General features: G+C 38.6%; 1 protein-coding gene and 1 long non-coding RNA gene across 2 annotated transcripts; one reads left to right on the top strand and one right to left on the bottom strand.

Moving 5' to 3' along the window:
- Window positions 1-40,297: 40,297 nt before the first annotated feature.
- LOC132492041 (uncharacterized) lies at window positions 40,298-55,839 on the top strand. The gene is made up of 3 exons (XR_009532781.1): window positions 40,298-40,659; window positions 54,117-54,200; window positions 55,376-55,839. It is a non-coding gene; the product is annotated as an uncharacterized LOC132492041 (long non-coding RNA).
- A 4,789-nt stretch (window positions 55,840-60,628) lies between these two features.
- LOC132491682 (putative spermatogenesis-associated protein 31C1) lies at window positions 60,629-122,787 on the bottom strand. The gene is made up of 5 exons (XM_060100516.1): window positions 122,729-122,787; window positions 64,610-64,667; window positions 64,194-64,254; window positions 62,094-63,965; window positions 60,629-60,683 (listed from the first exon to the last, which is right to left on the bottom strand). The coding sequence occupies exons 4-5, from the start codon at window positions 63,236-63,238 to the stop codon at window positions 60,629-60,631; spliced, it is 1,200 nt and encodes a 399-aa protein (XP_059956499.1). The 5' UTR covers window positions 63,239-63,965; window positions 64,194-64,254; window positions 64,610-64,667; window positions 122,729-122,787.
- Between the last annotated feature and the right edge of the window lie 21,392 nt (window positions 122,788-144,179).

Genomic DNA, 144,179 nt, shown 5'->3' with positions numbered 1-144,179 from the left:
AGTAAAATGAAGATGGTAAGGGAATATGATCAGAAGCCATATATTCCTAGAAGGTATGAAATTTTCTAGTAAATCCTAGAAAACTAGAAGTTGGCCATACCCAGTGGAGATAGGAAAGAGGGCTCACATTTAATGTACACTATATGGTAGACACTATGTTAGCATATCAAATTTAATCGTTTACCTGTGAAGAAAGCACTGCAAACCCTATTTTATAAGTAAGAAAACTGATACCTGGAGTGGCCATATACCACCTACAGAACAGTGAACCAAGATTGAAACACTCACCTTTATGGCCCCAAGTCATAAAGCTATTAAACTTGGCTGCCTTAAACATAAATTATAATAGTTTAAGTTTAGGAGAGAAAAATGATCAATACTTTTAACTTTGCATATGAGATGATATCCCTAAGAAGGGATCACCCTCAAACTATAAATAGAATCAATAAGTATCAGATGTATCTTTAAATACTAGAGACAAGCAAGGGTGTAAAGAAAACTGGTGATGTTTGGGGGTACCTTCCAAAACTTTTGAAGGTGGTGTCCCCACAAGGAGACTCTGTCTCTTGGTAGCACCATCAGCTCTGCTTCTGGATTGGATGGATATTGAGATGACATTAGAAGTGCTCTTCTCTTAGAGTTAGGACATTCTCGGATTCTTTAGTAATGAAATACCTTTGATTCTTTGCTTTATCACCAAAAAAGATTGTTTAAAGGAACAACCGTTTTGTTTTTCCAGATACACACTGGGAATGCTATTTACCAACTCTCACTACATGCTAGAGATATGATGGTAGTCCCCTTATATATCCCAGTATACCGTACAGAAAATATTAAGGCTACTGGCATCAGTCCCATATGATTAAATAAGCTATTTAAAGGAGGATATTCCTGAACTGGAGAGGGATGTCTGGGACAAGAGCAAGCAGGATGGAGAGGATTTAATCAACAATTTAGTTTTATCTGGAAGCCTGATAAAATTCAAATACCCATGTCTTGCTTACATGGGACTTGGTTTTCAACATAATATGGCTTGACAATTTTTCTTAAGAATTTGGGATGAGAAGGAAAAACAATAATTTAATCTAGTCAATAAAAGGAATATTGATGTTCCTCTTATTTCTTTGAAATCCTTTGGTAAATTTCTTGACTTGTCATCTGACTGACTTTTACCCTTTTCTAGAAAAAAAGCATACCAGGAGGAAGTAAGACCTAGTGCTCTTTAGTGTACTCTTGGCATTCTTCCAACTCTTCTGGAAAACATCATTCTATCACTTATATTCCTGTAGAACTGTAAGTTGAAAGGAAGAACCCTCTTACCCAGCCTCTTACACAAAAGTGTCACGATATTCTTTAAAAGACCCTATCCAAAAAGACACATTTTAAATAATTATTAGTTCACCATCATGACCCAACAAGACTGCAAGGTTTCTTAGCAACAGAATCAGGCACTCTTAACAGGAACATGCATGGGAACAATGGTGAAAAGTGATGGAGATCTTACAAAGGTAAATTCTTTGAATTAAATCTTTGCGAAAAGACATCACAGGGAAAATAAGTTTTTTAACCTAAGAATTGTTTCCTGAGATTGATATATTATTTCATAGCTAAACATCAACCACTTTCCATAGAATAGATAGAACAATGGAACTTTTAGTCTTTACATAATTTAGGGCACTTACAAAACATTATTTATCAGTGTTAGCTTGAAAATGAATAATATTTCTGTGTCATCCCATTATCTTTAAAACTGTATAGATATATAAAGAAAGGAAGTTACTTACAAAAATAAATACTGCAAATGTATTTGATTAACAATGTTCTATTTTTATGTCATACGTAATTAGACTATAAAAATTGTATTCTTTTAAATTTGAACAAGATATAAGTATATATATATATGTATATATATGTATACATACATACACACAAACATGCATTATCTATCTAATTCCCATTTCCAGTGGAAAAAAAAAGAAAAGAAAAGAAAAAGCCTGCAAAGCATTGTCTCTTTGGGACTCCTAGATTGACTAATTTTTGGCTGAATGGGCTGATTTTATACTACAATACCTGTAAAGGCACTAACTTCCTTCTATTAGTAAATGGAAGAAAATCCAGTACATTTGGGCTCTGTTGATGCAATATGTAAACACCCAGCAAGTTCAAAGAGTAAGCTCAACATCCTGGCAGAAGACCTCAACTTTGACCCTAGTCCCATCTCTGGCTTGGACAATTCACTTCACCACCATAGACCTCATATTCCTCATCTCTAAAAGGAGGTCTCCAAGATTATTTTCAGCTCTAAAATTCCTAAAGTTCATGTCCATCAACTCTAAGTAGCATCATTCTTTTTTCTCACAGAAGAATTTTTTGTTTTAGTGCATTGGTTATTTGACTACTGTCTTTATGTAAATACTAGAAGTAGCAGGCTTGTTCGCCAATACATTCAAGTATCAGGCAGAAAATCTTCAATACTGGGTTTTTGTTTGTTTCTTTCTTTCTTCACGGCTGATTGCATGTTGCAGAGCTGATTTTTAGTTTCTGGAGGTTAAAAGCATGCAGGTGTAGATATCATGTGCTGCAGCCATTTATATCACCAGCCATAATGTTTTAAAACAACGGGCTTTTTTGCATAGTCTTTAGAAGAGGGTTAGATGAGCCCTTCTGTTTTCCTTTCCTTGAGAAGTTTTATAACAACACCGAAAGGTCATCTTTAAAATGTCAGACAAGATTAACAACAAAATCTTGGAAGACAGCCAGTCCACCAAGGAAACAAACCCAAAGGACTCTTTACAGATGCAAATCTTAAATAAGCAACAGAACCTGAGAGTGGGGCGAGGGCAGGGGAGAGAAATACTTTGTAGCAAAGAAATACATTCAAGAGATGCCTCATGGCCTTGAACTGTTGGAAAGGAGTAGCAGTAAACAAACCTGGCCCCCAGCAATTGCTAAAGGGCACATTCATTAGGAAGTTGGAAGCAAGAAGCCTAAGATCATGAGTCAGAGAAGCAGAATCATGAGCCACACCCACACTGGGTTCTCTATGCTATTGTTACAACCAAGAGAAGTTGATGTAAATATTTTAATTGCAAGGAATTGAAAAAGTGGGTTTTAATCTCACTAGTTGATGCCAGGCAAGGTTTTTGATTATACAACTGAGGATGTAGCTCTATAGTCCTGACAGCTGAGTAGTAGAGAAGATGAAGTTTTCTTCCCACAAAAATACCACTTCTCCTACTAACAATTCTAAAGGGAGAGAAAGCCTTTAACAGAGAACACATTAAAGGAGAGTCACAGTTATTTAAAACCAGAAACTTAAATACTGATGGAAGAAGCAAGTAGGTTTAGGAAGAGAGCAAGCTACAGAAATTGATAAAAGCTTTGCACTTTTAGTTGAAATTTTAAAAATTATAAACAGAAATGGAGAATTCTCTGCAATTTGTATTTTATCCAGTACTCAACTAAGTGGCCTATTAGTTTAGTAGGATGAAAAGTATCTTGCTGGCAAATGTGGAAACTAATACAGAAACAAAAAGATAAGGCAGAGACATATTTTTGTAGCAAAGGATTTCACCAGCTTTGTCAAGGTTGACACAAGAATCATATTAGAGTTATACTTAATATAAATGTTAGATTATGTAATACATAAATGTATATTCAGTAGAACTAGTCAATAAATTGTACATAATGTACTACAGTAGTAAATGTTAGGTTCTTTTCAATGAATACTTTATAGTGTTTTTGCGATCTTTATAAAGAGCCTAGTTTTTAAATAAATACTATTTCAAATTTGGGGGATGAGAAGTTTAAAATAAGATGAACCAGATTTCTACAATCCATTTTCTGATGCTCAAAGTGGGCAGACGACAAAATGGAGCATGGCTGAGGCCATGTGGTAATCTGTGTGTTCCTTGCACTGTTTGAATTATATTATACAGCCGTAATATGCAGGGGCACAAATCACTCATAGGTTATGCTTTGTAGGCAAACTTTTACACACGAATAACAACTAATTAGAATAGACCTTAGCAAAACCGTGATGTTTGCTTGTTTCATCAAGCTCCACTTTCTGAGTTTCCCCTGTGAGTCTATTTATTGCTCTGTCTTCTCTATTCCCTAATACCCTCTGCAGAACACTTATGCCCTCAAGTTCTCTTCCCTCTTGCACATCATCAAAACTTGCTTTTGGATCATTCAGGCTGAGGTAAAAATGACTACGACCTTAAAGCACAACCAGTATTTGAATTTTAATGGGAAAAAAAGATTTAAGCTAAAGGGATGAGATTCCGAAATAAAGGGATGAGAGTTGAGTGCCAACCATCAGTTAGCAGATGAGAAGACATTTTTAGGCAGCAAAACTTTTCTGCATCTCTAGTCATAATACTAATTCTGCAAGCTATATAGTTGTAGAGATGCAATCATATGAAAGGCTCAAGATATCAGAAAATAGAAACCAAAACTACTTCTTCTTAGTTCATAAATAGGGTGTAGGTTTACTAAAGAGGACATTAAAATTGCTCCCTGTTTCCTGAACCCAATCCAACCAGCAAGGGAAAGGAGTTGAATAATGTGGCATTTGAGTTGGTTAATGGCAGGGAGAATTCAGAGTGGAATTACAGATGTAAAATGGATATCAGGATGTTATTTGTGTGTATGTGTCCATCGTGTATGTGTATAGAAGCCACCTCTGTCATCTAGGAAAAGACATTTAAATCTTCCAGAGTTATTAATTCACTGAGAAGAAACGATAAACTTCAGAGTCATTTTGTTGCTCAACTGGGTCCTATTTGAGGGATGAATCAATAACAATGATTTCCTTGAATGGTCTCTCTCAAGGCTATTGTTTTTTTATGGCCCTGGTATGCAAGGGGGTTGTTCTGAAAGCACACAAACAGGTAATTCTCTCTTTCAAGGATTTTGGTCTTAGTAGTTGAGCAAAAACTACCGTATGATAGAAAGCAGTTCGTTTTCTTTGTCTCATATACAGAGTTAAAATTAAAAAGTGAAAAGACCCTACGTTTTATCATTTTATATTCAACACTGATCTACATAAGTGTTAAAACAAATTGATCTTACTACCCATTATGATTATTAAGGTACCAAAAAAAATTCACTTTGAAAACGATTCCTGAATATGGATACATTTTGTATTCAGAATCACATGGAAAAAGAAGCCTCTTAATTTACATGGGCCAGTGTCCCATAGTTATTGATCATTATTCATGGGAAATAAATTAATTTTCTAACATCCATCATTTGCTATTTTTTTTAACAAAAGAGGGATTTTATTGTTCAGCACAGGGAAACATAGCCATCATTTTATAATAATTAAATGTAGTATAATCTATAAAAATATTGAATCACTATGTTGTACGCCTGAAACTAATATAATATCGTAAGTCATCTATACATCAATAAAAAGAGGTATTTTAGTTTTCTTATCAGCTGTTCTGTTCTTTGTTAAGAAGTGAGGAAAAAAACACTTACTGATTCTAAGGAAGTCAGATCCTTGATTTGCCTGATGATTATGAATATGAAAAAAGTGTTCTCTACAGAACAGTAGCTCTTAATCAAAAAAAGGCCGGCTCTAACATATTCTACAAAGAAGACTGTGCCAAGATATAGCAATCTTTTTTGATTCTTTTGAAGTTTAAACAAATAGTGTACTCTGCATGAATTTTATCTTTCAACTAAATCATTCTACTGTGGAATTTATGATGTTATAGTACTAGTTTATGAAGAAAGTGTAGTAGGCTTCACATATCTCCATATCTTATATTGATGGCATTTAAATTCTAATACCAAACTGTTATTGTTTCATAAACTAGGAGAAAATTACGCTTATAACAAGCAGGAGAAGCTGGAAGAAACAATCGATTTTCCATTCTTTGCTTTCTATTGTTTGTAAACCTAATTACCCTAGTTGACCAATTAATGACAACACATGATGAAATTTTCCTGACTGCTGATTAATTAGCTCTAATTTCACTAGCTTTGTTACTGCTAAGGCTTCCACTAATTCTATGTGTGAATGTCTTCTTACCCTACTCCTCCTACTTTCCTCTTTGAACTTCCTCATATGTAGAGAACCCATTTGATTGACTTAAGCATCAGAAGATACTTATAATCAGAGAAAAAGCAAAAAAGAATGACTATAATGCCAATTAGTATAACTATTAATTAGAAATTATGTTTTGAGGATTTTCAGACAGAAGAAGAGTAGAAATGATAATAGTTTAGTTTTAGGAAAGCTGTAGTACACAAAGAGAACCCCAAATCACACCACAGAGAGTTTTGCAGGAATTTACTATATCTGATATACACTCAGTTTGTGCCCATGAATGGTGAGCAACTAGAAGTAAAGGAGAATCACATAGTTACATTTCTGGACAAATCAGGTTATCAGAATGATGTAATAATGGCAGTTTACCTCAATCACTTCTTAGGCTTTCTTATTTACTATGCTAAATGTTAAATGAGATTTCTGAGTAAAAGCATTACAATGACTTCAGCATTGTGGGACATGAAACACAGTGAGAACTCAGAGCAAGGAAGGAAACAAGTCAGGTAAGAAGGAAAAAGAATTGAAAGAGCTGAAAGATGTATTACTTGGCTGTCAGGTGGTAGGAGAGTTTATTTGTGCTTTTTCTTAATCTTCATAATGCTCTTGTCAGAATGGTAGTGACATACCCATTTTTTTTTTAGATGAGTGACCTTTAACTGTAGGTTGCACGTGATTGTCTGCCAGGTTTTCAAGTCTGTGATGGGGACAGTTATGTCAGAAATTTCAATCCCAGTCAAATCAAGACCTGGTAGAAACACCATTATGGCAGTGCATAGTTTTGACCCAAATTTGACCACATTAAAATGTTGTTCTTTCTTCTCCAGGATGATAGTCTGTATTTCAAGAAGAATTCTAATTCTTGCCCCATAACAATTTCTCTGAGTTCTTTGTGCCAACTAAAGCCTTTGATTGATTTTCATATTAGGAAAGCCCTGGAATTCTATGCAAAATGCTATGAATAGTTAGCAAATAGCAAAAGGATGCAGAGCCGTTATCAGATTCTCAAAACTCAATCAGATTATCTAAGAGTTTACATGAAATGAGGTAATGAATGCCCTTTCTGGATCCAAACATTATAATATTTTTAATCCTTACCGTGGTCCCTGAAATGTCTATTATCTCTAATTATCAGTAAGGGAACTGAGGCGTCGTAAAGTCTAAGTAAGTGAGAGGTCTGGAATTCAAATCCAGGTCAGTTTCAGTGTTGAACACCACTAATTCTATAGCCTACACTTCATTCTATACTCTCACTGTAGATAATCAATAAATGTTCATTTATTTCCTTTACCCCAGTTGGGGACAAAGAACATGGGTGGGTGAAAGAAAGTACAGATTAGTTTTAATGTAAATGATATAATAATAATGCTAGTCAGCAGTTACAGAATATTCATATTGTGCTAGGAGTTGAGCATTAAGTACTTTACAGGCATTCTTTTATTTAAAATCTCATATATATAATACCTACCTTAGGAAGTAGGTAATATAAATGTGCCAAGGTGATTGAAATAACGTGGTCACGTACAGTCAATGAAACTGGGAAGGAGTTTTCTGGGCTGATGGTTGAATTTTGGCCAAGACATTAAGGGGAGAAGGGATGAGCACTGGTGGGGAGACTGAAAACTTATTCATCATAGGGAGAAAGCACTGGTGGAAGCATTGTACTGCTTGCTTAAGAACTGTTACCCTCATAACCCAAAAACTGAGGTTTTGCTGAAAGCTGAAGGCAGATTTCTTGCAGTGTGAAAAAGAATTTACTGATATCTCTTCATGTTTGAACCTGACTGTTTTGCAGATTTGTTGAAATGACTCAAGTTCTCTTTCAGATCTGGACTAAATGTCTGTATCACAGCATTAGGGCCCATGAAGCAGCATTTGCAAGCCCATACTCACCTCCCCCCTTTTTAGTGTTTTGCACTCTGGAAAAGCAAACAACAGCAACAACAATATCTTATTTCCTTTTATCTATAGTTATTATTAATCTTGTCAAGAAACCCATTTGATATATTTATGCTAGAATATAAATGAGATTTTTCCAGTTTTATTGAATTGATATATAATATTGTATCTGTCCAAGGTGTACAATGTGATGATTGATATATATATATATAGTGTGAAATGACTACCACAATAAGTTTAGTTAACTTTAATTCACATAATTACCAATTTTATTTCTGTGATGAGAACTTTCAAGATCTACTCTCTTAACAACTTTCAAACATAAAATACTGTATTGTTAACTGTAGCGACCAAGCTGTACATGACATCACGATTACTCACTTATCTTATAACTAGAAGTTTTTATCTTTTGATCATCTTCACTCATTTTCCTCACCTCCAACCCCCAGCTCTGGCAACCATCATTCCATTCTTTCTATCATGAGTTCAGCAGTTTAGATTTCACATATGAGATCCTAAAGTATTTATCTTTCTCTGTCTGACATTTCATTTAGCATAATGCCCCCCAAATCCACCCATGTGGTCACAAATAGCCAGATTTCCTTCTTTATCATGGCTGAATAATAGTAGGTTGTATGCACCCCATTTTCTTCATCCATTCATCCACAAAAATCACTGAGGTTGTTTCCATGTCTTGGCTACTGTATTGGGTTGGCCACAAAGTTCATACAGTTAATGAATACACTGTTCAATAAAACTTGGTGGAAATGAAAAATGTGTCTTTCATTTTTACTTAAAATAAATCTTTGACAAAGCCAGCTAGGCATCCCTTTGAGTAACGACTTATATCGCATTGAAATATTTTAAACATATGAACAGTAATAGCTTAAATGACAAATGTTACTAATATTGACACAATTGATCAAGGAGAATATGTTAGAATATGTTAAAATGCAGATGGACAGTGAAAGAATAAATATAACTTTTAACTAAATATTGTCTTGATATTTAGACCATTGGTTAAGAACATGATAACAGGTTTCATCCATTTCAAGAAAGCAGAATATTTGCAGATCACTTAACATTTACTAGGTATGTTCTCAGTCTGGAAGGATATATTTCATTTACATGTGTCATTTAATTTAACTACATCCCTCTGTAATAGATAGTGTTATCCCTATTTGCAGATAGGAAACAGGTTCAGAAAGATTAAGAATGTTACCTAATTCTAGTAAGTAGCCAAACCTAAACTGATCTAATTCCAGGGCAAAGCTCTTTCTGACACATCAGTGTGGGTCTTTATCTCTTTGAGAATTGTTGAACATTAAAAGCCTTCTTCCAGGGAAATGCGTAAAGAAACAACATGAGCAATGATATAACAATACAAGTCTCACTAAATAATTGGTGTGTTTGGCCTTGCTTTTGCTGATAGATCTTTTGCAAAATTGCTTTTCTCTGAGATAGTGGACTTTAAATATTTTCTTTGAAGACTTTCCTAAACTATACCTATCAGAAAGCTACTTTGCTTTCAGCCTAAAGAAAAATGAAAGCTTACTTAACTACACTTAGGTGCCAGGGTCATACTATGAACTCTACACCTGCCAGGATTCACGCTAAGATAGGGTGGCTCTGCAAACTGTCCATAGTACTGTGATTTCTTTCTGATATTTTGAAGTAGAAATAATTTAATAACTATTCACAAAAGAGAGAAACACTGTTTCTTGGTCCTCAATATCATACTGCTGTAGGCTACTTCTTTTTCTCTTCTGTTGCCCCTTAGTATAGAGAGTGTGTTTTGGGGACCCTCCTTCACGATCTTCTCCATTCCAAGAGCATCTTACATAAATCCAGGACTTCTCAAGCAGCCAGTTTTGCCAGATGGTCTTAGGGTTGGTTGTACCCATATATGTATAATCCTGATCTTCTCAAGTAAGTTCCTTATAGAGCATAATGGCTAAGAGAATTGGTGCTGATACCAGACCTGAGTTCAAATCCTGCCTATGCCCCTAACTAGCTGTGTAACCTTGGAGAAGTAACTTAAGCCCCTTAAAGGGATTAGATTTCTCACCCAGAAAATGGTATAATAAATGCATCTACCCCATATGGTTAGTGTGTAAATTAATGTAACTTGAGATGGTGCATGTTAAGCATTAGCACAGTGCCTGTCTCTTGTTAGTAATACCTGCTTTTATTATTAATTATTCTCTTTATATTCCCAGTTTCAGCTAGGTGCCTAACATATAATAGTTGTTCAGCAAATATTTACTGGATTGAACTAGCTCTGAAATTTAAGCATTGGGTCAACAGCAAAGTAGTCACCCCATCAATATTTCTCCCATAGAAAGGGAGAATAGATGGAAGCCAGCCATCATACTTTCTTTTCTTATTCTAAACTTCCCATCCAGGCCCAGCAATAAAATAATCTTCCTGAACCCCAACAATTTCGAGAATTTTTAAATCACACTATTTGAAAATAGTTGGGTTTCCCTAATCTAATATGTCCCAGGGCCCCAAGGTCACCAAGCTTATATTAATGAAGTCTAGTTAAGATAAGTGATTGCACTTAGTAAACCAACTGCTTATGAGCTCATTGGGCTTTTTAAAATTTACTATCTGCACTTCATAGAGACACAAGTATTTTGCTTTTGTAGGACACTCAACAGTCAAAGTAGTCTTTCAAAAAGCACAAATCAGATGCTATTATTGCACTGCTTCTAACCTCTAAAGGCTATCTATTGTAGAGAGATTAAATTTTCAACTACTTAGCCAGGCTCACAGGGACCATGTGCTCTGGTCACTTACTACATCTTTCCCTGACCTTCATGGGGTTCGAGGCACAGTTGTCTTTTTCAGTCCCTCAGATGCAACAAGCTCTACTTCTTGCTCTCCCAGCTTTAGATTGGCTAATCCTTCTACCCAGACCGATTTCCCTCTGATCATTAAGGTCTCGGTTCAAACGCCACCACTACTATCTTGACCAAAGAGACCTGCCTCCTCAGTGCTTCTCCGTCCCATTGTCCAGTCGTATTTCTGTCGCTGTACAAAATTTATTTACATGTTTACTCTGTCTTCCTCCACCACTGGACATTTGCTTAAGAGCAAGGACTTTGTAATTTTTTGCTCACCACTGAATCTTCCAAGGCTTGCAGCAGACACTGGCACATAGAAGGAAATGTGTGGCTAATAAATGAATAAATATGTGAATGAAAAAAAACTGAAACGCTAACACAAGAATATTCTCCTTTCAAAAGAATAATGAAAAATAATTTCATTCAATAAGAGTCATTCTTAGTTACTGATACATGACTTAGTAGTTCCCAATCAATTTAAAATGTTCCATTTTTTTCTAATACTTCACAAGTCATTAATTAAATGTTGCTCACATTTAGGGCCAATCTGTGAGACATTATTATCTTGTCTACTCTAAAGTTCCAGCATTAACTCAGGCGTAGCTTCACCAAGTACTGATCATGTGACTTTGGCCTCTCATTGCCTCAGTTTTCTCATTTGTAACACAGGTATAATAATAGGCTTATTTCCTAGGCCTATGAGGAAAACCTCATATATGTATGTGTGTGTGTGTGTCTATATATATGTATTTAAACAGTGTCTTAGAATAGTGTCTGGCACATGATAAGCATTACAGAGTATTGCCTGCTGCTACTAGTACTGCTATTATGAGAACTAACTGTTGAGAATAATCCTTCATATACTGGTTTATTCCACTGAAGATAAAGGAAACTAATAGAATGTTAGAAATCAGATTAAACACAGAAAGCCAATAAAATATACCAAGACAGAAGATGATGAGAGTGTAAAAACATAGGAGAAAAAAATGGTTTTTGTTTTTCTTATTCTTTTTCTTTTTTAAAGAAGGAAAGAGCCTAGAAATAGGACAAAAACTATTCATTGGATATACTGACATGGGATCGCTGGTGACCTTCATAAGTAAAATTTCAGGACAGTGGGCAGTGAGATTACGGTGAGAGAAGTCAGATGGATGTAAATTATAGAGTAAATGGGACCTGAGGAAATGGAAACAATATATGAAGATAACAATTTTGAAAAGTTCAGACCTGAATTGGCTAAAGAAGATATGCAGGGATTAGGGGAGGAGGGAGGCTTTCATGTTACACGTATGGTTTTTAACATTTTAAGTTGGAGTTACTAGTCTAGAATGAGGTTGAATTTTGGCAAGAATCATTCATGTGTTGTAGAAAATGCAGTGCTGTGAAGTACTTGAGAAGATGAGAGAAAATGAAATGCTATCTGTAGTGCACATGGCCTTTTAACTTTAACTCCTGTAGTAAAAGGGAATACAAAGATCAATGCAAATGCTAATGAATTAATGGATTTGGCAGTGGACTATTTACTGACTTCTGTGTTCTTAATGAGTTATGAAGCACCTCACCAGCTCAGAGTGAAGGAAGTAGAGAGGATGGAGGTTAAGTAAAGCTTCTAAGAAAATAGTCCTTAAGGAGAATTAGAAAGAGCTTACTGTAAGTCAGAGCACTATTTCCAGTCTTGAAAATCCATTTGAAGCTGGTGATTATTAATTTATTGGAATACCAATTTGCCCTGCCACATGATTTTTCTCCAGCTACCTGGATATAAGTTACACAGAGGCAGAAGAGAGTGAGAGATAACAATGGAGGGAAAATACAATTAGTATTTTTTTTTTTACCTTTTTCCACTTCCCCGCTCCAACTCTGGGGAGCCTTCACAGACATGGCTGCCCTCCCAGCCTCCAGCAGCACTCTGTTATCAAAGAATTCAAAGAAATGGAACATAGGTTTCCAACTTATTAATTTAGCAAAATCAAAAATTATATATAATGTCTTCTGTTGGCAAAGATTTTTGCAATATAATTTGGTTCCATCTTTTGACAAGTAATTTGGCAATGTCTAGCAAGATAAAAATGTTAATAGCTTTTTACACATTAATTCTAATTCTGGACGCTTATGCCAATAAATACTTTATAATCCAGAAAATTATTATATAAAGATGCTCATTGTCATGTCATTTGTAATAACCAAAAATTAGAAACACCTTTAATTGTTAACAATAGGAAAACAGTTTAGGAAATATCCACTTAGTAGAAAGTTACACAGTTACTATAGTATAATTACAAGATGATGGAGCAAAATAGAATAATGCTTAATAAAGAAAGAATGAAGAAAGTTGACCTACAATTGTCTCTTCCTTATGACAGTAATTATGTAAACATATAAATATTTATTAAAACTTAAAACCAAAATAAGGTTTTAAAAGCTCTGTACCAGTAATGGGGATTTTATGTTTGTTTCAAAATATTTTTTAACATAACTCTTATAATTTTGTTTTTTCTACTCCTTTTCTTAAGAATTTCTGATTATTACCTCATTTTTCATTCCATAGTTTCAAATAAAGTCAGCAATTTTATCATCAGAGAAGATTAGACTTACTTGACAGTTCATAATTCCAAGTTATTTGGTATAAAAAGACCATATACACTTGTAGGTGCTTTCAAAATAATATTTTGAGAATTTTTTTTTTTTTGCTTAGTCGTTCCTAGTATGGAGATTCAGCAAACTACCTAAAATTGCTAGCCATTCTTTTTTCATTGTTCTCATTTTATTCATTTATCTTGCCCTTCACAGAAATGATAACAAATGAGTCTGCAGTTGCATCTGCCAATTTCTTAAATCCTCTATTATCCACATTATGAAATCATACTTATATGAATGCTTCCAGTATTTTCGGAGCTCTTTAGTTATTATACTTTAGCATCCTGTATGAAGTATCTTATGTAAGTGTAAAATTTAGATTCAACTTCTGGAAGCTTTTGATTTCTTAGTTCAAAAGTGAGAGATCCTTAGTTCAGCCATATGATTAACAATTACTTGTATAGTAAGAAGCTCCTAAATTATTGTTTTATGGATACCTGGCAGTTGTCTTGCCATTTCTCAGAGGTTCTCTATTAAACACATTCTCTCTCTTTCTCTCTCTCTCTCTCTCTCTCGCTCTCTCTCTCTCTCACACACACACGTTGTGATTAAAAGCACAGACTTTGGCATTATGAAGTCTAAGGTTCAATTTCCAGTTCTGTAGTTTCTGGGCCACTTCACTTTAGGCAAGTAACCTAATGTCTCTGAACCTTGTTATTTTCATCTGTAAAATGGAGGTTACAATTATATCAGACAATCATCAGAACATCCGTAATGATTTTAGAGTTTCAGAGTCAGGTACAAGCAGGCACTCAGTAAATGGCTAGTGCTTTTATTACTTTATTATTATTTAGGTCTTGGTTTTCCTTGAGTCTGTGAGTCCCCATAATGAAATGTAATTTCCAGTAGATTGAGTAATACCTATTTTCACCAAATATTTTAACTGAGTTCATTACTTTCTGTGCAACCCAGATTAGTTTTCTGCCTTTTTTTCTGTGCCGTCTGTAGGTGTTCAATAGATTTAATAAATGTATGAATGCATGAACACGTAGATGAATTTTTAAATGCTTCTTTTTGAGAAGGTAGAACAAATGTGACACCGTAAAACAGATAAGAAAATAGTCCATGGAAAAAATGGCAAAGTCACATATGTGCCCAGGGCCAGCCTAAGGAGAACTGTTTTTTTTTTTTTTTAAGGAAAAATGTGTTGAATAGCTTATTTTAATTATTTTTAAAAGTTAAGTACAGTGGGCTTCCCTGGTGGCGCAGTGATTGAGAGTCCGCCTGCCGATGCAGGGGAAACGGGTTCGTGACCCGGTCCGGGAAGATCCCACATGCCGCGGAGCGGCTGGGCCCGTGAGCCATGGCCGCTGTGCCTGCGCGTCCGGAGCCTGTGCTCCGCAACGGGAGAAGCCACAACAGTGAGAGGCCCGCGTACCGCAAAAAAAAAAAAAAAAAAAAAAAAAAAAGTACAGGGACTTCCCTGGCGGTCCAGTGGTTAAGACTTCACCTTCCAATGCAGGGGGTGTGTGTTCAATCCCTAGTCGGGGAGCTATGGTCCCACATGCCTCACAGCCAAGAAACCAAAACATAAAACAGAAGCAGTATTGTAACAAATTCAATAAAGACTTTAAAAAGTGGTCCACATCAAAAAAAAAAAAAAAGTACAAAAATTTGCTGATGATTTACATATTTAGCACCAATAAAATAATGTGAGATTAGCTGTACTAAAACAGAAGGTTGAGCTACATTCACATTAAGTGACATTATATGGTCTAAATTTATGGAAAACTTCTGAAATGGCTGATAAAAAGTAAGATGGTGAGTGACCTTTGAGCAGAAAAAAGACAGAAAGAGAAATGGCCTTTTCTACATTCTATTGTGCCTCTAAGTAAAATGCTTGGTAATCTAGCTACAAAGCAATATGTCATTTGGCTTTAGGCACCTACTGTGATTTACCTTGTGAGGATCAGATTTTGCCATGGAGAGGATTTGTAAAAGTATCACACATTCCAGTACCATTGGCAACCACAGCTACCAAAAACTCCAATTTAAATTGATGAACCTAATGTCAGATGATAGTATCATTTCCTTGTGGGTGTCTTGGGAAAAGAGGGGTAGGCAATGTATAAAAGTGAATACTTTATTGACTGAAATAACAATTCATCATTTTGAAAACATAAAATACATTAAAGTTGTTATAGCATCAGGCATTAATATTTCACTGTACTTTAGACATTGCCTACAATCAATGTTTTCTGCCCTTTGAAACAGAATCTTTTTTGTGGTATGCATTAATAATATAAAAGATTAAACACTGAAAAGAAATTCAGCCTTTAAAGACAATTTGCTTTGATTTATTCAGTGAGCTCTTCCAAAAAGTTAATACAAGAATTATTGCTTGTTGAATTGGAGTTACAAATTCTTTCAGAGTTACTTAGTATTTTCTGTAATATCAGTATCAAGGAAGGTAAAGCAAATTGACATATTCATTAGGAAATACAGGCACATAATCATAAAACAAGAAAACACAGCGTTTTTATAGACTTTAGTTTTTAGAAGTGTTTTAATTTTACAGAAAAATTGAGAAGATAGTATAAAGTGTTTCCATATACACTATACCCATTTCCCTCTATGATGATCCACTTATATTAGTATGTTACATTGTTACAATCAATAAACAAATATTGATACATGATCATTTACTATAGTCCATCCATTAGTCCAGTTCCTTAGTTTTTACCTAATGTCCTTTTTCTATTCCAGGATTTCATCCAAAACATCACATTACCTTTAGTTGCCATGTTTCCTTAGGCTCCTCTTGGGTTTGATAGCTTCTCAGATTTTCCTTGGATGACCTTGACAATTTTGAGTAGTTAGGGTTTTGTAGGATGCCCACTACTAGAATTTATTTGATGCATTTTTCATGATAATATTGGGATTATGTGTTTTGGGGAGGAAGACCACAGAGTAGAAGGGTTATTTTGTCAGATCACATCAAGTGTACAAAGTATGAATATGCATTATGAATGCTGAGGTCGACTTTGATCACCAGGCTGAGGTAGTGTTTTTCAGGTTTCTCCATCGTAAGATTACTGTTTTCCCTTTTTCATACTGTACTTTTTTGGAAGGAAGTCAATATGCTCAGCCCACAACTAAGGAATAGGGAGTTATGCTTAAGATGGAGTACTACATAAATTATTTGGAATTCTATTGCACTGGAGATTTATCTATTCTCCTGCAATTATGTATCCAATTATTTATTTATATCAGAAGAACTCATGGACTTTTATTTTATACTTTGGGTTATAATCTAATTCTGCTTTAGTTACTTTGTTCCTCAAATTGCTCTAGTCCTGACCCTTGTGAACTCTTTTCAGTTGGCTCTGGTGCCACTCTGAGGTATCCCCAACCTGTATTTTTTTTTTTTGGAACTTCCTTACTTTCTGACACTATAAGATGGTCTTGTCTATAAATCTTGTATATTTACTGCCCTAGTCCTAGAATCAGCTATTTCTTCAAGGATAACTAGGTCTTTTTAGTGGAGAATGGTATTAGACAGCAGGATCTGGGTGTGGGATGTGCTAATTGCTGCTCGGATGTCATTGCTTCTAGAGCTTCTGAGCTGACAGAGCAAAGAGATAATATGTGTGTACATGACCCATGTATACGCACATATCTATAAGTATCTCTCTACATAACTATGTGTATTAAGGTAATATGAAGCAATATTAAGCTAAACATGAATGTATATTGATGTTTCCAACTTTAATCTGTTACCACATAGATCATCTTAGCCTCATCTCTTGCTTATCTTTAAATTTCAACTCCCGCAAAACACTTGGCTTTTAGAAGTATGAAAATCAAATTGTAGCAACTTTGGGAAGCCACATCATCTAGTAGAATAATTCTTAAAGGGCAAGGTGTATATCATCAAATTTTAATTTACAGTCAGCAGTACTTTTTAACATCAGTAGACCTCCAGACCTCTGCTTCCAAGAAGATGAAGTAGCCCATTTCTCCCAGGTTCTCCCACTTAAAACTAAAACCCTGAACATAACAACAAACAAACATAGGAAGATGCTGAAAGGTGGAAATGAGAAGGCAGACTTAACTAGGGACTTTGGGACTTGAGGAATAACATGGTGATGAGTCCCCTGTGTTTCCTGTTGCTTCCCATACATCCTGGAGAGGGTATTACAGGAACCCCCAATCAATAACCACCAACAGAACAACAGACAAAAAAGCTTCAGAAAAAAACACAAAACCCTGTTCCCCCTAGCCAAAGTATGAGGAAAGGGGTTGCTAAAGACAGAAACCATTTGGGCAATAATATACACACTACTCGAGCCAAGTGCCAGTGGAATATACACACTACTCGAGCCAAGTGCCAGTGGAATATTGCACCCATCCCCTATGTCCTGTCGTTTCAGTTGGGCCAAGCTAGGATTTGATCTTCCACACCACCCCACTCCTGCCCTGCAGAAGAGGCAGCGCTCTGATTCCCCACCAGGGTTGTTTCAGTGTGGTCCAGTGGTGAGCTGAGCCGCCACCCCTTTCCATTAGCAAACAGACTTTAAAAGGTGGTGCCTGGGCTTCCCTGGTGGCGCAGTGGTTGAGAATCTACCTGCCAATGCAGAGGACACAGGTTCGAGCCCTGGTCTGGGAAGATCCCACATGCTGTGGAGCAGCTGGGCCCGTGAGCCACAGCTACTGAGGCTGCGCTCCGCAACAAGAGGGGCCACAACAGTGAGAGGCCCGAGCACCACGATAAAGAGTGGCACCCGCTCACCGCAACTAGAGAAAGCCCTTGCACAGAAATGAAGACCCAACACAGCCAAATAAATAAATAAATTTACTTATTAAAAAAAAAAAAAAAGGTGGTGCCTGACAGGCTTGTTAACACTGGGCTGCCCTCACACAGTCGTGGGGTCCAATGGTGGGACATAGTGTCCATCTCTCCCTGACATCAATAAGAATAGGATGTTACAGGTTGGAGGGAGTAGGCACCCCACTAACCCCCAACACATGGTGTCAGTGAGACCCAGTGGGGTGCTGAATCCCCATAACCATCCTGAGGCAGTAAGACAGAATGAGATGGCACAAGCAGGGCTAGTTGTCAGTTCTCTGCCTCTTACCCTGGTGTCAGTGGGGCCAGCAGGTAGCTGACCCTCTACTCACACCCGGCATCAACAAGAAGGAATGAAGTGGGAGGAAGGACAGCAAACACTTCACTTCTCCCCTCCCCTGTGTCAAGAAATCTACTGGGGAGATGAACTTCCACTCCTACTAAAAGGCAACACAATGATATTAATGTTCCCACTTTTGAGGGGAAGGTGTCAGAAAGGCCAATAGGATAGCTGAACTTCTACTTGATCTGTCTGGAGTGAGACAATGTAAGTGCCCACTTTTGCTGGGGTATCGTCAGTAGGGCCCAATGGAAATCTGTACGTAACCTCCCAGTCCTCATACTACGCCTCAAATAGGATGACTTCCTTCTAAAAAGTAATAATAAAATTAAATGGGATACAGAGTTATATAATAACTCACAATGTTTAGAATACAATGGAAAAATACTTATGACACCAAGAACCAGGAAATCACAGAATAAATGAGAAAAGACAATAAACATACACCAACACTGAGATAAAACATCTGTTGAAATGATCAGACAAGGATTTTAAATAAGCTGTCACATAAGTGCTTCAATTAGCAATTATGTGTTCCTTGACAGAAATGGGAAAAATAGAAAACGTAAACAAAGAACTAGAAGCTATAACAATAAAAACAAATGAGAACAGTAGAACTGAAAAATACAACAATCAAAAAACTTTGCTCAAGAGTACAGTGGAGATTACAAAGCATAGAATCATGAACTTAGAAGAGATGAATACAATGTACCACATGTACAGAGAAAAATAGACTGAGGGGTAAAGATGGGAGAAAGAACAGGATCTCAAGAACGTGTAAACAGTAACAAAAGCACTAACATTCATACCATCAAAGTTCCAGAATGAAAACAGAGGGCAAGTAGGACTGACAAAGTATTCAAAGAAATCATGGCTAAAAAGTTCCCAATTTTTTAGAAGACATAAACACAAATTCAAGAATCTGAACAAACCCAAAGAGGAAAAACGCAAAGATATCCTTGCCAAGACGCGTCATAACTAAACTTCTGAAAAGTAGAGACAAAAAAAATCTTGAAAGTGGACAGGAAGAAACAATGCATTACTTATTGAGAAACACCAATTCCAATGACAGCATATTTCTTGTCTAAAACTCTGGAGTCAGAAGCATTGACATAACATTTTTCAAGTGCTAAAAGAAAAGAATGCTCAGCCACAAATTCACACTTTCTATATCCACTTTCTTGTTTGACTTATATTAATGGACTACTAACTCATCTTTCTATATCCGGGACGGCCATCACCCTTCTCCAAAAATCTAGTCACACTATTTCCAGAGTGATCTTTCTGAAAATGAAACAAATTTTTCTTATAAAAATACTTGATTGTGTTATGAAACTTTTCTCTGTTCTAAGTTACCAGTTAAAATCCTTCAATAGATTCCCATCTTTCTTGGAGTAAAATCTCACATCCAAACTCTCTTTGTCCTTTTGGGCTGCTGTAAGATTATGGTGCAGGTTGGGTGGCTCATAAACAACAGGCATTTTTTTCTCACAGTTCTGGAGGCTGCAAGTGCAAGAATAGGGTGGCAGTATGGTCAGATGAGGGCCCTCTTTTGAGTCACAGACTTCTCATTGTAACCTCACATGGCAGAAGAGCTTAGGGAGCTCTGTGAGGTCTCTTTTATAAGAGCACTAATACCTTTATCATTTCCCAAAGGCCCCACCTACTACTACTATCACCTCTGGAAATAAGATTTCAACGTATAAATTTGGAGGGGAACACAAAGACTAGACCATAGCACTTAGTATAATACATGGACCATTCATGGTCTTGCTTCTACCACCCTCTCCATTGTCTTCTTTTCTTACACTCCAGTAGCATTTCTTTTTTTTTTTTTTTTTTTTTTTTTTGCGGTACGCGGGCCTCTCCCTGTTGTGGCCTCTCCCGTTGCAGAGCACAGGCTCCGGATGCGCAGGCTCAGCGGCCATGGCTCACGGGCCCAGCCGCTCCGCGGCATGTGGGATGTTCCCAGACCAGGACACGAACCCGTGTCCCCAGCATCGGCAGGCAGACTCTCAACCACTGCGCCACCAGGGAAGCCCCAGTGACATTTCTTATACTGATTATGAATGGAACTCCTTTCTGGACTGATCGTTAACCATTCATTTTCTGGCAAACATGAATTTATCTTCTCTTTTCCTCAAAAATTCACCCTTCATTCATGTTACGTATCCATTTCAATTGCCTTCTACAGGAAGCCCTACTGATATCCCCCATATACTACTCTCCACAGCATGAATTAAGGTCTTACCGTGTCTTCCTATATCACTCTGTAATAATTTTTACGGTAACTATGGATTTTCTTATTTGAGTGTCACAATACATTGACTTCTAGGTGGCACGATAATGATTTTAGTAACAGTAACACTGGTGCCTAGTTGAACCCATGGCATACTCTAGGTGTTCAATAAATGTTTGTTGAATGAGTTAATGAATGAATGAATGGATGGTCAGTTTGGAATCTTAATCATGTTACTTTTCAAAAATCTGTTAAAAAGATACCCACAGTTTTCCAGAAGATTAGGGACTTAGGATCTTCAACTTGATTTAATAGAGGAAATTTTTACTCATACATCATGCTTAAATACCTCAAAGTAAAACCATTAACCCAGGAATTTAAGGTTACCCATTTGGACTTGCAAGCCAATAATTAATATCTCCTGCCCCCACTGTATTAGATGGTTTCAATGCTCCACTCATATCTCCCCAGCACTCATCATTCCAGTATATGCTGATAGACTCATGCTACCACCTGCAATTATCCACCTTAGGGCAGGCCAGAAATGTACAGGAGTTAATGTATCTGGGTGTAGCTTTCAACCAAGGACAGAGGGGACTGGACGATAAGTACTTCAAGTTTCTCACCAATTCTTGGGATAACTCTGAGACATGTTCTATAGAGTTTCACAGAACTCCCCTGAAGTACTGGCAGCAGTTCCCTGCAGGAGGAATTGATTCAGTAATGCACCTCTGTTGGCTTCCTTCCATGCCTCCATTCTCAATTCCCACTCCACTTCTGAGTTTTCTGGAAGCACCTCCCAGATGAACAGTTTGCATTCAAATTATTGCCTCAGGTTCTGCTTCTAGGGGAATTCAATTTATAGCCTCCTAACAATCCAGTGCTCCTTACAGAGCCATCACTGGTACAAGTACCAAGGCATGGCACGTTATGTATCACCCCTCCTAAATCCTAATATTTTTAAACAGATAAGAAAGAGCATGACCTTGAAGAGAAAAAGCGTTTATATGAGAATGGCCAATGGATAAAGGGAAGGAGAGACAGTGCCATTTGTTTTCCATTAATGATAGTATGAAATTTTGGGGCAGATGGTCTAATAGGTGTGACTATAATTTGAGGAGCCTGATCCCTTGGTTACAGAAGACTGCTATTGTTATTATTATGGAAGCACAACCTCATGACTTTATTGCTTCACTTGATGTAGCCTTTTCCTTTACCCTTAAATCTTTCTACATCACTGAATTGCAGCCAATAGATTTATTTTCTCCCTATGGCTCCATAACAAAAAAAAAGACACACATGTGCACACACACACACACACACACACAGAGTTTTGTGTATGCCAGTGCTAGAAAAGACAAGCTCATGGTGCATGTATGCGATGGATATTGTACATTACAGGTCTCTGTGAGATAGTCTTCTGCAGGTTCCTATGTTTATTTTATGAATAATTAACTTTAGTAAAGTTAACTTCCTGAAGATCTTGATGAAGACTGAAGAAAGGAAGTAAATTTTAAAGAAAAAGACTTAGAAACTTGCCCTTTTTGCCCTTTCTTTGTGTCTTAATGAACAAAGGATAACTGGGCCTTTTTTGAAGTCTTTGCTTGAGTTGAAGACACAAAATGCAACCTGTACTCTTATCATAATATGTTCAGTTTATGAGTACACAAACTTATAAACTGTGAATTTCCCTAAAGTTATTATACCATTTAGAAGATATTTGCTTGGACGTTTACTTAAAACCAAACAATTGAGGTCTATATGTCCAAATAATTTCCTTCTCTCTTGCTGTCTCCATTTCAGTTTCCTGAGTTTCTGGGAAGGCCTGGTTTCCCCAAAGGAACAATTTCTGGTAGAAGTCTGAAGGTCTGACCCAAGAAAAAAAATCCAGTATAGCCAATGAATTGAGGACAAGAAGGTTTCCAGTCAGGTAGGAACATTTAATCTCATACATTACAATCACCTTAAGTAAGGTGTGCTGATAGCTGGATATGATTTAACTTCTTGGAAAAAGATGCATATCTAACCTACCCCACAAGGAAGCTGTTCTCAATTCCCTTAGTGGTTGTGGTGTTTATCAGAGAGTGCCTTGGGGGAAGATGAATACAGTAACAGTATGATGCTCTTTTTTTTCATTTTTAGCTCATTGTTGCCAAGTACCCTTGGTGACCTTGGTGCCTGTGGTTTAATCCCAGGAGGTTAGACATGTGGAACAGCATATTAACCCTTTTTAGTATTTTCTCCCAATACAAATCATTTTTATAGGTTGTCTCCATGGTCTTCTAGTTGCTTATCAAAATTAAGCATCAAGTCTTCTAAGTAAGCAATATCCCCTGTCAGTGTGAGGAAATCAGCTTGGTTCTTATTGGGGCACATCTTCTTGGTCTTGGCACAAAGTGAGTTCACATAGGGAGTTAGAAGGAGGAGAATGGGGCACGCGAAAGGGGAGTTCTGTGTTCTCATTTACCTATGCATGTTGAAACTCCACTAACAGTTTTATTTTCATTAGCAATTTGTGATAAAAACTTAGGGTAGGGCTTCCCTGGTGGCGCAGTGGTTGAGAGTCTGCCTGCCGATGCAGAGGACATGGGTTCGTGCCCCCGTCTGGGAAGATCCCACATACCTTGGAGTGGCTGGGCCCATGAGCCATGGCCGCTGATCCTGCGCGTCCAGAGCCTGTGCTCCGCAACGGGAGAGGCCACAACAGTGAGAGGCCCGCGTACCGCAAAAAAACCAAAACTTACGGTAAAGGGAATAATGAAGCTGTCCCACTATATGGCACGACAAAAGATAGTAGTGACATCAAAATCAGGGCCTATCCATCTCATTTGCAGTTATATACTCAGTGTTTAGCCTAGCATTTGATCCCTCATCAGTATTCAATAAGAAGATGTGTGTTGAATGACTTAAGGATGAATTAATGAATGAAAAAAGTTAATATGGCAGAAAATGTGTTTTATCCTTGTACTTTCATGTGTTGCCTTCTGTATTTCAAGACCCAGCACTGTAACTGACACATAGAATATAAACAGTAAAATTTGCTGAAAGAATGAATGAGTCCCCACAATTCTAAGAATAATTTTAAGACCAACACAGACCCCCTATCTGCCAAGGTCTATGACAGAAGTATCCAGAGAAGAAAGCCTGATCTCAGCTAGTGGTAGAGCTGACAGAATTTATCTAGTTTTAATAATTTACAGCTCATCCCATTACATTTAGGCATAGTGCCTACATGAGCCATACAATTAAATGTGGACTGAAAAAAAATGCACAACCTAAAAGTTGAGAATTATGTTTTATTTGGAGGACATACTGAGGACTTAAGTCAGGAGACAGCCTCTCAGATAGCTCTGAGGGACTGTTCTGAAGAGGTAAGGGAGGGCACAGGATATTTAGGGGTTCTTGCAAAAAAGAAAAAAAACCCGGTAGTTGGAACATCAACATCTAGCTCCCCCAAGGTAGACTGCAGTGTGTTACCCTTCCCTCGGCCTACCCTGGGGCACCCTGAAGGGCCTACGGGTCTGAGTGTGGCCCAGCAAGCCCAGGGGAGCCGGCGGGTCCTCAGAGTTCTTGTCCTGAAACTGGCGCTGACGCGACGGGGCCACGAGTCTCTAGACACTTACTGCCGTTAAACGAATGCAGAACTGCGACTAAGGCCTCAGGGAACCTGCTTCACGCCTACCCTTCTGGATGCCAAATCAAGACCTTACGTTGAGGCTAGGGCCCCCGTTGAGATTCCCCTTAGCTCTAGAGCAGGGCAGGAAGAGCTCCCACCCAGGACCTGGAAGCACCCTCTTTCTTTCGAGAAAACTCTTTTTTTTCCCTCAGAGCCATGCCTGCAGGGACTAGAAACACGGCAACAACAGTGTTTTTCAGGTTTTTTCCGGCTGCAAGAATGGAGCTTTCAAAGTGGGAAAACCAGGCTTTTCGCTATAGACGCCATGTCTAGATTGACACGCAGCCTAAATACGTGTGTTTTCTAACAAGTAAAAGAGACACAAGCTACCCACTGTGCCCTAAACTGAATCAACTTTTTTAAGCAGGGTATTCTGCGGCTAGCGAACTGCCTCAATGAGGGAATGCCTTCGGTCGGCCGAGGGGCCTCTGTATCTTCCAATATCCGGCAGTGTTACACGAAGAACTGTTCTTTAGTTGAAGTTGCAGTGCAAACTGAGTTTCCCCTTGAGGTATGGTGACTTCACGTATGAGGTCCGAGGAAGAATTGCCTTCCTCCCCTTTGAAGTCCCAAACCACTCCACCCAACATCTTTGTCTTTAGTTGAAAGTGGTATTTAAGGTGAGGATTTCAGCCATTTGGGAGATTTACTGAGTTCTCCTGGGTCTCTTCCATGTATACATATTATTAAATTTTGTTTGATTTTCTCCTGTTAATCTTAATCTGTCTCATGTCAATTTAATTCCTAGACTAACCAGAAAAATCTAGAAGGGTACAGGAAACTTTCTTCCTGCCCAAGAGGCATTATGGTGCAGGGCACATTGCCTGCCTTTGAAAGCATCTGAACTTCTACACATTGAGAACCCTCTCCTTTCCATGCCCCTTTACCATAGGCATAAAGATTTCTGTGCACATCGAGGCTGAGAAGAACTCCTGAGTCCATCATTGTTTCTCCAGGCAGTCATGAAGACTGTCAGAGAGGAAGAACTTTTCCTCTGCCCTTCTGTAGGCAAATGGAGTAGGGGGTCCCCAAAGAAAAAGAATCAAACATAACTTTTTGACATAAGAGAAGCCATTTTAAGCCTAAATCATTTGTGATCTCAGCCTGGTCGTGATGCTTGCTCTTGAACAGGTCTCAGTAATTAATGATCTTGTGAAATAAAATTGTCCCTTACCATCTGGTTCTATAAGAATGAAGTCACTAGCCACTGTAGTCTCTGACCTTGACAAAAAAGGAATCACTTGATCTAAAAGAGAACTGGAAATTTTTCTTTGAGCCAAATTTGAGGATTATAACCTGGGAAGAGCATCTCAGAAAACGCTGAAAACGGTTCTGCCCATTAGAAACCCAGGGAGGTGTATAAGTTTTTTTTGAGACAGAGGGCTGTACATCAAATGACATTTTATTGAACGTTTACATAATTCAGATCTAAGTGCCATCCTGCTGGTCATGTAACCCCTTACAAGGTCAAGAAGAAATGTTAGCTCTTAAGGAGGGAGTTGTCTTGTTGATGTTAGGAGAATGTTCCTCTTTATGGTTGAGCAAGTGTCCCTGCCTATGGGGGAGGTTTGGTCAATGTATAATGCAGATGCACAATGCACAGTGTGGGGAGAGAGGAGACCAAAGGGCAGAGAAGAATTTATGTTTACATTTCTCTTGTCTTGCCATAAAATATAAATTTTGTTTCACAACCTTCAACACACCCTGAATGGAATTCAGGACAGAGATCAGGAATGAGGCAGTCTATGCTCTGAGAAAACCCGGCAGAACAGGCCTTCAGATAGTTCGATATTTTCAGATTTTATGAGCCCAGTTTCTTTTATCTTCTCATATCTAGAAAAGCACTAAAATCATTAATGGAGACATCTGCTCCTTGTGACTAGCAGCCACCATTTCGTGACTAGCAGCAAATTTCTGCCAAAATGTGTCCCTGATTACATGTGTCCCCCTTCACCAAAATCACATACATGCTGACCTTCCCCCTAACTCTTTCGAGCAGTTCCTCAGAGCTATCTGAGAGGCTGTTTCCTTGGCTATAGTCCTCATTTTGCCCCCAATAAAACTTAACTCACAACTCTCAGTTTGTGCTTTTTTTTTCAGTTGACAGTTTAAAACTTTCCCAATTTGCCTGTTCAAGGAGCCACCGTTTTGGGAAAATCCCTGCTGTTCTCCTTACTTGCTGCAAGTAATAAACCCTTCCTTCACCTGCCCTTTGGCTTGGTTGTGTCTTTTGGCTCAACAAAAGAAGTGTTTCAGGTAACACTTTGAGCTGGTCTAAGAATTAAATTGACGTGAGACTGATTAACAGGAGAAAATAAAACAAAAGTTTAATAATATGTATATCTAGGAGTCATTTTTGGCCTAAGCCGTTTTGCAATCTAAGCCTGGCCAGGATGCTTGCCGTTGAAAGGGTCTCAGTAATTAATGATCTTAAGGGAACAAAATAATGCAGAATCAAAGGACTGTTTTCAGGTCAAAGAAGTAACAATAGCAAAGATAATTGTAAAGACTCCCAGTTCTCTTTCAATGGTAAAGATTAGCCTGATCAACTGGGAACATAAGGAATGATGATATTGACCTTTTCTGACCCTCATGACTTCAGTCCACTAAAGCTTGGACTCTGTGGACCACCCAAACCCCTTCATGAATATGCATATACCCTTAGCTTAAAAATTCCCCAATTTTGCTGTTCAGGAAATCACTGCTTTGGGAAAGACCCCCGGTGTTCTCTTTACTTGCTGCAAGTAACAAATCCTTTCTTCTCCCAATCTTTGTTTTTGTTGTGCCTTTCAGCTTGACACCCACCAAGAGGCAAACCCAGGTTTTTGGGTAACATTAGCTCTTTGGCGGGCAATGAAAATGACATAAGGCAGATTAACAAGAGAAAATTAAATTATTATGTGCACGTGGGGAATTCACATAAGTATGAAGAATTCCAAAGACAGTAAGACAAGGTGACATATATATATCTTGACTAAAGAGAAGTGAAACTGAGCAGGACCCTGTGGGGTTCCTGGGCACTAAAGTCTTTCTGTGTCCCCCATTTCTTGTTTGCAGGGACTAGGCTTCAGCCTCCACAACCTTCCCTGAATTCCAAAGGGTAGGGTCAAATAGTTGCTAATCAGGGAAGGGAGGGGCTGCAGAGACAAGGGAGGAACTGTCAAGAAACAATAGTGCAGCTTTGGGACAAGATCCTGCTTCTGCCTCAAGGGAAACATATAACAATAACTTTGAGCTCTTCTACAGAACTCAAACCCCCAACAAATGGAAAATGTTAACTACTTGATGAAGCATCCTTCATTCTAGAGAGAAGGTCAGAGTTTGATAACCTTGAGAAGCATAGAAGCTCATCAGGAGACCACCTGAGGCCAGATTAAAGGATTGCAGGCCCTGAACACACCATCATCCTTATCAGCAACCCTGACCTTGAACCATTGCTATAAAACTCCTCACCAAATCCCCCCAGGTTGGGACACACAGTTTTGAGGGCATTAGCCTGCTGTGTCCCCCTTTGCCTGGCAACACAATAAACCTATTCTTTTCTACTTCACCCAAACTTTGCCCCGGAATTCGATTCCATACCAGTGCACAGAGGTCAAATTTCGGCATCAGAAGGAGGTATGGGTCTGAAATTTCAAGGGGAAGTAAGGTAATTCACAGGAAGTTAAAAAGAGTTAATGTTTGGTAAACAAATGTTTGCTGAGCCATCCAAAGACAATGAGACACAGAGAGAATTTTTTTTTTTGCGGTATGCGTGCCTCTCACTGTTGTGGCCTCTCCCCTTGCGGAGCACAGGCTCCGGATGCACAGGAACAGCAGCCATGGCTCACGGGCCCAGCCGCTCTGCGGCACGTAGGATCTTCCCGGACCGGGGCATGAACCCGTGTCCCCTGCATCGGCAGGCGGACTCTCAACCACTGCGCCACCAGGGAAGCCCCACAGAGAGGATTTTGATCAAATGGGCTTTTCAATGTTCCTCCTGTTCTACCACACCTAGTGTTATACTACATTTATCTCTAGTGATAGCTTCTTCCTGGGACAGGCCTCCTGTCTTAAATTATTTTAGGCAATAAGGGGGAAGTTCAAAGGCTCTTCCTGAGTCTTTTGGGCCTTGACTGTTTTCAGCTCAAAATAATCCACATGCCATAGTGGCACATCTTGTGGTGGCCTGCACTTAGACCCATTGGCTCCCACGTGCAAATGAGAACCATGCAGTGACTCAGGGAGAGCCCTGAGCACATTATTCAGATAGACACCAACATGATGCAATTTTTCTTCAGTGTGTTCAGTGAGAGAAAGCAATACAAGAGGCACTGCCCTTTTACTTTGGGGGAGGTTGAAAGTCCCTTCTTGGAAAGGAAAAATAAGTACTTTTAGAGCATTTAGAAAACCTAAAACCTGTGACTCAATTTTTTTAAGTGCAGAGTTAATTTTACCCAAATGTGTTTTCTTAAAAATTGCAACCAGTCAAGATCAGTATCTTCAAGGGATGCATCAGTTGTGATATTTGCTGACTTTACACTGTTCTGAAATTGAGGATACCTTCCCTCTACTCAGTTAATGTTTATTTTTATTAAGTTTTAAAACTGTTTTAAGTAGGAGATCTTTTACTGGAGCCTGAGGATTGATAATGTTAACCACTGTGACACTGCTCTGTTACCTCACATCAACCAAAGAATTGTGCAGGAGCTGATCACATACCCTGTGATTCCCCTCTCTCACCTGGTATTTAAAAATGCTTCCATGAAACCCATCAGGAAAGGGGGTTCAGGTGTTTTGAGCACTAGCTGACCTGAACTCCCTGCCTGGCACCTGCAGTAAACACTGCACTTTCCTTCGCCATAACCTGCTGTCAGTAGATTTGCTTTACTGCACATGGGAGAGCAGACCCACGTTTTTTTCATCAGCATATTTATATATATTATTATATATTGTAGGCAATGGAGATATTTTACTTCTTTCCTATTGTGCTGTTTTATTTTTTAACTGAGTTAACCATGAAAGTCAATTTTTGTTGATAGAGGAGAAAAGGTACAAATTAATTAGCTATAGTTAAAAATGTAAAGCTTTCAAAATGCTTGTTATTTATAATGAGGTTTATTTAACAGAATTAGGAAATAATTCTGTATTTAAATGGTTCGATTGTGATTGTGGAACATGAAATTGGTAGTCCACAGGACATATACTAAATTTTCACCCTTAGTGATACTATATTTGTACTGTCCATGTCAAGCTAAAACGTTGTTTTTCAACAATCTTTAGCAAACATATCTTAGTTTTATTAATCAGAGGGAATATAGGAGCTCAATTTGATATAGGGAACTTGAGCATTCCATCAACATGAATTTGAAGAATACACTAAGAATATCTTCTACATTACATTGGAGTAGTGAATTACTGGTAATTATTTAGGGAATTCTTTTGAAAAATATAGTCACCAGGGGCCAATAATTGAATTCTATTGAAATAGAGATAGATATTAATAAGAATGGAAAATTATATTTTCATTTTATATTGCCCATATCTTCATTTTATTTGTAGGTTTTGAAAGTTTGCAAGAGAAAGATATCAGAATTTATACTTCATTCAGCAGAATCCCTTGGAGCAAATGATCACGCACTCAGAATACATAAGTGGAGACATTACTGACTGTGGCCCAGGAGACAAGGACAAGACCTAGAAAAGACACAGTCAATAATGGAGGGAAAGAAAGATTGGAATAGACAGGCATTTCTCTTAATGAAAAATGTTAACAGTAGAATCCTTGAGGGAGAATCTTTGAAAACATTGGATTTCTATAACAATAAAAAATTGAGTCCCAAAGTACAATGAGAAATAACAATAATGAATAAATAGGATAAAGAAATTATATGTTAACTGGCATACATTCCAGGCGATGATCAGACTCCTGCAGAAACCAGGGCTTTTTGGCCTTTAATTCCCCTTGGGCAGAACTGCAGCGCCCCTGTCCCCAGCCTTCAGCCATCAACTCCAGGACTACAGAGGCAGAGTCCTGGCCCTCAAGTCAGGCTGCCTCACTGACTTGAATGCCCATGGAAAAGGGAACATTGATCCTGACCTGAGACACAGCCCTCAGATGTTTATAAGCTGGAAAGTCTGCATCAGACTTCCTTGCATCTCTCTAGGGTGAACTAGGGAAAACAAAATGTCACAAAACCCTTTCCCACAGAAGAAGTCTGGGAAAAAACACATGACGATCTTGGCCTTGGTGCCAGGTGAGGCTGATCTCACTAGAGCACACCTTCTCCTGGGTTTGGTACCAGAATCCAGGGCCCTGGTGGGAGGACCTGGGCTCTGCCCTGGGTTCCATGGACACAGACAAGCAAGTGTGATCTCAGCAACCTTCAAGGACCCAGATGTGAGAAAGAGGCAATGAAGACACGATGGCTGCTTCAGGGTGGCTTGGTGTCAGCCTAGAACAGCTGGACTTCATAAGGAATAACACACTGTGGAGGGAAATAATAAAGAATTTATAATAGGAACAGAAAATAGTTTTATTTGAGCCAAGCTGAGGGCTATAATCTGGGAGGCAGCCCCTCAAAAGGCTCTAAGGAACTTCTCCACTGAAGCATGGTAGTCTTATACTTTATCAGAACAAAGAACATACATCAAACATGACAGGGGTCTATTCCTTAAAGATTTCAAAAGAGACAGATTTAGTACATATATAGTGAGATAGTAGGATCCTGGCACGTGGGAAAGGAGCCTCATCTTCGAGAGGGTGTTAACATGGGCATCATAAGAAGGGAGTCATTTATCCTTCTTTTTGAATCAGACATTTCTTTTCCTTAATGGTTAAAGCAGATGTGCTGTGTGTGTTTGACAGGCTCTTTCAGTTCACACAAAGTTTACACTGAACCATGTATAAGCCTAAATGACTTCCCCATACCTCACCTCATTACGTGAAAAATTTCTCCCTCAACACTATAATTTGGGGCTTGACTAATCTTGGCGATAAACCAGACCCATAATACCCTCAGCTCTCTAGGCCTCTCCACCTGCAGATCCTGCTGTATCCTCCCCCCAGGGCACAGCACCACAAGAGGGTGTCAGGTGAGGGGTTTGAGACTCAGAGAATTGACTCCCGAAAGTGTTTCTGTTTTCCAAGATAAATAACAATACAGTTTGGATTCTAAAAATCTTCCAAATAAGTGAAAAAAAAATGCTAGACCAACAGTGAATCACAGCGTTTTTCATAAGATAAATGAATGTTATATAATGAAAGAGTAAATAGAGCCCAGAGGCTTTAATATGCAAAATTAAAATGGAGTTCAGTAGTGTTTAAAACACATCCAAAGGTCATATTTATGAGCTGCACGTCCAGCTGTATTCCACAAGAATTTAGGCAAATGCATGAAAGATGAGTTATGAGTAAAGCACTATCCCCAAACCGTGGGTGTGGGGAAACTCATCCTAGCAAGCACTTTGTGCAGAACTAATACATTGCAACCATATCAGGTTTCAAAACTGATACTTTCTGCAACTAAAAAGGCAGAAATAAGCTAAATAAGCTACCTATCCCCCCTCTGTCCTTCAGTTATTAATTAAGACTCCTATTTCTTCCTCTCTTATCTATTTTTTAAATTCCAATTTCAAATGCCAAAATATTCAGCTATTATATATGTTATTGTTCTCTTAATTTAGTCTCTACACAGCCTGAAATTTCTTTTTAATTTCCCTATTATATAATTAGTTTTATATTCATCAATTATGTGATATTTCCAGCAGGTACTGAGATTTTATGCTCCAAATATATGCCCTTCCATACTTTAAGGCACATAAATATACTTTATACTTTACATCAATTTAAAAAGTAATCTATTGAGTGCAAATTCTGTCTTCACTATTTTGTTGGGGTCAGCAGTGGGGAGAGAAAATGTAGAAGAAGGAAAAGACATGGCTTATTGTTCTCAAAAGAAGTTACAGAGAAACCTCTGACTTCCTTATCAAAAGGAGGCCCATTTCTTTTTCAATGTCTTTTTTAAAATTTTTTAAAAATTAATTAATTTATTTATGGCTGCATTGGGTTTTCGTTGCTGCACGTGGGCTTTCTCTAGTTGCGGCAAGTGGGGGATTCTCTTTGTTGCGGTGTGAGGGCTTCTCATTGTGGTGGCTCCTCTTGTTGCACAGCACGGGCTCTAGGCTCATGGGCTTCAGTAGTTATAACATGCAGGCTCAGTAGTTGTGGCTCGCAGACTTAGTTGCTCCACGACATTTGGGATCTTCCTGGACCAGGGCTTGAACCCGTGTCCCCTGCACTGGCAGGCAGATTCTTAACCACTGTGCCACCAGGGAAGCCCTCAGTGTCTTTTCTATTGACTTCAAATCTATCGGGTTTTAAAATTATTTGTGTGTGTGTGCTCATATTCTGACTGTCTCTCATAGCAGATTGTGAGTTCTGTGAAAGTGAGGCAGGAGATAGATGGGCCCCAGGGTAAGCAGCAGGAGTTCATTCCCTCTGGACAGAAACTCCAAAATATCAATAACAGTGCAATCGAGAAAGGAGGCTGTGCCCTGCCCAGATAAGAGATAAAAGACTAGATGTTCCTCATTCTCGTAGTCAAGGAGACCTTCCCAGCTACACATGTGCAGAAAGGTTCCTTGGAGGTCAAAAAGGGAGAGGGCACCACCCCATATAAGTGATGTCAACTACCCATAGGCCTCTTCGCTAGAATCCATCTTGGCTAAGAGATGCACATGAACACGGGAGGAACCTGAGGTATACCAAATATGGACTCAGAACCAGGCAAAGCAAGATGATTGGTCAAAGGAAACCTGGAAGAAATTCCCCATAAAAGTGATTCAAACTACCAAGTGAGCGCAACTCTCTCTCTGAGCCCACCCATGTGTCTAGCCACATGTATTCTTTGTCCTCCTAATAAACACTTTACTTCTTTCACTACTTTCCATGTCTGTGGAAATTCATTTCTACACAGCAGACAGGCCAGGAACTTGTCACTGGTCACTAGTCCCTGGTGGTCTAGTGGCTAGGATTTAGTGCTTTCACTGCCCCAGCCTGACTTCAATCTCTGGCCAGGAACCAAAATCCTGCTTCAAGCAGCTGCAGGCTGAGGCCACCTGAGATGAAAACAGGGGCAATGTTTATCTTGTTTAAGATCATGTCTTGTTAAAAAACAAAGTTCAACTGAGTAAATTTGAAAATCTGATTGGCCTTATTTGATGCTTTATGAATTGGGCAGCATCTCATCTAGTAAATAGAAGGGCACTTTGAGAAGTTATACAGAGTGGAAGGTTTTTATAGAAAGGAGGGTGGGCAAGAAAGTCATTAGCAAAAGAAAAAAAGGTTATTTGGGACCAGTACTATCTTCTCTTTGTAGGGAAGGGAAGCCTTGAGTTTATCATGCAGATTGCCTCTTCTTCTTGGTTTGGGGGAGATGGAGAGGGCCCCTGTGATAGATTACCACATTGGTGCTGACCAGAAAATTCCAGATTTCTGAATTAAGATAACATTTCTGGTGAAGGTCGAAATTGCAAGTAGGTTAGGTATTAAATATATGCGTGGTATCGTGGGCTTCAGCACAAATGAAACCATTTTGTGTCAGTGGTTTTCCTCCTTAATAGTCCCTAATGCAGAACTAGCAGAAACACAACAAAGATTTGTGAAAAAGGAAATGAGTGCCTAACTCAATTGGTCAACTTGTGTAAAGAATGTGGCATAAGAATAAAAAGATCTAGAGAGCAGATGAAAGAAGCTTTTGTTTATATTTTTAAAAGGAATGTCTTCTGTGTTTTCAAATTACTGCAAATCTAATCAGCAATGTTGATGTGACTTAAAAATGATGCTTTTTGAGAGGTTAGAGAAAGGAAAAACAAGAAAAAAATAAGGATATTTGGCATTCTGGATGTTGGCTAAATGGCAATTTAATCACTAAGAACATATTTTATTCTATTGTCATGATATATATGTAATATATGTAAAGATATATTTATATGTCATACATAATATATATTTCCTTTTAATCACCCCTATTGGGGTACAATTTACATACAACTAATAGCACTCATGTTAAATGTATAGCACAGTTAGATAAATTTTGACAAATATGTACAGTTGTGTAATCACTACCACAATCATGATACAGAAAATTTCCATTACCCAGAAAGTTTCCTTAGGCTGCTTTGTGGTCAATCCTCACCTTCCTACAAAAGTGATATGATGATTTGCTTTCAGTGACTATAGTTTTCCCATTCTCAAATTTCCAAAAGTAGAATCTAACAGTGTGTATTTGGTTCCTGTTTTCTTTCACTCAGCATGTTTTGAGATTCATCCATGTTATGTATATTAATATTTCATTCCCCTTTATTGCTGATGTGAATTACTCATTCACTTGATGATGAACATTTGAGCTGTTTACAGTTTGCAGCCTTAACCTTTATGAAACCATCGGGATTTCCATTAGAATTCTTTAATTTCTTACCCAATTCAATGGTATGATTTGAAAGTTATCAGAAACCTGCACTTGTCAGAAAGTCTTTAGTATGAATCTTCCTGAAGATGAAGCATTTTTGCAAAAGCATCTATGAATGATAAAAAGACTTAAAAAGACACAGTTAAAGAGCTGGTTAAAATGCAATTGACAAAAAATTTGTTTACTTCTGTAACATACAAATTTGACATATTCAAATTTTAGAAATTTTATTTAATTTCATATAACATAAGAATATCTATATTAATGATATTTAGTATAATCTAAATGGATAACCTAAGAAGGTTGGAGATACATTTATCTCTAATCAATTGACAGTGCCTCCCATAACATACCAAATCATCCTAATTAGTTTAATATCTCTCTTTGAGATGACTTAGGGGTCCTCTGAAACATCCCAAAACTATCAAGAGGTCAAAATATCTTTCATTAGGATTCTATCCTTGAGAAGTTTATCCAAAATGTTAAAAAGTTTCAAGACACTTGGTCAAATAGGATTACAGATCACTGTGAAACAATGTGTATCCATTTAACCAAAGTTACAATGAAAGATTTTAAAAGCAAGTACAGAAAGTTATAACAGATTATTTAAAAGGTAAAGAAAATTTACAATCTGTAATCAAAAGCAAATCAATATTCCAAGAAAACGTTTTTCTCTTAACAGAGAGAGAAAAAATTTTTAAGTTTTTGTACCACTTTACTTTTAATCTTAAAATTCATTTACTCAATTAAATTCATTCTAATCTTAGTGAGTCCTGACAACACATAGAATTTCTTTCTAAAGATTACTTTTTCCCCAGAAATCTACAACTTTCTATATTCATATTAACTTGCCCTTTATTTTATTTCCTCTTTAGAAATAACCAGCTTTAAGACAAAATTACTTCCTTTTTCTTTAACAAAATAAATTCCTATTCTTCATACCTTCTTTTAATGAAAACACACATCCTATTACCCTGTATACGAAAATGTTCTCATTATTTCTAGGGGCTTTAATTACATATTTAATTAGAATTCTCAAGTCTTAAAAACCTAAATTCCTAGTTAAAATTAAGAAGTAAGCAATTATGAGCTGTTCTTTACATTAGCATTCTGTAGATTGGCAAATTTATAAATAAATGCTATTTATAATTTCTAATATGTACTTTCTTATGGAAAATGTCTCAGTGTGACACCAAACATATTTATTAATAGTCTTAAATATCTTTACTTTCTCTGTAAAAGGAAGCCAATATTTAGTAATTAATATTTCAGTATATCATTTTATTTGGAAAAGACCTCGGTATTCAATGAATTCTCATCATTTAGCTTAATTTAGCTAAACTCTAAAATTTCAAGTTACTAAAACTTCCAGAAAAGCTATTTTTAAGTAGACATTCCTAAAACATAATTATTCCCAGAGTTCACCTAAAAACTCTTGTCTCATTTACTTCTATTTTATTCACTTGTTCTCAAAAATTATGTTTAGATTACCCAAGAAAACTTTATGAGACATTAGACCAAGTCAGCCATTATCCCAAATTTAATATTGAATATTTTTCAGATCACATGAATCTGAAATTCATTCAAGATAGTTTTTTTCATATTTTTGAGAATTTCTGTAAGTGCTTAATTTCCTTTAAGTCAATTAAATAGAGCTCATTTACAAACTAACTTTGATAATACCATCCAAAGGAAAAGAGATATACTTATAATGTACACATGGACATACATACATTCCAGACAAACAGAGATCTCACAGTTTCCCTGCCTGAGTTTTAAAAGGACTCTTCTTCCTTTTTCCCCCTCAGTCTCAGGAATTGGCAATGGTATAGACAAGAGTGAGTGAGAGTACATTAGAGCCCAGGGTAGAACATTTACATTTCAAAGGCACAGGGAGAAAAATGTAAGTTCCTCCTAGTAAGATTTGTTTCCTTCTGGTCAGAAGAGTGAAGAGATACTTTTAACAAGCCAGCTTTTTCATATGCAAAAACAAGATTTAGAATGTCAAAAAGTGCCCCATCTGGGGCATTATTCTCCAGAGCCTAAAGAATACTGTGACCACATGATTTTAGAAAAAATATCACCTTCTCCTTTTCATGGGTATGAGCCCGTGAAAGTAAGACCTAAGAATTTCCCAATTCTGCAAAATACACCGTAGGGAATATAAGATGAAACAGAGCTCTGATTACCCCTTCTCAGTTGTTTATGGCTGGTAATCTTAAAATCTCAAACAAACAAACAAATGTAGTCTCTCAGGGTTTCAAACTCCTAAGCCCAAAAGGGAAAATCCCAACAAATGTTTAGCCACTGACAGACCCAAATGGCTAAGAGAATGAATACCCTGGTATTATCACACACAAGTTCCACTACTTACTAGAGAAATCTCAACCAGCAAAGCATGTGTCTTTTTCCCTTTACCACAGAAATCAAAAATGCCAAGGGCCAATGATGCCTGCTCAGTGGCAAGTGTTCAGGGCCATCTCTGAGACAAAGGTGCTCAAGCAGCTGCTGAGTAGTATCCATGAGCTGCCACTGGTCAGGGGCCAGTGTGCTATGGTTGAGATGCCCACTAGGGATGGTGGCCCCTTCATGGTTGCCCAAATTATTGCCAAACCAAACACAGATTCACTCACCCAATGTAGAGCAAAGCCAATCTACTGATACCAGTTGTGGTGAAGGAAAGTACAGTGTTTATTTGCAGGATGCGAAGCAAGGATAACAAGCAGCTAATGCTCAAAAGACCCAAACTCCCTGAAGACTTTTGGGCAAATGTTTCTAAAGACAACATTAGGAGTGAGGGTCTCAGGGTGAATTATCAGTTCATGGACATTCTTTTGATTAGTTGGTGGAGAGGTGACAGGGTGATGTTTTGGGAACCTTAATCATCAGCCTTCTTGTTCCAACCAGTCTGGGACCTACATGCTTGTGATCAGCATGTAGTCAAATCCTCCATCAGGTGGAGAGCCTTAGTGTCTACAGAAAACGCTCAAGTGTCGTGGTCCATACGTGGGTTGGAAAAGAATTTCCAGACACAAGGCAGAACGTAAAGAAGATAGAATTTATTAGAGGAAAGTGTCTCTGCCAGAACAGCAGGCTGACTTTCTAGTAGTCTGGGGGAGTGGACCCCAAACATGTGCTATTGATCAGTTTTTATAGCCAGAAAACAAAGGAATGCTCCAAGGTGAAAATTTCGTTTACTAATTGGTCGAGGCACATATACTTTCCTTCTATAGAGTGGCAGTGGGACAGGGAAGATGCCTTTTCTTATTTGGGACAGGTCTCATCGCCCAGCTGGGCTCAGGAATTTCATAACCATCACAACATGGTGGGGAGGGCAATTAAGGGTCTGATAAGGGGTGTAACGCTGACACTTTTTCAGAGAGGGTTGTCCTTTGTCCTTGAAGCACCATTGTCCTTGGAGCACCACATCAAGGATATGTGTCAGACTGTTATCTATAGCCCTTGAGGAGAAAGGGATAGAGACAACACTGTTTTTCAATCTATTGTTACTTTTCTTGCTTGACTGCTTTTCCTTTGTTTCTGAATTTGGTCAGTTCTATAATCATTAACTGCTCTTTGGAAATCAAGGGGGGCCTAGGAGACTAAAGCTTTGTTCTACAAACAAGAAGCAGGGAACACTGGGAGTCTGTCACTGGGAAGGCCCCACAGGATCCTACTCAGTTTCACAATCATGAATAAAGTTGTTTCTATGAACGTTCATGTACAAATTTTGTGTGGACATATTTTTCTCATTTAAATTCCTAGGGGGTGAAATTAGGGGGTTGTATTAATGCCAAACTGTTTTCCAAAGTAGTACATCATTTCACATTTTCTTCAGGAATGTATGAGACTTCTGGCTGTTCTCCATCCTTACTAACATTTGATGCTATCAATCTTTTTAATTTTAGTCATTCTAGTAGATGTGAAGTTATTTGCATTGTGGTTTTAATTTTTCTTTGATGACTAATAATGCTGAACATTTTAAAATGTTGCTTATTTACCATTCATGTGTCTTCTTTGGTTAAGTGTCTTATTAAATTTTTTGCCTAATTTAAAATAAATTGTTTGTCTACTAAGTAGTGTTTTAGTAAAAGCTGCAGAAGAAGCAAGTTTGGCTGGATTACAGAAAACAAGGGGGAGAGTGGTAGGAATGAGGCCAAGAGAGACATGGGAGAAGGGGAGAACAGATCAAAAAGGACTTTGAGGCCTTGGTGAGAACTTTGGATTTATTGTAATTAAATTGAATTCACTGGACGATTTTGAGTATAGAGTGGCACAATCAGGCTTAAATTTTAAGGGACCACTTTGGCAGCTCTGTGAACAGGCCAGAGGAACAGGAGTAAACACAGGATAGACTAGGAGGTTATTGCAGCAGTCAGAAAGAGAGAAACTGGTTAGCTGCAGTTCTGAATGAGCTTTCCCCTCACTCTTGTTCCTGACATTCCAAACTGCATAATTTCAGATGTGGAAGACTGAGAAATTTCCTGGCTTTTCTCAACAGAATATTGACTTACTCAAGGCCTTTAAGTGGAACACACTCTACTGAGGGTTGAGAGACAGCTGACAATAGTGGCTTGCTTAGCTTAACTCCGTGGTTATGGTTGTTAGTTGTGGTTGCAATATTATGGTTGTGTGACTCTTTGGTTAGTATTCACTTTCTCCATCTTGGAATATACGTTTGATGAGGATGGAAAAATGATCTCTGCTTTTAACTGTAGCCTCAGTTTGAGCACAGTGCCTGCCAATTAGCATTTAGTCAATGGGTTTTTTTGTAGGGGAGTGAATGTGTGTATGTGTGAGGGAGAGAGAGAAGAGGGGCAGAAACAGAGAGGGGAAGAGACAGCCATAGGGACAGGGGAACAAGTCCATATTGCAAAAGAACAGGACAATATTTTCTGTGAGTAGAATGCTCAGAGCCTGTGTACTGTGTTCTTTTCTACTTTCTCAGGTTAGATTTATCACTTCATACATTTTCTTTATCTTATCCAAAATGAATCTACATTTTTTTTTCTTATAAGTATAAAGAAAAAGATGTTTTGGGTGGGGAAAATTTTTAATGTCTCACTACAATTCAAGTACCATACATGTCTCTTTCTATTATTTGTATATCTTGAAAATATACCAGCATTATTGTCTAACACAAAGGAGGCACTAAATAAAAGTTTTTCTTTGAAACATTGTTACTATAAATTATAAGAGACAGGAGCCATGTTTTCACAGCTCTGTTTCTTGAGCACCCAGCCCAACGGTATTGTGGAGATGGAATAACAATCACCATGAGCACAGGTCACTGCTGACAAAGGGACTTGCTTTCTCTCTAAACCATGTGACTTTGTTGGTGCCCAGGGCAGGATGCTCCAAAATATGCCTCAGTGGAATATTACTTTGAATTAAAGTTACTGAAGAAATGACTGATGCAAGAGAGACACACTGACCTTCCTCTCTGTCTCCATGAAAGCAGGAAATTAATATCTCATGTGAATGGTGCCCTCCCTGTACCAGGAGGTAGAAAGACATCATTAGCACCAGAGATAGGGAATGCAGGGTCAAGAAGGCTGTATAAACCTTGTTACTTCTTTAACTCAAGAAGGTTGGCAGGGACATTTCTTCCTCCTCAACAGCTGACAAGACAACCAGGAGGCTGGCTAAACCCTGCTTCCCACCACAAGACGGCTGCAGCTGAGAGATCCTAGGACACATGACAAAGGCCAGCAGAAGGTAAAATTTCTTATCTCCTCAACTTCCCAGGCCTGTAAGGTCTGGTGGGTGGGAAAGTGCTTAAGAGTCTCCTTTTCTCTATCTCTAAATTTAGATTAGCAGAAGAAAATACTTATGGAGCAAGATCCTTGTGACATAGAAAATCTGGTTTTTGGAAATGAGTAATCTCATCTCAGTTTTTCTTAATCCTTTCCTCCCAGAGATAGTAACTGTTTTTCTTTGTCTCTGTCTCCTGAGTCATGTTTCATAAGAAGAAAGAACCATAGGGCAGAGTACAGGCATAGGCCCTATAAGTCTGCTGTTGGAGACAGCCTCACAGACTGGTGAGTTAACAGTTCTCTCCAGTCCAGTGCCTATTAAGACAAACTTTGCTGTCAGTCCTCTAGATAAAAACTGGATGAGATTTTTCCTTCTGTATTTTTCTATGTCCTGAGAGTTTGGCTTTTTGTCCAGTGAGAATATTCTCTCTGGTCTCCACCATCTGGATGGTGTATTTACTGGGGTGCATCTGGTAACCAGTTGAATTGACTGGGGTTCTGAGACGCAAAGTCATAAACAGCACACTCTAGTCTTGTCATGCCAGCTGTCAGAGGAGTTTGTCCTAAGGGGACCCAGTCCATAAGGGGCCTTTGTTGTTTCAACCTTCATTACCTTGTAAGTGTTGGAAAAGTCCCATTCCAGCAGCATATGCCTGATGTCACAGATTAGTAGGTTTGGGATCAGAGGGGCCTCAAATTCCCAGGAGAGACCAGGGACACAGTTTGCATTATACCACCCTTACTGCCTGTGCAATGAAGGCCTTTGCTTTCTTAGATTATCCTTGGAAATGAATTTTCACATTATAGGGGCTATACCATCCGTGCCCTCTCCATCTGAAAGTATGCTTATTTCATCCATGGTAAGGATTTATTCTAAGCCAGAAAAGTTACCTCTGGGTCGTTCCATAAAAAGCCTTACTGATTTGAGTCACTATTTGAAATTAATGAAAGGTCTTACTCCTCAATGGCCAGATGATGGCTCCTTTAAATATGCTGTATTTAAAAGATTACCTTTTTGAGAGCTCTCATCATAAACAGCTGTCATATTGGTATTTATGGAAGGATCAAATTGAAAGGAAAAATAATGTATAACAGCTAGCCTTAGGGAATCGTTATTAAGATGAAATAACAGAAATTAGACTTAAAGATCCAACGTGAATTCCCCTTTTTAAGAAAAATTTTAAAAATTGCCCCATCTCCTCAGCAATTCCTTAGGCCCTCCTACAAATAATTAGGAAAAGATCAGTTGGAAGCCAATATTCAAGAGCTAATGGAAACAATTATCTTTGTCTTCCAAATCTCTACAAAACCAGAAATGCAACTTAGGAACAAGTCAAGGCCCATTTATCTTCACCAACCCTGAAACCTATTCCTCTCAAATTCTTGTAGATATTATAAAAGTTGAGGATAATTGGAGCAAAATTGTCCTGTACTTAAGAAGAAAAAGTTTTTAAAATAATAATTACCCTGAGACTTATGATAATAGAAAAATACACTCCAAAACTCACAGAAGAAAATTTACATTTTTTTCTCTGTCCCTTAACGTTATAAATCTTACCATGTCTTTGAAATGTAAACACAGCCACATTGCCTGAGACTGAGCCCAGATTATCTCAATTGTTAGAACCTGAAACTAAAATTTAAAGAAAAAAAAGGAAAGAGGTTTTTTTTTAAACAAAAACCACCAAAAAAAACCCTCTCTTGCTCAAACTCTAAATCACAGTCTCCTTAAAATTGTTTATCAAGGGCAAGTACACTTAAAGGGCAAGAAGACTTAAAAGTCTTCTCCATAACTAATAAAAGACTGTAGCTATCTGAGTGAGTAAACTTAATTTATTCCAACAAGCAATCTAAAAATTCTCAAAAATATAACAAAAACGAATACAAATATTTTTCAAATTCACATGATCTTAGATAATTTTTGGTAAGCAAAATCTAGTTCAGGTTTAATGGTTTAATTAATACAGACATATCTTAAGAGTTATCAGCATTAAGTATAATAGCTTTATGCTATGTAGTTTTACTAAAAGTCAAATAAGCTCATGTTATCTCTTTTACAAAATTTCTCAGAAAACAGTAAGAATAATAATAATTTAAGATGATGGCTAACACTACTTTAACATCTTATGAAATTGTCATGAGTAATCTGAGTGATTGTTAAGAACAAATTAATTAAATAGACATAAGAATTCTTTTAGGTAAACTTTTTTTTAGCAATAATTGTTTTTGCTATGTCAACTTAAATAGTTTTCTAAATGTCTTTGATAAATTGTACCCTTAGAGTTTTGCTAAGTTAAATTAAATGAATTGAATGTCTAGATCATTTCCAACTAAGACAAAATACTGAAATATTAATTGCTGCACGAGTCTAAGTTTACCTACTTTTGACCTCTTATTACACACTAAATATGTTTGGTTCTATTAGTAAACATGTCTTGTGCTTCATTAAAAGCTTGTACTATGGGGCTTCCCTGGTGGCACAGTGGTTGAGAATCTGCCTGCCAATGCAGGGGACACGGGTTCGAGCCCTGGTCTGGGAAGATCCCACATGCCGCAGAGCAACTGGGTCTGTGAGCCTCAATTACTGAGCCTGCGCGTCTGGAGCCTGTGCTCTGCAACAAGAGAGGCCGTGATAGTGAGAGGCCCGTGCACTGAGATGAGGAGTGGCCCCCGCTTGCCACAACTAGAGAAAGCCCTCACACAGAAACAAAGACCCAACACAGCCATAAATAAATAAATAAATAAATTTAAAAAAAAAAAGCTTGTACTATGAAGTCGAATATGTTTCTAGAAATTATGAAATGTATTTATAAGTTTGCCAAGCCACAAAATACTTACACAGTTAATAATTTTTAACTTTATCTTTACAAAAAAATTAAAGCTTCAAAGGATTAAGAATTGTAAATAATATATGTGGTTAAAGCTACTAGGAATTATAAGGAAATTAGAATATGTTTTGGGGTAAGAAAAAGTGTAAGCTATGGAGATGTTTTTGTTCATGTAAAAACTTTGTTAAGTGATTTTTGTCCTAAAGCTGGTAACTTCTAAATGGGAAAGAGAACAAGGGACAAATCAAAATGGGCAGAGAAAGTTGTAAGAGGTTTGTTAAAAAGGAATCTTTAGAAAGGAATTTTATGTGTAGTCAGGTCTAAGATTGGAATGAATTTAATAAAGTGATTGAGTTTTAATATCCAAAGTAAGCTGGTAGAAAATTAAAATTTGTTTTTTCTCTCTTTTTGCAAAATTTTCTTAATTATTGGTCTGCTCTTAATGAGAAATTGTAAACAAAGACTTTTTTTTACATTTAATGTAATCTGTCTAGCAAAACAAATATTGTACATTTTGTCTTGATGAGTCTGATAATTTTGAAGAAAAACTGAGTGCTTTCAACATTAAAAGAGCTAAGTCTTTTTACACTATTTAACTATCTGTATTTACAGGTGAATCTTTGTCACTTTGATTAAATTGATAACTAAATATTAATTCACAGTGACATATGATCATATTTGACAAAGTGTTTTAAAACATTTTTATTTTTGAAAAAGTAGATTTTCCCCCAAGTCAAATTCAAAATGAAGTCTTATTGACCTGGAAATAATGTTCAGGTTTTCCAGAGGCCCCTTGGAACACCCTCAAAGATTTGTTTTATCTTATTAGAAAAGAGAGCTATGAAACTCATTAGGCTTATTTGGTATGTTACTTACATGGGAAGCATTGTTAAATAAATGATCATAAACTCTAGGTTATATCATAAGGGTGAATGTTATTAATATAAATGTTCTAGAAAGTATATGAAATTCCTAAAATTGGATATGTCCTAGTATAATGTTATCAGTCATAATTCTAGTTATTATCTTAAATGTTTTGTGTCACAGAGATAAATTTTCTTGTCAATTCCATTAGAATGAATCAAATTTTTAGTAATGGATATTTGTCTTTTATTACTTAGACAATGGTTTTACTCAGATGCTTTTACAAAAGCTTCCTGAAAATGTGTTTCATGTTCAGAGAAATTCATGGAAAAGGATCTAACAAGTATTCTGGAACACAAGTTTCTGATGAATTTCAAATCATTACACTGAACTGAGTAAGAATTTACAAAACCCTAATGGAGAAATTGACGGTTTCATAAAACTTCTAACAAAAGATCAAACAAAACAAGAATTAATTACATGGGACTAAATAAACTGAAGAAGATGGTTATAATATTTTATGATTTTAAAAATAAATTTATTTAGTTTATTTATTTTTGGCTGCATTGGGTCTTTGTTGCTGTGTGTGGGCTTTCTCTAGTTGCAGCGAATGGCAGCTACTCTTCGTTGTGGTGCGTGGGCTTCTCATTGCTGTGGCTTCTCTTGTTGTAGAGCATGGGCTCTAGGTGCATGGGCTTCAGTAGTTGTGGCTCATGGGCTTTAGTAGTTGTGGCTCATGGACTCTAGAATACAGGCTCAGTAGTTGTGGCACGTGGGCTTAGTTGCTCTGCGGCATGTGGGATCTTCCTGGACCAGGGTTTGAACCCATGTCCCTTGCACTGGCAGGCAGATTCTTAAACACTGTGCCACCAGGAAAGCCCCATTTTATGATTTTTTTTTCGTGGTACGCGGGCCTCTCACTGTTGTGGCCTCTCCCGTTGTGGAGCACAGGCTCCGGATGCGCAGGCTCAGCGGCCATGGTTCACAAGCCCAGCCGCTCCACGGTATGTGGGATCCTCCCAGACCGGGGCACGAACCCGGGTCCCCTGCATCACAGGCAGACTCTCAACCACTGCACCACCAGGGAAGCCCTATGATTTTTACATTTGAAACATTGCTGTGTTTTTTTTTTTAAGTTTTGTTTCTCCAAATGTCGGAAAATTTGTTTTTCTCTCTTAAGCTTAGAGCAGTTTGGTAAATTATACCCTAGTAAGCAAAATTGAATCATTTGTCTTTTTCTCCCTACCCGATTCCTCCAGAATTCAGAAGCTTTCAGTGAACATTTTTATTTTCTTGGCAATATAGTTATTTGCATAATTTCAATAAGAATCTGTTCTCCTTATAATAGCACATAATTGCAAACATTGATTATATTACTAAAGTTCTGCCTAGAATGTCATAGTTGAGAGAGATATACATAAACTTAGGTTTGACCAAACAGCTTTAAGAAACTAAGGTTGACTTCATGGAGCCAATAAAGCCCCTTGGGAAAATAGTGTGGTACCTTGCTTAGAGTTCCCAGCAGCCTTACTAGCTGAGTAAGGAAGGTCACTTCCTGGCAAATGCAAGAACCTCAGAATATCTGGGGGACATTGAGGAGAAGAATTCACCCAAATCTATAGATGTCAAATGATTGGCTTGGCTTCTTAGCCTCAAGGGACTATTAAAAGTTTAATCTGGCGATTCCTTATAAAAAGTTCCAGCAAAGCAGATTGAAAAGAGCCTATATGGGAGATTTCCCTCTAACCCTGGAGATATTCTGCAGAGATAGTGGTTGACCAGAGGTAAAACCTGAAGTCCTTCATGAATTTCAATCAAAATTGAACTTTAAGAAGCCAGAACTCCTCACAGTGACATTCAGGAGAGAGGGTAGAGAGAAAGATGGCAGAGTAGAAGGACGTGAGCTCACCTCCTCTCAGGAAACCACCCAAATCACAATGAACTGCGGAACAACCATCAACAAAAAAGACTTGAACATACAAAAAAGACATTCTACATCCAAAGACAAAGAAGAAGCTACAACTAGATGGTAGGAGGGGTGCTTTTGTGATATAATCAAATCTCATACCTGCTGGGTGGGTGACCCAGAAAGTGGAAAATAATCATCATATCACAGAGGTTTTCCCACAGGAGTGAGAGTTCTGAGACCCACGTGAGGCTCCTCAGCCTGGGGACATGGCAATGAGAGGAGGAGATCCCAGAGCATTTGATCTTGAAGGCCAGTGGGACTTGAGGGCAGGAGCTCCACAGGATTGGGGGAAAGAGACTCCACTTTTGGAGGGTGCACACAAGGTTTCATGTGTACTGGGACTCAGGGCAAAGCAGTAACTCCATAAAAGCTTGGGCCAGACCTACCTGAGGGTCTTGGAGGGTCTCCTGGGGAGGAAGAAGTTGGCTGTGGCTCACTGTGGGGGCAAGAACACTGGTGGCAGAGGACCCAGGGAATATTTTTTGGTGTGAGCTTTCCTGGAGGTCACCATTTGGGCACTGAGACCTGGCCCCACCCAATAGCCTGCAGTCTCCAGTTCTGGGATGCCTCAGGGCAAACAACCAACAGGGTGGGAACACAGACCCTCCCATGAGCAGACAGGCTGCCTAAATTTATTCTGATCGCACAGCCGCCTCTAAACACCACTTGACACAGCCCTGCCCACCAGAGGGAGAAAACCCAGCTCCACTCACCAGTGGGCAGGCACCAGTCCCTACCACCAGGAAGACTGCACAAGCTCCTGGACCAACCTCACCCATCAGGGGGCAGGCACCAGAAGTGAGAGGAGCCAAGATCCTGCAGCCTGAGGAAAGGAGGCTACAAACACAAAAGGCAGAGAAATGTGTTCCAGATGAAGGAACATCATCAAACTCTGGAAGAACACCTAAGTGAAGTGGAGATGATAGGCAATCTTCCTGAAAAAGAATTCAGAGTAATGATAGTAAAGATGATACAAGTAACTGGAAAAAGAATGGAGGCACAGACCAAGAACATAGATGAAAGTTTAAACAAAGAGCTAGAAGTTTTAAAAAACAGAGATAAACAATAACTGAAATGAAAAATACTCTACAAGTAATCAATAGCAGAATAAATGAGGCAGAAGAATAAATAAGTGAGCTGGTAGACAGATTGGTGAAAATCACTGCTTTGGAACCGAATAAAGAAAAAACATGAAAACAAATGAGGACAGTCTAAGAGACCTCTGGGACAACATTAAATGTGCCAACATTCACATTATAGGGGTCCCAGAAGGAGAAGAGAGAGACAGAGGGGCTGAAAAAATATTTGAAGAGATAATAGCCAAAAACTTCCCTAACATGGAAAAGGAACAGTCACTCAAGTCCAGGAAGCACAGAGAGTGAAATACAGGGCAAACCCAAAGAGGAACATGCCAACACACATGAATGAAATGGACAAAAATTAAAGACAAAGAAAACATTAAAAGCAACAAGAGAAAAACAACAAATAACATACAAGGAAACCCCAGTAAGCTTATCAGCTGATTTTTTCAGCAGAAACTCTGCAGGCCAGAAGGGAGTGGCCCAATATATTTACAGTGATGAAAGGCAAAAACCTACGACCAAAAATACTCTACCCAGCAAGGCTCTTATTCAGACCTGACAGAGAAATCAAAAGCTTTATAGACAAACAAAAGCTAAGAGAATTCAGCACCATCAAACCAGCTTTACAACAAATGCTAAAGGAACTTCTCTAGATGAAAAAGAAAATGCCACAACTAGAAAAGAAGAAAATTATGAATGGGAAAGCTCACCATTAAAGGCAAACATACAGTAAAGGTAGGAAATCATCCACTCACAAATATGATATCAAAACAAGCAATCATGAGAAGAGGAGAGTACAAATGCAGGATATTGGAAATGCATTTGAAATTAAGAGACCAGCAACTTAAAGCAACTTTTCATATATATATATATATATATATATAATATATATATATATATATATATATATATATATATATATATACACTCTGCTATATCAAAACCTCATGGGAAATGCAAACCAGAAATCGACAATAGATACACAAAGAAAAAGCAACCCAAATGCAACACTAAAGATGGTCATCAAACCACAAGGGAAGAGAACAAAAGAGGAAGGGAAGAAAAAAGAGCTACAAAAACAAACCCAAAACAATGAACAAAATGACAGTAAGAACATACATATTGATAATTACATTAAAAGTAAAGAGACTAAATGCTCCAACCAAAAGACATAGACTGGCTGAACAGATACAAAAGCAAGAACCATATATATGCTGCCTACTAGAAACTCACTTTAGATCTAGACACCCACACAGACTGAAAGTGAGAGGGTAAAAGAAAGGTATTCCATACAAATGGAAATCAAAGGAAAGCCAGCGTAGCAATAGTCATATCAGACAAAATAGACTCTAAAATAAAGACTGTAACAAGGACCAAGAAGGACCAAGACACTGCATAATGATCAAGGAATCAATCCAAGAAGAAGATTCAACAATTGTAAATATATATTCACCCAACATAGGAACGCCTCAATATATAAGGCAAATGCTAATAGCCATAAAAGGAGAAATTGACAGTAACACAATAGTATTGGGGGATGTTAACACCCCACTTTCATCAATGCACAGATCATCCAGACAAAATCAATATGAAAACACAGGCCTTGAATGATACATTAGACCAGAAGGACTTAATTGATACTTAGAGAGCATTCCATCTGAAAGCAACAGAATACACATTCTCCTCAAGTGCACACGAAACATTCTCCAGGATAGATCACACGCTGCGCCACAAAGTGAGCCTTGGTAAATTTAAGAAAATTGAAATCATATGAAGCACCTATTCCAAAAACAATGCTATGAGATTAGAAATCAACTACAAGAAAAAAAACTGTAAAAAACACAAATACATGGAGGCTAAACAATATGCTATAAGCAACCAATGTATCACTGAAGAAATCAAAGCAAAAATTAAAAAATACCTACGAATGAAAACAAAAACATGAAGATCCAAAACCTATGGGATGCAGCAGAAGCATTTCTAAGAGGGAAGTTTATAGTGATAAAATCTTACCTCAGGAAACAAGAAAAATCTCAAATAAACAGCCTAACGTTATACGTAAAGCAACTAGAGAAAGGAGAACAAACAAAACCCAAATCAAGTAGAAGGAAAGAAATCATATAGATCAGAGCAGAAATAAATGAGAGACAAAGAAAACAGTAGGAAAGATCAATGAAACTAGAAGCTGGTTCTTTGAAAAGATAAACAAAATTGATAAACCATTAGCCAGCATCATCAAGAAAAAAATGGGGAGAGCTCAAAGCGATAAAATTAGAAATACAAAAGAAGTTACAATGGACACCACAGAAATACAAAGCTCAAAAGAGACTACTATCAGAAACTATATGCCTGTAAAATGCACAACCTAGAAGAAATGGACAAATTCTTAGAAAGGTACAACCTTCGAAGACTGAACCAGGAAGAAATAGAAAATATGAACAGACAAATCACAAGTCCTGAAATTGAAACTGTGATGAAGAAACTCCAACAGGGCATCCCTGGTGGCGCAGTTGTTAAGAAACCACCTGCCAAGGCAGGGGACACGGGTTCGAACCCTGGTCCAGGAAGATCCCACATGTCACAGAGCAACTAAGCCCGTGGGTCACAACTACTAAGCCTGCTCTCTAGAGCCCACGAACCACAGCTGCTGAGCCTGCATGCCACAACTACTGAAGCTCACGTGCCTAGATCCCATGCTCTGCGACAAGAGAAGTCACCGCAATGAGTAGCCCATGCACCACAATGAAGAGTAGCCCCTGCTTGCCACAACTAAAAAAAGAAAGCCTACATACAACAACAAACACCCAATGCAGCCCAAAATAAAATAAATAAATAAATTTACTTTTTAAATTTATTAAAATTTATTTTAAAAAAAGAAGCTCCCAACAAACAAAAGTCCAAGATCAGATGGCTTCACAGGTGAATTCTATCAAGCATTTAGAGAACACTAAACACCTGTTCTTCTGAAACTATTCCATAAAATTTCAGAAGAAGAAACATTCCCAAACTCATCCTATGAGGCCATAATCACCCTGATACCAAAACCAAACAAAGGTACTACAAAAAAAGAAAAAATAAGTCAATATCACTGATGAACATAGACTCAAAAATCATTTACAAAATACTAGCAAAGTGAATCCAACAACGCATTAAAAGGCTCAGACACCATGATCAAGTGGGATTTATCCCAAGGATGCAAGGATTTTTCAATCTCCACATATCAATCAGTGTGATACACCACATCAATGAATTCAGTAAAGTCACAGAATACAAAATTAATACACAGAAATCTCTTTCATTCCTATACACCAAAAACAAAAGATCAGAAAGAGAAATTATGGAAGGAATCCCATTTACCATCACATCAAAGAGAATAAATACCTATAAATAAATCTACCTAAGGAGACAAAAGACCTGTACTCTGAAAACTCTAAGATGCTGATGAAAGAAATCGAAAGTGACACAAACAGATGGAGAGATATACCATGTGCTTGGATTGGAAGAATCAATACTGTCAAAATGACTATACTACTTAAGGCAATCTACAGATTCAATGCAATCCCTATTAAATTACCAGTGGAATTTTTTTTTTTAGATTTTTTTCATGTGGACCATTTTTAAAGTCTTTATTGAATTTGTTACAATATTGCTTCTGTTTTATGTTTTGGTTTTTGTTTTTTTGTGTGTGTTTTTTTGGTTGCATGGCATGTGGGATCCCAACTCCCTGACCAGGGATCGAACCTGCATCCTCCTCATTGGAAGGTGAAGTCCCAACCACCAGACCGCCAGGAAAGCCCCCACCAATGGCATTTTTCACAGAACTAGAACAGAAAATTTTAAAATGTGTATAGAAACACAAACCCCCAAATAGCCAAAGCATACTATGAAAGCAAAATGGAGCTGGAGGAATCAGGCTCACTGTCTTCAGACTATATTACAAAGCTACAGTAATCAGTATGGTACTTGCACAAAAACAGAAATATAGATCAATGGAACACAATAGAAAGCCCAGAAATAAACCCACACAACTATGGTCAATTAATCTATGACAAAGGAGGCAGGAATATACAATGGAGAAAAGACAGTCTCTTCCATAAGTGGTGCTGGGAAAACTGGACAGCTACATGTAAAAAAATGAAATTAGAACAATTTTCTAACATCACAGACAAAAATAAACTCAAAATGCATTAAAGACCTAAATGTAAGACTGGATATTATAAAACGCTTAGAGGAAAATCCAGGCAGAACACTCTTTCACAGCAGCAATATCTTTTTGGATCCACCTCCTAGAGGAAAGAAAACAAAAACTAAAATAAACAAATGGGACCTAATCAAACTTAAAAGCTTTTGCACAGCAAAGGAAACCATAAACAAAACAAAAAGACAACCTACAGAATGGGAGAAAATATTTGCAAATGATGAGACTGACAATGGAATAATCTCCAAAGTATACAAATAGCTCATGCAGCTCAATATCAAAAAAGCAAACAACCCAATCAAAAAATGGACAGGGGCCTCCCTGGTGGCGCAAGGGGCCTCCCTGGTGGCGCAAGTGGTTGAGAGTCCGCCTGCCGATGCAGGGGATACGGGTTCGTGCCCCGGTCTGGGAGGATCCCATATGCCGCGGAGCGGCTGGGCCCGTGAGCCATGGCCGCTGAGCCAGCGCGTCCGGAGCCTGCGCATCCGGAGCCTGTGCTCCGCAACGGGGGAGGCCACAACAGTGAGAGGCCCGCATACCGCAAAAAAAAAAAAAAAAAAAAAAAGGACAGAAGATCTAAATAGACATTTCTCCAAAGAAGACATACTGATGGGCAAAAAGCACATGAAAATCTGCTCAACATCGCTAATTATTAGAGAAATGCAAATCAAAACTACAATGAGGTATCACCTCACACCAGTCAGAGTAACCGTCATCAAAAAGTCTACAAACTGTAGACTACAAAAATGTTGGAGAGGGTGTGGAGAAAAGGAGTCCTCCTGCACTGTTGGTGGGAATGTAAATTGGTTCAACCACTATGGAGATTATTATGGGATTCCTTAAAAAACTAAAAATAGAAGTACCATATGATCCAGCAATCCTACTCTTAGGCATGTATCTGGAGAAAATTATACTTCCAAAAGATACATGCACCCCAGTGTTCGGTGCAGCACTATTCACAATAACCAGGATATGAAAGCAATTTAAATGTCCATCGACAGGTGAATGGATAAAGAAGATGTGGTACATATATACAATGGAATATTACTCAGCCATAAAAATGAATGAAATAATGCCATTTGCAGTAACATGAATTGACGTAGAGATTATCATACTAAGTGAAGTAATTCAGAGAAAGACAAGTATCATATGATATCACTTATCTGTGGAATCTGAAAACATGATACAAATGAACTTAATTACAAAAGAGAAACAAACCCACAGACTTAAAAAACAAACTTATGGTTACTAAAGGGAAAAGGTATGGGGAGGGATAAATTAGGAGTTTGGATTCACATATACACACTACTATATATAAAATAGATAATCAACAAGACCCTACTGTATAGCAAAGGGAACTCTACTCACTATTCTGTAATAACCTATATGGCAAAAGAATCTGAAAAAGAATGGATATATGTATATGTATAACTGAATCATTTTGCTGTACACCTGAAACTAATTCAACATTGTAAATCAACTATACTTCAATATAAAATAAAAATTAAATTAAAAAAAGAGATTAACAAAAGAAGTGTCTTCCAATGCAAGGATCAGATCAAAGAACATGAATGGAATATTCCTACTGGGACGATTAGGAGGATAACACATCCTTGGTAGGTGCAGAGCCTGTTCACTTATCCTCTGACTTTCCTTGTTCCCTTTCTCCACTACATCCTATTAAGCAGATAAAAACTTTGAGAAAGCTGCCTCTTCCTTCACCAATGCCAAGAAGGACAAACTCAAAGAGCCATTTTCTGTCTGTCTTCCTCTGATGTTGCTTCTTCATGTTTGAGCTATTGGGAGGAGAGAGAGGCAATAAATTCTCTTAATAAAAGCAAAAAATAAAAATAAAAAATAAGCCTATATGGTCAGTCACAATCCTTGCTATACTTATATAAATAAGACCAAGTTTATTGAATCTAGACTTATTTTGCAAAGAAATTTGTCTTAATTTGGCTATCTTTGATAGAAATGAGGGTGATTTTAGAGAGAAAAATTATCTTTCGATAGAAACCAAAATACGTATTGTGGATATTAGATTCTAGTGCTATTAATTTTCCTTGAAGTTTTGTTAATTACCTGAAAACTGGACTGTGTCCTGAATTTTTCTAGTTTCCTCCACTACCTGACTACAACTCTCCAAACTAGTGTTTCCAAATTTTCTCCCACCCTTTTAACTTGGAATCATTGAAACTAAAACTGCCTTTTTTTCTGAAGTCCTGCATACTGAAGGTAGATATCTTAATATAAACTTCAGAGAAATCTCCACAGCAGCTCATGTTTAGACAGTCTTCTTCATTCCTGTTGCTATATGGACCACTCAGAAAGTTTACCTGAACATCTGATGGACATTCAAACTACAAAAGATGCTTTAACCCTGACATTTAGAGATCTTCTCAACTGTCTACCCTCAGAACTCAAAAACTGGTATGAAATTTGCCTCCATTATTAACCATTGTTTTTTTGTCTCCATAGCAATGCCTCTTATTCAATACCTGATTGCTTGTACAGTCAGCTTAACTTCTACTTGGAAATACTGCTTTGGAAGAGAAAATTAAGGTAAAATGATCATATGGATGGACTCTAATCCAAGATGACTTGTATCTTTATAAGGGGGGAATACTAGAACACAGACATGCACAGACTGAGGGGCAACCATGTGAGGACACAGCGAGAAGGTAGCCATCAAAGGAGAGAGACCTCAAAGAAACTAAACTTGATACTTTGATCTTGGACTTCTAGCCTCTAGAGCTATGAGAAAATATATTTTTGTTGTTTAAGCCACCTAGTAGCCAGTGTGGTATTTTGTTATGGCAGCCCTAGCAAACAAATACCATCACTATTAGGGAAAAAAAAATCATGTGCTTTGTTATTCCAGTAGAATGATTTTAACACTGATTACTTCTTACCTTGAGATTATAAAAGACAGTGATAAACATTACTGTAGAGTATATATGAGTTGTGTCCTATGAAACAAAGGTAGTTAACAAACACCTCTCAGCTGTAGATGATGCCCTGTGTTCATCTGATCAGCAAGAGGACATGAGTGGAAGGGAGAACCTTTTCTGCTTCAGACAAGCAACTTCCTGGGTTACCCTGAGTACGACAAAGAGGGCCATTGCTTGGGGACCAGGTCTCCAAGCAGTCACAACAGGCCTCAGGAACCCACAAGAAAATTGTGAAGGAAGAATATTACTAGCCAGGCCCATATGAATCTTTTCCTCCGATCACTGCTCTTTTGTGAAAAGTTCTTCCAAATACACATTTTTGTCCCAAAATATCATGTTGGATGCTCGCTACTAGGAGCAAATTTTTCTAGCATCTCTGTTGGATGAATTTTCACACTTGCAAAATCACTCAGAAAAGAGTTCATCCTCCCAACACCTCCCCTGCACCAGTGTCCCCCTAAACAGCATCTGACCACAATATGAAGGAACTTACCTCCCAGGTAAACAGGTGCTTGAATGTGATTTAATTATCTCTGCATCCTCTCCCTGGTCTCCCTGTGAAATCTAGTCACCTCTTTGCATTAAAGCATTTCTGTGGGAAGCCCTGTAAGGTGCTGGCTATTCTCAATTCTGTCCTGCTGGTTTCTCTGAAGTGCCTAGAAGCTGTCCTCTCCACACACAAACTGTTCTGACAAACTTCATTTGAATGATTTGGATTTTAATTCTCAATTTGCTTCTGTTCCTAAGACTTAAGGCTTTTTTTTTTTTTTTTTTTTACCAATTCAGAAAAAAGCATCATTAAAAAAGAGACAAGGTTGGGCTTCCCTGGTGGCGCAGTGGTTGAGAGTCTGCCTGCCGATGCAGGGGACACGGGTTCGTGCCCCGGTCCGGGAAGATCCCACATGCTGTGGAGCGGCTGGACCCGTGAGCCATGACCGCTGAGCCGGCGTGTCCGGAGCCTGTGCTCTGCAACGGGAGAGGCCACAACAGTGAGAGGCCTGCATACCAAAAAAAAAAAAAAAAAAGACAAGGCTACTCGCAGATCTAACATGCTAAGCTTTAACTTAGTACGTTCTTAGGACTGATGTTTTCCAAGGAACAAACTTTCTTGTTTTCTGTGCAATAATAAAGGTTTGTTATAAAAGTTAAGTACAAAAAGTGAGAAAAAATAAAAATAGTGGTATCTTCACAGTTGAGTTCTTAACATATTTTCTGATATATGTAAAAAGAGAAAAATTGGCAAAATGAGTACCAACATTTTAAAAAATAATAATTAAGCCTAAATCCCTGGATTTACCAATTTTATAAAATAAGAAAGTAACATTTTATAAAATACAATTTTATGAAATATGATTTTATAAAATTTGTTTAGCTAAGTAACAAATGGTTTGCCCACAAAACAGATTTAGCAGGTGGAGTCCAGGGGGCACATTCTACAAAATAAATTTATTGACACTGTAAATGGTTACTAGCATAAAATTGTGGTGGGAATAAAAAGGGCAGTGACCTTCGTCCTGAAGTTTAGGAGTGATCCCTGAATTGAGAGATATCTGAGTTGAAGTGGTCACTGGAAACAAATGGTAGAGACAAATCACAGAGAGCACACTGTATCAATTCCAGCTTCTGGACTCAGAGAAGGAAGGAAGAGCTTCAGATTTCATTGCAGAGAATGAGGCTGAGAAACTTTAAAATCAGATGCTTTTTCCCAGATCCAGGGGGCCAGCTAATGCACAAAAATGCTTAAAGCCACATAGGTATGCCACCTTTATTTCCTAGAGAAGATGTTAGCATTTTCAAAATCCTCATCTACCGTGCCTGGCATGCATTATTTTATAGCTTTCTGGAAGTTTCATCAGCACCACTTGTATATTTGTAGTACGATGTGTCTGTGGAGAGTAGGGAATGCAGGTCCGGGTTGGGGGCAACGGACTCTTCTAGCTACCACAGTGAGTGGTGCCCCTGCAAACCTGAGTAAGGAAGACAACTTGCCTTTGGGTGGGTAGTGTTACAATCTGCATGTCTAGGGGCACAAATGTAAAGACCGACCCTGTTCTGGGAATGATTATGATTCTGACTGACCTCAAAGGGGTAATGATGAACCCCCTGGATCATCAGGATCTGGATGTTCCCTACTTTTTCCATGGTGTGATCATGACAGAAAGTGTGGCTATAGATATCTGGGAACGTTTCCAGAAATGTCCTCCTGTAGGAGTTAATTATAAAGTAAATGTGCATAAAAGAGAAAATAATATTGAAACCTATCAAGGGGAGTAGATCTTAAGGGTTAATATTGTAGATGGACTACTTTGGAAAAAATCTTTTTCCCTTGGAGTATTAAGAAGTCATCGCATAATTGCCATCTCTCCACATTTTGTTCTAGAGTGCCTGGTTTCTTGATATCAGTGTGAGACCTGTTTTAAATAAAAACCTATTTGTAAAAATCCAGATCTGTAATATGTTCTAAATATCATTATAGTGTCTTTTAACTATAGATTAAAAATCACTTCATTTTCAACAAAATATTTCGATGTAAACATCAAATGTTTTGAAAACAAAGGGGATCTGTTTTTGTTGTTTTCTCTTTTATCTAATTTTTGTATCCATTTTGTCTGGGCATATTAAATGGTAAAAATATTTATAAGATTTGCACTAGGTGAATCTTCTTAAAAAGAAAATACGGAAGGCCACAGAGTCTGGGAATATTAATATCTTTTTAATAGATTGATCCCCCTTGATTTCTTATTCTGGAGTAAAGGTACAAGTTTTTCCATGAAAATTAGACACACAAATCATCTGACACAATGTATGACAGATGGACAATGGTTGATGGGAATTTTGCTTTAATGCACATTGTTCATTGTAATTTTGCCCAGCTTAATGAACTGTGAATTAATAATGAGGAGCAACACATTCAACGTATTATAGTAATAAAGTGCTTTTATGGACATTTTTCATGTTTCCAGACTTTCTTGGCCACCCTGAACAATTTTAACTCAAAGGATTAAAAAATAATCACTTATTTAACTGTGTTAAAATAGTCAACTTTGAAAAGGATATTTTCCTGTATGAACTTTTTCCTAATTGATTCCATTTTGTTCTGATCAGTAAACTTACCTGAGTAAGCTGCACTATTTAAAAAAAGGGATCTGATAGAGTATTAGATGACATACATGACCATAGTCCATTGTTTTCTGATTCAATGACATAAAGGAGTAAAGGGAAAAATTAATAATTATACATTTTTTAATTAGGAGAATAGAAAAACTAAATTTCTTGTAGAAATAAGCCCAAAGAGTCCTCGTGTCAGCCCCGTTCCTCTTAAAAGACCGTGACGCTGTAATACCAATGGATAATCTGGGAGACAACCAGCTGTCATTAAGATAGATTTTACCAAGGCAAGGGCAATAGGTTGCTTATTAGCAGTGAGAAATCAGTAGTCTTTTAGAAGTGTACCCTTTGGAAAGCGTGAGATATATAATAAATGAAAGCCTTTCATTATTCATTGTTATAAGCCAAATGTAGATTAAATGTACACTACCTTCAATTCAGATATTAAGATATCCTTCCCTCAGTAATTTTATGAGGTAACATGTAGAATGTCAAGCATAGGCTAAGTCATATATTTTATAATCTTTCAAAAATTTTTTAAGCAATGTGTTAACCCTATAATGAATATAAAGTGGATCCTAACTGCATGTCTTAGAAAATGTGCATTTCATAGAATTATTTAAGAATGAATCCTTAATAGCCCATCATTTTAAGTATGTTAGCTGAACGTTATGATTGTGTAATATCATTTTAGGGCATTACCACATTTTAAGAAATAAAATAATATTCAGAAGCATAATTTTGCCAGAATGTAAAATTTAAAACCAGAAATTTGACTTGTGAAAAATCCTCACATGATTATTGGCCTGTTCAAAAATAAAGCAAACCCCACAAACCTGATGCAAGCTATTATGTGCAAAATAATGTGCTAGTTACACAGCCCTCTGGGAAGTGAATGTGAGTCCGGATGCTTCTTTCTTGGTTTATTTCATTCCTAGAGTACCTTTGTTGCAGGTTTTTCTTATGTTCCCAAAGGAAACAAGTAAGCCATCTCAAGTTTAAGTTCTGTCCTCAATAAAGTAAAAAATGTGCCAGATACCATTTGACTGGATGATAACTAAAACTGGACAAATATTTTCTCTCACTGGAGACTGACAGTGTTTTAGTTGTGCTTAAAATTTGTGATTCTCCTAAAAAAAGGGTACAAATGAAAACTTATGGTTACCAGGAGATAAGGGGGGAAGGATAAATTGGGAGATTGGGATTGACATATACACACGACTATATACAAAATAGATAATAATAACCTACTGTATAGCACGGGGAGCTCTACTCAATACTCTGTAATGGCCTCTATGGGAAAAGAATCTTTAAAAAAAGTGGACATATGTATATGTATAACTGGCTCCCTTTGCTGTACACCTGAAACTAACACAAATTTGTAACTCAACTATACTCCAATAAAAATCTTTTAAAATAAAAAAATAGAGTACTACATGCATTTCTAAGAAATAAACATTATTTTCTTTATTCTTCTAAAATAAATAAAAATAAAATAATGTAATATGTGATTTTCAAGCTAATGAACACCTAAGAAAGAAATTTGAAAATCTACATTTGGAATGTATAATTCTTTTTTTCAGGGGCAGTGACATTCCAAACGAACAAAACTTCTCAAACATGTCCCCATTTAGAGTAATGCTGACAGTGAGTGTCTGGTGGATCTCAGAGGGGCACAACTGATAATATATTTATCATGCTGCCAGTTTGCTAAGTGGTTTCATATTCACTAAGAAAGGCTTGTCAATGGATACTGAAGAATAGATGTGAGGTCTCTGTGAGGTCTTTGTGCCAAGTCTCTGTGTGTTGTCTCTGGGTGAGATCTCTGTGTGAAGTCTCTGTATGAGGTCCCTTTGGAAGGTAGCTCTGGGAAATCTGTTAAATCTGTGCTAGGTTTCTGTCTGAGGGTCTGTGAAGCAACATGAGGTCCCTGTGTGAGGTCTCAGTATGTGATCTCTGAGAAAGGTGTTTGTGTGAGAAGTCTCTCTTGAGAGGTGTGTCTGTGAAGTCTTTGTGTATTGTCTCTGGGTCTCTCCATTTCTTTTTTTCTTTTGGTCTCTCAATTTCTTGTCTTACTGTACCTGATGGAAGACGGAGCAGCAAGAGAAAGGCAAAGGGACTTGATTCTTTCTGTTTTCTTGCTGTTCCATCAGCATCACCTGTCTGTGGCACTCTCCCAGCAGGAGCCAGCGGGGTCCAAGTCCAGCTTCCCCATATTCCCAGAACTCACTTCTGGGTGCCCCTGCGAGCACCCAGCAGCAGCCAGGCTCAGGTCCCAGCCCTGTCAACTCTTTCCTCTGGGTACCGACCCCTCCCACAAGTCCTGGCTCCACTCTCACTGCTCTGCCCATTCTGGAGGCTGCCTTGGGAATTGGGGCCCAGAGGTAGGGCCTGGCTCCAGGGAGAAACCAGGGGTGTGAGCAGTCCTGTGCTCACTCTGCCCCCTCCACCCCAGGTCACAGCATTTCCACGTGTTGAGGGGCCTGACAGGGATGGGGGATGGGGTCCATTTCTGTTGTCATCTGGATCAGGGGCATCAGCTGGAACAGAAATCTCCACAATGAGAAACACACCACCTGGAGCTGTGTCCACCATGCGCCCTGCACATGGCAGAAAGCACCAAATCACTCTAGAGAAATTCTTCCTCTTCTCCCTGCTCTTCCACATGGATGGGGGTCAGGAGACAAGAAAAGCTGTGCTAGAAGCAGATCAGTGGAACACCCCTGGATTGCACCCTGCCCCATCCATTTTGCCAGGTCACCTCCACACCACCACAAATCCTGTCTGATTGCTTCTTCACCTGCCAGGCTCTGGGGTGATCAAGGACTGGGAGACAGGCAAGGCTTACTACACAATCACAGGCCAGTCCCCACCTCTCCCCTGGAGCAGTCCTTGGGCCATGTGTTTATGTGAAGGTCACCAGACTAGGAGTCACATCCCAAGTTCCCTAGTCCTGGCTTTTACACCTATTGTTAAGTTATCCTTCCTAAAAGTCAAGAGGTGATGATGTGTAAGCTTATTAAATAGAGTATTAAGAGATTAACCTTCCCTGACTTGCTTTACTTCTATAAGTTTGACCTTCTGTTTTGACCTAAAGGTGGTTTCTCTAGGTCTGTGATCTTAGAGTTGGAATAGGGTAGAGACCCTGGGGTGGGGTCATGATGAGCTACTGGACCCTTAACTTTTCCTCCCCTTTAGGCCTTTAGATGGTGGTTGTATGTCAGGGGGCTGCTCTTTCAGAACTGCACATTTATGGGAATCTGGTACCACTTTGCCTCCCTCCTTCGATCCAGGGATTTTTCTACACCTACGTCCCACCCTAAGTTCACAGTGTTTGACCATCAGATAGTTACTACCCACAGTCACACCCCTATTCCATTCATCCAAAACTCCTTCTCTGGGGTTAACATAGAGTGGAAGGTAGGTGACCCATGAACATAGCCATTCATTTATATGGGGTTGCACTCAACACAGCCCTCAGCAGCCTCCCTGATACTCCCCCCACCTACACACACAGAGCTGGAAATGCCATCCTTGCTGCTGCTCTAAAGTCTAGGAAAAACAGAGGTGGGGGAGGGTGATGCTGTACATTTTATTATGCCTAAGCTGAAAGGGGTTCATAGGGCATATCTCAATCCCAGCCTTCATCAGAGAGAGAAGGAACTCTTAAGAGCAGATGTTGGATATTCCCTACCAAGAGATCCAGGGGCAAGATTTCTCCCGTTTCTGAACTCAGAGCCCATACTCTATTCCCCCCAAACTTCCATCCACTTGGCTCTGACACTTCCTGGAGCCTGAATTGCAATGTCCGGCCCTATCGTGTAAACCTATCCACTACAGTTGCATAAAGTTCAAAGTAGCATAGAAGAAGGAGAAAGACTGGTTGAACCAGATCCTTGGGTGTGGGCTTCATAGGTTTTTCCCATCTCATTGTTAGAGTAATTTTGGTTTGTGTAATGACAGTATCATAAGGTGCAATGAAGGGACACGAGACAAGGAGCAAGCTTGTGATGCTACTGTCTACTTCCCTCCATGCCCCTCCCTTCTAGAAGACAAAGTGCACAGCACAGACAGCAGCCATTACACTATGCTTTTATTAGAAAAAAGTATATGTATATATATATATATGTATTGGGGAACATTAAATATCTTGGATGTGCTAATGAGAAAATCATTTTCTCTACATGGACTGAATTTTTACTTGGAGACATGTTTTCCTACTAAAGGGAAGACTAAAGAAGGATTTTACTGTCGACCAGGCAAGACACCTCCCCAAAGATGACAATGCCTTGGACAGTAGTGTTGATGGCAGGCTGGGGCACCTGGAATCCTTGGCCCATACTGGCAGGTACTAACTGGAAACAAACTCTTCTTGGGGGGAAAGGATGGGAGGCACCTTAGGCCCAGCTGCTCATCGTCGAACCTTACACTTTTCAAACTATGTTGGTGTCTGACTTCCCTTTCCCTGATAGGACAACTCTGGCCCTTGGAGGTGGCTTTATGACTGCAGGCTGTAGAACCCATCATTCTCCCTTGCTCTGGGTAGGAGGTAAGCCTATGGCAGCCGAAACCCCCACATACTGGGACTTGGAACTCCAGTCTGTGTTCGTTTAACTTTGTGGCATGAAGTCCATGGTGAATCGCTCTTTTTTCTTCTACGATCTGTCCAACAGCTGTCATGCCTGCCCGACCCTCAGCAGTCTCACTCTTCAAGGTTGATCTGCTTTTGACGGATCCGTGACTCTGGGCAGTGGCTGATATGGGCTTTTTATTTTGCAGAGCATCTCGACCATTGACTTTTTTCTTGGGGAAAATCCACTTTAAAAATAGCCTCATCCTTTTTCTGAAGAGGCTTTCTGGAGGGCTATGTTTCTTCTCTGGCATGAGCTGGAGACATCTGCTCCCAAGAGAGTCTGTTATTCCCCTGACCTGGGCAGGGCGGCTCATACTTCCAGCTTGAGAGGTCCCTAATTCTTTAAACCTTGCTTCATGCTCTCCTGGTTTATGCCTCCTACAGTCCTCTCTTTTGTAAGTAGGGGCAATCATCTTGCTCTGGCTCTTCCATGAGTCTTGGAGTTTTGAAGTTTTGGGCTCCTGCTGCCCTAGGTGGCTCCTTTGGGCTTCCACAAGGCCACTTGGCTCCTGGGAAGCTAACCTGTCTCTGGTGGGGACTCTCTGGGGATGGCACTGAGGCACCTGAGAAGCCAAGTTGTCTGCAGCAAGGAACCTGTGTTTGGGAAAGTCCTGAAGCTGGTTGTCTGACTGTACCTTTACTTTGGAGTTAAACTCACTAGCAACCTCCATGTTAAGGCATGGCTCGCCTGGATGTTGGAAAACAGACAGTCTAGGTAGTAGAAAACTTCTACTGGCCCCTGGCACCTCTAAACTCCTCATATGTACATTTGTGGTTTGGGATTTTGTCAACACTTTGGTTTCCAGGATAACACTAGACTGTGGTTGAAGAGCAGGAGACTCCTTGGCCTCCACAGCCTCCCTGGCCTCTTCACCTCTCAAAGATTGGGATCCTAAGTTCACCTCCATCACTGTTACCCTATGGCAGGGGTCTCGTGAGGCCTGACCACCACTCTCCTCTCTTGGCTCATTCCTGACCGTTGCTGAAATTGGACCTGGCTCTAGGCTGTCCCTCTTGACCCATTCCACACTCTCACTCTTCCAGGTTCTGCCCACAAGGCTGAGTGTGAGGGACTGAGAAGGTGGCCTGCCCTCCTGTCCAGTCAGAGAAGCCTTTGAGGGCCCATGGTAGTCAATAGATGGAACCGCTCCCAGGGTACTCTGGATTTCCTTACACACAGTTGAGGGGACAAGGAGAGGCCTCTTCAGGGTAGGAACTGACTCTTCTCTTATCACCTTCTCTCCTGAATGAGCCCGAGGAGGTTTCTCCAGGAACTCAGCAAACTTGACTGTTGAGTGGGACCCAGACACACAGGTGGCTGAAGGGGAAGTGGCAAACTGCAGAACGGTGGAGGGTTGGCACTTTTTCGACTTAAAGAGATTTATGGGCTTGAGGACCTTGAGGGGTAGGGTCCACCTGTGCTTTACCCAAAACCTTTTAATATGTGCTTCCAGCACCTCTCGAGTGTCTGGATCAAGGAAGGAAACCCTACAGGAGGTGTTCACGCAGGGTTCCCAACCCTTCAAGCAGTATCTTCCACAGGCTCCAGCAGGCACGGCTTTGCACGTCTCACCAGGAGGGTCTTGACATGAGAGCTGATGAAAGTTGCCCTTGCCAGGAAGCCTCCCCAGGCAGCTGTAGGAGAGCAGATGGGGCCAGGATGGCCGGACAGGACAGGCAGGGGTGGGCACCTGCAGCCCAAGAACCCTCCTCTGCCCCCACACTGACTTCATAATGCTCCTGCTCTCCCTCACCCTAGGGCCTTAGCCACACCCTCCCATGGCTCCCCCTCCCAGGGCTGGGGTCACATTATAGGCTCTGGGAGGAAGGACGACCCAGGAGAGAAGGGGAAAGGTTCTTTACCTTTGCAGAAGTGAAACCAGGTCGTGAGTCCCCTCCAGTTCTTCCAGGCAATCTCTGCAAGCTGGAAATCAGGAGACTGGGTCATGGTGGTGAAGGCAGAGGCCTAAGAGTCTTTCAGGAGGCTGAGTGCAATGGCCCTTTAAGGGAAATCTTTGGAGGATTAGACTCTGGAGCCCAAGTATCAGTGTCCAAGGCCACATGTCCCTGACAGTGATGGTAAGTCTCACTTGAAAAGGGTTTGTCCTTTGCAAAGTGCTTCCACGTTCATTAGGCTCTGTTAATTAGGCTCAGGCTCTGTTTCCTGAGGAATAAGCTCTGCCCCTGGCATCCTCAGAGACCGTGAAGCTGGGCCCTCAGGATTAGGAGAGATGGAAGCTAACTCTCGGGTCGCGCAGGGCTGAATGGCAAAGGCTTACCTTTCAAAGATCCACTTTTCTTCCTACTCCTGCTCCTCCCCTTCAGCTTTACTTGATGCTGAGAGATAAGAAAAAGTGAGGGGCTAACACCCAACTCTCACTGTCCTCTATCTAGGCAAGCTGTGTTCATGAACAACATGACTTTCTACATTTAACTAAAACTCTGTGGGGTTTTTTCCCCTTTTACTTATTTTTAAAGTGGATAACAATATTTTCAGTTTTTCTTCTTTGAAGAGTGCAAAGAATTTTTTTTTTGGGGGGGGTATGCGGGCCTCTCACTGTTGTGGCCTCTCCCGTTGCGGAGCACAGGCTCTGGACGCACAGGCCCAGCGGCCATGGCTCACAGGCCCTGCCACTCCGTGGCACGTGGGATCATCCCGGACCGGGGCACGAACCTGCGTCCCCTGCATTGGCAGGGGGACTCTCAACCACTGCACCACCAGGGAAGCCCAAGAAGGATTTTTTAAGTTTTGATCACCATAGATTTCTTCTGTCACTGTTCCTCTGATCAAGAAACACACACATTCTCAGACCTAAATGCCCACGTGAGCTTTGTCAGATAGGATTCTGCTTCCCAAGGCCAGACCTCCACTCCAGCCTCTTCTCTCAGGCTCTCAGGGGCTCAGCCCCAACACAGAGGAAGGTCTCACTTGAGACACCCGCTGTGGGAAGGTGGCTGGTGAACCAGGGCTCAGGGGTCAGCCTTCCTGCAGAGATTGAACTCTTCGTAATCCAGTCCTTAACCATTAGTCACTGCATTTGGGACTTGCCCTGGAGCCCTCTACCATACCTGAACTCCTGGTCTAAGATCTTAGGCTAGAAATCCTCATGCCCACTCTAACCCCTCTCTGGCCTGGCTTTTCCCTAGAAGGATGATGTTCTATACTTTTCTGAGAGTTCCCATCTCAGGAGTCTCTCTACGTGGTTTAGAAAAGTGGAAATAAGAATAAGAAAAAAAGAGAGAATCTCTGCTGGGATTAAGCCAAAGGTTTCTTACCTTCCTGATGTTTCTATGTTTCCTAGGTGGTGCTAAGAATAGATTACTCTGGAAGCAGTGGAGTAACATTAGGAAGAGCCCCAGTCCACACAGGAACCCAAGGATGATATCAATCACCCAGGAAGTTGGGCTGGAGCTCAGCCAGATCGCAACAATGTCTTTCAAAGAAAAGAGATTCTCCATCTTCTGAACTGCATTGCTGCCCTCAGGCAACAGAGCACTGGGAGTTCACTTGATGGCAGAACCCCAGGCCTGCATCACAGAGCTGTGGCCTTGTCACAAAGGGCTCCTGAGTGTGGGGGGAGGGGCAATAAGAGAAATAGGCTGAATCACTGCCCCTCCTTCCCATCCACACCCACAGACACCTGCACCCTCCTGGGGCTTCCAGATCCCTCCTTCCAACTACTCTCATCCTGTCAGAGAGACCTTAGCCAATTTTCTCTTCATTCCATCTGGAACCTGGTTCCTTCATCCATTAGAGACCTTTACTTGAGGCCCACCAACTTGATAACTCTTGAACATCTTAAGCTGACCCTGGAAGACTGGCTGTTTCACAGACATTTTTACTCAGGATTTCCTTTGTCCTCAGTTCCAACTTTCCCACATCATGTATGTGTCTTGTGTAAACCCAGGGATAGAACTTGAATTTCTTTTACACTTATTTAGTTTTGTGAATTTTGAATAGTGTATGTTTTGCCTCATTTTCTATCAGAGGGAACTACACACAAAAATTAAAATAATTTATTTTTCAAAATTCATAAGTATGAAAGAATTATAAATAGTTATGTAATAGGGAAGAACAAATCTGCCTCCACATGAGATCTTTTTTACTTTAATCTTTATGCTTTGTTGCCTGAGCTAACTCTGTCCATCCCTGTGATCCAGGCTGGCTCTGCACTTTTTGTAAAACAATGTTGCCTAGAGCCTGAAATATACAGGATAGACTATTTCTAAGGCTCTGACTTTTAAGAGCCCATTCATGGAGATAAAAAGTTGCAGAACAGAGAATAATAATTGTTTTCTTGGAGGTTTACAGGAACACATGACCTGACCAGGATCTGACCCATCTGGCCAGCCTCTAGAACAAAGGATCCAACACCAAGATATTTGCAACAATTAGTCATGCCCCTCCCTCACCTTGCCTTTAAAAAGGCTTTGCTGAAAGCCTTCAGGGAGTTTGGGGTTTTTCCTGGGCATGAGCCACATGTCTTCTTGCATGGCACTGTGTAAACCTTTCTCTGCTTCAAACTCTGATGTTTCCGTATTTAGCCTCACTGTGCATCAGGCACACAGACTTGCATCTGGTAACAGTTAAACCTTCAAATGATGTTTTTGTAAGTTTGTAGTGTTTATAATTCTGGAGTTAGTAAATCTTTAAACTGCACAAAAACTTTTGGGACACACTGCAAACACGCACACACACACGTACTCATGTTCCTTAACCAATCTAGTACTTTCAAATCCAATAATCCATAATTTTCTACTTAAAAAAAAATCTTTCATATGTTGTCTCAACCCAGCTTCTTAGTTTGCAATGAGAAGACAGTCCCCACGCTCCAGATAAATTTTGAAATATGTGGTCTTAGTCCATTAGGGCTGCTATAACAATATACCATAGACTGGGTAGATTAAAGACAACAGACATTTATTCTCACAGTTCTGGAGGCTGGGAAGCCCAAGATCAAGTCACCAGTATGGCCACCTCGTAGTGAGAGCTCTCTTCCTGGTTCACAGCTGGAGCCTTCTCTCTGTATCCTCATATGATGGGAGGAGGCTAGAGATATCTCTGGAGTCTCTTTTATAAGGCACTAATCCCATTCATGAAAGCTCATAAGCACTTTTGCACGGCCCCGCCTCCTATCTTTAAGAGGTAGGATTTCAACATGTAAATTTTGAGAGAACATTAACATTCAGACATGTGCACTCATTCTATACCCGGAAGCTAGGAATGGGTTAGGGTGAGCCAAGGTCCTGACCCTAAAGGGCTGTAGGGTGAAGAGTAGGACTAGGGGTCAAACCCTTGGGGCTGAGCCAGGTCTTGAGCAGCCTCTTCAGATATTCCTAGTGTGTTATGGATGTATTCTCTTTTCTGAGTGTGCCTTGCCTTTCCTGCCCCATCCTCCCAGGCCCCTGAAGCTTCAAGTCCAGCCTGAACCATATAGAAAGGGAGCTTTGAGTCTTACACAAAATTCCCTTATGACATCCCTTAGCAGTAACACAAGATTCACTGAAGGATTCACATGGTAAATATGTCTTAATGCCCCATGAGGGCTTTAAAATAATGTGTATTCTCTGCTTGTTGGTCATAATTTTATACAGTTTTAGTGGGAACGTGGGCATGTGAGTTTATTTGGCTATATGGCCATGAATGTGCACTTTCACAAACATATCTCCTACATCTACTATTTTTCCTACAGTCTTTTCCTCCCATATGATATTCTCACCTTAATTCAACCTTTTATCAAAATTTAGACCTAGGTCTGTCACCATGTGGACATGCTTTGTAACAAAATAGCTTCAACCGAGGAGGTCAGTGGAAGGCCTGGACCAGCTATCTTGGTTCCATGATAGTAAGCAAAGGATCGCAAACTACCATGTTAAGCTTAAGCACAAAGCAAAGTTGGTTTAAGCATAGGTACACTCTCAGAGAGGGAGAGAGAGGAGAGAGAAAGAGCAGGCTGTTTCTGAGAACAGGCTATTTCAGCGAAGTGAAGCAAGCCCAAAGCAAAGTATATCGAAGCAAAGGTACACTCTCGGGATGGGGGGGGATGGGTGTACTGTTTCTGCAAATTGAAAGCAGCATTCCTATAAAGGCTTACGAGCGCTTTTTTTTTTTTTTTTAAAGAAGATGTTGGGGGTAGGAGTTTTTATTAATTAATTAATTTATTTTTGCTGTGTTGCGTCTTCATTTCTGTGTGCGGGCTTTCTCTAGTTGTGGCAAGCGGGGGCCACTCTTCATCGCAGTGCGCGGGCCTGTCACTATCGCGGCCTCTTGTTGCGGAGCACAGGCTCCAGACGCGCAGGCTCAGTAGTCGTGGCTCACGGGCCTAGTTGCTCCGCGGCATGTGGGATCCTCCCAGACCAGGGCTCGAAACCGTGTCCCCTGCATTGGCAGGCAGATTCTCAACCACTGCGCCACCGGGGAAGCCCCCTACGAGCGCTTTTAAGGAGCATTTGGCAGAGAGGCGGGGGTGAGTGACAAGGATCATTATTTGATTGACAGTCCTGAGCTATGTAACAAGTTTTCTGCTGCGCATGCTCTCATCCTTGAATCCCCAAGAAATGCCTACTGGGTGGGGGGAGGGGCAAAACCACATGTAATTTATTGTAATTATGGTATAATGAGTTTGGATTTACTATAGGTTATACGCCTGTCTGGTCTGGGCATGCACAGCCTGGAGAAGTCCCCTTGTGTTACTGTGCCTCTCTTTATCAGGATAAGCTGCCCACCACCAGACCATAGTTTCTCCCGTTCTGGGTGGAGTCAAGGGAGAGTCCCCAGATGGCTGCGTGTGGCTCAATTTCTTCTTCTTGTCTTTCTCACCACTGTCACCTCCTTGCTGCTAATGTCTGACTAACTACCTAACAGGTCTTCTTTGCATTCATATTTGCTCTCTACATTTTCTCTATTACTTTATTTTCAATATGTTTTGTTTGATGGGGGTTTTTTTTGGAAATTTCAAAATCTTATGATAACATTTACCTTGATTTATTTAATTATTGTTCTACTGTTATTGATTTCTGCCATCTTATTTTATGCTTTATTTTCTACATTTTCTTTATTGTTTCTTTTTTTCCCTTCTTTGGCACCTTCCATTTTACAGGTCAAGGGTACTTATGTTTGTTTGACATTTGGGAATTTTTAATATTGTAATGGTTTTATATCTTGAATTATGTTAATTTTCTCCTCAATTTCTTACCCGTGGATGAAAAATGTTCCCTGCCATATCAGTAGACAAAGGATGTTGCAGTCATCAAGTCAGATGTCAAAGCAGGAACCCTCAACTGTGCACCTTGAGGGGATTCGGGATGGAGAAAAACAGGGTACTGATTCTAGAGTTAAGGTGCATATCAAAGGAATGATTTCACGGAGCCCAGATTCTTTCATCTTCTCATACATAGAAAAGTGCTAAAGTCCTTAACTTGAGATGTCTAGTTTTCTTTAATTAATAGTAACCTTTTGATGTTCTGACTACCTGGTTTTGGTTGACTCCTCCCTTAGGTCTTCTGAGCAGTTCCTCAGAGTGATCTGACAGGCTGTGTTCTGGGCTTAAGTCCTCAGAAAATCTGCCAAATAAAACATAATTCTCCTTTTGGGTTGTGCATAGTTTTCAGTCAGCAGTCTTGGCAACCAATGAAGGGGCCCAGAGCAGACTTTTCTTCTTTGCCTGAACTCTATGAGGATCCAGAGTCCTGGCACCAGCAGAGGCTTCTTGGGCCTGTCCACTTTCTCAGAGAGTCCAGACGAATTTGGGTGAGTATCTCCTGGTTCTTGGATCTCCAGTTTTGGTTGATGATCCTAAGTTTTATTCAGTGGTGTTCAACTCTTCTCTTGAGTAGTAGGTGTTATCCTTGAAACTTGGTTTCAAGAAGAAGTACTTGGGTCATCCTCAGTGAAAGACACGGGGAAGATTTTTACTCAGTTTAAACACTGAGAGCTTATCCTCAGTAGAAAAACACTGGGAAGACTTCTGCTCAAGTGGGTTAGCCTCACTTAAAAGACACTGGGAAGATCTTGCTCAGTGTAGACACTGTGGTTTATCCTCAGCTGAAAGACTGGGGAGGCTTTGCTCAGGTGAAAGACACTGAGTAAAAGTTGGACTGGGTAATTAGGTGGAAGACTAACCTGTCTTCCTTGAATTGGCTACTTTAATAGAGTTTGTCAAAATAAAAGTGATCTTCACAAATTGAACTCAGAATGGGGAACTTAGCTTTCAATACAAAAGAAAAAGGAACAACAGATTTCCAGCCTCCAACGGATATCCTGGCCAGGTTTATGTCCATACAAAATTTACATTTACAAGTGCTTACTTACTTGGGACTTAAAGAAAATCTTGCCCTAAAAATGACTAAGATAGGACTCTTTGATTGCATATGCAGTTAAGTTAGAAAAAGCTGGCTCGATAAAAACATCTTTTCAGAATTCTGACTTCAAAAAAACAAAAGGCTTTCTAGGGGAAACTTGCATTTCTCTTCCTGTGTCTTTGAAATGTAAGTGTTCTGATATTCTTCTGTGTGTGTGTGTGTGTGTGTGTGTGTGTGTGTGTGTGTGTTTTGAGAACTTGGTCACTACCATCCAAAAGTACTTATATGGTGTACATTTGGCAGCCAGTCAAATAGACTGGGATTCTGAGCAGTCTTTTGTCTGACTGTACAACTCTCAGGGGCTTTTTGCCATCTTAACCTTCATTGTGTCAGCCTGTACAACAAAGACCATTACTTTCTTAAACTACTTTTGGGAGTAAACTTTCTGGATCTTATTTAGACAGCATCCTTTACACTCTTTTGTGGGGAAGCCTCTTGCGTCTTATTGGTTTGAGTCACTATTAAGGTATACCTCATTTATGGCCAGATGATGGATCCTTCAAATTGGAGAAACTTCTAAATTGGTAAATTTTTAGAGAGCTCTCATTATAAACAGCTCTTTCATTGGCTCCTATGGGGGGGCAGAAATGCTGGAAATTAGTCATACAATGGTTAACCTAAAAACTCCTTTAGTTTCAAACAAACCCCCAAAATTGGTTTGGGAAACCTTATTTGTGGTCTCTGCTTCCCCTAAATGGGTCTTCCAGATGCTAATAAAAACATTAGAATAATTATTGTTAATTAGGTTAAGTAACAGGGAAAAAAACTGAAGGAAAAGCCTAAAAACTTTTTCCCAACAAGGTGGAAATTTTAAAGGGACTTCTCCTAAATGAATAAGAAATCTTTAGATGGTTATTTTAAAGCGGGATAAATAAAACAGACATTAATGAGATAAATCAAAGATTGGATACAATACTACCTAAGATTGGATGGGCCAAAGGGATCTCCTACTTGTCATCAACATTAAAGGGCCAGACCCAAACAAGTCTGCCCTATTTACCCCAGTTTTAAATACGTATATTTTATTACATGTAAATTTTATACACGTAAAATTACACTGAGATACCTGACCAACAATTACTTGGGGCAAAAGTTAGACCAATTAATCAAGTTAAAAGATTGACAAAAGTGCCTGAGTCCCTTGGCTCAACCACTCTCTGGGGACCCCAGAGTCTTTATAAAAATTGGTATGTTTAAATGGGCATTGTGTAAGATAATTACCTCTCTTTTGCCTAATTATATTGTGTGGGATAGACATGTTTCACTGGGGAATTCTTCCCCTGCCTGATATTATAAGACGGCATATGAAGGAAATATTAATTAAACATACTAAAGGAAACCAGTGGGATTACCTGAGCCTATACAATATAAAGTAAAAACTGACAGCTAATATTTAAGGGATACTAAAAATAAATAATGGAGACTTTACTCTGGGTCTAACCCGTGCACTCAGAAAGAGGGTCTTTGTTGAATGCCTTAGGCAAGTTTTGAAGGTATGATCAATTAAACCATAAAGTTCTAGACTATAGAATTCTGAAATTTCAGTCTAGTTGGAAATCTTCTCACTGATACAGAAAAGCAAGTTAAAGAAAACATAGTTGGGCAAATCCATCTTTTAATATTATTTAGGTGACAGGCCAGTTCTTTGGGGAATTAAAAGCAACTGTCTTTGTCTTGCAAGTCGGTACAAATCAGAAATGTAAATACGGACCACAATGACCTGAGACTGAGCCTAATTAGCTAAATTAGGTAGAACCTGAAACCAAGGTTAAAAAGGGGGAAAATGTGGCCTTTTAAAACTCAAACTGCTGATTAGTCAGTCAAGAAGACGGAGGAGTAGGAAGATGTGGAGTTCATATCTCCCCACAAATGCATCAAGAATACATCTACAAATGGAACAATTCTCCCAGAGCACCTGGTAAACACTAGCAGAGGACCTCAGGCACCTGAAAGGACAAGAAAGATCCCCACGTAAGCAGGTAGGATGAAAGAAAGAAGAAGGGAAAAGGAAGAGCAGATGAAGTGGGACGTGACCTGTGACCCTGGGCGGGGGAGCGGAGCTGAAGGTGAGAAGAGGTTCCCGCATCTGGGGAAGCAGCGGGGAGAGAAGCTGGGGCAGAAGGAGAAATTTGGTGGCTCAGAGAACAGTGCAGCAACCAATCTGTGGCAGGCAGGAGAGAGTGAGGCCTACACGAGTGGTCTGGCCACAGCTCTGCATGCCCCAGCCACTGGGGACCACTGGTGCACATGGGGGGCTGAGTGTTGGAATGTGGGGTTTGAAGAGCAGACCCAGGAAGGGGAATGATGTTGGCTGTGAGGAGACAGCTCAAGGGGATAGGAGTGAGGAGCTCCACAACAAGGAATGCTCCTGGAGGAAGCCCAGACCAGCATAGAAGCAAAGTGCCACTGCTGCGTGATGCACAAAGGCCGGGGCCCCCATTGCAGTCTCTCCTCACGCACTGGCCCCTGCCTCCACAGGCACTAGGAAGGGCCCCTGCCAGAGTGGCTCACGGGCCCCCAGCCATCATCACCTCAGCACTCTCCTGCTTGGGTGGCCCATTTGCCCAGCTTGCCACCTTGACTCCCTCCTGCCTGACAGGCTCGCACGTCCCATAGCCACCCAGCACCCTCTCACCTGGGCAGCCTGCCTGCCCTGATTGCCGCTTCTACATCCTCCTGCCTGACAAGCTCGTGTGCTCCAGCAGCCTTGGGAGCAGACGCCAGTGGGTGGCCCACATGCAGAGATGGGGCTGAAGCCACAGCTGAGTTCCATGGGACATGCAACTAAGGAAGAAGAGCTGAAATCTCTCCTCATGGCTGTGCAAATCATGGCATTACCCTTCCTCTGATGGCTTCCTAAATTCAGCCCCTGGGAACATCCCAATGGACACGTGCTCCTGCAGCTGAGACAGGTCTGGCTCTAGCAGCTGTGGGTTTTGGGGGCACAAACATGCTGGGGTTTGGCCAGGCCAGCGTCTGAGCTGCCGCCGTATCTCACACAGTGGGTCCAGGTACATCATTCCTGCAGTCCTGGGACCTGACCTCAGTGGATCTGGGCCAGTGGCCTGGTGAAAACGAGGCCTGAGTCACCAGGGCCAGTTGCCGCCATAACCACGGTTAAGGTGGGACTGAGAGCAGTACCAACAGCAGCGTACTTTGTAAGCCTACACAATGGGCGGAAAGGAGACAAAACAGAGCATACCCACAGGTGAACACCTCCAGAGGAGGAATACTCAATGGCTTCTATCCCAGTGGGGGTGCTCCAGTCCTCCCGACCTCACACCGCAGATCAGAAACACAGCTAAGAAACAGACCTGAGGGCCTCTGCTCCAACGACTAGGGATCAGAACCCAACCCTGACAAGGCAGTGACAGCCACAGAGGAAAGGGAAACTTCTGCTGAATAAAAATCAAAATTAAGAAAATCAACAGGAAAGATCAAACTTGGAAAATGTCTGCAATATCAATATCTGGCAAAGAACTCAGACACAGATTAAAGAATTTTTACACTTCAAAAATAAAAAGACAATCCAATGGGAGAAAATGGCAAAAATATATGTATGGATATGTTATATATATAAATGTAAAGTATATGTATCCATGAATATATGCCTATTGGCTATTTGCATGTCTTCCTTTTATTTTTAAGTGCCTAATTACATTTTATATATATATACACACACTATTACATATAAAATAGATAACTAATAAGAACCTACTGTATAGCACAGGGAACTCTATTCAGTACTCTGTAATGACCTATATGGGAATAGAAACTAAAAAAGAGTGGATATATGTATAACAGACTCACTTTGCTGTACAGCAGAAACTAACACAACATTGTAAATCAACTATACTCCAAAAAACTTAATTAAAATATTTACATATATTGTATACAACATATATATTAACTATATATTATTTATATATATTAGAGATTGCTCCATCAAAGACGTACAAATTATAATTATGATGAGATACCACTACATACCACTATAATGTCTAAAATTTAAAAAACTGTTAATATCAAGTTTTGGTGTGGACCTAGAGAAACATGAATACATTGTTAATGGGCCTGTAGCATGAAAGCTTTAAAGTTAAATATACATTTACATATGACCAAGCAATTACCTAATAGTTCATACTTATCCAAGAGATATGAAGTCTTAGGTCACACAAATTTGTTCACAAAAATGTGTAACACCATTATTCATAATAGGTAAAACTGGATATGACCAAAATATCCAAGATTTTTTTTTAAACATCTTTATTGGAGTATAATTGCTTGACAGTGGTGTGTTAGTTTCTGCTTTATAACAAAGTGAATCAGTTATACATATACATATGTTCCCATATCTCATCCCTCTTGCGTCTCCCTCCCTCCCACCCTCCCTATCCCACCCCTCTAGGTGGTCACAAAGCACCGAGCTGATTTTCCTGTGCTATGAGGCTGCTTCCAACTAGCTATCTATTTTACGTTTGCTAGTGTATATATGTCCATGTCACTCTCTCACTTTGTCACAGCTTACCCTTCCCCCTCCCCATATCATCAAGTCCATTCTCTAGTAGGTCTGTGTCTTTATTCCCGTCTTACCTCTAGGTTCTTCATGACCTTTTTTTTCTTCTTCTTAGATTCCATATATATGTGTTAGCATACGGTATTTGTTTTTCTCTTTCTGACTTACTTCACTCTGTATGACAGACTCTAGGTCCATCCACCTCACTACAAATACAGCAATTTTGTTTCTTTTTATGGCTGAGTAATATTCCATTGTATATATGTGCCACATCTTCTTTATCCATTCATCTGATGATGGACACTTACGTTGCTTCCATGTCCTGGCTATTGTAAATAGAGCTGCAGTGAACATTTTGGTACATGACTCTTTTTGAATTATGGTTTTCTCAGGGTATAGGCCCAGTACTGGGATTGCGGGGTCGTATGGTAGTTCTATTTTTAGTTTTTCAAGGAACCTCCATACAGTTCTCCATGGTGGCTGTATCAATTTACATCCCCACCAACAGTGCAATAGGGTTCCCTTTTCTCCACACCCTCTCCAGCATTTATATGGTACTGGCACAAAAACAGAAATATAGATCAATGGAACAGGATAGAAAGCCCAGAGATAACCCCACACACATATGGTCACCTTATCTTTGATAAAGGAGGCAAGAATATACAGTGGAGAAAAGAGAGCCTCTTCAATAAGTGGTGCTGGGAAAACTGGACAGGTACATGTAAAAGTATGAAATTAGAACACTCCCTGACACCATACACAAAAATAAACTCAAAATGGATTAAAGTCCTAAATGTAAAGCCAGACACTATCAAACTCCTAGAGGAAAACATATGCAGAACACTCTATGACATAAATCACAGCAAGATCCTTTTGGACCCACCTCCTAGAGAAATGGAAATAAAGACAAAAATAAACACATGCGACCTAATGAAACTTAAAAGCTTTTGCACAGCAAAGGAAACCATAAACAAGACCAAAAGACAACCCTCAGAATGGGAGAAAATATTTGCAAATGAAGCAACTGACAAAGGATTTATCTCCCAAATTTAGAAGCAGCTCATGCAGCTCAATATCAAAGAAACAAACAACCCAATCTAAAAATGGGCAAAAGACCTAAATAGACATTTCTCCAAAGAAGATATACAGATTGCCAGCAAACACATGAAAGGATGCTCAACATCACTAATCATTAGAGAAATGCAAATCAAAACTACATTGAGGTATCACCTCACACCGGTCAGAATGGCCATCATCAGAAAATCTCCAACAAGATTTATATGGGTGAACCAGTTGTGGTATATCCATACAATGTCATATCATACAGCAGTAGAAGGACAGAATTATGAGGAATGCAACAAGGATGAATCTCAGAAACACTATGCTGAGAAAAAAGCTAGACACACAAGAGTATGTACTTTATGTTTCTGTTTATATGACTTTCTAGAAAAGGAAAAATGAATCTATGGCGACAGAAAACATATCAGCAGTTGCCTGTATCAAATATGGAGTAGAGAGTGACCGCAAAGAGGAAAGGGAAAACTGCAAAGGGGGGTAATAGGAAAATTGTCTACCTTGATGGAAACAGAGTTACAAAATATTTACATTTGTCAAAATTCATTAAAGTGGACATTCAAGTTAGTATATTTTTTATATTATACCACAATATATTTCTTTTAATAAAATAATTATGAAAAGTAGGTAAGTGGGCAAAGGACCTGAACGCCAGCTTTAGCTATGTTAGAGCTGTCAAATCAAAAAAAGATCAAGTTGCCCCTAATTTAAAAACCAAGAAAATGCATAGAAGTTGAGGAATAGAGATTTTAACTTATTTTAAGAGTGAGTTTTCTAACAATTAGAGCTTCCTAAAAATGAAATAAACTTACTTTGAGTTGGCAATTTCTTTCTCAGTGAGGACATTCAAGTACAAGATGACGATCATTTTTCAGGTATGTTGTAGAAGTGCCTTAGAGATTGAAATTTGCATTAACCAATATTTAAGATGATTCAATAACATCAGAAAATATGCTATATTTATATATGCTCTTTTATGGTAGAGTTCTGTCTATAATGTTTTCTAAAATATCCTTTGAATTAATATTTCAATAGTAGTCTCCAGTGCTGCAAATGTAGGCCAGAAAGTTAGATCTGTGCACAGTCGATGTTTTAAGAAGCTTGTAATCTGGAAGAGAAGATAGACAAAAATGTTGTAGCAAAATGCAGTAAGTTTCATAATAGAGATATCCTCATGCTCTTATATGACATGGAAGCAGTGTCACATTCTTAATATGTCATCTTTTTCTGAAATACTTCAGTATTAATTTCTAACAATGATAATAATTAATTAAGGCATGAATTATTTACGGAGAGATACTAGTTATTCCTAAAATATTTGGAGATTGTTTTAACATGAAGGTATTTCTTAGAATACCTCCAGTAAAGTTCCAAAACGTGTCTTTCAAAGCCTAAATGTGTTTGTACGATCCTGAAAACCTCAAGGAAAAATGTGAATGTTGCCGATTATCCACCATTTAAAGTTTTCTAGGCTTTGGCATTTTTCTGTAAGTATAAATAATTGACTATGAACTATGCAGAGAGTTGTTTTACCTGAATTTCTTTGAGATCCATCAGATGTGGCCATTAAAATGAGCCAATCTCCTCCATTACAACTACTCACTGTGCAGGCTTCTAGTCAAGCATTGGTGGAGATAGCGCAGCTCAATTTAAATGTAAAATTCAAGGTAATGTAACTAAACAAGTTAGTCCTATCCTTTTCCCCTTACTTTCCCTTAGAGAGTTTTTGAAGTTAGGGATTTGTAAAATGAAAATATTAAACCAAATTTAATAGCAAAATGTCATTGATATCATTAGTGAAACCAAGCCCAGTTTCCATTTACCCCAAAGTATAAATTGCCTATCTGAGAAGCAGTTCAAATTTAAGTCATGTCAGATTGGTGGTCTTTCTGAGTTTCAGTTTGGAACTCTTATTTGAAGTCATTGTTTCATTCAAGAGCATCTCAATATCAATAGCAGGTTTTCTACTTCAGCAAAAGCCTTGATGTACATCGGTGCCATTGGGTCCAGAGGATAGCCTCTTTGTACGTTTTTTTCTCCCAGTCTCACTGCAATGTTAAAGTCACTGATATCACAGAGCACATTTCTAATCCTAACTATATGCCCTAATTTTGGCAGAAATCCACTCCTCCACTTTTATGCAATGTATTAACAACCAGAAATTTAATTGTATTTGTTGAGACTGTAATATCAACGTGAAGCATTCCTGTTTTGAAGCTCAAATTCTTAACACTTGCTTTCCCCTTTGCAAGAAATACTTACTCCTTTACTTCCTTGTCCCCTTAGGCTACCTACGTCATACTTCAGTTAAGAAGACATTTCACAAGGGATGCCTTTCCTCATCCTTCCAGGTGAGAAAGGCTCCCTGTTCCATGGCTCATAGTACCCTATCTATATTTACTACAATTAGTAATTCTTCTTTAGACTGCAGGCTCTAAGAAACATGGACAATGCTTGCTTTTCCACACCTTGTATTACCAGCACCTAATGCAGTGCCTGGGACCTAGTAGAAGTTCTATTAATATGTAATGATTGCTGAATGAATGAATGAATGAATGTGTTAGTAACAAGATAAATGCATAAATCGTATTTGTAAAGCACAATACAAAGTAATTTCATTAATATTCACCCACTTATTTGTACCTTTATACCCTTCTCTTCATTTATATATCTTAGAATTACTTTTATCAGCAGGGATACAGGATTTAATGATGAAATTTTGAGGAAATGTATTAGAAATATTTGTGAGTGAGTAAGCACTATGCCATGGTGAGAGAGAGAAAAAAATAAAAGCTATTGCTATATTCTTGACTCAAGTCATACTCAATATTATTTGTTACATATTATATTACACACACAAATGCATTCTCACTGGCATGGTATCACCTACATTATTATAATTTCCATTTCCTTCCCAATCCCTCTAAAGCCCATACCTGACCCTTAGACTTATTAAATTGCATCGTTTTAAACCACTTCTCCAATTTGTCAAGGTCATATTACGGTCATGTTGAATTTTGATCTTGACAAAGTATTAATCAGTCTTATCAACTAAAGAGAACTGTAAATGACTAAATCCACATGCTTTTCTATCATCCTAGACTTGATGAAAATATTAAATAGCCTCTGGCCTAGGATTGACCTCTACATATAAAACTTCTGTCCACTTTGGTTGAGGAGGAACTATAAATGAGTTTCATTGTTCTACCTACTTTGTTTCCAATAAATAGGTCTCTGGTGCTGATCTATTTTTATAAATTTGTGAATGAATTCGATTTGTAACATTTTTATAATATTAATATTTAATGTCTGATTTCAAGTCGTGGATGAAAAAATGCTAACATCAATGAAAACTACAACTTGCCCAAATAGAGTAATAATAGTAAGAACAGGTAAAGTAGATTTAAAACCTACTGTCATGTTTATTTACTTTCCTGAATTGTTCCCACTGTGCCACTTCCTTACTTTCTGAATATGACAGGTTCATGCATGACGTCCTCCTCTAGATGCTGTGCCATTAAGAAATCTCACTGATTATAATAGGTGATCATCTATGATGGATAATAAATATGCTTGTGCATTTTCAATCACAAATGCATGTCTTGCACACTGAAATGATTTTACTTGTTGCTTGATCACGGGGACTTCTTCCTCTGAATAAATAAGACTTGACTTTGCCTCTTTATGCAGTCATCTGTTCACAGTTCTGCCTCTCTCCAGTAGACTGTGTCTCCTTAAAGACAAATGAATATTCATTCATCTTTGATCCCCTTTGCTTAGCATGCATAGTAACTGTTCAACAAATATTTGTTTAATAAGTTAAACACCAATATGCCGTGAAGTAGGAAAATCTGGAGATGTGAGTGGTCAAGATGGGGGGTGTGATTAAAGGACCCCTCTGAATTCTAAGAACAACATACTTAGGAGGGAATGCATGAATAATCAACGGGGCTGACTACTTGACAACTAGTATGTATTCAACTTTCAAATTCTATATTATAAGCATCCCTGAATGTAATTTGAAATGGATAGACAGGAATTTTTATTTTATTTTTTCTAATGAGGAAGCAGTGTAGGTCTCTATTCTCATGGCCTCTGTTGCTTCCTATGAATATTTCTCCAATATCTTGACATAATCATTTTCAGGAAACCAAGAGAGTCCAAAAGAAAATGACAAACAACAGAAATTGCTTTCATTTTCTAGTGTTTGGAAAAACATAAAAATAGGTTGAAGTTTTTCAAACATACTTAGATTTCATGAGATTTTACTTGGTTTATAATCAATATGATAAGATGCATATATATGTATATAGAATCATCATTCATTTTAAATTGGAAATAATGTGTATCCCCATGGCTGATCTGCAAACTGTCAATAATAAGAACCAAGCTTATGTCCTCCTAAGTCTTTTGTAGCCCCATTTTAACACATTTTCTGAAAGTTATTTCACTTCAACCACTCTAGATACTTTCTAAAAAAACAATAGATGACTTTTTAAAATTTTCCTTTCAAAATGAAAATATTAAAATATGCTACAAATGGGTGCAATAATGGAAGCTACAACTTACCATGTAAGTTTGTTTGTAATTGAGCAAAATATGTTCCAATAATTTTTGCATTGTATTTGCCTTTCTCTCTGTAATTACTAACCCTTTTTCTTTCACTATGGAATGTGAATTTTGATTTCTCATCTTCAAATTTGCCTTTAAATACATTTCTACCCTTATTTTTCTTCCATCTGGAAGCTAAGTTTTCAAGAGAAAATTTGTTGCCACAAATACTGAATGTCTTCATATTAGGAATAATTCTAATGCAACTACTTTGTACTTGGAAATGTGCCACTGTGTTTAGGAAGGCTAAACACATACTTTTGGGTAAGTTCAAAAAAGATTACTCCAATGATTCAACCAAGTATATTTCAAGCATATTGATAAGAAATTTCAAACTAATTGTGTGTGATAGCCATCAATTAAAGACGTAAAATGAATGCCTGCTATTTTAAAACATAGTTAAGCCAAGGAAAAGCTGTGCATAACTAGCATGTTCTGTAAAGATAATTGGCTCACTAACTAAATTCTAACAGCCCATTCACATTTCTAGATTTTAATTGAAGAATGGATGGAAATAGTAAGGTGAGCTCATTGCCCAATACACATAAGCATGTGACAATTTTAATTTCTGCAGAGATGCCCATATTGTATGAAATCTTATTAATATTGTGATGGAATACAGTGAATCATGCTGTGAAAGAAGCACATATTTGTTGTACATGTGTTCACACACACACACACACAAACACACAGATACACACACATTTCTTTTCTCTCCTCTCTATTCTCATTTCAGTCCCATTTTTCCTCTTCTTAGATAACTGGTATCATGAATTGAACATAAATACTTTGAATCCATGCTTGAACTTTTTACTATATGCAAATGAATCCATGAAAAACACATGATTGCTTTGAGTTTTAAAAATCTGTATACATGTCATCATGCCAAATATGTAATCTTAAAAATCATTTATCATGTATGTAATTAATTCTTTCGAGTGAAGTATTGCATTGCATCTTAAAAATAGTTTATATATGTCTTTTGTAAGCAGCATAAACTGGAATTTTTAAATTTATTTTTATTGTCTCTGTGATCAAATGTATTGTGATTATTGATCTATTTCTCCTTTATTTTTCCATGTTTTATCCCTCCCGGTACTAACTTCGTTTAACACATTTTTCATTCTCTTTTTATGGTCTACCTTTTTATGAATCATATATGAAGTATTCATTTTTAGTGTTTTCTGAAAAATTTGACATATATTTCTAACTTGGAAAAAGTCTAAAACTAATTATCTCATCTTCCTCCTAAGCGGTTCATGGACCCCTCAAATTTTAAATCTGATCTCCAGTATTTCAGTATATTATCTAGTGTTTTAGTTTTACTTTGTACATACCCCCATTGGCTATTATTTTTTACACTCAACCGTTATTCAGATTCATTCCAACATTACAAATTTCTTTGCTGGTCACTGTTCAGTGCACCTTCCTACTTCTTTTTATGCTTATTTTCTTTCTTACTGAAGAACATTCTTTGTACAATGGTCTGCCTAAAACACATGAGAATTATGTGAGAACTTTTTAAAGCTCCCATTACTGAAACACCGCCTAGATCCCTTTGGTTAAAAAAAAAAAAAATCTCCAAGTATTGGCTTCAGGCATCAGAATATTTTTTAATGCCTTCAGACAATTCCAATAGCTGCTGCTACTGCTTTAGTCATTTTGTTGTTGTTGTTGTTGTTACAGTTTGTGGGTGGTAATTCCTCTTTGTCTATGAATGAAAATTTCTTTACTTCTTGTTCTTGAGTAGTTTTTTAAAATGAGGTGTAGAATTTTAATTTGGACAGCTATATGTGCTCAGTACTTTGAAGATATTATTCTATTGTTTTCCAGCATCTACCTGTTTTCTGATAAGACAACAGCATCTACCTGTTTTCTGATAAGACAACAGATATTTAAAGCCAGCCCTCAAAAACAAGGCTTATTATTTCCAGGGCCCCCTTGAATTTCTTGGTTTCAAATCCTCCTCACTATTCTAATGTTGAATTTGTTTTTTCTCCTTAAATCCTGAGACTGGGGATCCCCCCCATTTTTTGTAAGCTTGTTCATTTTCTTTTTATGTGTTGCTACATGTAAAAGCAACATATAAAAGAAAACACAAGTATAACAAACTGTGTGTTCAGATTGCAAGGAAGGATTCTCAATATCAGTTCAGCCTATCCTATTGACTGAAAGCATTTACCTTGTTTCTTTTACAACTAACTTGAATATTATGAGTCTTACATCTAATATACAGTACTCTTCACCCTTCTTGGAACGTCTATGCTCAATAAGGACATTAGTTGATTTGTCACTAATATTGCTTTCCCTACATGTGAGTGCATTCAGAGTTCTATCCTGTCCCATATACATAGCATAATCTTATATTTTGTATCTAACTGGCATCAGTTTTCCTTTTTTTTTTTTCCGATTTACTTTTAAGGTTTACTTTTAGCAGGACTGTACTGAAACACTCTTACACCTTAATAGATCTAATTGTCTGGACTTAAAATAATAGATTTCTCTATCACAGGGGCATTTGTCTGTACAGATACTGATTTCTGTTCTCTGCACATGTTTTCATGTTATATGCCCAGTGTAATATGAAGCGAGTTAATTTATTGTGTTGCATATAGTAAAGAATCCAGCAGAATAATGTTATTTAGGGTTTTTTTTCATTATTTCTATGAATAACAACAACATCAACAATAATAGTCATAGAAAAGATAATTTCTACCTATAGCAAGTCTCAGTTTTTTCTTAAATGCAGTAGAAGGCCCTTCACACTCTATTTGTCACCTTGGCTTCAGGTTTTCATATTGTTGGCTAGAAGACAGATAAAGGGGATTATGGACAGAACTGAGCCTGGTTTCTGCTAATCTCCAACTTGAATTCTTTCAAGGGTTGCAAAACATGATTCAAGTATTTCACAGGCCTTTATAACCTTTGTCATCTGTCTGGTATATGTGCCATCATGGGTGGATTTGGAACTGACATTTTATATCTCTGATCTCAACTGTATAAATATTTGTTTAGACTGACTATCAACATAGAACACAGACATTCTCTTCTGATGTATGGATGATAGAATAGTCCTTAACTGGGCCCCTAAGGATGGGGCAGGCACAAACTAACAGAGGGCAATGAGGCAAATTTTCAATGAACTCAGATTTTATATTTTCCTTTAGGTAAAAGAGTGGTTGCTTCTATACCAAAAAACTATTTCTTATAATTTGGGTTACATTAAAAATATCTCATATATACAGCCATTTATCTGAATCTATAATAGTGACTTGGTTTTCTCAAATACATTATATATGGAGTCCTTTAGACTGGAATTAAATTAATCATGGTTGTTTTTTTTTTTTTTCTATAGACTTCCCAGCTCTTTTCCCCTAGGAAAACTCTCTTAAATAATCAAGAGAAATATTTTAGGCAACATTATGTAAATCATCACCCTTATTAGATGAATTAATATTCTTGAAGTTATAGCTCATTTCATGGAAATCAGATTAACCTGATGTTATGGGCATTGTCATTTATCAGTAAGTTATTTGTTAATATGCTCAGTATGTGACATAAAATATGTAACTTTAATAAGAGAATGGATCACCTCAAATAATTTAGCAAATCTTGAAAATGATAAGGATTAAAATTGTGGATGTATAAAGGACACAGAAGCTTGGAGAACTTTAAAACCATCTATTTCTCTCCTGTTTCCCTCACACAAGGAAATGAAGGCTGACACTTTAGCATGGTTTGGAAATCCTTCTAAAAAGTATCTGACTTTCTCTTAGAATTAACAAGTAATTTAAAGTTTTAAGAACTGCAGAACTGATCACATGAATTACCATAATTTAGTCAAGAATTTTTTTGAATATCCACCTTTTGACAAACATTGTACATATATATACCAGGTTGTAGAGATGAATAAAATCATCCTTAGTCTCAAATAACTGAAAGAAAAATCCCCCAATATTAGTGAATACTGAGGAATTAAGGATGATGCTATGAGAAAATTTTTATAATGTGAAATTTATTAAGTTAAATAAAATATTGTGCTTTTGAGATTAGAATGACTTGGTTTTGTTCTAATGATACTGATGATAGACAGTGGTTGTATTTTGCAGAAGTTTTATGGGAGCAAAATAAAAACTTGATAATGTGATATAAATTTGGTCCCCCAAGGCGATTTTTATTGTTATTTCTATTGGTGTTGTTAATGAGAGAAATTTCTGTGAGCTATTAGAAAAAAAAATGTGGATATCAATATCTAATCAAAAAGAGGGACAAAATAATGGATAATTAGAGAATATATATAACCAGTAAGTTAAAAATATACTCACATGCTAAGGAAGCACAGTGGTGGAAGTTTTGCTCATCATAAAGCTTTAACAGTGAGTAGAAGGTATCTTGGTGTCTTGGGTGTGGGAAGATATGCTAACAACCAGTGATAGATCCGTTGTAAAATTTGGAACTGTTTCTTTGGTATTAAATTTCACTTAAGACCTGTGCTTCTGGACAGGATGGAGTAATAGGAACTGGATTTACTCTCCTGGCTTAAACTGCTAAAAGTAAAAATATATATATATTAAACAATACTTTTAGACATTGAACAACAAACAGCACAAGACAACGGCTGTATAAAGCTGTTAATTATAATGATAACCCATAAAAACCAGTGGCATAATGTTTTGTGTAATACAGTTAAATGTTGGTGTTTGAACAAGTCCCTGGTCACCTGTGAAAAATAAAGGTGGATTCTCTTCTCATACTTATTAACAAAATGAATTTCATAGGGATGCAGTATTTAAATATGTTAAAATACTACAATTACTAGAAGAAAACATTTTTGTTTTATTTAATAAAAGTTAATTTTTAAAATTTTTTATATTTTTATGTGTTGCATTTATTGCTTTAAGATTATACAAATATGTTTTGATATAATTTAATACATGCAGCATCAACTAGAGTATTCAGTACACAGAGTATTCAATGGGTATAGGCTTAGTAGTGGGACCAAATTAGCCCTAGACTAAATTGTTTCACTTGCAGCCTAATAAGGCTTACAAGGAAGCCTCAAAATGATCAAACTATTTCTTAACTACCTCTTTGAGCAAAGTTACAAATATTTAAAAAAATACAAATACGCCCTGCAACCAGTCAAGTAAAATTCACAATATCTGACATGCAATCTAGAATTACTAGGGATGCAAAGACGAAGGAAAATATAACCCATAACAAGGAGAAAAATTAATTAATGAAAACAGACTGAAAAATGGTACAATCAGTAAACAAAGACATTCAAACAGTTATTATAACTAATTTTCATAGGTTCAAAAAATTTAAAGGAAAGCGTCAACATCTTAAATAGACATACAGAGGATATAAAAATAACCCAAATTGAGTTCCTAGAGATGAAAAATATAGTTTCTGAGATGAAAAATAAACTGGATGGGATTAAAAGAGATGAGGCAATGCAGAAGCAAAGATTGACCTCCCTGCAAAAGCAAAATTTTGTTATTATAATCTGTCCCACTGAGTAGTCCAAATATAAAGTCTGAAATGCAAAATGCCAGCTTGGTCATCTTTTTCCATTTCAACTTTGCTTTACCCTTTCTGGTTTGTGCTTCCAAAAATAATTAAAGTATAAAATTATGAAAATTGTATTCAATGGTATTAAAATTAAGCATCTATCCATTTTATGGATTGCCCTGCATAATGCAAATATCTAAAATCTAAACATTATGTGTATATATACATATATGTATACATACATATATGGATATATATCTCACTAGCAGAATGAAAAGAAAATATGAAAGTACAACACAAGTTGTGGAGGAATATAGTAAAGGAAAGTAAAATGATAGTATTTTTGTTTTTAGATATAGTTGCCCTACGCAGTGGAAAAAGGATATACGGATTAGCATATTTTATTTTCTGAGAAGCATGAATCCATTTAAAAGATGAAAGGGCAGATGAATTTAAAGAATCATTAATTTAAATACATAATCAGTCTTCAATTTTTTTGTTACTGACAACATCCCCTTTAAGATTTTCAAAATGCTGAAAGGTGGGATTCCAAGATTTTTAGTTGCTATAGAAGCAATTATTAGCAAATCCTTTCTTCTAATCTCATTACAGAAAATAGTGCCCTTTGTGCCCAGAGAACTCCCATTAGAACAGATAGCTAGTGGGAAGCAGCCACATAGCACAGGGAGATCAGCTGGGTGCTTTGTGACCACCTAGAGGGGTGGGATAGGGAGGGTGGGAGGGAGGGAGACGCAAGAGGGAAGTGATATGGGAACGTGTATATGTATAACTGATTCACTTTGTTATAAAGCAGAAACTAACACACCATTGTAAAGCAAGTATACTCCAATAAAGATGTTAAAAAAAAAAAAAAAAGGAACTGCATTTCGGAGCAGCTCAGAACATAGGGTGTACCACTCTGGAGCTATCCTACATTTCCTGTGTCTGATTAAATATTGTGTATATATGCTATGTATTTATATCTCCATCTAAATATACATCTGTATCTCCTAAAATACTCTCTCACATATAATGAAGTCACAGTTTCCAGATAGTTGTTCTGGTAGTCATTAGACAAAATATAGTCTCATTTATCTAAAAAATGTGAAATGAGAGAAATGTATGAAAAACTTGATCCATCTTCTGACTGAATTTGTGGTATTGGTACCTTCAGAAGAGGAAATAATTAATTTATTGTAAATTATTTTATTCCTCGTTTATTAGAGAGGAAATTTATAAACTGAAACTGTTAGGGCTTAAAGGGTTTTTTTCCAGAAGATAATATCTGTGGTTCTCACCTTACACTGAGCAGTATATCACTAGTAAACAATCAGAGAAATATGTACATTATTAAGTTATTTTATTTTCACCTGGCTTTTTAATACTATCATCTGATATACATCATATTAATTGACACTGCAATTTCTTCCTTGATTTGTATATTTTTTTTCTACAAACACTTTGCATTCCAACTTCCACGTATCTGATTTACTCATCCCTGTGATGGTCTTCATCTTCAGACATCTTGCTGTCTGGGCTGTTCAACCCTGTGACAGTAAAAGCACACTCACTAGGGACTAGGAGTTTGAGAAGGACTTAGAAAATTGTTTGGAACCTGAAAAAAATGGCTCCAGAATATGAAAACAAATCTGCAAAATGGAGATCAAAACTTGTGTAATTAATATTTTCAATTAATATTACTACAACAGCAATGTTACTCAGCTTTCATATAGTTATCTATAAATTATATTGGATATGTGACTTGGGCACATTTTAATGCATTTGATAACATTTAGGGTAAAGCTTCTAAAAGGGCAATTGCCTAGGACTGAGGAAGGTTTAAAAATGGCCCTGCACAGAATGAACTAGAAGTGACTTCAGTGGGAGGCTGAGGCAGAGATGCTGGACCCGGAGAGTGACAGAGCAGGCGTACATTGGAGAGAGCTTTCCTATATAGGAGAGCCAAGAATGTGTTACTTATTGAGGGGGGAGCATGAAGGTAGTGGACCCTATAATGAGAATCCTAGGATTGCTCCTAGATTTCTAACTTGGATAAATGACAGGACGGTACTCTTTGGTGAATACTAAAGGAACAGCAACAGCAGCAAAAGTCTAAGAATGGAACTTTAACATATCACAATGCCACCTTTAAAGTAAATTTGGCATTCTTCCCTTTTTGAATGAATGAAAATACATTAATTAAAGACATACACGGGCTTCCCTGGTGGCGCAGTGGTTGAGAGTCCGCCTGCCGATGCAGGGGACACGGGTTTGTGCCCCGGTTTGGGAAGATCCCACATGCCGCGGAGCGGCTGGGTCCGTGCGCCGTGGCCGCTGAGCCTGCGCATCCGGAGCCTGTGCTCCGCAACGGGAGAGGCCACAACAGTGAGAAGCCCGCGTACCACAAAAAAAAAAAAAAAAAAAAAAAAAAGACATACACATTCACACACCTGCTAATATCTGCTCTTCTGCAATCGTGTTTTCTGTATAGTGTCTAAACATCTATTCCAGTTGAAGTAGTGCTTAAACACTTCAATATGCCTCTTTTCAGCCAAAAAGAAAAACTGTCTATGACTGTTTCAACATATTTTAAATATATGTATAATCATTGCCAACTTGTCTGCTTTGCAGATTCTAGTTTCCTATACAATATTTAATATCTCCCTTTATTGAAAATGTCATTGCTCAGTATTATGATTGTTTTTCATTTTTATTATATGTCTGAATATTAGACTTATTGATTAATCTCTTTATTAATGGAATAATCTCAGCACAATGTTAAATACACTTCTTCTCTACCATTATTATGTTATTTTAAAGATTTTCCATACAGTTACTTTAAATGGGATTTTCAGAGTTTTCAGGCTTTTTGAAGTCAGTAGGATAGGCTCCAGTGAGTAAAAGAAATGCTGAAGAACAACATATGAATTAAACAAATTTAAGTAGTTAAGAAAGCACTAATCTAGTCATTGAGAAATGTATACTAATATTTACATAGTATGTATATATAAATCAATAGTTTCTAAATGAGATAATCTACTGAACAAAATTTCTTAAAATATGAATGAAAAGATGTTGTAAAATCTCTATATGATTAAAGTACAAAAATTTTTATAAGCTTGGAATATAAATAATAAGTGCATTTTTGTCTGGGAGACAAGTTGTTATCTGGGAAACCTCAAGACATTTTGTAGATTATTGAAATCACTTTACTATCAATCTTGAGCATTTCTCCTATCAACTTTATAATTAGTATTGGAAATTACCATGATGACTCTATTTCACTATCAGGAACACTGAAGAAACTATTTAAAGTGCCAAACATTGGTTTTAACAAATAAAAAACAATTCATCTGAAGAAGATGTTACAATGAGCTGAGGAATTAAAAGATCTCAAAGTAGAGAAATTTCACTGACTGCAGTATAAACAACTTGAGGGTAGAGAGTGTCTGTTTTTCCTGTTTGCCCTCCAAATTTGGGAACAGTTTTATATGCACGGTGCAGGGTAATAAGCAAATGTTTAACAAATGAAAAGTACTGAATTCATTACCTTGTGGTACAAATTAGGATTTCTTTTGTACTGTAACTAGAAGATTTTAACTTCAGCATTATGAATTATTAATGTCTTTATCTGATTCCCAGTTCTGTGTCAACCAAACTTATTTGAGTGATAATTAGAGGACTTCATGTTTATCCTGTCTTCTAGGATTTCACTTTTGCATATCTGTTAATTCATAATTTTGACATTTTTATAGCACAAACAAAGACTATAAAAACACACAGAGCAAGCACTTGCCAAAGAATTCTAAATAAAACACATCTCAGATATGAAATTAGATCCATGCTTGGTTATACTTCTAAGTGCTTCATCTAAAGAGAGACGTGCAACAATGCTGCATGAATTAGTCACCTAGGGTGACTTTTAAACCTACCAACAGCTGGCCCCTCTATCATATCTGATTTTATTCAATAGTCTAAGTGATAATAATTTTTTGATCAAGAACTTTATTTTACTGGTTGTAAAGGTGGGCACATGCACACGCACACAATCCCCAGTGCTTTTAAAAATTGTGGGACAGAATTAATCATAACTATTGAGTTTAAATGCCATTTATCAACTTATTAAAGTGCAAGCATGCAGGGAAAATAAGCTAAAGACAAGACTTTCGTTTTTCAATTTATTTTTTAAAAGTCTTGTAGAAATCTTTATGAAATTAACACAAAATGGTGGTACCAAAAATCTTTTTGCTTTGTTTATTCCCTAGTCTGTGGCAATGTAAAGAGTGGAAGTTAACCCGGAATTTAAGTTAAGGAAAGCTATATTGTATTAAGTTTAGCCAAAATTCTCTAACTTGCCATATTTTTTCAAATAAATGAACTTTCTATTCTCTTCCCTCTCTCCTCATCTCCCTTAAGGTATGTCAACTCTAACCCCGCCCCCCCATACACACACCTTGTTGCCTCTGATATTATCTCCTCTACTAGAGGCACTTTTGTACTTATTGCTACACGATAGTTCAACTATAAAATGTGATAAATGCAGGCAAAGGTGTTTCAAGAAAGAAGGTAAATGTCCTTACACATTTTCAACATAGAAACAAAAAGTTTACAAAACAGCAAAATTAAAAAAAAAAATAGTTATAGATAAAGTTTGCAGATAATGTTGTCATCCCTCTTAAAAGAAGAGGGATAAGGCACAGAAGAAATGTAGTGTTGAGGACAATGAAAATCAGCAGTTATTGCAATCTATTTATGCTGCATTCAATGGATTTAGAAGACAGAGGCTTGAGTGCTGTCGTTATTACTTGTTTGCCATTTGATGGTGGGCAAAATATTTAATTTCATTGGGTTTCTCTTTCTATGCCTCTAAAATGTAGATTCCCAGGCTAAGAAAATATTTCAAATCTTTTCTAGGTCTAAAAGTCACAGACCTTAGTGTACCCTTTATAAAGGCCACATTTTCACAAAAGATAGCATTCTTGTAAAACACCTTTATAGAAAGAAAAAGCTATATTTAGAAAGCCCACTCAGTGTCCAGGGTTTTCTGAAGTCGTACTGCTGTTTGTAACCAGGTGTAGGCCAGTAGGACAACACATTTGCTTTAATAACTGTCCAGATTTCTTGGAGTTAAAGGTAAGTTTTTCATTATTCTAAGTGTTGACCTAAGAAATTATTGAAAATAAGAATTGTTCTAATTCACTTCTTGAATTGCCCAGTTCTTACATGGCCTGACATGAAAGGCGATTTAAAAGATTGCATTTAAGTTTGCACATATAGCCTTCATCCTGCTGTTTCATCACAGACCTCTTACAAGATAAGCACGTGCAACCATTTTGAGTTTCTGAATGGGAGTGCTCCTTATAGTATTTTCCCCTTATAAATTTCTTGCCAACTTACTCCAATTTGAATGCAGGTAGAAATTTATAAATTTCTCCAAGAACTTATTTTTATTTTTATGAATCTTACTGATTTTGTTTTAATACTGAGGACTTTATCAAATTCATAGACATTTGATAGAATAAAAAGCAAAAGCATAATTTGGAAAAATCCAAAAACCTCAAATAGAAAATAAGATGCTATGTTGTTAGTAACAGAAATTAGCACAAATAGACTGAAAAACTGACCACCATTGTAAACTGAGCTTTTAACTATGGCAGTCGCCAGGAAAAGGAGGGTTACTCCTCTTTTTTTTTTTGCCTTCTTTTAACAATCTCGAAAATTAAAGAAAGATTGAAATGACAATAAAAATAATTTATTTCCCAAACCATTTGAGAGTAGTTGCTAACACAATGCAATGTCTCCCCCAAATCCTCTAGTATTTCCTACAAACACATATCCAAATATAATCATGAAAATAAGGAAATTAACACTGACACATGACCACAGAGCTACTAATCCTCAGACCCCTTTCAAGTTTTGTCAATTATCCCCATCATGTCCTTCATAATAAAAGGATCAGCCCAGTGTCACATGTTGCATCTAGTTGTCCTGTCTCTTTAGTTTTTTAATCTGGAAAATTTTCTCAGGCTTCCCTTGAATCTCATGAACTAGAAAGTTTTAAAGAATATGGATCAGTTATTTTGTAGGATTTAGCTGTTTGTATTTGTCTCATGATTATTCAGGATATGTGTAGTTGGCAGGAATAACACAGTGGTGAAGCTCTGTTCTTCTCACTGCTTCCTATCAAACAATTTTGGCAAACTTTTAACCTGTAACCTTACTGGAATATCATGTTACTCATTTGATTAAGGTGTATCACCCAGTCTTCTCCATTGTAAAGTTATTTTTTTCTCCTTCATTATTAATAGTTTTTGTGGTAAGGCACTTTGTAATTATGTAAATATCCTGTTCCTCATCAAACATAATTTACTCAATTTAATTATTTAAATCAGTATGAACTCATAATAGACTCCTATTTTATTCAATTGACTATAATACGTTTCTGCCATTATTTATTTTGAGGCTGAGATTGTTCAAGATTTGTCCAGTGGAAACCCCTTCAGTTTGGCTTCTATATCCTTTGATGTTTCCCAATTATTCTGTGATATCTCCCTTCTTTTTTTTTTTAACATCTTTATTGGAGTATACTTGTTTTACAATGGTGTGTTAGTTTCTGCTTTATAACAAAGTGAATCAGTTATACATGTATCCTCATATCTCTTCCCTCTTGCATCGCTCTCCTTCCCACCGTCCCAATCCCACCCCTCTAGGTCACAAAGCACCGAACTGATCTCCCTGTGCTATGCGGCTGCTTCCCACTAGCTATCTATTTTACGTTTGCTAGTGTATATATGTCCATGCCACTCTCTCACTTTGTCACAGCTTATCCTTCCCCCTCCCCATATCCTTAAGTCCATTCTCTAGTAGGTCTGTGTCTTTATTCCTGTCTTACCCCTAGGTTCTTCATGACATTTTTTTTTTTTTTTTAGATTCCATATATATGTGTTAGCATACGGTATTTGTCTTTCTCTTTCTGACTTACTTCACTCTGTATGACAGACTCTAGGTCCATCCACCTCACTACAAATAACTCAATTTCGCTTCTTTTTATGGCTGATCCCTTACTTCTTGAAACAATAATATGTTCTAGGGTCATCTTATATTTTCCCTGTAGTGGTTCTAGAATCAGCCATTTCTCCAAAGAGCTTTAGTTCCTTCAGTTGGAGAGCTGTATTTAGAAACCAAGATCTGGACACTAGGTGTATTCATTGCTCTTGGGAAGCAGTGGTCCCAGGTACTCTCAATAGGCAGAGCTAGGGGATTTATGTACATATATACATACACACATAGGAAAACACATATTCATAACCATTTACACATATTCACAAACACATTCATAAACATATGCATACATATAGTCTAGGTTTTTTCTATAATGTCTCTATATTGAAAATCATGTGTTCACATTAACATCCTCTATTCCCTTTCAACACCCCTTCATTCTAGTTTTTGCCCTTTTCATATTTTAACTCCCTCCACAGATATTAAAATAACACTGATTACCATATTCTTAATATCCTTAATTTTCTGATCAATCTTCCTGTATTTAAGTAAATTCTTGTAGCTGCCACTTTCCCATCCACACATTTTCTCCACCTGGCACGGGTTAGGACAATCTGTACAGAGTGGTTGCCAAGGCCACTTCCTCATGTGGATGCCCTTTCACACGAATCAGACTTCAGCAGTCAACTCCAGGCTCCCTTATGCAGACATCCTCTCCCCTTTCTCAGACTCTGAGACCCAATGCCAAGTCATTTGGTTCCTTGAATGCCCACCTCCCCCATGCTGACAAAGGGTTATTTTACCTCACTTAACGGACTAATTTGTTCAAGAAGGGAAGGGATCACAACACTATAAAGCAGTTATACTCCAATAAAGATATATAAAAAAAGGGAAGGGACAAGGAAGGGGATGAAGAAAGGGAGGTGGACAGGGATGAACAGGTATCTTTCCTTTCTAAACAATATTTGAAGAGGCCCTTCATTTAGAAGTTGCAAAGACATTATGAAGTATCAGCTGAAGAACTGAAACAATGACATATATTTACACATCTGTATCCCTACATCTATGACACACAATGTACACCTAATTTTATAGCAACCAAAATATAATTTAACAAAACTTATGATGCTTAGCCATACACTTTAATACTCAGCAACTTAAAAAAATGTGCAGTGCCATTTGGCTGTTAACTATCATCCACTTATATGAATGGATTTGTAAAACTCCTAGCCAAGAGTGCTTGGGATAGCGTCTCTACTGATCCTTACTGGATCCTCTTCTTCTTTTGTCACTCTTTTCAGTCATTTGTTGATTCTCGATTGTATCTCATTGGTGACTTGCATGACCATTGGTAATCATATCTGGGCAAATACCCCAGCTTGGTGTCTCTCAAAGGGCTGACTGAAAACCACCTGCAACAGAATCGACTGTGGTACTACATAAAATTCAGGTCCACAGGCCCTGTTCTGATTTCCTGCTCAGAAGCTCTTTAGAGAGTAATGAGTATTTGGAAAATACCTTAGCTAATTCTCACACATTAACACTGAAACCATGGTGGAGTTTGCATGTCTACAATTCCTCAAAGTTCACGGTTTAAAACACATAGGTCTCACCAACTACAGTTCTTTTATTTTAGCTTCATCAATTCACATTTGTTATTTAACCAACTTGGAAATTGCCAGATGTGTGAATAGCTGCCAAAGTAAAATGTATCTATCTTTTGCAAAAATGTCTTCTACCAAATGTCTCTACAAAATGAAATGTAAATACCTTCTAAGATCTTGCTTGGAGGAATCTTACAGATTTTTTAAATCTTCCAGGTTTTAGGGAATAGCAAGTGCAAAGGCCCTGATGTTGGGAAAGCCACTGCAGAAAGAAAATCTGGATGTGTGTGTGAGAGAATAGTAGTAGTAAACGAGCTTGGAGAGTAGGGCAGAAGAGATACTGAATAAAGCATGTGGGACAGGTAAAAAGTTTAATTTTTATTCTAAAGTGATGGGAACAGGTTTTGGGAAATAATGTGATATGATTCATGTTTTTTGGGGATTATTCTGGCTATTGTATTGGTTATAGACTATAAGGATTGGGGCAAGAGGGGAGGAAGCAAGGAGGTTGTGGAAGAGGCTGCCTATTGCATTAGATGAGGCAAGCAATGATGGCTTGGAGTAAGTAAAGACGGCAAGAGTAAGGTGAGAGGTAGGTGGATTCAGGATGTATTTTCAAGTTAGACTGGCAAGAATTTCTGATGGACTGGACACAGGAATTGTGGGAAAGTGAGAGTTTAAGGATGAATCTAACATTTTTGGCCTGAGCAACTGGATGAGTTATGGAGCCAGGAAAAACGGGAGTGCAATGGATGGATCAAAGCAAAATATTTAGTTTTATTTGCTAAGTTTGAAATGTCTATTATGCATAGATTGGAGATATTTAGTGGGAAACTGGAATTAGGAGTCTGGAGGTTAGGTCAGTGCTTAGGGCTAGAAGTACGAATTGGGGAAATCATAAGTCATCTTCCCATTAAAGTAATGGGACTAGATTAAAACTCATGAGTAGTTAAGGTAGATGGAGAGTGAAGGGGGCCAGGAATGAGCCTTAGGGCATTCTAAAAGACGTTGAGGGATGGGAGGCATCACCAAGGGAGACTGCCAAGGAATGGTGAGTGAGGAGGGGAGAAATCTAGGAGAGGATGGTGTCCTGGTAGCCAGTGAAACAAAATATTCATTCTGGAAATGATGAGGTTCATTTCCTAAAGTTTCTTGAATTGATGATCATTTGAAACTTGGTATTTTAAAAAGAGCTTTAGCAAACAGAAAAGAGAATAATTTTCTATCATGAGTGATTGATTGCAGTAGCATGGGGAATGGAAAAGTTGTGAAAAGGGAATCAAGAATCTATGTAAAAGACAATTTTAAACAAAAGTATTCATTTAAAAAACAAGTACACAATATTTAGACATTATATTTTGTCTTTGTGTCAACAGCAGCTACAGCATGCTGTAAGTGAAAGATGAAGGATTACAGTTTAATATCAAATCAGGGAAAAAGGTGAAATAGTTGAATTCTTTGTAGATTTTTAATAGATTTCAAACCTCTATTGGTTTTGAATAATGTCATATTTCAAACATAATTTTCTAAATAATCATAACAATTTTAGAATCAGAATAAACCTTATATAACCTTATATAAAACTTATTTAAATGCACATATAGTTCATTTTTACGGGTAAAACTAGGACTCTGGTCTTCTGATTACCAGTACTATTTCTTATTGCAACACACTGTTTAAATGTATAGATGATTGAAAAAAAGAGCATACCAGTGATCTCTTAAATGTTTTACAAAATATTAAGTAATTACAATTAGGGGAAATAAAGCTCATGAGGATTAAATTACAGGAAGAGTTTATAAGAGGGCAAACAAGTAGGAGACGTTTTTCCACACAGATAAATATGAGGTTTTAGTAGACAATGACCAAAACTGCATTTATAAGGTCATGATACTAGCTAAATGAAATAAAGACAACCATCATGTAAATAACATATAATTTTGAAGGTGAATTTTGAATATGGAGACTGATACAGATTAACATCTGATTATAATAAAAATCAGACAGGCAGGGTAACAAGGTCTTCTTCATCCAATCACAGCTTATCAGGAATAAGGGAACCTCTTGATACTTTGGTATGTGCCATTTTAGGACAATGAACTTGGTACAAAGTGAACACCTGATACAAGAAATAGTTTAGAAACATAAATATGATTCAAGAAATTCATGGATGGTGAAAGCTATGTTGGATTATTTCAAAAAGTTAGGGATGACTTGGTTAAGTAACTTCTCTTTTTAATAACAGAATAACTGTCACATAAAAGATCTCCCTATGCCATTGACAAAGATAAAATCCCGGGACGCCATGGCTTCACAGTCTAATAGTCTAGAGATACAATGTCCAGTATAGTGTCCATTAGTCACAAGTGGCTATTAAATACTTGAAATGTGGGCAAGTTTGACTTAGGAACTGAAATTTTAATTTTATTGAACTTACATTTAAAAATTTAAAAACACATGTGACTAATGGCTGTAGTTTTTGACAGCACTAAGAACATTTCCATTATCATGGAAAGTTCTATTGACCAGAGCTGACCCATAACCTTTTTACTTAATTTTACATTTATTCCTCTTTGCTAAGAAAATCCTCTCTCTTACTAAAAAACAATATTAGCAAGATGGCTAGATATAAGCTCAAGATGCAAAAATCTATTGGATTTCTATAATCCAGGAACAAAGAGAGAGCTTAAAAATTATTTAAAATGGAAAAAAAAAACTACCTAGGAATAAATCTAAATAAAAATGTGCAAGACATTTATGGAGAAAATGAAACCTTATTGAAAGATATTAAAGAAGTCTTAAATAAATGGAGAGGTACATCTTGTTTATGGATTGAAAAGACTCATCATAATGGTGTAAGTTTTCCCCAACTTAATTTATATAGTCAATACAATTACAATAAAAATACTTAATAGAGGTTTTACAGGATTGCCAATTCTGAAATTTATGTGAATGGTCAAGAACAGCTCAGACACACCTAAAAAATCCATTCATTCCAAAATGGTCCTGGAAAACTTAATTATTCATAAGAAAACAAAGAAATTGGATAATACAGACAAGTCGATTGTAAGTGCATTAATGGCTTGAATATAAAACAAAGATACACTAGAACTTTCAGAAGAAAATATACTATATCTGGGTAGCATTAAACTAGGGAAGGACATTTTAAGTAGAACAAAAAGACACTAAGCTAAAAGATAAATTTGATTTCATTAAAATTGAGAGCCGCTATTTATCACAAGACAACATTAAAAATGTTAGAAGGTATGAAATAACTTATTTGTGTCATATATAGCTGACCAAAGATTATTTGCTTGTATTTAAAAAACAATACAAATAAGTAAGAAAAAGATAAACAGTAGAAAAATGGACAAAAGATATTCTCTGGACTTCACAGAATAGGAAACATAGGCAACTGTTAAACAAATGAAAGGATTCTCAGCCTATCAGTAATTAGGGAAATACAAATTAAAATTGTTATGGACTGAATTGTGTTCCCTAAAATTCGTATGTTGATGCCCCATCTCCCAATGTGGCTGTTTGGAGACAGGGACTTTAAAAACATAAGTATGGTTAAATGAGGTCATAATGGTGGGGCCCTAACTGATATGACTGGTGTCCTTGTAAGAAGAGAAAGAGATAAGAGGGATGTATACACACAGAGAAAAGGCCATGTGAGGACATAGCAAGGCAGCAGTGGTCATCTGCAAGTCAAGGGCAGAGGCCTCAGGAGGACCCAAAACTGCCAACATCTTGAGCCTGGACTTCCAGCCTCCAGAACTGTGAGAAGATAAATCTCTTGTTTTTTAAGCCACTGAATCTGAGGTATTTTGCTAGGACAACCTGAGCAGACTAATACAAGGAACAAAAGACTAGAATGGCCATTCTAACTGGTGAAGCTATAGAGCAAAAGGGCTGAAAATTGATTCCATAACTTTGGAAAACATTTTGACATGAATTTTTAAAGTTGAATATTTGAATTCCCTACACCTCAGCAATTCTACTCTTAGTATGTCTACTCTTTTACTTATGTTAAATCTTGCACATGTGTACCAGGAAACATTAAAATAAATGTTCATGGAAGTACTGTCCGTAATAGGCCCCAAACAACCCAAATATCATTAATAGAATAATAAACACATTTTCTTGTATTTATACAAGAAAATATTATACAGTAGTACAAATGAATGAACACTAGTTAAAGTAAAGTGGATGAACCTTAGAAACATAATGTTGAGTAAAAAAAGCAAGCACAGAAGACTAAAGTATGATATCAATTTTATAAATCTCAATAATAAGCAAAATCAGATAAAAATTATGTGGATGTTCAACATAAAGCCAAGATCAGAGTGATTTCCTTGGTGAAAGCAGGAAGGTGGGATCAGGGTAGAGAACAGAGAGAAGACTCAGCAGTTTTGATTCTAGTTCTTAGTTTTGGTGGTGTGTTTGCAGGAGTTTTTATTATTTCTCATAACTTACATACAATTAAATATATTCTTTTGTATATTATCTAATAATATTTAAAAAATCAAAATCCATTATATACCAAAGATAACCCCTAGACATTAATTATAGAGAGTCCACTTTGAAACAACATACATAGTTACTCATAAATCTTCTGTAGTTGAAAGCTTTTAGCTATGAAATTCTTCCCCCTTCATAGGAGGACTTTATGTTCCATAATGAAGGAAAATTGTTCCTACTTTAGGACAATTTGCCTTCTTTATTTAAGTGATACTAGTCCTTTGGCTGCCTAGAAATTTTAAAAACAACTGATAACTACATCTACTGCCTGCAAGAGAATAAAGGAAAAGGAGCATAGGAGGCAATCTCATACATTATTGATAAACACATACAAAGACAATATTGGTACAAAGCTATTTCTCCATATAGCAACTCTGAATTTTATTAATACATATATATATATATATATCAAACATTAATAAAAGAATAAAATCCAATATGAGTACATTTGCTCTTTTTTTGCAATTAGTTCCAGGATTCTATTTTAGATTATTACTTCATATCTGCGAGAGTTGGGTGTGTGTTTGTGTGTTTGGTTTTATGGAAGTTGCATTGTGCTAAATTTTACATTTCTTTCTAGAATTAAATGGCTTTTGTTATCCCTTGGGAATACTGAAGATAGCAACAACAGATTACTACCTACCGGTGGAAAAGTATAAATAGCAATTTGAGCTGCTAGTGATTCTGAAATTGCCCTTAACTTTGTCCTTCTAAAAATGCTCCAAGAATTACGTTTTGCAAATCCACAGATTTACTATCCATATTCAAGTCATTTACGTGGACAAAGAATGTAGCCTGCGGTATCAGTACAAAGGATGTTATAGCCATCAAGCCATCAGCCACTGAAGCCACCCCCAATGCTGCACCCTGAGGGGATTCAGGATGGAGAAAACAGGATACTGGCCCTAGATAATTAAAGTGCATATCAAGGGAATGATTTCCATGAGACCACATTCTTGCATCTCACCATATATAGAAAAGTGCTAAATTTATTTAATTAAGATGTCTAGTTTCTTTAATTAACAGTAATCTTTTGATGTTCCAACTACCTGGGTTTTTTTTTTTGCAAGAACCCCTAAATATCCTGTGCCCTCCCTTACCTCTTCAGAACAGTCCCTCAGAGCTATCTGAGAGGTTGTCTCCTGATTTAAGTCCTCAGTATGTCCTCCAAATAAAACATAATTCTCAACTTTTAGGTTGTGCATTTTTTTTCAGTCCACATTTAATTGTATGGCTCACGTAGGTACTATGCCTAGATGTAATGGGATGAGCTGTAAATTATTAAAACTAGATAAATTCTGTCAGCTCTACCACTAGCTGAGATCAGGCTTTCATCTCTGGATACTTCTGTCATAGACCATGGTAGATATGGGGTCTGTGTTGGTCTTAAAATTATTCTTAGAATTGTGGGGACTCATTCATTCTTTCAGCAAATTTTATTGCTTATATTCTATGTGTCAGTTACAGTGCTGGGTCTTGAAATACAGAAGTCAACACACGGAAATACAAGGATAAAACACATTTTCTACCATATTAACTTTTTTCATTCATTAATTCATCCCTAAATCATTCAACAGGCATCTTCTTATAGAATACTGATGAGGGGTCAAATGCTATGCTAAACACTGAGTATATAACTGCAAATGAGATGGATAGGCCCTGATTTTGATGTCACTACTATCGTTTGTCCTGCCATATAATGGCACAGCTTCATTATTCCCTTTACCCTAAGTTTTTATCACAAATTGCTAATGAAAGTAAAACTGTTAGTGGAGTTTCAACATGCATAGGTAAATGAGAACACAGAACTCCCCTTTCGCATGCCCCATTCTTCTCCTAACTCCCTATGTGAACCCACTTTGTGCCAAGACCAAGAATTTGTGCCCCAATAAGAACCAAGCTGATTTCCTCACACTGACTGGGGCTATTACTCACTTAGAAGACATGATGCTTAATTTTGATAAGCAACTAGAAGACCATGGAGACAACCTATAAAAATGATTTGTATTGGGAGAAAATACTAAAAAGGGTTAATGTGCTGTTCCACATGTCTAACCTCCTGGGATTAAACCACAGGCACCAAGATCACCAAGTGTACTTGGCAACAATGAGCTAAAAATGAAAAAAAAAAGCATCATACTGTTATTGTATTCATTTTCCCCCAAGGCACTCTCTGATAAACACCACAACCTCTAAGGGAAATGAGAACAGCTTCCTTGTGGGGTAGGTTAGATATGCATCTTTTTCCAAGCAGTTATATCATATCCAGCTATCAGCACACCTTATTTAAGGTGATTGTAATGTATGAGATTAAATGTTCCTACCTGATTGGAAACCTTCTTGTCCTCAATTCATTGGCTATACTGGATTATTTTTCTTGGGTCAGACTTCCAGAATTCTACCAGAAATCGTTCCTTTGGGGAAACCAGGCCTTCCCAGAAACTCAGGAAACTGAAATGGAGACAGCAAGAGAGAAGGAAATTATTTGGACATATAGACCTCAATTGTTTGGTTTTAAGTAAACGTCCAAGCAAACATCTTCTAAATGGTATAATAACTTTAGGGAAATTCACGGTTTATAAGTTTGTGTACTCATAAACTGAACATATTATGATAAAAGTACAGGTTGCATTTTGTGTCTTCAACCCAAGCAAACACTTCAAAAAAGGCCCAGTTATCCTTTGTTCATTAAGACACAAAGAGAGGGCAAAAAGGGCAAGTTTCTAAGTCTTTTTCTTTAAAATTTACTTCCTTTCTTCAGTCTTCATCAAGATCGTCAGGAAGTTAACTTTACTAAAGTTAATTATTCATAAAATAAACATACGAACCTGCAGAAAACTATTTCACAGAGACCTGTAATGTACAATATCCATCGCATACATGCACCATGAGCTTGTCTTTTCTAGCACTGGCATACACAAAACTCTGTGTGTGTGTATGTGTGTGTGTGTGCACATGTGTGTCTTTTTTTTGTGATGGAGCCATAGGGAGAAAATAAATCTATTGGCTGCAATTCAGTGATGTAGAAAGATTTAAGGGTAAAGGAAAAGGCTACATCAAGTGAAGCAATAAAGTCATGAGGTTGTGCTTCCATAATAATAACAATAGCAGTCTTCTGTAACCAAGGGAGCAGGCTCCTCAAATTATAGTCACACCTGTTAGACCATCTGCCCATAAATTTCACACTATCATTAATGGAAAACAAACGGCACTGTCTCTCCTTCCCTTTATCCATTGGCCATTCTCATGTAAACGATTTTTCTCTTCAAGGTCGTGCTCTTTCCTATCTGTTTCAAAATATTAGGATTTAGGAGGGGTGATATATAATGTGCCATGCCTTGGTACTTGTACCAGTGATGGCTCTGTAAGGAGCACTGGATTGTTAGGAGGCTATAAATTGAATTCCCCTAGAAGCAGAACCTGAGGCAATAATTTGAATGCAAACTGTTCATCTGGGAGGTGCTTCCAGAAAACTCAGAAGTGGAGTGGGAATTGAGAATGGAGGCATGGAAGGAAGCCAACAGAGGTGCGTTACTGAATCAATTACTCCTGCAGGAAACTGCTGCCAGTACTTCAGGGGAGTTCTGTGAAACTCTATAGAACATGTCTTAGAGTTATCCCAAGAATTGGTGAGAAACTTGAAGTACTTATCTTCCAGTCCCCTCTGTCCTTGGTTGAAAGCTACACCCAGATACATTAACTCCTGTACATTTCTGGCCTGCCCTAAGGTGGATAATTGCAGGTGGTAGCATGAGTCTATCAGCATATACTGGAATGATGAGGGCTGGGGAGATGTGAGTGGAGCATTCAAACCATCTAATACAGTTGGGGCAGGAGATATTAATTATTGGCTTGCAAGTCCAAATGGTAACCTTAAATTCCTGGGTTAATGGTTTTACTTTGAGGTATTTAAGCATGATGTATGAGTAAAAATTTCCTCTATTAAATCAAGTTGAAGATCCTAAGTCCCTAATCTTCTGGAAAACTGTGGGTATCTTTTTAACAGATTTTTGAAAAGTAACATGATTAAGATTTCAAACTGACCATTCATTCATTCATTCATTCACTCATTCAACAAACATTTATTGAACACCTAAAGTATGCCATGGGTTAAACTAGGCACCAGTGTTACTGTTACTAAAATCATTATCGTGCCACCTAGAAGTCAATGTATTGTGACACTCAAATAAGAAAATCCATAGTTACCGTAAAAATTATTACAGAGTGCTATAGGAAGACACGGTAAGACCTTAATTCATGCTGTGGACAGTAGTATATGGGGGATATCAGTAGGGCTTCCTGTAGAAGGCAATAGAAATGAATATGTAACATGAAGGAAGGGTGAATTTTTGAGGAAAAGACAAGATAAATTCATGTTTGCCAGAAAATGAATGGTTAAGGATCAGTCCAGAAAGGAGTTCCATTCATAATCAGTATAAGAAATGTCACTGGGGCTTCCCTGGTGGCGCAGTGGTTGAGAGTCTGCCTGCCGATGCTGGGGACACGGGTTCGTGTCCTGGTCCGGGAACATCCCACATGCCGCGGAGCGGCTGGGCCCGTGAGCCATGGCCGCTGAGCCTGCGCATCCGGAGCCTGTGCTCTGCAACGGGAGAGGCCACAACAGGGAGAGGCCCGCGTACCGCAAAAAAAAAAAAAAAAAAAGAAATGCTACTGGAGTGTAAGAAAAGAAGACAATGGAGAGGGTGGTAGAAGCAAGACCATGAATGGTCCATGTATGTATACTAAGTGCTATGGTCTAGTCTTTGTGTTCCCCTCCAAATTTATACGTTGAAATCTTAATTTCCAGAGGTGATAGTAGTAGTAGGTGGGGCCTTTGGGAAATGATAAAGGTATTAGTGCTCTTATAAAAGAGACGCCACAGAGCTCCTGAAGCTCTTCTGCCATGTGAGGTTACAATGAGAAGTCTGTAACTCAAAAGAGGGCCCTCATCTGACCATACTGCCACCCTATTCTTGCACTTGCAGCCTCCAGAACTGTGAAAAAAAAAATGCCTGTTGTTTATGAGCCACCCAACCTGCACCATAATCTTACAGCAGCCCAAAAGGACAAAGAGAGTTTGGATGTGAGATTTTACTCCAAGAAAGATGGGAATCCATTGAAGGATTTTAACTGGTAACTTAGAAGAGAGAAAAGTTTCATAACACAATCAGGTATTTTTATAAGAAAAATTTGTTTCATTTTCAGAAATATCACTCTGGAAATACTGTGGCTAGATTTTTGGACAAGGGTGATGGCAGTCCCGGATATAGAAAGATGAGTTAGTGGTCCATTAATGTAAGTCAAACAAGAAAGTGGATATAGAAAGCGAGAATTTGTGGCTGAGCGTTCTTTTCTTTTAGCACTTGAAAAATGTTATGTCAATGCTTCTGACTCCAGAGTTTTAGACAAGAAATATGCTGTCATTGGAATTGGTGTTTCTCAATAAGTAATGCATTGTTTCTGCCTGTCCACTTTCGAGATTTTTTTTGTCTCTACTTTTCAGAAGTTTAATTATGACACGTCTTGGCAAGGATATCTTTGCGTTTTTCCTCTTTGAGTTTGCTCAGATTCTTGAATTTGTGTTTATGTCTTCTAAAAAATTGGGAACTTTTTAGCCATGATTTCTTTGAATACTTTGTCAGTCCTACTTGCTCTCTGTTTTCATTCTGGAACTTTGATGATATGAATGTTAGTGCTTTTGTTACTGTTTACACGTTCTTGAGATCCTGTTCTTTCTCCCGTCTCTATCCCTCAGTCTATTTTTCTCTGTACATGTGGTGGATTGTATTGATCTCTTCTAAGTTCATGATTCTGTGCTTTGTAATCTCCACTCTACTCTTGAGCAAAGCTTTTTGATTGTTGTATTTTTCAGTTCTACTGTTCTCATTTGTTTTTATTGTTATAGCTTCTAGTTCTTTGTTTACATTTTCTATTTTTCCCATTTCTGTCAAGGAACACATAATTGCTAATTGAAGCATTCATGTGACAGCTTATTTAAAATCCTTGTCTGATCATTTCAATAGATGTTTTATCTCAGTGTTGGTGTATGTTTATTGTCTTTTCTCATTTATTCTGTGATTTTCTGGTTCTTAGTGTCATGAGTATTTTTCCATTGTATTCTAAACATTGTGAGTTATTATATGACTCTGCATCCCATTTAATTTTATTATTACATTTTAGAAGGAAATCATCCTATTTGAGGTGTAGTATGAGGACTGGGGGGTTACATACAGATTTCCATTGGGCCCTACTGACGATACCCCTGCAACAGTGGGCACTTACATTGCCTCACTGCAGACAGATCAAGTAGAAGTTCAGCTATCCTATGGCCCTTCTGACACCTTCCCCCAAAAGTGGGAACATTAATATCATTGTGTTGCCTTTTAGTAGGAGTGGAAGTTCATCTCCCCAGTAGATTTCTTGACACCAGGGGAGGGGAGAAGTGAAGTGTTTGCTGTCCTTCCTCCCACTTCATTCCTTCTTGTTGATGCCGGGTGTGGGTAGAGGGTCAGCTACCTGCTGGCCCCACTGACACCAGGGTAAGAGGAAGAGAACTGCCAACTAGCCCTGCTTGTGCCATCTCATTCTGTCTTACTGCCTCAGGATGGTTATGGGGATTCAGCACCCCACTGGGTCTCACTGACACCATGTGTTGGGGGTTAGTGGGGTGCCTACTCCCTCCAACCTGTAACATCCTATTCTTATAGATGTCAGGCAGAGACGGAGGCTAAGTCCCACCATTGGACCCCACGACTGTGTGAGGGCAGCCCAGTGTTAACTAGCCTGTCAGGCACCACCTTTTAAAGTCTGTTTGCTAATGGAAAGGGGTGGAGGCTCAGCTCACCACTGGACCACACTGAAACAACCCTGGTGGGGAATCAGAGAGCTGCCTCTTCTGCAGGGCAGGAGTGGGGTGGTGTGGAAGATCAAATCCTAGCTTGGCCCAACTGAAACCACAGGACATAGGGGATGGATGCAATATCCCACTGGCACTTGGCTCGAGTAGTGTGTATATTATTGCCCAAATGGTCTTCTGTCTTTAGCAACCCCTTTCCTCATACTTTGGCTAGGGGGAACAGGGTTTTGTGTTTTTTTCTGAAGCTTTTTTGTCTGTTGTTCTGTTGGTGGTTATTGATTGGGGGTTCCTGTAATACCCTCTTCAGGATGTATGGGAAGCAACAGGAAACACACGGGACTCATCACCATGTTATTCCTCAAGTCCCAAAGTCCCTAGTTAAGTCTGCCTTCTCATTTCCACCTTTCAGCGTCTTCCTATGTTTGTTTGTTGTTATGTTCAGGGTTTTAGTTTTAAGTGGGAGAACCTGGGAGAAATGGGCTACTTCATCTTCTTGGAAGCAGAGGTCTGGAGGTCTACTGATGTTAAAAAGTACTGCTGATTGTAAATTAAAATTTGATGATAAACACCTTGCCCTTTAAGAATTATTCTGCTAGATGATGTGGCTTCCCAAAGTTGCTACAATTTGATTTTCATACTTCTAAAAGTCAAGTGTTTTGCTGGAGTTGAAATTTAAAGATAAGCAAGAGATGAGGCTAAGATGATCTATGTGGTAACAGATTAAAGTTGGAAACATCAATATACGTTCATGTTTAGCTTAATATTGCTTCATATTACCTTAATACACATGGTTATGTAGAGAGATACTTATAGATATGTGCCTATACATGGGTCATGTACACACATATTATCTCTTTGCTCTGTCAGCTGAGAAGATCTAGAAGCAATGACATCCAAGCAGCAATTAGTACACCCCACACCCAGATCCTCCTGTCTAATACCGTCTCCACTAAAAAGACCTAGTTATCCTTGAAGAAGTAGCTGATTCTAGGACTGGGGCAGTAAATATACAAGATTTATAGACAAGAGCATCTTATAGTGTCAGAAAGTTCCCAAAAAATATATAGGATGGGGATACCTCAGAGTGGCACAAGAGCCAACTGAAAAGAGTTCACAAGGGTCAGGACTAGAGCAATTTGAGGAACAAAGTAACTAAAGTAGAATTAGATTATAACCCAAAGTATAAAATAAAAATCCATGAGTTCTTCTGATATAAATAAATAATTGGATACATAAATAAATGCAGGAGAATAGATAAATCTCCAGTGCAAAGGAATTCCAAATAGTTTATGTAGTACTCCATCTTAAGCATAACTCCCTATTCCTTAGTTGTGGGCTGAGCATATTGACTTCCTTCCAAAAAGTACAGCATGAAAATGGGAAAACAGTAATCTTACGATGGAGAAACCTGAAAAACACTACCTCAGCCTGGTGATCAAGGGCGACCTCAGCATTCATAATGCATATTGATACTTTGTACACTTGATGTGATCTGACAGAATAACCCTTCTACTCTGTGGTCTTCCTCCCCAAAACACATAATCCCAATATTATCATGAAAAATGCATCAAACAAATTCTAGTAGTGGGTATCCTACAAAAAACTAACTACTCAAAATTGTCAAGGTCATCCAAGGAAAATATGAGAAGTTATCAAACCCAAGAGGAGCCTAAGGAAACATGGCAACTAAAGGTAATGTGATGTTTTGGATGAAATCCTGGAATAGAAAAAGGACATTAGGTAAAACCTAAGGAACTGGACTAATGGATGGACTATAATAAATGATAATGTATCAATATTTGTTAATTGATTGTAACAATGTAACATACTAATATAGGTGGATCATCATAGAGGGAAATGGGTATAGTGTATATGGAAACACTTTATACTATCTTCTCAATTTTTCTGTAAAATTAAAACACTTCTAAAAAATAAAGTCTATAAAAACATCGTGTTTCTTGTTTTATGAGTATGTGCCTGTATTTCCTAAAAAATATGTAAATTTCCTTTACCTTCCTTGATACTCATATTAAAGAAAATACTAAGTAACCCTGAAAGAATTTGTAACTCCAATTCAACAAGCAATAATTCTTGGTATTAACTTTTTGGAAGAACTCACTGAATAAATCAAAGCAAATTGTCTTTAAAGGCTGAATTTCTTTTCAGTGTTTAATCTTTTCTATGATTAATGCATACCACAAGCATGATTCTGTTTCAAAGGGCAGAAAACGTTGATTGTAGGCAATGTCTAAAGTACAGTGAAATATTAACGCCTGATGCTATAACAACTTTAATGTATTTAATGTTTTCAAAATGATGAATTGTTATTTCAGTCAACAAAGTATTCACTTTTATACATTTCCTACCCACCTTTTCCGAAAACACCCACAAGAAATGATACTATCATCTGACATTAGGTTCATCAAGTTAAATTGGTGTTTTTGGTAGCTGTGGTTGCCAATGGTACTGGAATGTGTGATACTTTTACAAATCCTCTCCATGGCAAAATCTGATCTTCACAAGGTAAATCACAGTAGGTGCCTAAAGCCAAATGACATATAGCTTTGTAGCTAGATTACCAAGCATTTTACTTAGAGGCACAATAGAATGTAGAAAAGGCCATTTCTCTTTCTGTCTTTTTCTGCTCAAAGGTCACTCACCATCTTACTTTTTATCAGCCATCTCAGAAGTTTTCCACAAAATTAGACTATATAATGTCACTTAATGCGAATGTAGCTCAACATTCTGTTTTAGTACAGCTAATCTCACATTATTTTATTGGTGCTAAATATGTAAATCATCAGCAAATTTTTGTACTTAACTTTTCTTTTGATGTGGACCACTTTTTAATGTCTTTTTTGAATTTGTTACAATACTCCTTCTGTTTTATGTTTTGGTATTTTGGCTGCGAGGCATGTGGGATCATAGCTCCCCGACTAGGGATTGAACACACACCCCCTGCATTGGAAGGCGAAGTCTTAACCACTGGACTGCCAGGGAAGTCCCTGTACTAAACTTTTAAAAATAATTAAAATAAGCTATTCAACACATTTTCCCTTAAAAAAAAAAAAAAACGCAATTCTTCTTAGGCTGGCCCTGGGCACATATGTGACTCTGTCATTTTTTCCATGGACTATTTTCTTATCTGTTCTACTGTGTCACATTTGTTCTACCTTCTCAAAAAGAAGCATTTAAAAATTCATCTATGCATTCATGCATTCGTACATTTATTAAATAAATCTATTGAACACCTACAGACGGCACAGAAAAAAAGGCAGAAAACTAATCTGGGTTGCACAGAAAGTAATGAACTCAGTTAAAATTTTTGGTGAAAACAGGTGTTAATCTACTGGAAATTACGTTTCATTATGGGGACTCACAGAATCAAGGAAAATCAAGACCTAAATAATAATAAAGTGATAAAAGCACTAGCCATTTACTGAGTGCCTGCTTGTACCTGACTCTGAAACTCTAAAATCATTACGGATGTTTTGAGGATTGTCTGATATGATTATAATGTCCATTTTACAGATGAAATTAACAAGGTTCAGAGACATTAGGTTACTTGCCTAAAGTGAAGTGGCCCAGAAGCTACAGAACTGGAAATTGAACCTTAGACTTCATAATGCCAAAGTCTGTGCTTTTAATCACAGTGTGTGTGTGTGTGTGTGTGTGTGTGAGAGAGAGAGAGAGAGAGAGAGAGAGAGAGAGAGAGAGAGACAGAGAGAGACAGAGAGAGACAGAGAGAGAGAGACAGAGAGAGAGATAGAGAGAGAGAGAGAGAATGTGTTTAATAGAGAACTTCTGAGAAATGGCAAGAAAACTGCCAGGTATCCATAAAACAATAATTTAGGAGCTTCTTACTATACAGGTAATTGTTAATCATATGGCTGGATTAAGCATCTCTCACTTTTGAACTAAGAAATGAAAAGCTTCCAGAAGTTGAGTCTAAATTTTACACTTACATAAGATACGTCATACAGAATGCTCAAGTATAATAACTAAAGAGCTCTGAAAATACTGGAAGCATTCATATTAGTATGGTTTCATATTGTGGATAATAGAGGATTTAAGAAATTGGCAGAGGCAACTGCAGACTCATTTGTTATCATTTCTGTGAATAACTGAATAAAATGCCAAAAATGAAAAAAGAATGGCTAGCAATTTTAGGTAGTTTGCTTAATCTCCATACTAGGAAAGACTGAGCAAAAAAAAAAAAAAAAAAATCCTCGAAATTTTATTTTGAAAGCACCTACAAGTGTATATGGTCTTTTTAAACCAAATAACTTGGAATTATGAACTGTCAAATAAGTCTAATCTTCTCTGATGATAAAATTGCTGACTTTATTTGAAACTATGAAATGAAAAATGAGGTAATAATCAGAAATTCTTAAGAAAAGGAGTAGAAAAAACAAAATTATAAGAGTTATGTTAAAAAATATTTTGAAACAAACATAAAATCCCCATTACTGGTACAGAGCTTTTAAAACCTTATTTTGGTTTTAAGTTTTAATAAATATTTATATGTTTACATAATTACTGTCATAAGGAAGACACAACTGTAGGTCAGCTTTCTTCATTCTTTCTTTATTAAGCATTATTCTATTCTGCTCCATCATCTTGTAATTATACTATAGTAACTGTGTAATTTTCTACTAAGTGGATATAATTTCCTAAACTGTTTTCCTATTGTTACCAATTAAAGGTGTTTCTAATTTTTTGTTATTGCAAATGACATGACAATGAGCATCTTTATATAATAATTTTCTGGATTATAAAGTATTTCTTGGCATAAGCTTCCAGAATTAGAATTAATGTGTAAAAAGCTATTAACATTTTTATCTTGCTAGACATTGCCAAATTACTTGTCAAAAGATGGAACCAAATTATATTGCAAACATCTTTGCCAACAGAAGACATTATATAAAATTTTTCATTTTGCTAAATTAATAAGTTGGAAACCTATGTTCCATTTCTTTGAATTCTTTGATAACAGAGTGCTGCTGGAGGCTGGGAGGGCAGCCATGTCCGTGAAGGCTCCCCAGAGTTGGAGCGGGGAAGTAGAAAAAGGTAAAAAAAATACTAATTGTATTTTCCCTCCATTGTTATCTCTCACTCTCTTCTGCCTCTGTGTAACTTATATCCAGGTAGCTGGAGAAAAATCATGTGGCAGGGCAAATTGGTATTCCAATAAATTAATAATCACCAGCTTCAAATGGATTTTCAAGACTGGAAATAGTGCTCTGACTTATAGTACGTTCTTTCTAATTCTCCTTAAGGACTATTTTCTGAGAAGCTTTACCTGCCCTCCTCAAATGTTCCTCCATCCTCTCTACTCCCTCCATTCTGAGCCGGTGAGGTGCTTCATAACTCATTAAGAACACAGAAGTCAGTAAATAGTCCACTGCCAAATCCATTAATTCATTAGCATTTGCGTTGATCTTTGTATTCCCTTTTACTACAGGAGTGAAAGTTAAAAGGCCATGTGCACTACAGATAGCATTTCATTTCCTCTTATCTTCTCAAGTATTTCACAGCACTGCATTTTCTACAGCCCATCTACTCCTTATGAATGATTCTTGCCAAAATTCAACCTCATTCTAGACTAGTAACTCCAACTTAAAATGTTAAAAACTATATGTGTAACATGAAAGCCTCCCTCCTCCCCTAATCCCTGCATATCTTCTTTAGCCAATTCATGTCTGAACTTTTCAAAATTGTTATCTTCATATATTGTTTCCATTTCCTCATGTCCCATTTACTCTATAAGTTACATCCATCTGACTTCTCTCACCGTAATCTCTTTGCCCACTGTCCTGAAATTTTACTTATGGAGGTCACCAGCGATCTCCATGTCAGTATAGCCAACGAATAGTTTTTGTCCTATTTCTAGGCTTTTTCCTTCTTTAAAAAAGAAAAAGAAAAACAAAAACCGTTTTTTTTCTTCTATGCTTTTACACTCTCATCATCTTCTGTCTTGGTATATTTTACTGGCTTTCTGTGTTTAATCTGATTTCTAATATTCTATTAGTTTCCTTTATCTTGAGTGGAATAAACCAGTATATGAAGGATTATTCTCAACAGTTAGTTCTCATAATAACAGTACTAGTAGCAGCAGTCAATACTCTGTAATGCTTATCATGTGCCAGACACTATTCTAAGACACTGTTTAAATACATATATATAGACACACACAAATATATATGAGGTTTTCCTCCTCATAGGCCTATGAAATAAGCCTATTATTATACCCATGTTACAAATGAGAAAACTGAGGCAATGAGAGGCCAAGGTCCCATGATCAGTACATGGTGAAGCCCCGCCTGAGTTGATGCTGGAACTTTAGAGTAGACAGGATAAATAATGTCTCACAGATTGGCCTTAAAAGTGAGCAACATTTAATTAATGACTTGTGAAGTATCAGAAAAAAATGGAACATTTTAAATTGAATGGGAACTACTGAGTCATGTATCAGTAACTAAGAATGACTCTTATTGAATGAAATTATTTTTCATTATTCTTTTGAAAGAAGAATATTCTTGTGTAAGTGTTTCACAGTTGTTTTTTCATTCACATATTTATTCATTTATTGGACCCACATTTCCTACACACCTTCTATGTGCCAGTGTCTGCTGCCAGCTGTTTTGCAAAATCAGAAGAAAAGGAAAGGTAATTCCTTTTCACCATTGCCTCAGCCAGTATTTCTTCTGTAATTAAAATTGAAAGCTTTCCCCAACAGGTTCTCAGAGGCTCTCCCAGAGAAGCAGATTTCTCTTTTCCTGTATAATTAAGCACAAATTGTAAGGTGCAGGGCTTGGCCATAGAGGGATGGATGATGGTCAGAGGTGTTCCGTGCAAGGCTGGGGGACGCTTTTGTGTTTGGTTAGCTGTTAGGAAATGCTAATTTCCTTTTCTCTTGCCATTAGGCACTAATTCCCTGCTGTGCCAGAATTTTTCTGCAGGCTGGGGCCAGAAAGGTGAAGGGAGCTGTACAGCACAAATGCCACAGAATCACCTGCACCAGGAAACTGCTGCTGGGCCAGGAAGGTGATTGTTCACCCAGCGTTTGTGCCAACAATGTACCTCACAACTCCTTTTCTTCTCGTCCTTGGGAGCAGGCCTAAGAGTAGGTACTAAATTCGGTCTCTGACTGTCTCAGGTCGCTAAGCGTGTACCCTACACACGAGGTTCCAATAGCAATTAAGCATCTAATCAAAATCTCCTAGCTCAGGAACAAAAGCCAAGGCTTAACTCTTTCCTGGGCTGCTGACTGCAAGGAGATCCGTGTTGCCTGCCCGTCAGAGCCACGTGTCTGCGTCCCCACATCTACTGCTCTGAAGGGGAGACAGCCCACAGCAAGCTCCCAAGCCCTACAGCACAGATACCCTGAAAGCTCGGGGAGGCCAATGTGTGTTCCTTCTGCTTCTCACAAACACAAGGCAAAACGGGCTGCACCCACATCACCCTAACACCTCTGCCTCTGCAGGTCTCATCCCAGAAACGCCCTTTCCTTTTAAAGAACCAGGTGGCCAGAACTGTGACCACAGATGACAATTTTTCTGCCATTTTATTATAGCCCTATGCAAAGAGCCTCTAGCGTGGCCCTATGACTCTGTTCGCCTGGTGTTGACACCTTGTATGATCACCACCTCCCTCTGAGCATAGACAGGACCTGTGACTTTTTTCTAAACAATTGAGTATGGCAAAGGTGAAGGGGTTTGGCAGATGTTATAAAGGTCCCAAGTCAAAAGGGTAAATCAAAAAGGAGATTATCCTGTGTGGCCTTAATCAGGTGAAAGCTCATAAAAGAGGCACCGGGCCTTCTACAGGCCAGAGACCCTCCTTGCTGGCTGAAGCAAGCAGCCACACTGAAGAAGCCCACAGGGAGGAACTGCATTGCCTCTAGGATCTGGGGTGGCCTCCAGTGACAATCAGCAAAAAGCTGGGGACCTCAGTCTTGGAGCAACCAGGATATGAATTCTGCCAACGACCTGAATGAGCATGGAAGTGCATTCCCCCCCAGGCTGATGTCCACATGAAAATGTGGTCCACCCAACACGTTTATCAGAGCCTGGTGAGACCCCAAGCAGAGGACCCAGTGCCTGGACTCCTGACCCATAAAACCTGGGTTGTTTTAAGCCACTCATTTGTTACTCAGCAAACAGAGAACTAATACAATTCCTAAGCATTCAGATCCTACATTTTTAAATGACTGGTGACTCAGCTGTATTGCAGCCATGGTCTTCATCATTAATATCTTCAAATCACCAGCCAATTAATATAGTCCTTCTATGCATTGCCCCTTGGGTCCATGGTGCATATTTTTTGAGACCATTGAGCTCTTGAGATCTTCTGTCAATCATTTCTCATTTCTTCTCAACCTTGCCTTTTTAGTCACTGAGAGCCCATATTGCAAAGAAAGATCTTAAAGTGAGTAGAAAACTACATTAAACAAAAAGATGTGGATCCTATGCTTGACACACAAATATTACAAAAATATATTCTTTTTCTTTTAATCAAGCTTTCACATGCACAAAGAGAAAATCATATTTTATTCCTGCTTGTCTTAAGCCTCATGAAGCCTTCAGTTCATAAACTTCTAGAAAACTTTCAAAGTTCTCAACAAATATGTTTTGTAGTTCAGATCATTTTAGAAATCAACTGCCATATACCAATAGGATTTTTTCCCCATGGAGTTTGACAAGTTGAACCTATTTATATGGAAGAGCAGGCCAAGAAAGGCTAGGATACGTCTAAAGACTCCAAACGCCAGATATGAAGAATTATTATAAAGTGATACTTTATAGTATATTATAAAGTATGATGTTGGCACAATGATTTAAAAAATAATAAACCAACAGAATAAAAAGAGCTGCCCAACACAGGCCCATGCATGTATTGAAATCTGATATATGGAAGATGGGACATTACAAATCAGAGGGGAACAATGTTCTATATACTGAATGATACCCCATGATAGGTTCCCAATATAGGGGTGGGGGATAAATAAAACGGAAGAAATCATCATTTAGGAATTTAGTTAACTACCAAACAATGAAAAGAAAAAGAGGTAAAAGAAAAGGTATAAGCCAGTATTTTTAAACTATAACACAGTAAACAGTTATATAAATCATGTTATTCATTGTGTTTTGCAATCATTTATCATTTTAAAACAATCTAGGGTTAAGAGAGGCTGACTGACCTTTTAAAATATATTAATTACTGCCTATGATTCAGCTCTTAAAAATATATGCTTAATTTGTGATTGAGAAAGGGGATTCATCTTAAAAAATAGCTTTAACATGCCTTTGGCCTAACAAAAGCCAAACATGGGATGTATTTCAGAATCATAGGATTATGAAGATTGGATGCGAGCATGATGAAACAAGATTGGTCATGAATTGATAAGTACTAAAGCAAAATAATGGGCATCTAGGGATTTATTATGTATGCGTGTGTTTGACATTTTCCATAACTAAGAAAGTATTTTAAAAAAGGAAAGAAAAAGAGTGTTTGGTAAAGCATCTCAAGTTAGAAAGTTAAACAATAAGTCCCCTACATACAAATGAATTCCATTCCGAGAACGCGTTCCTTAAGTCCAAATTGTTTGCAAATCCAACAAAGTTAGCCTAGGTACCCAACTAACAACTCGGCTATATAGTACGGAACTGAAATAGGTTTATAATACTTTTCACACAAATAATACATACAAAACAAACAGAAAAAATAAAGAAAACATTTTTAATCTTACAGTACAGTACTCTGAAAAGTACAGTAGTACCAGCTACTTTACCTATGCTTTTACGCTTGCTTCTGGACATCCTGGGCTTGAAATAAGATACTGTATTACTGTCCTCTATACAGTTCTGTAAACTACACAAAATCACAACCACTCGTAGAAGAAGCATGCACGTGACAATTTACCCCAGACACTTGAACTTACGTGATTGGACATGCGAATGCATGTTTGCATCTTCGAAAGTTCACAACTTGAAGGTTTGTATGTAGGGGACTTACTGTACAGAACTTGTGTGCTATTATTTTAAGAAAACACACATGTATATATGTGCATATATATGTGTATATATATATATATATAGGCATAATAAAATGTGCATAAAAAGTTATGTTATATATATATACACACACACACATATATATACGCATATATACATAACTAACATAACTTTTGGGGGCAGGCAAGTCTACATTCTTACACAGTCATGTTACAGGTGAGGATCCTGATCTCTCCTGGGTGGTTATCTTCTGTTTGCCCTCCCAGGTCCCCTCTCCACCCTTCTCTGGTGAACTGGAAGGGTGAGGTTGACAGGATCCCAGCCCCTGAGACTTCTAGCTGGGTCTGGGCCATGGAGAGCATCAGAGAGATGTGAGGGAGGGAGGAGGAAAGTGAAGGCAGGGGATTTGTTTCCCTGGCTTTCTCCCTGCTAGATAGCCTCCAAGTGGGCTAACTATGACCTTTTACTGAAGGTTACCGTACCTCTCAAGAAGACCAATTCTCCAGGGGTCCTTTTTCTGCTGGGGTCCTGAAACTGATCCCTCTCTTCTTCCCTTTGGACATAGAGATTGTCTCAGTTCAGCTGCTCCTAGCCCCAGATTCCTGCACAATCCCTCCTATGGGGCTGTACTCACACCCTTGTAACAGTTTTGTGTGCCATCTGTTATCTATTAGGACCCTAATTAGCACCCTCTTCATTAAACAATAGATGGTACACAGTTATTATGAATAGAGATGGGGAGATTATTATTCTCTACATTTGCAAATCTTTCCAGTATTGCAGTTATGTCCTAGGTGATTCCCAAACTGGACACAGCAGACATAGGAATAAAGGAAAAGAGAGATGTGCAATTGGGGGGTATCAACTAGATACTTACTGGTCCACAAACCAGTTCCTTTTGCTAATAGACATGGAGGCAACTGAGAAGACAGTCCTTTCTCTGAAAAGCCCCAATTGTGAGAGCAATTCAGCTCTTCTAACTTTCCCTATATCTGAACCTAGACTCAGTGCTATAGGACTATTAGAGCACATCAAATATTGCACTATAGTTACCTGGATACATGTATTTATCTCCTCCAGTAGGCTGTGAGCAATTCAGGGAAAAGAGTCCGTCTCATTCAACTTTATATCCTTGCCATCTAGCACAGTGTCTGGCATACAACAGACACAGTAAATGTTAATTGAATGAATAAATGCCTGCTTGAATAAATGAATGCCAGTGGGGCCAGTGTGTTCCATAGCAGGGCTCTAAACAGAGGCTCTTCTCACCTTCCAGTCGCCATCTGGCTTCCAAAAGCAGCACCAAATCCAAATGTGACCTTGGTACCATGGAATAAAGAATCTTTCTCATCTGAATCACTCTGGCTACATCTGCCTGGCTACAGTCAACATAAGGTCTTGAGGCTGAGACACACCTTCATTTGTTAAAAGGGGGAGGGGAGCAGATGGCAAATGAAGGTACTAAAGCTCATTAATTCCTAATGGAGTTGTCCTCCTGGATGTAATTAGAACAACAAGAAGAGCCAAAGGAGGAGGGTTTGGGAAATAAAGTAGGCAGCTGCAAGAGGTTTATGAACGGTATAAACCCTCAGGGAGCTTTCCATTAGAGAGAATAATAATGTCCACACTTCACAATGGCATAGTTCTCCTCAACCAGCAAAACACATCTGCATACATTATTTCAATAGCGTCTCAGGAAATGATTGTAAGACACAGAGGAGAGTTTTATTTTTCCAATTGTGTACATTTAAAAAGTTAAACTTCTCCTCAGAGAAGTTAAGCCACCTGCCCTGAGTAACATGGCTAGAAAGTTATAGAATAAGGATGGATTTCAAACATTCTGACACTGAATTTGGTCTCCATCCGTTCCATGGCTATAAATGGAGAGAGTGACCTTCAGACCAATTCTAAAAAGCATGTGACACTCCACCCAGCCCAGCTATTCCACAGCATGCTCTTTTCTTCCATGCCCACTACCAATCACTTAAAGACAACCAGTTGCCTTCTATTTTTGATTGGCAAGTGGGACACAGAAGTTCTTATGAGCCTAGAGTTTTTATTTCCTTATGTCCCCATGGAAGACCTCAAGCCAAGAGAGAAGGGAACTCTTCCTATTAGACCTGGTTAACTGACTCCATTTCTTCCCACTGTTCCCAACACAAAATAAATTTATTCAAATATGTAGTTGCATTGAAATTGAGAATTACATATTGTACTTTGATCTTATAGGAAGTGTGCAGCATAAATCTGAGATATCAGCATTAAATGCAGAGACTTTATAACTAAGGGCTTGCTAGTAAGCCTGGGTTTTCATACTCAGGTCAGTCTACCCAAAAAGAAGTACGTTACTTGAAAATTGACTCTTTGCATTAAAGTAAACTTGCCCCTTAAAGTCTTCTTCTTCCTCTCTCAAAGACACACAGCTGACTTAGTTCAGAAGCAAGCTGAAAAGAGTAAGGAAGATGTTCTATTTAACCAGCATCAATTGCTTATAACTATCCTGTTCTCAGCATCTTTTCCCCCCAAGGAAGCATTCAGCCAACATTTTTATTGGACTGATGCCCAGATTGCTCCATTAATTCATGCAACTACCTTTGTTGGAGTGCTCCAGGCATTATTACTCATGAATCCTACAGAGCACAAATATATCTCTAGAAATACTGTCATTTGTACTACATATGACCTTAAAGCATCTTCATAAATTAGACCTTCAAAGCAAACTAGAGAGCACTGAAGTCTTTTGCTATGTTAGTCATCTTAGTTTCACTAGACCCATTGTCTTTTCTTTACATATGCAATGTGACTAAGTTGGTTTTACTGATCTGGGTCCTTCAGATTCATCAACTTTATCTTAAAGTGTATAAGATATATGATCTTTAAATCTGTAATGGTATCTTTCTGCTCTGTGGGTTTCATTGGTTCAAACTTATCTTCCAATTATGTCTTCCTGAGATGTATTCTAGCTATGATGGGGCCTTCTAGGCTGTGGTTTATTTCTGGTACTGTATCTATTAAGTAATCAAACCAGAAAAACAACAAAAATTGTGCTTTGGCTTCATATACATTAGACCATTTAACATGAAACCTGTCCATTTTCAGAGATTTGGGCAACAAATATAGTCACTTAATTATTAAATTAGTTACCTTATCCTAAACAATTGTCAGTAGCCCACCATGGTAATAAGAAAGTTCTTTCTCAAAATAATTACCATTTGATTTCCAATTGCTTATAAAACGAGCACTGTTTTCTACCCCAAATTTCCATGAAATCTTTTAATAAATATTCTTGTTTCATATTAGGAGTTTAAATGAATAAAGCATTATTCACATAAAAGAAATAAGTACTTTGATCTACTACATTATTTTCAAAAGGAAAGTAGAACCACAATGTATGATGATATCCTGAACATGATCTGGGACACAAAAAAAATCAGTATTATCTGTGAAACCCTGAGCAAAATTTCTCTCCTTTGCGGACAGAAAGCAACAATGTCATTCAGCTATTTACATATGGCCCAGATACTAATGAGGAACTGTTTCCTGCTTTCTGTGAAGGAAAAGTGAAGTATGAATAAATATCACTGGGGTCATTAGCACCTGCACACACAGGTAACTGGTGGCTTGCAACAAAATAGTGTCAGAAGCAAAATGGATCTGTAGCAGGAAAATCTGTCTTAAGGCATGATTGGGGGTAAAAGACTAACTGTGGATAAATATTTGTGGTGCCTGGCAAAGCTCTCCAAGTTCCAAGATGACGAAAGACCTTTCACACATATATGGAACTTTCCATGAGAGTTCTAGAGCCTTTCAACCTCAGAATATATCTGGCCTATCCTCTTTTCAAAAGGTAAACTGACAGGATCTTGGAGAAATGGGAGTTGAACCTACTCTTAGAGATCTTCAGAGAAGAGGAATTTCAGCTTCCTGGCTTAACTATGTTGCTTCTATCTAGTTTATTTTACATGGCACACTTATCATGCTTAAAAATCAGCCCAAGTCCACTTGTTATTTTTTTTTTAGCAGCATTCACTCATTTATTCAATAAGTATATACTGAGCACCTCTTATAGTCCAGGCACAACTTTACTAGCTGGGATTCAAGAGAGAACAAAAGAGACCATAATTCTTCCTCTTGTCGTCTTTATTATTCTAGCAATAAACTGTTCAATTCCCAGTAACATCCTTATTTCTTGTATGAAATTGGGTCAACTTCTTTGACCAAAGCTAGTTTTGTTAGAATTTAATTCCTTTAACAAAAGATTCAGCGACATGAAAACCAACATTAGTTTTGTACTCACAATTTGACAGCATTTGGGGCTGGTTCTTTTTTATTATTTGTCATTCTCATGTTTCCTAGAGGTGTACTCTGAACTGAAGAACAGTTTCCCTCCATCCTGGAAGGATACCAGTTCAACCGCATACACATCCCTGAGGGACACAGGCGGAATGTGAAGAAAGAGGGGGCCTAGCCAGCCATATGGCCCATTCAACATTGGGGAAAAATGGAATTGCCTTTACATCAAGTTTCCTAAGGAGGATATAGGGAAAGCTTGTACAGAATTACTACTCCAGCTAATCTGTAACTCTTGCTACTACTACCATTGTCCTTTGACCTCACATACATTAGAATACTTGGTCCTCACAGCAACTCCATGAGGAACAGATGAGAAAACAGGCTGGAAAAGGTAAGTGACTTGTCTACAATTAACAGCTCTGACAAATGGCGGTGCTGAAATTCAAACTTATTTCAGGGGTCCGTCTCATGAAAAACCTATGATGTTAGTTATCTAATAAAACCATAGAAAGGGAGGAAAACCTAGGCAGAACACTCTATGACATAAATCACAGCAAGAACCTTTCTGACCCACCTCCTAGACAAATGGAAATAAAAACAAAAATAAACAAATGAGACCTAATGAAACTTAAAAGCTTTTGCACAGCAAAGGAAACCATAAACAAGATGAAAAGACAACCCTCAGAATGGGAGAAAATATTTGCAAAATATTTGCAAATATTTGAAGCAACTGACAAAGGATTAATCTCCAAAGTTTACAAGCAGCTCATGCAGCTCAATATCAAAAAAAAACAACCCCATCCAAAAATGAGAAGACCTAAATAGACATTTCTCCAAAGAAGATATACAGATTGCCAACAAACACATGAAAGGATGCTCAACATGACTAATCATTAGAGAAATGCAAATCAAAACTACAATGATGGATCACCTCACACCAGTCAGAGGGGCCATCGTCAAAAAATCTAGAAACAAGAAATGCTGGAGAGGGTGTGGAGAAAAGGGAATCTTCTTGCACTGTTGGTGGGAATGTAAATTGATACAGCCACTATGGAGAACAGTATGGAGATTCCTTAAAAAACTAAAAATAGAACTACCATATGGCCCAGCAATCCCACTACTGGGCATATACCCTGAGAAAACCATAATTCAAAAAGAGTCATGTACCACAATGTTCATTGCAGCTCTATTTACAATAGCCAGGACATGGAAGTGACCTAAGTGTCCATCGACAGATGAGTGGATAAAGAAGATGTGGCACATATATACAATGGAATATTACTCAGCCATAAAAAGAACTGAAATTGAGTTATTTGTAGTGAGGTGGATGGACCTAGAGTCTGTCATACAGAGTGAAGTAAGTCAGAAAGAGAAAAACAAATACCATATGCTAACACATATATATGGAATCTAAAAAAAAAAAAAAAGGTTCTGAAGAACCTAGGAGCAGGACAGGAATAAAGACACAGATGTAGAGAATGGACTTGAGGACACAGGGAGGGAGAAGGGTGAGCTGGGTGAAGTGAGAGTGTGGCATGGACATATATACACTATCAAATGTCAAATAGATAGCTAGTGGGAAGCAGCCGCATAGCACAGAGAGATCAGCTCAGTGCTTTGTGACCACCTAGAGGGGTGGGGAAGGGAGGGTGGGAGGGAGACGCAAGAGGGAGGAGATATGGGGATATATGTGTATGTATAGCTGATTCAGTTTGTTATAGAGCAGAAACTAGCACACCACTGTGAAGCAATTATACTCCAATAAAGTTGTTAAAAAAGACATAGAAACGAATTAAACTTTAACCATCATTATTTCATCCTATAGAATGACATAACCCAAGAGAAAAAGATAGAGGTGTTGAATATCACTCATGCATTTTCAGTTCCTTCTGTGAATCTTAGCTACTGTAATAAAAGCATTGTTTTGAGCATTGTTTTATATGCATCCTCATATAAGACCACACATGCCTGTATCGATTAAAATTTAAAAGAAACAAATATTAACTGCAGATATCTAGTTCACTTACCTTGAACAAAGTAGCTTCAGGTGCTTCCACTTTTGAAGCTGGATAAATATCAGACAGGAACGAAGTTCACTTTAGTTTGGTCCAGGAAGAAAAAAGATTCACAGCTCTGAGAATAAAGAAAGAATCAGACCTTGTCAGGGCATTTGGTTCTAATTAACTAGTGACAAAATGGTTCTACACTGCAACTATGTAAAAGTGGCTGAGTTATTTGAGCTAGGAAAGGTCAAAAACAATGATTATGATCAAGATATTATTATTGCATATACTTTTGATTATTGGGAGTGAATCTTCCTCTCTCTTTTCCTCATTAAAATTTTATGGTTTATCAATTTAAAGTTAAGTAAACAAGATAATTTAACATTATTTTGATAATGGAGCATATTCCTTGTAAAACATAAATCCCTGGAGGCTTTCTCAATTCCCCTTCTTCTATCCCCACAAAGCTGCCTCTGTCTAGTATTGAGCCATGGCTTTGCTCAAGAAAGCAAAACAAAACACAAATTATCTAGTGGTAGCAATCTGAATGAAGACCTGGCCCAGAGGACAAAAAATGTGATTTAACATAAAATAGGATGTCATGATCTAAACTACTCATTTGGCATTTACCATAAATCCCTGAGTACCATTAGTTGTCTTTTCAGATAAATTCAGTAAAAATTTATTGACTATTTTCCATGTACAAGCACTTTGCTAGATATTAAGAAAAAGGAGGTGAATAGAAGACCAGGCTCTCTTCTCTGCAATCTATCTTTGAAGAAAGGAATATATGCAAACAATCCTGAATAATTTCAGGGATAGAGAGAAAAAATAGCATACTTTTGAAGAGTAATGCTAACTTGATATGATTATATTTTATTCTTTCTGATCTATTGTAAACCCTTGGAAACCAGAAATTTGTATTTTTCAGAATCTTTGCACATGTGAGTATTTTAATCAGTAGTCCTTTTTAGTGAAGGACAGAAATTGTGTATGTTCTAAGGTACACGTGTAGCCTGATATCAGCTTCAGACACAGTTGGATCAGGCTTTTTTGTTTTTTGTTTTTTTGGTACGCGGGCCTCTCACTGTTGTGGCCTCTCCCGTTGCGGAGCACAGGCTCCGGACGCACAGGCTCAGCGGCCATGGCTCACGGGCCCAGCCGCTCCGCGGCATGTGGAATCCTCCCAGACCGGGGCACGAACCCATGTCCCCTGCATCGGCAGGCAGACTCTCAACCACTGTGCCACCAGGGAAGCCCGGATCAGGCTTTTTAAAGGGACATAAGAATTTCTTTCTCCATTCCTTTGGTCTGGTTTTCTCTATAATTGGCTTCATTCTTCAAAGATCCTCTAATAGTGGGATTAAAGATAGCCCCAGAAATACTGCACCTGGTTAGTAACCCTGGGAAAAAGACAGCTTCTCTTCCCAACAGTTTTAGTCCAAAGTCATGGAATTCATTCCTAATGGACTGTTTTATGTCGTGTGCCCATCACCACACAATTCACTGGGGCCAGAGAAATGGACTACACTGATTGGCCAGTCTGAGTCATGTGCCCACTGCTGGAGCTCTGCTGCTTCCAAAGCACATGACTGAGAGATGTAGGGAGAGACACCCCAAAGGGAAACCTAAATTTAGTTACCATAGGAAAGGTAATGCCTCCTGGGCAAGATAAATATCATGTGCCACCACAAAAAGAACTCAGCAAATATTTGTTAATTGATGTATTGATTAGTAAGTCTGGGATAAGTGATATGATGATAAATACAATGTGTGAAGGGAAACACAGCCAAGATAAATTGTGAAATGGAGCTACAGAGGTGGGCAGTATCCTACGAGGCCTCTTGGAAACAAATCAACAAAAAGGAGCTGACCTTGACTGTTTGCACTGTTTGAGAAGAATTAACTGAGTCTATAATCAGTAAACAATCCTGAGGGCTTGGTAAGGTGAGTTCTGCCTTCTGTGATATGAAAATTGTGTCATAGGTATCAGAAGGTGAACATGGCTAACTGTCTGTGATTGCCACAAAACAAGAAAAATAAAATGAAATAGAAATCTTAAATCAGTCCTTGAATCACAACAGATACAATTATGAAAACTAGACTATATATTAATCAGATTTTCATGTATTACTTTAAAAGACTTCCCTAAAAAGCCATGAGGAAAAGGGACCTCTTATTTGAACTGTGGAATGATCTGAATTGGCAACAATATACCAGTGCTTCAAAAGAAAGTCAATTAGTCCTATAAAAACAGTGTCTAGGGCTTCCCTGGTGGCACAGTGGTTGGGAGTCCGCCTGCCGGTGCAGGGGACATGGGTTCGTGTCCCGGTCCGGGAAGATCCCACATGCTGTGGAGTGGCTGGGCCCGTAAGCCATGGCCGCTGAGCTTGCGCGTCCGGAGCCTGTGCTCCACAACGGGAGAGGCCACAACAGTGAGAGGCCCGCATACTGCAAAAAAAAAAAAAAAAGAAAAAGAAAACAGTGTCTATAAAATATGTGTAACCTTTGATAATTCATTATATATGCAAGGCAGAGGAACCTTTAAAAATGCATCATTTTTTTTCCTAAATGACTGAATTTTCATTATTATACTACTTTAAACAAATTTTAATTAATGCATTAAAAGCTTTGAGTAGTTCTTACTTTAACCAACCAGCAACTAGAACAAGTTTCAAGAAGACTTCAAGTCCAGCCACATGCCTCCAAGAAAAGCTACACCTACAGTATCACAGACATATGGCCTCATGTGTCCATCTTGGCATGTCAGAATTCATGTCACTTGCCCAACTCCTTGCAAAAGTCCGTTTTTACATGGAAATGATTCATTTAAGATAATTAGAAAGCCATAAGTTTTCACTTATTCATTCAGAAGCAATTTTTAGTTCCTACAAGCACTGTGCTAGGAAATAGGATACAAAAATGAATATGTCTCTTGCTCCTAAGGAACTCACAGACTGAAGACACCCAGGGGAGCCAAAATTTTCCATACAATCTCATGAGCATGGGGACAGGGGAACATGCAAGGTAAGAGGGGCTACAAACCTTATCTGTACCTGATCACACTATTTTAAAAGTTGGCCATTCCGAACTAATTCGGAGTACGTTATCTCCAAAAGTTTATATGTTCCTAATTTCTCCATCATTTCCACTCTTAGGCATTCCCTAATTGTACCAAAGGTAGAGTGTGTTTTATATGAAAAAAACTGCTACAGGACAATCATTGACAGCGATGTACTAATATAATACCCGACCAGAGAAAGCACGCTTTGCCATGATAAATTGTTCAAACTATGAGGAGCAGTAGGGCTGAAATGAATCTAGTCGTGAACAAAAAAAAAGATTGAATGGAAACAGTTTGTATAAAAGGATACACTTGATATTTTCACTCTAGACATACAGATTAAGAGGCTGTCTATCAAGGTAAATCAATTTGAAATTTGAGACTGATTTTCTCCACCCTCAAGAAATGATTTGCAGGTATTTGTGGCTTTTCGTTTTGGTTTGACTATTATTTCATATTTTACTTGTAATTCTTCTTATGGAACACTAAGAACATTTATTTGTTCTTCGGTCAGGTTTATTGAGGTATAATTTACAGCCAGTAAAATTCACCCTTTCTAGCATACAGTTCTAAGAGTTTTGACAAATGGATATAGTCTTACAACCTCCACCATAATGAAGATAGAGAATAGGTCCAGCATCCTGAAAATTTTTCCCTGCCCCTTGGAAGTCAACCTGTAGCCCCCTGACAATCACTAATAAGTTTTCTGTCCCCATAGTTTGACTTTGTCCAGAAAGTCATATAAATGTAATCAACAAGTATGTAACATTTTGAGTTTGGCTTCTCTCACTTAGCACAAGGTGAGATTATCCGTGTTGTGTGTGTCAGGAAATGTGGACTGGCATATTGTCCTTTAGAGTTTCCCTTGTTTTTCCAAAGCCAAAGTCAATATGCAAAGCCTGGATCTCTTGCCATTTAGTTTGTCCATGGTTAGGAAGAAACCGAGTTTTTACTATGGCTGTTTGTTTTCAGCATAGCAGGGAAAGAAGAAACACTCTCAGGGAATAATCATAATCTGTGGTTATTATAGGCACTAAGTCCTATGTTTGTAAGACCCAAACTTTTGTTAGTCAAATGACTGGGCACTAAAATTAATTCGGAGACTCAAGGCAGAGTTTAAGTGTGGTTTTCCTTATTTTTTCATTATTGCAATAACAACGGAATACATATTTGTGACTTAATGGTACAACACATTAGTTTTCTTATCTGACCCACCTTTAACAAAATGGAATTACTGTAGAGGCAAAGGAATCAAGAAGGTAAATCTCTTACCAGGAGTAGGAGAGAACGGATAGAGGCCCCTGTGACCTAAACCTTAGTCATTCGAGTGCCACCTTCATAATTGTGCCTCTACCCACACATTACCCATATCATTATTTATTTAACAATTATATGGGTCACAGTTTTACTTAGATAAATTTATTTTCAACAGGACATTTTTATTCCTTACTCTTTTAAATGGAAATCCCTTGCCATAAATAAAACTATGAAAAATATCCAACAATACAAAACTCTACCTATATGAGTCAATGTACCTCCCCAAATCATCCTGAGTTCTTGAGTATCACTGGTGGAGCCCATGTACACACCCACACATGCTTTTGGAAACACAGCAACGAGAGTAGCTGTCCCATGCTTTAAATGCTTTCTCCTTGACCATGTATTCTGTGCACACCAAGGCAAAGAGTCTGCTCAGAGATAGAGTAAAGCATTAAAACCTGTTTAAAATAACAAAGTACGATATGTCTTTCTACCTATGTCAGGCATTGGAAGTCTGCAACTTATTTGCCAAACAGGTTACCAGGGCTGATTTTTATGGAAATACGGACCAGATGCACCTTCTTCCTCATCTCTTCAAAGTGGCCCTTCTGAGCAAGGCCAAGGCCAGTGTGATTCAGCAACACCCACGTTTGTTAGGGTATCTCCTTACCCTAGACTAAAAAATGGAACAGAACCTTGGCCCCAAAAGACTTAAAGAATTTATTCACCAATTCATATCTTTATGCTAGTATAATCATGTATTTGATGGTTGCTATAGAAATCTATGTAGACAATCATCACATTTTTAAAGGAAATACATCACTGAAATGTCTTCTGACCCGTGGTCACTATGCTCTTTGACAAGACAGTTGACCTTCACGATGTTAATCATCTCATCTGTTTGAAAGGGACTAAAATGTTTGCTCTGCTTCCTGTTTAATAAAGCTATCAAGAGGATTAATGAGAGAAAACCTCTAGAATACTCCAAGCTCTTTCCAAAAAGGCAGCAGTAAAACAGCAGGTGCCGCTTGTGAACATACACTTGTCTTCTTCATGGAAACTCATCCTGAAGGACATCGGGCTTCCAGCTTATATTTAATTGGCTGATTATGTTGACACTCTTGAGCTCCTTGCCAAGTTACAGGGAAGAGTTTTCTTGGAAGCCAGAGTTCCCCAACTTTCTCCAGCTATGCAGTTTAATTACATCTAGCAAAATGACAACAGAGCTCATAATTAGCCTGGAGATTAATTACTGCTGAATCAGTCCAAACACCACAGCTACCAAATTCAACACAGGTGCTTAGACGAAGAGAAAAGAGTTTTCTCAATATCTAACAGAAGGTGGATATGGAAGATGTGCTTTATGACTCTCTTCCCATGAGCTTAAACATACAACCTGTGCAAAATGCCTTGTGTCTTTACAGCCAGGATGCCCCTAAGTATTTTAAAAAGAACCAGACTCAAAAACATTTCAAATACTGATATCACATATCTTGAAATGTGCAGTGACTGGGGCATACTTTCTTTCTATGCAAATTTCTTCAACCTAGAGCTCCCTTTCCCCTTCTCCTTTTATTGAGGAGTCTAAAAATCCTACATAATTCATCTACTGTTTCTAAACTATGAATGAAAGAGTGATATAGAGAAAATTATAAAGCAAGCGAAAAATCATGCTGTACCTCGTGTTCATCCTGTGACCTCTAAGAGTGACTATAAGCCTGTAGGGTGGGTACCACACTCCCAGAGAGTTATGAATGCATTGTCAGATCAAAGGCTTGAAAGACAACAACTGCCCAAGGGAACCTCCTATTTTCTCTCTGAGAATCACCAAAAGAGGAAGAAGCTAGATTAGGTAGGTAGAAAAAGGAAGGAGTTGATCCCATTTAACAAATGTTATCCATTTCCTACCCCATCTATGTACAGGTCACTTAAGGTATGTTTAAATATATGCACACCTAGAATCCAACAAAGACAAACTCAATCCCCAAGTGGTTCTAACGTGCAGCCAGAGTTGAGAACAGCTGGTCTGGAGTAACCAAAAGGTTGGCCAGATGATATAATTGCATGAGACTCAGGGAATGGACAGAACCAGGTAATGGAGAAGGAAGAAGGAGGCCAGAAAGAATGAAGTGACAGATCAGAACTCCAGAAGCTCATGTTCCAAAGAAGCTAAAGGTGTGTGGCAATAGACGAACACTCAATTCTTAAACCGTGTAAGAAACAAGTACACCATCCCCTAACTAGAGGCTGATGAGATTGTGTTGAAGAAGCACTTTTAATGGATTTGTAGGATGCGTCTGTTTGCTGGTTTGATTTTCTGTTGGCTTGTTTGTTTGTGTGTTTAGAGGAGTTAGGCGTTTTGTTGCAAATTTTAAAAAATCATCCTAATATTGACTAAAAAGAAAAACCGTGTTCATACAACCCAAAGGGAAATCCACGGAAAGGAAGGAGGAAATTGACATCTAGAGAAGGCCTTGTGGAAAGATCCAAATAAGGAAAATGTATACAAATGCACAGCCCTGATGCTTGTACCTTGCTTACACCAGGACTGAGGGGAGCTGCTGCAAAGCCATTTGCTTGCACAAGGCTGGAGGAGAGATTACATGGCTGCCAGGAGAGGAATGTTGTCAGAGCGAGTTCGGAACCAGCTCAGCCATGCTCTCCAGTGCTGGGAGGCCCGACCACTGTGCACGCAGCCGCACCACCATCCGTACAGGGCTGCTTCTCAGTGCTGGGCCAAAGCCGAGCTACACCCCCGCCCCCGCCCCACGAGAGGAGGAGCAGGCAACGTTCTAGAACACAGCTCTGTCCACTGGAGGGCAGGCGTATAAGAGCCACGAGGCGACCTCCTGGGACAGCCTCTGTGTGGGGGCACACGTGCCCACGTCCACACATGGTAGGAAATGGCTCTCAGAGAGATGTGTCCCCTTCACTCTCAGTTCTTGAGGTGGCATTGCTCAGGTTGGCTTGGTGCACCTGTGATTTGAAATCCGAAGACACGTGTTCAAGACTCAAGTCTACATCTCACTTCCTGGATGACCACTGGCAAATCATTTCTGTGAGCCTTAGTGTCACCATTTTGTAAGTGGAGGTAACAGAATTTTAGAGTTCATCTAGTCTAAGCATATCATTTTACAGTTGAAACTGAGAACCAGAGAATGTGAAGTGAATGCCCACCTTCAGCCAGCTAATGGATGGCTAAGCAGAATTCACACTCAAATTTCCCAGCTTAAGTTCAGTTTTCTTCCCTAAGCACTGCAATCTTCTGCCTCAATACTTCCCCTGACTCATAGGATGGGTTTAAGAAAGGATGTTAGGAGGGTAAGAGCTTCTGATTCAAGATGACGGACTGAAGACACACATCACGTCCAATGCCTCCCGAAAAGCCCACGGAACTTATGGAAAAGATTTTTAAAAGAAGGAGAAAGGGGAAGAAGAGGATGAGAAGGGAGAAAAGGGTACCAGCAGTGAACTATGAACTGTGAACAAATCCTGGAAGATTGCGAGCACATTGGGATCCGATTGGTAGAGAAAATTTTTCAAAAATAAAAAACCAGTTTAAGTTAAAAAGGGTGCCTTCATCAATAAGAACATTATTAAATATATTATATTATAAATAGGATATATAATATTAAATTTAATATGAATGTATTAACTATATATTTATAAATAATATGTAATATTAAATATATTTTAATTCATATATATATAATAGACTACTACTATGCAGCCTTTGGAATTCACAGAACTGACATGGAAAGATATTAATTATGTAATGTCAAATGAACAAAAGATGTCAAAACGGTACAAATACAAACCGATTTTACGTGTGCATGTCGTATGTTCCTATAGTAAAAATGGCAAATGCTTACAGTGCTTGTTATGTAAATAACAAGCTATAAGCACCATTTTGTACATAAGAAAGAGAAACATGAGAAACAGAGAGGTTAAGTAACTTGCCCAAAGTCACAAAGCTACAATTAAGTGGAGGGGCTGGGACAAATCAAGGCCATGTGGCTCCTGAGTTGATGTCTTTCCCAGCAACTCTCAGCCTGTCAGAACAGCATAGATAGCTCTGAAAGGATACACATCCAGGTATGAGTTAGGGAGGTGAGGAGTGAAGACTCCATTTTACTTTTACGCTTCCTATTGTTTAATAGTCTTCAATAAGAATGTGTATTTTTTTCACTTCGTTTTAAAACTTATTATACTGGGGCTTCCCTGGTGGCGCAGTGGTTGAGAATCTGCCTGTTAATGCAGGGGACACGGGTTCGAGCCCTGGTCTGGGAGGATCCCACATGCCACGGAGCAACTAGGCCCGTGAGCCACAACTACTGAGCCTGTGCGTCTGGAGCCTGCGCTCCCCAACAAGAGAGGCCGCGATAGTGAGAGGCCCGTGCACCGTGATGAAGAGTAGCCCCCGCTTGCCACAACTAGAGAAAGCCCTCACACAGAAACGAAGACCCAACACAGCAAAAATAAATAAATACATTATTAAAAATTTTGTTAAAAAATTATGATACCATAAAATTGGCTCATTTTTGAGGTACACTTTTATAAATTATAGCACATGTATGGGTTCATGTAACCATCAGCACAGTCAGGATACAGAGCAGTTTCATTACACCCAAAAAAACTCCTCATTGCTCTCACTTTATAGTCACACACTCTCCTGGCCTCAAACCCCTAGCAACCACTGACCTACTCCCCATCACTATACGGATGACCCTTGAACAACATGGGTTTGAATTGCGCAGGTCCACTTATATAGGACTTTTTTTTCAATGGTAAATTCTACAGTACTACACGATCCAAGGTTGGTTGAATCTGCCAATGCAAAACCGTGGATGAGGAAGGCTAACTCTAAAGTCATATTCTGATTTTTGACTTGTGGGGGGTTGGCATTCCTAATTCCCATATTATTCAAGGGTCAACTGTAGTTCTGATTCCTTGAGAAAATCATGCTCTATGTAGTCTTTTGAGGTTAGCTTCTTTCACTCAGCATAGTGCCTTTGAGATCATCCAAGTTGTTATGTGCATCAAAAATTTGTTCTTTATACTGCTGAGTAGAATTCCATCACATGAATGCAGCAGTCTGTTTATTCACTTGCCCACTGAAGCCCACATTTAGGCTGTTTCTAGTTTAGGGTGATTATGAATAGAGCTACTCTAAGCATTTGTGTAGAGTTTTTATATGAACACGAATCTTCATCCCTCTTGGGCAAATACCTAGGAGTGTGCTTGCAGAGCCTTATGATAAGTATATGTTTACCTTTATATGAAACTGTCAAGCCGTTTTCTAGTGTTGCTGTACAATTTTGCATTCTCACCAGCAAGGGATGACAGTTCCTGTTGCTCTACATTCTCACCAGCATTTGGTATTTTTAATATTTTAATTTTAGCCATTCTCATAGGTGTGTAGTAAGAATATATCACTTAAATTGTTAAAAAAATGGAAAAGAGGGCCTCCCTGGTGGCGCAGTGGTTGAGAGTCCGCCTGCCGATGCAGGGGATACGGGTTCGTGCCCCGATCTGGGAGGATCCCATATGCCGCGGAGCGGCTGGGCCCGTGAGCCGTGGCCGCTGGGCCTGCGCGTCCGGAGCCTGTGCTCCGCAACGGGAGAGGCCACAACAGTGAGAGGCCTGCATACCACAAAAAGGAAAAAAAAAAAAAAAAAAAAAAATGGAAAAGAATTGAACAACATTGGCAAGTATAAAACAAATAGGTTATCTCCTAAGCTGACGGTGGGAAGAAATACAAATAACTGTTTTGGAAAATTCCATTCATCCATTAAATATTTCTTGAGCACCCAATATATGTGTCTGCTGGTCTCCTCACAGGCATGTTTCAAAGCCTTAGGAATGTTCATGTACTTTATGATTTTACTTTTCATTTTGTCATCCCTATTTTCTATTTACTTATAATACCCACAGTTCCTGTCACACAACACAAATGTAGTTTTAAAAAAGTAGAGTTAAAAAAAGATAACATATTTAAATTAATTATTATTTATATTAATAATATGGTATTTGGGGAAACATCATCCTCTACAGTTACACAAGATAAAAGGAAGTCCAGATAGAGTGTACTCAGCTATAGAACTTTACCTGTTTGTTCCACCCTGAATCTATCTATGTCTTGTCATCTATCAAAAGCACCGTAACAGGTAGAAGAGTTAGTTTATTCCCTACAAATGCCTTGCGAATGTTTGGCAATGAGAAATTAATTAGAGAAGATATAAGGGCCAATTGATTTTCTGGCCGCCAACTGTCCACTTTGCGGATTATTTATGGAAGACAGAAAATAGAAAAAAGGCAAAGACGTGTGCCTGGGCTGGAAGGCAGCAAGGGGCTGCCCAGGAATTCAATTACAGTAATTCCTGCTGGCTCAGGACTTCCTTGCATCTTTGCCATGTCCTCCTCACCAAACCTGGGCCACCTGGGCCAAGAGACTGAGTGTAATGCATTAGCGTCCCAAAGACCTCTTTCTCCTGGTTTTGTATAGATTGTCAACATCTTCAGTAGTACAGAGAGAGATGTGAGAAAGTCCATTTTGAAAATAAAAATTCATATTACGAAAAGGCTGACCGGGCTTCCCTAGTGGCACAGTCTGCCTGCCGATGCAGGGGACACTGGTTCGTGCCCCGGTCCGGGAAGATCCCACATGCCGCGGAGCGGCTAGGCCCGTGAGCCATGGTCGCTGAGCCTGTGCGTCCGGAGCCTGTGCTCTGCAACTGGAGAGGCCACAAGAGTGAGAGGCCCGCGTACCGCAAAAAAAAAAAAAAAAAAAAAAAAAAAGGCTGACCAACATGGCCCCAGACTGAAGGAAAAAAATCAAGAAAAGAAATTATTCTCAGAAAATACATTTACCCAAGTAAAGTATATTCAGGAAAAGACCTGCATTTCTCCCCAGGGTAGTCTCGTGTTGGTCCCTGACCCCAATTCTCCTAAACCAGGGGAAATTTAACTAATCGGTTAGAAATGCTTTTCATAATTCCTTTGTGTAGGGTCCTAATCATAGAGGCCTAGAATTTTAAGTTGGTTGAATATGTGATTGTATATTTTAGTTCAGATGTCATAGATGGGACACAGAGGCTTCGAGAAGGGAGCTGACAGCAACGTCAGAGCAGAACCATGACCAGGAGGAAAAGTTTTCAGATATCCGGTCTATAACATGGGTCCAGCTTATTTACTTTCCATCACTGTCCTGCCTCTTCAAGGAGAGCTATTCAAATGCATTGCTTTGGGAGATTCCTGCCATCACCTATGACAAATGGTGTTTATAATGACATTTCCTTGCAGAAATGCCCCTCAAGAAAGCAGAAGGAGCAGGAAGAGGAAGAGGAAAATCTTCCAAATGCACGTGAAAAACAACTGCAAAGTAGTTGAGAAAAACATTTTTTCACTACAGTAGGTTTTAAGCACAAATAGCTCATTCTTAATGAGTTCCAGGGGATCCTAAGCATTTTACAATTTCACTACATCATTTTCTAGTATTCCTGTCACATGGATCAAGATGCATAATACAGCTACAAATTAAGTTCAATTCCTCAGTCAATTTTTAAAGGAGTGAAATTCAGCCACAATACGTCAGCTATCACTATTTATCCAAGAACTACTGGTATGGACTTGGCCTTCCATGTACTTTCTATGAGTAAGGCTAGAAAGGACCCAAGAAAATGAAAGATTTCTGGAAGCAAAGGTAAGTAATGGATTTTCCATTTCCAGGGAGTTCATTCCTTAGGTATATAAGAATACATTTAAGTTATGACTACTCAAAATCCTATCTGATTTTTGTGTTATTATCCATATTTAAGGTCTGGAGCATCTAAAAATAGTATGTCTAACTGAGGTGACCTGTCCTAGCAGAGTGATTGCCAGTGCTGGTTAAATCCTCCTGGTTCAGCTGCCTCTCCTTAAGTATCTGAATGGATACTTTTATTTCAAGACTTTATAATAATCACAACTAATAATTATTAAGCCCTAACTAGATGTCAGGTGCTCTTTTAAGCAAATAACATGTACTAATTCATTTAATTCTCAAACAAACCTCTGAGGTGAGTACTACTGTTATCCCCATTTTAAAGCTGAAGAAACAGGCAAGTGAGGCTAAGATACAGGTGGTCAAAGTCACACGGCATATAAAAGCCGGGAAATGAACCCACGCTTGTGAAGAAACAAAACCTATTTACGAACAAATTATGTAGAGTTTATTCAAGAGTTAATTTAAGTGCACATGGGAATAGAGAAGGATATGCAGTAAATTACTAAGAATTAACGTGGATGACCGTGGTCTGGGTTTATTGTTAACTCCACCTCACTACAAAAGCTATGAGCAAAAATTGATTAGAAGCAGATCTTTATCCTGGACCACACCCCTGTCTTGCTGCCTGGTGCTGAGTGTCCCTTCTGCTTCCAGTAGCTCCATGTCTCACACTCAGCCATGCTGCCCTTGTTTGGATCATTCGGTGCCTTTTTTCATAGCAAGTAAATATACTGCAAAGAGTTTTAACTCCTTTCTACTACTGCACCATTTCAGTCCTTAAATCAGAGCGCTTTCTTGCCTTAACTATAAAAATTTCTTGTCCATGACACAAATGAACATATCTACGAAACAGAGACTCACAGACAGAGAACAGACTTGTGGTTGCCAAAGGGGAGTGGAGGTAGGGGAGGGAAGTATTGAGAGTTTAGGATTAGCAGGTACAAACTAGTATATACAGAATGGATAAACAACAAGGTCCTACTGTATAGCACAGGGAACTATATTCTATATCCTGTGATAGGGACTTCCCCGGTGGCACAGTGGTTAAGAATCCGCCTGGGGGATTCAATGCAGGGCACATGGGTTCGAGCCCTGGTCCAGGAAGATCCCACATGCCTCGGGGCAACTAAGCCCGTGCACCACAACTTCTGAGCCTGTGCTCTAGAGCCCGCGAGCCAGAACTACTGAGCCTGTGTGCCTAGAGCCTGTGCTCCACAACAAGCCACCACAATGAGAAGCCCATGCACCGCAACAAAGAGTAGCCCCTGCTCACCACAACTAGAGAAAGCCCGCACACAGCAATGAAGAATCAATGCAGCCAAAAATTAAAAAAAAACCTAAATAAAATAAAATTTATTTTAAAAAATCCTGTGATAAACCATAATGGAAAAGAATAGATATATGTATAACTGAGTCACTGCTGTACAGCAGAAATTAACACAACATTGTAAGTCAACTACACTTAAATAAAATTTTAAAAATTAAAGATTTCCTGTGAATTTCTATTTCTCTAGCTATTTGTTGCTATCTTCACCAGCACTGAGTGTGTAATTCCTTCCACTGGCATGCCCTCTGCAAATGCCTTCTGAGAAGCTGTGGATATCCTCTGAATTGTATAGGTCTCCCTGGCTTTGATAGCACTTAGATGGGCATCTATAGGGCTGCCCATAGATCAAGAGTTTTTTAAACTGGAATGTTCACATGAATCACCTGCAGATCACATTAAAATGCAGACTCTGACTCAGTATTCTGGGGTAAGGCCTGAGATTCTGCATTTCTAACAGGTGATTTCTTCCAGGTGACATTTATGCTGCTTCAAAGACCACACTACAGGCAAGGACCTCACAGACTTTTCTCTTCTTTATCAGTTTCTTTTATCCCACTATTACTGCCCCAGTATCCTTCTTCCATCTCCTGCTTTAGCCGCAACAGCTGGGTTATAGTATTTTCACATGCAACAGATGTTGTCTCATCAGTTTTTTTTTCCTGTTTCTATGGTCACCAACATGTATGTTTCTCTGTTCCCCTAAGAATATAATTGACCAAATAATCTAGAAATTTTCTCAAGGTAGTAATTCAGGGCAACTGAAAGAGTGAGGGAAAACATCACCAGTATTACCCTTAGAAATATTTAATGCATAAATGGATAGGCTTTGAAGTTACCCTCTTCTTAGCTCATATTTATTCTCTTCTAGCAGCTGAAAGTCTAACTTAGGAGGAAATGGAAAAGAGATGAGGAGGGCTTTGCCCAAGAGAGCTTTCATCAGTAAAGTACCAAAGTAATTACTGCACCTGACAAATTTCTACTCCTTGTTTTAACCCAGTTTTAATAAAAGAAAGATTCAACAGTGGTTTATATTACCTGGCATTGCCTTTAATTTCATCAAGCTCCAATATGAAGACTTGCCACGTTTACACTAAACTGCTTTTTCTCCTGAAGTTCATTTGTGAAGGCAGCTGCTGGGGCTTTAATCATCTTTTCTTCAATCTTTCATTTCTAACACACTGTGAGTGATAATGGCTCTCCCAGGCGCCCCCCTGCAAACTAGGCAAATTCTCCTTCACGTCACTCCCAGGTAGTCCGTGGTAGAGAAAGCATCTACTAATTAAGAACTGAAAGGCCATTTCAAATGATCTGGCTATGAAGACTTAGCATTTCACATTCACGGCGGGCCACATCCAAACGTTAAGGTCCTCCGACCTGCTGGACCAGATTATATTTCTCCGAGCTTAGGAACAGCAGGCAAACTCTTGGCATTTCAGAAGTTCCGTTGAAATCTAGGGTAATAAAATGCTGCTCATGTTTGAGAGCACAAAGCCCTTAGAACAACCTTGTCAGTATTAAGCAGATCACAGGAGCTCAAATCTCAATCATGGAGGCCCTACTGTGTCAAGGAGCACTTTGGAAAACCTTCACAATGGTTTACGCCACCAGGATAATTCTTTTAGCATTGATACTACTTAAAAAGTTCCTTTCATGGGCTTCCCTGGTGGCGCAGTGGTTGCGAGTTCGCCTGCTGATGCAGAGGACGTGTGTTTGTGCCCCGGTCCGGGAGGATCCCACATGCCGCGGAGCGGCTGGGCCCGTGAGCCATGGCCGCTGAGCCTGCGCGTCCGGAGACTGTGCTCCCCGGCGGAGAAGCCACGTCAGTGAGAGGCCCGCGTACCGCAAAAAAAAAAAAAAAAAAAGTTCGTTTGCTATGACTTTCTCTAAAAACCTGTAGGCAGCAAGCTGTCGCATGATTTGAAGAGTGTTTAAAATTCAGTCTAGAAAAGTTCCGGTTCAAGATGGCAACATAAGAAAATCCTGAACTCACCTCCTCCCACAGACACACTGGGTCCACAGCTACATACAGAAAATCTTTCTCTTAAGAAAACCTAGGGCTTCCCTGGTGGCGCAGTTGAGAGTCCGCGTGCCGATGCGGGGGACGCGGGTTTGTGCCCCGGCCGAGGAGGATCCCACAAGCCGCGGCGCGGCTGGGCCCGTGAGCCATGGCCACTGAGCCTGCGCATCTGGAGCCTGTGCTCCGCAGTGGGAGAGGCCACAACAGTGAGAGTCCCGTGTACCGCAAAAAAAAAGAAAGAAAGAAAGAAAGAAAACCTAAAGTCCAAGTCCGGCTGAATGACCACTACACATCTGGCAAACAAGAAGGAAACCACATGGAAACGGGCATACAATCTCGATATAAATGCCACCCCCAGCTCACCCCAGTGAGCCACAACCAGGAGAAAACTCAAAACCCGGAGCTTCTCTCCAAGAAGGAAAGAGTTTGAACCCCACACTGGACACCTTACCTTTTAGGACCTGCACCTGAGAGACGAGCCCCCAAAAGCCCTAACTTGGAAAACCAACAGGGCTCACATCTTCAGACGGAGAGCTGGAGCTATCTGAGAGCCAGCTCTTAAAGCGGCCCTGTGCTCAGATGTACCCGCCCCCGGGCCCAGCTCAGAGGCAGCCAATCAAGCCCTGATTTAACGTGAAGGAGGCTCACCTGCTTATATTAGTCTTGACCTGATTATATTAGTGTTGACCTGAGGGGCAGGCATCTAATTTAACACAAACCTCTAGAAGCCTGCTGGAACATTCTCCAGGGATGGAGACTGGTGGGGCCATCTTCGCACTCTCCCTTTGCTGTGCTCCAGAGCACCAGTATCTTCTCCCAGAAGGAGCTCTTTCCATGTGCCTGGTGCCCAGATCTCTGTGGCTGCCACCTTGGGCAGGGGATACCTCTTGACCACCTGGCTCTGGAGGCAAGTGGAGCTTGTATTCCTGGTCCTCTGGGACTGTAAAAATCAGTGTCACCCAGAAAGGAGCTCATACCCCATTTTTTGCAGCTGATGCCAGAGTACACATCTCCATCACCTGGCTGTGGCAGGCAGTGGCACTTACACTTGTGGGTCTCACACAACCAAAGGAGAAAGAATTCTTAAGCAGCTACCACCCCCGGGGCACAGCAAGAGGCAACAGACCCAGAAGCCTATCTTTCTGTGAAGAAGACCTATTAGCTTATCATCATGGCTGTGGCCTGAGGGGCAAGCTTCTAATTAAACACACATCTAGGGGTTGACTGTAATCCTTTTCAGAGGCCTTGGAGGGCAGGCACTGTCTTCATGCTCTCCCTCTGCTGCCCTCCAGAGAGCTGGTGTCTCCTGGAAGGAAGCTTTACACTTGGCTACTGCCTTGGTTTTTGTATCTGGCGCCCCAGTTTTTGCAGTTACTGCCTAGGGGATGCCCCTTGATTGCCTGGCTCTGGTGGACAGGGGGACTTGCATTTGTGGATCCTACGGGATTGTAGCAAATCAGAGAGATGGTTCTTGGCAGGCTGCCAGCCCAGGGACTGAGCCGGAGGCAGACTGATGCACATACCCCAGTCATCTGTGAAGGAGGCTTCTTGGCTTATCCTGGAGCTCCAGCCTGAGGGGCAGGCTTCAGGTTCAGCAGACATGTAGTGGATTAGGGAGCTGCTCTCCGTAATTACGGAATGAGGAATGCAGGCTGTGGATGCCATCTTGGCACTCTCCCTCTGCCTCGTTCCAGTTCACCAGTATCTCCCAGAAAGAGCTTATATACTTGTTTGGAGCCCTGATTTTTGTGACTGCCAGGTCACCTGGCCAGCAGAGCTTACACTTATGGTCCTACAAAACATGTATCTGTGTACGTTTTCATACTTTAAAAAGCCACTGCCTGAGGGTCTGGTTTCTAAACAGCTTGAATCTAGGGGCTGAGATCCTCCCATTAGGGATGCTGACAGGTCTTGGCACATTCTCAATTACTGGGAGTTATTAAAAATATAATGGGCTGCTTGCATAAGCACAAAGGTTTGAGAGACAAAAAAGCATTGGGGCAGGGTTGAACAACAAGCTTCATCTCCTACACAAGGCCACTCCTTCAAGGCTGAGAGAGGCGATTGTTTCATCTACTGTACAGAAACCAAAACAGAGGGTCAAGAAAATGAAGAAACAGAGGTGTATGTTCCAAATGAAAGAACAACATAAAACCTCAGGAAAAAAAAAAGCCTTAATGAAATGGAGGTAATAGGAGAAGAACAACAGGATAAGCATCTCCAAATAAGGGGTGAAAGTGACAGTGGCCAGCTGATAAGAACCATCCTTCCTGACAATTTCCTCTTTATCCCCATCTGGAATGTGGGTAGTCAATGTCCTGGGAGACAACTGGACCTGGGACAGGATTATAAGGGAGGATCCTGGGACAATGAAAACCCCGATCAAACTTCTACTTCTTTGAGACCAGCTTGAGGTATCATCCGGTCTGCTTTCCTGGGGGCTCTCTGGCTTCCACAAAGGAGAGCCAGGTGTGCCATAAGGCGGCGTGGAGGGGAGTTTTATAACGATGAAGGAGTCACTCCAACAAGAGGATATAACATATGTAAATATATATGCACCCAACACAGAAGCACTTAAATATAGAAAGCAAACATTAACAGACCTAAAGAGAGAAACAGACAGCAATACCATAGTAGGGAATTTTAAAACCCCACTTACATCAACGGATAGATCATTCACACAGAAAATCGATAAGGGAACATCAGCCTTAAATGACACATTAGACCAAATGAACTTAACAGGTATATATAGAAAATTCCATACAAAAGCAACACAAATACACACTCTTCTCAAGTACACATGAAACATTTTCCAGGATAGATAATATGTTAGGCCAAAAAACAAGTCTTTTTAAATTTATTTATTTTATTTTATTTATTTATTTTTGGCTGTGTTGGGTCTTCGTTTCTGTGCGAGGGCTTTCTCTAGTTGCGGCGAGCAGGGCCCACTCTTCATCGCGGTGCACAGGCCTCTCACTGTCGCGGCCCCTCTTGTTGCAGAGCACAGGCTCCAGACACGCAGGCTCAGTAGTTGTGGCTCACGGGCCTAGTTGCTCCGCGGCATGTGGGATCTTCCCAGAGCAGGGCTCGAACCCGTGTCCCCTGCATTGGCAGGCAGATTCTCAACCACTGTGCCACCAGGGAAGCCCCCCAAAAACAGGTCTTAATAAATTTAAGAATCATATCAAGTCCCTTTTTTCCAGGTACAATGGTATGAAACCAAAATTAATTACATGAAGAAAGCTGGAAAATTCAAAACTATGTGGCGATTAAACAACATGCTACTAAAACACCAATGGGTCGGGGCTCCGGCTCCGCCTCCCGCTTCAGCTCCAGCTCCTGCTCAGCCCAAAGAGCCTCCACCGGCCTCTGCTTTAGGAAAATCAGCCCGTCCTTATGCTTCAGCCTGCAAGGGACCAGAAGACCATAAAGGTTTAGGAATAAAAATGAAACCCAACACCCACAGGAATAAAAGTCTCAATGTCCATCCAGTCATAAAACCCAGTGGAGGTGCTGGGGAAACTGCCCAAAGGAGACAGCATTACAGACAGAAAAGAGAAGGACAACTAAAAAATCCACCTACTGGGAAACGCTTGTAAAAATCGGCTCTTTTTAGAGTTGCGAAAACTAGCCTAGTGCTAGTGAGAGAGGAGGCCACCAGCTGAGATGTCGGGCAAGTGCTACCAGACTCCATCAGTCCACAGGTCTCTCCCCCAACACCCGCAGCAGGCAAGGTGCTTCTCCTCCCTCCTGCTTGGCCTGACTGAACCCCGTTTCTCTCAACGGTCATTTTGGGGGGTTGATTACAAAGCACACGTCATGGATTCTAGATTTTTAAACGTTAAAAACTTTCCCCTAAGAGAGAACAACAGACCTTAAAGATGATCTCTTTTCACTCTTTTGATTTAATAATATATACCTTTTGACATTTCTCAAGAAAGAGCCTACAGACCAGACATTGTGTCAGGCCTATCTTTCCACGTAGCGTCTATTTGAATGCAATCAGCAGCCGAGTTTGTAATCCTAACAACATCCTATGTAGTTAGAACCTCACAATTACAAAGTGCTTCCACATCAATGATATCATTTGCTTCTCACAGTAAACCTTAAGGAAGGAAAGGGAGGTAATGTTACCCCCACTTTACAGATCAGTAAATTGAGACATACTGCCACTTTGTCTGGCTTATTGGATTAGACAGCAGCTTCCTTGGAAGGCACAGAGGGACTGACTCTGAGGGGGGCGCATAGTAAAGTTTCAGGTCGTGGCAGCAACGTGTCTCTGCAAAACAGGATCCTGAAAAGGGGGTTTTCGGGTAAGGATGTGGTAATGAAATACTAGAGCGGGAAGACAAACACTACTTAGGTCACGCTGTTGCCTATGGAGAGCTCTGGGTGAATGGCTTCCTTCCCTAACTCTCTGCTTTCTCAGTCCTATCCATTCTTCAAAGCCAAACCCAAATCCCACAGATCCAGGAGCCGTTCTTGAGTATCTAGCACAGAGAAACCATAATAACGACACCTTAAGATTTCCATGTGCCTTAGCTCCTTACATCATGATAAGCTTTCGAGGTAGGCTTCGTAGTCCATTTTACAAATGAGGGAAGTGAAGCTCAGAGGGGTTCAGTAACTTTTCAAGCTGACACAGCTAATAAGCAGCAAAGTCTGGATTTCAAACTCCATCACATCACAGCGGCCTCACCTTCCTGTACATGTATCACATCTTGTATATTGCCTGCCCACGTGTCCCTTAGTTCATCAGCCTTTTGTTGTAAGTTCTTTGAGGGCAGAGAGCAAGCCTTATACTTCTTTGTAACCACCCCCTCCCGTACTTAGCAGAGCCCCATGTACACAGTAGGTTCTCAATAAGCATCATATGTTAAATATCTATTTGGTAGGAACAGTAGTTACGGGATTTTTTTTGGTACTCTGAATGTCAGGGTCTCTGCTGTATATAATTAAAACAAGAGTGAACATGGAAAAAAAAGAACAAAACAACCAATGGGTCAAAGAAGAAATCAAGAGAGAAATTTAAAAATACCTTGAGACAAACAAAAATGGAAATATACCAAAATTTGGGGGATGCAGCAAAAGCAGTTCTAAGAGAGAAGTTCATAACAATAAATACCTACCTCAAGAAACAAGAAGTCTCAAACAACTGAACTTCACACTTCAAGGAAGTAGAAAAAGAAGAACAAATGAAGCTCAAAGTTAGTAGAAGTAAGGAAATCACAAAGATTACAGCAGAAACAGAGACCAAAAAGACAATACAGAAGTTCAGTGAAACTTAGAGCTGGTTCTTTGAAAAGATAAACAAAATTGACAAGTCTTTAGCTAGAGTTACCAAGAAAAAAAAGGAGGACTCAAATAAATAAAACAGAAGTAAAAGAGGAAATATGACAAATGGTACAACATAAATACAAAGGATCATAAGAGACTACCATGAAAAATTATACACCAAGAAATTGGACAACCTAGAAGAAATAAAAATTCCCAGAAATATACAACTATGAAGAGAGAATCATGATTAAGTAGAAAATAGGAACAGACCAATTACTAGTAAGAAGACTGAATCAGTAATCTAAAAGGAGGTCAACATCATTAGTCATCAGGGAAATGCAAATCAAAACCACAATGTGATATCACTTCACACCTGTTAGGATGGCTATTATCAACAAGACAAGAAATAGCAAGTATTGGTGAGGATGTGGAGAAAGGGGAACCCTTGTGCACTGTTGGTAAGAATATAGACTGGTGCAGCCGCTGTGGAAAACATTATGGAGGTTCTGCAAAAAATTAAAACTATAACTACCATATGACCCAGTAATTCTACTTCTGGGTATTTATCCAAAGAAAACAAAAACACTAACTCAAAAATATATATGCACCCCCATATTCACTACAGCATTATTTTACAATAGCCAAGATATGGAAACAACAGAAGTGTCTATCAATGGATGAGTGAATGAAGAATTTTATATACATTATATATACACACACACACACACACATACACACACGATGGAATATTACTCAGCCATAAAA

The sequence above is a fragment of the Mesoplodon densirostris genome, chromosome 6 (assembly GCF_025265405.1).
Source record: "Mesoplodon densirostris isolate mMesDen1 chromosome 6, mMesDen1 primary haplotype, whole genome shotgun sequence".
Lineage (NCBI taxonomy): Eukaryota > Metazoa > Chordata > Mammalia > Artiodactyla > Ziphiidae > Mesoplodon > Mesoplodon densirostris.
Note: the sequence above shows the minus strand (reverse complement) of the source record. Positions and strands in the feature narration are given on the sequence as shown.

What these genes read in the sequence shown, in the direction of transcription:
- LOC132491682 (XM_060100516.1), bottom strand. Translation starts at nt 63,238, where the DNA reads ATGGAGGTGAACTTAGGATCCCAATCTTTGAGAGGTGAAGAGGCCAGG. An exon ending in GATGAGCAGCTGGGCCTAAG is followed by an intron (nt 60,684 to 62,093) that starts GTGCCTCCCATC and finishes CTTGACTTTTAG; the next exon opens with GAAGGATAACTTAACAATAG.